Source organism: Rutilus rutilus (genome assembly GCF_951802725.1).
Source record: "Rutilus rutilus genome assembly, chromosome: 8".
NCBI classification, from domain to species: Eukaryota; Metazoa; Chordata; class Actinopteri; order Cypriniformes; family Leuciscidae; genus Rutilus; species Rutilus rutilus.
Genome location: NC_140222.1, coordinates 32,548,413 through 32,680,847, shown reverse-complemented (window position 1 = coordinate 32,680,847; position 132,435 = coordinate 32,548,413). Strand labels below are relative to the sequence as shown.

At 38.9% G+C, this 132,435-nt stretch overlaps 10 protein-coding genes across 11 annotated transcripts; 6 read left to right on the top strand and 4 right to left on the bottom strand.

Annotated features, from left to right (window-relative positions):
• The first annotated feature begins 17,893 nt into the window (after positions 1-17,893).
• Positions 17,894-23,572, top strand: LOC311295639 (beta-1,3-galactosyltransferase 2-like). The gene is made up of 3 exons (XM_084417105.1): positions 17,894-18,124; positions 22,771-22,894; positions 23,211-23,572. The coding sequence occupies exons 1-3, from the start codon at positions 17,901-17,903 to the stop codon at positions 23,445-23,447; spliced, it is 585 nt and encodes a 194-aa protein (XP_084273231.1). The 5' UTR covers positions 17,894-17,900; the 3' UTR covers positions 23,448-23,572.
• Positions 23,573-32,918: 9,346 nt separating this feature from the next.
• On the top strand, positions 32,919-36,268 carry LOC311295263 (beta-1,3-galactosyltransferase 2-like). Its single transcript, XM_084416540.1, has 3 exons — positions 32,919-33,250; positions 34,458-34,525; positions 34,751-36,268. The coding sequence occupies exon 3, from the start codon at positions 34,770-34,772 to the stop codon at positions 35,760-35,762; it is 993 nt and encodes a 330-aa protein (XP_084272666.1). The 5' UTR covers positions 32,919-33,250; positions 34,458-34,525; positions 34,751-34,769; the 3' UTR covers positions 35,763-36,268.
• A 9,289-nt stretch (positions 36,269-45,557) lies between these two features.
• On the bottom strand, positions 45,558-59,720 carry capn2l (calpain 2, (m/II) large subunit, like). The gene is made up of 21 exons (XM_084416945.1): positions 59,439-59,720; positions 56,778-56,847; positions 56,044-56,162; positions 55,777-55,910; positions 53,522-53,690; positions 53,305-53,388; positions 53,138-53,223; positions 52,103-52,177; positions 51,840-52,000; positions 50,468-50,637; positions 50,319-50,330; positions 49,963-50,174; positions 49,837-49,873; positions 49,688-49,753; positions 49,540-49,597; positions 49,315-49,379; positions 49,107-49,175; positions 47,680-47,758; positions 47,483-47,599; positions 47,344-47,402; positions 45,558-46,253 (listed from the first exon to the last, which is right to left on the bottom strand). The coding sequence occupies exons 1-21, from the start codon at positions 59,673-59,675 to the stop codon at positions 46,230-46,232; spliced, it is 2,103 nt and encodes a 700-aa protein (XP_084273071.1). The 5' UTR covers positions 59,676-59,720; the 3' UTR covers positions 45,558-46,229.
• Positions 59,721-62,178: 2,458 nt separating this feature from the next.
• Positions 62,179-76,454, bottom strand: capn8 (calpain 8). Its single transcript, XM_084416944.1, has 21 exons — positions 76,154-76,454; positions 74,827-74,896; positions 73,306-73,424; positions 73,033-73,166; positions 72,666-72,834; positions 72,164-72,247; positions 71,995-72,080; positions 71,842-71,916; positions 71,604-71,764; positions 71,341-71,510; positions 66,250-66,261; positions 64,356-64,567; positions 64,128-64,164; positions 63,961-64,026; positions 63,815-63,872; positions 63,617-63,681; positions 63,123-63,191; positions 62,886-62,964; positions 62,641-62,757; positions 62,491-62,549; positions 62,179-62,400 (listed from the first exon to the last, which is right to left on the bottom strand). The coding sequence occupies exons 1-21, from the start codon at positions 76,388-76,390 to the stop codon at positions 62,377-62,379; spliced, it is 2,103 nt and encodes a 700-aa protein (XP_084273070.1). The 5' UTR covers positions 76,391-76,454; the 3' UTR covers positions 62,179-62,376.
• A 4,131-nt stretch (positions 76,455-80,585) lies between these two features.
• capn2b (calpain 2, (m/II) large subunit b) lies at positions 80,586-100,539 on the top strand. The gene is made up of 21 exons (XM_084416280.1): positions 80,586-80,938; positions 82,178-82,247; positions 84,960-85,078; positions 87,376-87,509; positions 89,372-89,540; positions 90,370-90,453; positions 90,538-90,623; positions 92,880-92,948; positions 93,053-93,213; positions 93,361-93,524; positions 93,662-93,673; positions 93,787-93,998; positions 95,714-95,750; positions 96,429-96,494; positions 96,576-96,633; positions 96,709-96,773; positions 96,891-96,959; positions 97,048-97,126; positions 97,229-97,345; positions 100,086-100,144; positions 100,222-100,539. The coding sequence occupies exons 1-21, from the start codon at positions 80,702-80,704 to the stop codon at positions 100,243-100,245; spliced, it is 2,091 nt and encodes a 696-aa protein (XP_084272406.1). The 5' UTR covers positions 80,586-80,701; the 3' UTR covers positions 100,246-100,539.
• Positions 100,540-100,676: 137 nt separating this feature from the next.
• Positions 100,677-114,818, top strand: capn1b (calpain 1, (mu/I) large subunit b). Its single transcript, XM_084416279.1, has 23 exons — positions 100,677-100,784; positions 101,623-101,648; positions 104,409-104,655; positions 105,236-105,305; positions 107,094-107,212; positions 107,292-107,425; positions 107,498-107,666; positions 107,778-107,861; positions 107,938-108,023; positions 108,107-108,181; positions 109,230-109,390; positions 109,472-109,641; positions 109,741-109,752; positions 110,153-110,364; positions 110,537-110,576; positions 111,157-111,222; positions 111,303-111,360; positions 111,455-111,519; positions 111,643-111,711; positions 111,803-111,881; positions 113,864-113,977; positions 114,063-114,121; positions 114,241-114,818. The coding sequence occupies exons 3-23, from the start codon at positions 104,410-104,412 to the stop codon at positions 114,265-114,267; spliced, it is 2,115 nt and encodes a 704-aa protein (XP_084272405.1). The 5' UTR covers positions 100,677-100,784; positions 101,623-101,648; position 104,409; the 3' UTR covers positions 114,268-114,818.
• A 700-nt stretch (positions 114,819-115,518) lies between these two features.
• Positions 115,519-116,210, bottom strand: mrps28 (mitochondrial ribosomal protein S28). The gene has a single exon (XM_084416281.1). The coding sequence runs from the start codon at positions 116,155-116,157 to the stop codon at positions 115,606-115,608; it is 552 nt and encodes a 183-aa protein (XP_084272407.1). The 5' UTR covers positions 116,158-116,210; the 3' UTR covers positions 115,519-115,605.
• A 537-nt stretch (positions 116,211-116,747) lies between these two features.
• Positions 116,748-120,546, top strand: sde2 (SDE2 telomere maintenance homolog (S. pombe)). Of its 2 annotated transcripts, XM_084415930.1 has the most exons (8): positions 116,748-116,940; positions 117,077-117,194; positions 117,552-117,663; positions 117,817-117,986; positions 119,059-119,164; positions 119,279-119,756; positions 119,802-119,858; positions 119,956-120,546. In XM_084415930.1, exons 1-8 carry the CDS (start codon positions 116,839-116,841, stop codon positions 120,169-120,171), a joined length of 1,359 nt encoding a protein of 452 aa, XP_084272056.1. In that variant the 5' UTR covers positions 116,748-116,838; the 3' UTR covers positions 120,172-120,546. The 2 variants fall into 2 exon arrangements, with proteins under 2 accessions (XP_084272056.1, XP_084272055.1); XM_084415929.1 differs by having other exon boundaries at positions 119,279-119,858.
• A 322-nt stretch (positions 120,547-120,868) lies between these two features.
• Positions 120,869-123,808, top strand: wdr83 (WD repeat domain containing 83). The gene is made up of 9 exons (XM_084417361.1): positions 120,869-121,079; positions 121,625-121,745; positions 121,829-121,934; positions 122,093-122,141; positions 122,245-122,371; positions 122,453-122,520; positions 122,613-122,721; positions 123,318-123,432; positions 123,521-123,808. Exons 1-9 carry the CDS (start codon positions 120,977-120,979, stop codon positions 123,677-123,679), a joined length of 957 nt encoding a protein of 318 aa, XP_084273487.1. The 5' UTR covers positions 120,869-120,976; the 3' UTR covers positions 123,680-123,808.
• Positions 123,809-124,276: 468 nt separating this feature from the next.
• LOC311295638 (persephin) lies at positions 124,277-124,747 on the bottom strand (the record flags this gene model as incomplete). The annotated part of the gene is made up of 1 exon (XM_084417104.1): positions 124,277-124,747. A coding segment is annotated over one exon (396 nt), but the record flags the coding sequence as incomplete, so codon positions are not given.
• Positions 124,748-132,435: the final 7,688 nt, after the last annotated feature.

Here is a 132,435-nt window from a genome sequence, read left to right as displayed (position 1 = left end):
ATTCTGTCTGTCCTAGAAAAGCCCCGTTCAGCCTGCGACTGTGAGTCTGCTGCAGCCCTAAGCCTACCTGCATGGTGTGAAGTTATCTGTCCCCCGCAACACACGTGAGAACTGTACACTGCTGTTGAAGTTGATTCTGTCTGTCCTAGAGAAGCCCCGTTCAGCCTGCGACTGTGAGTCTGCTGCAGCCCTAAGCCTACCGGCCTGGTGTGAAGTTATCTGTCCCCTGCAATACACGTGAGAACTGTGCACTGCTGTTGAAGTTGATTCTGTCTGTCCTAGTGAAGCCCCGTTCCGCTTGCGACTTGGAGTCTGCTGCAGCCGAGCCTTGATCTCTCTACTTACCTGTGATACTCACTGGTCCGACGCTCCCCCACTGTGAGTCTGACGCCAGTCTGTGAAGGAAGTGATCTCCGTTCTCTCTACTCACCTGTGATATCCACCTGTCCGGTGCTCCCCCACGGTGAGTCTGACGCCAGTCTGTGAAGGAAGTGGCCTCCGTTCTCTCCACTCACCTGTGATATTCACCTGTCCAACGCTCTCCTACTGTGAGTCTGACGCCGGTCTGTGAAGAAAGTGATCTCTGTTCCCTCTACTCACCTGTGATATTCACCTGTCCAACGCTCTCCCACTGTGAGTCTGACGCCAGTCTGTGAAGGTAGTGGTCTCTGTTCTCTCTACTCACTTGTGATATTCGCCTGTCCAACGCTCTCCCACTGTGAGTCTGACGCCAGTCTGTGAAGGAAGTGGCCTCCGTTCTCTCTACTCACCTGTGATATTCACCTGTCCAACGCTCTCCCACTGTGAGTCTGACGCCAGTCTGTGAAGGAAGTGGCCTCCGTTCTCTCTACTCACCTGTGATATTCACCTGTCCAACGCTCTCCCACTGTGAGTCTGACGCTAGTCTGTGAAGAAAGTGATCTCTGTTCTCTCTACTCACCTGTGATATTCACCTGTCCAACGCTCTCCCACTGTGAGTCTGACGCCAGTCTGTGAAGGAAGTGGCCGTCGTTCTCTCTACTCACCTGTGATATTCACCTGTCCAACGCTCTCCCACTGTGAGTCTGACACCAGTCTGTGAAGGAAGTGATCTCTGTTCTCTCTACTCACCTGTGACATTCACCTGTCCAACGTTCTCCCATTGGGAGTTTCGCCGGTTCATACTCGCGGCGGTGCTGCTCTGGGTCCCTGGGAAGGAGAGGACAAGGAATTTTAGACTAGGACTTCTTAATTGCTTTTTAATACAAAATAAAGTTCTTATTCCTTTTACTCCTGCCTCCTGCCTCCTCCTTTGATACGCTCCTCTGGGTGATAGTGGTTTAGGGGTGGGTGCAGTCTGGTTTGGCCCACCCCGACCTGTGACAATAGTGTACTACTGCATTTCTAAGTTTGTATTTGCTTAGTAATAAGCATTTATTATAACATTGCATTTAAGTCATAACAAAAACTATAATTTAATCTCTTGATTGTGTTGTTTTATTATATACCTGCTAGGCATATAATAACTATTTGACATTTTATATAGAGAGTCTATATTTACTGATTTATGCCTGTATCTCTGTTTCAGAACCACACACAGATTTAAACCTTTATTTCAATAAATCACCTAAACGGAACATCTTGTCTGCATTCGAATCGATGCCCCCTGGTGGTCACAATCTTTTAAAGACCAGTCAAATTATACAGTCCTTTCCAATCACCAAAACATTTGGTCCTTCGAGCCGGATTCCGCGTGGTCACCGTGGGATTGTTCAGAGATGTTCTCAGATCAGTATACACGCCCAGTAGATGCCCGACCCCGCCGAGAGATCCGTCGACCAGCCTGGATGGAAGACTATGACATCCCCCTCCAAGCATTGCAGCCGCCCTCTCGTTTGCCTCATCAATCGGCTAACCTGTCAGAGCAACAGCGGCCCTACGAAAGTATGGTGAGATTCCCAGAGAGACACGCCAGGATGACGCCTCTCACACCACCACTGCTGCATGAGGACGGGAGTGTCATGCGGGGAGCGGAAGCTGTCTATCCACGCCAGTTTGAGTATACAGAACCCCTCTTTCAGAGTACGCCTGCCTCTGCCCAATCGAGGCATGCCCCAGAAACAGCGCCTGAGGTCCTTGAAGCTCTTTACAAGCTGAGGGAAGATAATCAAAGGCTGCAGCAACAGGTAATGGATATGCACAGGCGACTTGATGCCCGTACTTCCCCTCCAGACCTACCAGCACTGCGACAGACAGCCCTTTCTCCTTTCCCTACACCAGCCCCCCTCCAACAGCAGCATAACATAGAGCTGGATGGCGGTGCTTACCAAACCATGCCAATCCCGCCACCTGTGCAAGTTGGTGGTCACACTCTGCCTACGGGTGATGACGACTGGCCACCGCCACCACCCCCAGTAGCAGACAACGTTTATCAGCCACCATCACAGGACCTTATGGCAGAGCTCATAACAGCACTGAAAGACCTTAGGATGACCTGTCAGCAGGAGTCTCCCAGACGCCCTGAGCCCCATCATCTAGTGCCCAGGGTACAGACACCAAAGTACTGTATACCCTACACCCCACAAAGATGTGAGTCGCTGCCCGAAGAGCTGCAACCCTCTTACCACCATGAGACAGTGTACCGCGGGCCTAAACCGACAATCCCTGCATTCACCAAAGGGGATCCGAGAGAGTTCGCCAGACTTAAGGTCGCTCTGGAGAACCTACTGCCTGTGGACGCTACAGAGCGCTTTAAATACCAGATCCTGGTGGACCACCTGAAGTATTAGGAGGCACTTCTAATAGCGGACTCATACACTAACTCACTGCAGCCCTACACTGACACTATGACCAGCCTAATTGAGCATTATGGACAGCCTCACCAGCTAGCTCTCAGGAAAATAGCTGATCTAATGGAGGCCCCTAATATTGCACGTGGTGACTCCAGTGGGTTTAAGCGATTCGCCCTGAAAGTGAGAGCACTCGTGGCAATGTTAGACCAGCTTGGGGACAGTGGAAAGACTGAGATTCACTGTGGTTCACATGTGACACGACTGATGTCCAAACTGCCTCATGATATACGGACTGAATTTAAGAGGTTCCTGTACCCAATGCGTGTCACAATCCCAAGCCTATTGCACTTTTCTGACTGGCTTGACTACGAGCTGAAGATGCAAGAGACAGTGTATGAGCCTCTAACTGGTGAAAACAAGAGCAGAGCAGGACCCAGGATAGAGCGTCGCCGTGACGCTAAGAGTGGCAAGAATACCAACATCATGCACACCACAGAGCAACCTGAGAGCACACCGACAATAGAGAAGGCCTTATTTAGCAACAAGCAGCCAGAGAGGACAGCGTACTGCCCTTACTGCTCTAACACGCAACACTTCCTAGATAAGTGTGGAAACTTTGCACAGCTTACAGTTGAACAGATAACAGCGTGGATCAAGACCAACAAGAGGTGCTGGCGATGCGGTCGCACACACCAGGCTGCACAGTGCCGTCTGAAAATTACATGTCACAAGTGTAAGGGGAGACACCTGCAAGCTTTGCATGAAGTGAATATAAAACCTGCCGTGTATATAAAACCTGCAGCTGAGGATACATCCTGCCTCATCAGCACAACTAATGAAGTTTTGTACATGGACAGGCAGGCTGGATGCAGTCAGGTCTTACTGAAAGTGAGTAAAGTGCTGCTGCGTAACGGTGAACACACTTTGGAGACATATGCCATCCTTGACGATGGATCGGAGCGGACCATTCTCCTCCCTGCAGCAGCGCAGAGCCTTAAACTTACCGGTGAGCCAGAAAATCTGATCCTCAGAACTGTTCGGCAGGACATCAGGGTTCTGCACGGCACTGCAGTGTCGTTCTCCATCTCCCCAGTAGACCATCCAAAGAAGTCCTTCAAGATATACAGAGCATTCACTGCTGATCAACTGGGTTTGGCTGAGCACACTTAGGGCTGTCGCGGTGAAGGATTTTCCCTTGCGGTAATTTTGAGTGGCTCAATAGCGCGATATGCGGTTTTACCGCATTTATTAATTTATTTTGAATTATTTATATTTATTTGTTGCTATATAAATAAGTGTCACGATGTGGTCAGCATGCACAAAAACGAGTACATTTTAAGTAACCAATAAACCGAAACAAAACAGCGTCTCTGCGCATTGAAAGCCTGTCACTCAGCGTGCAGTTGTTATGGCAACGGACTGTCTTTGAGTGAGTCATAAACCATTCATTCACCAACACGTTTAAAAACGCTGACTGATTCATTAAAAGATAGTAATGAAACAAGGTTAATTATTTTTAACTTTGAGCTCCACTTTTCAAGGCTCAGCTGACCAGCAATGCGTCGCATGGGTAACGCTGAAGCTTCACTTAATAGAGACAAATGGCATTGATTCAATGCGTGACTCACTGAGTTTTGTTTCCCGCGGCCGCGACCGCGAGTTCCTCTGTAAATCCATGGTAAATACCCTTTATTTTAAACGTTAAAAGGATGACAGGACATATATTTAACTTTCCTTGGCCACACGGCAACCTTTTCACGAATATAACTTGACCTCAAAGACAGACGCAGGTAATCGCACGCGCTCAGTCGATCTCTCTCATTCACTGTCTGTTTAGGCTTAAGTGCAAATCCACGAAGCCTCTGTACAAATCACCATGATAAAACCACGATCGCCGCGTCTTATTATCATTTATTATTAACTTATTTAACATTCAATACACATGCACGAAGTTCAAAACAAGGAGGGAATAGCCTTATGAAAAAGAAAACATGCGAATATCGCGGTTGCTGCGGTAACTTGAATTCCTGTGCGGTTGGCTTGTCAGTAGCGCGGTACTGCGATATTGCGGTTATCGCGACAGCCCTAAGCACACTTACTCAATGGAGGCACTTCAGAGGAAGCACAAACATTTAAGAGGCCTCCCTCTTCAGACGATTAACAGAGTGCAACCCCTACTGTTCATTGGGTCAGATTATACCCACTTAATCACTCCAGTGGAGCCTGTGCGTTTGGGACCTCACGGGGGACCAGCCGCAGTGAAGACAAAGTTGGGATGGACACTTCAGGGGCCGACCAGGTACAGCAAGCAGCAGGTAACATCACAACAGTGCCTGCACGTCTCCACCCTCTCACCCACTAACGAGCTTCTACAGAGTGTAGAGAGATTGTGGCAGCTGGATGTTCTGCCCTACAGGAGTGAAAAGCTTGTCACACGCTCCAGGCAGGATCAGGAAGCAGTCCGCCTGCTGGAAGCGAAGACCACACGAGTCGAGGTTGATGGAATTCAGCGCTACGCTACTCCCCTCCTCAGGGTGAAGAACATGCCACAGCTTCAAGCATCTAAGGAGGCTGTGTTAGCTAATCTCCGCAGTACAGAGAGGCGCATGCGGCGAGACCCTCAAAGAGCAGCCGCATACTGTGCAGAGATTGGAAAGCTGGAAAAGGTGGGCTATGCAGTTAAAGTGTCAGAAGAGGAGCTGAGCAGAGCAGCCGAGTCCTGGTTCATCCCACATCACATGGTGAGCCATAACAGAAAGAACAGGATTGTGTTCAACTGTTCTTTCATGCATAAGGGAAACAACCTCAATGAGCTGCTGTTGCCTGGGCCCACCTTAAGTTCCAGTCTACTGGGTGTACTGCTGCGCTTCAGAGAGCATGCAATTGCTGTCAGCAGTGATATTAAAGGCATGTTCCATCAGGTGAGGCTGCTCCCAGAGGACAAGCCCTTGCTGCGCTTCCTATGGCGAGACCTGAATACAGAGGAACCACCCAGCATCTACACATGGCAAGTCCTTCCATTTGGCACCACATGTAGCCCCTGCTGTGCAACTTTTGCACTGCAGAAACATGTGTTTGACCACAGTCAACCAGGTGAAGATGTTCGAGTGTCGATAGAACGATCCTTTTATGTGGACAACTGTCTGCAAAGCCTCCCATCTGTTGAAGAAGCCCGTCATCTAGTCGACAAACTGACCTCACTGTTGGCTACAGGTGGATTTGAGTTACGCCAATGGGCCAGTAACACCCCTGAGGTCATCAGCCATCTGCCCAAAGAAGCAAGATCTGAGAGCAGTGAGTTGTGGCTCAACGAGTCAGGCACTGACCCACAGGAGCTCGCCCTGGGACTCCGCTGGCTCTGCAATTCAGACACCTTAAGGCAGAGGTCCCCAACCCCCGGGCCGCGGACCGGTACCAGTCCGTGGGACATTTGGTACCGGGCCTCACAGAAAGAATATATAACTTAACGTATTTTCCGGACTATAAATCGCTCCGGAGTATATGTCGCATCAGTAAAAAAATGCGTCATGAAGACGAAAAAACATAATATAGCCTAACTCGCACTGGACTATAAGTCGCATTAATTTAGAAATGTAGCCTATTTCACAAAAAAAATAAAAAATAATAATAATAATAATAATTGTTCGGATGGGACAGTTCACCCTTACGGACGTGAGCGCTCTGAAAGCGGCACAAAAAGACTGCTTTAAAACTTTCACAGAGAACTCAGACAGAAAGCAAAAAGCCTGTCTTTAAATTGTATTTCGTTTTGTATTAATTGTATCTTAATTTTAATCAATGTTTCATCACCCAATTGCCTGGATTTAATAAGAAGTAGGCTAAATATAATAGAAAATATTTAATCAGGACACGGAGGCGCGGGCGCGTGAACTGGAGCTGATCTCATAAATTAACCGAAATTCAGCGTATAAGGTAGCCTACTTGCCTCACAGACCTGAGACATAGAAAGCTTGAAATGTCTAATTTTAAACAGAACAATTCAAAACAAAAGAAAACTGACTGTTCTCTGCTTATGTAATTCGTAAATGTGCATTTCTCTCTGGCGCGTTCACTAGGCATACTGCGAAGATCGAGTCAGCATTGTCAACTTCATCTTTGCACAGAAAACACTTGTTTATTATTAAACAATTAAAAAGTCTCCTGCTATATTTTACATATTCATAATCATTAATTTTGGTTCTTAAAATCGGTTCTTTGTGACAGCTTTTAGGTGCTTTATTGGCAGCGCCACCCTTACATCGCATCAGCACCGTAAACATGGAGATTTTTTTCTTTTGGGGGGCTTTTTGTTTGTGTTCAGGCTTTCTCAGTTGTCTTTAGGCGCGATATTACGAGTACCCTGCTAATAAAATTGCAAGTAAGCCTACACATTGGATTCACGTTTATTATTATATTTAATTATTTTTATATATTTTTTATATTTTGTTGTATTTATCCACCGCACCTTAAAGGCCGGTCCGTGGAAATATTGTCTGATATTAAACCGGTCCGTGGCGCAAAAAAGGTTGGGGACTGCTGCCTATGCTGGACCAACCCACACCCACCATGCGAAACATATACAGAGTCCTGGCACGCCTGTTCGACCCCCTGGGATTTATAGTTCCCTTCACTACGCGGGCCAAGGTCCTAGTGCAGCACTTGTGGGACAAACAGAGAGACTGGGATGACCTGTCACTGCCTGAGGATGTGCTGCAGCCATGGCTGACGTGGGAGGAAGAATTGCAGCATCTCTCCCAGATTCTACTGCCTCGATGCTATGTGAGCCCTGAGATGAACACTTCAAACCTCCAGAGAGACCTACACATCTTTGCTGATGCGTCAGAGAAGGCCATGCGCGTAATTTGCACGGGGGTTACGGGGGTCATGACCCCCTCAAAAATCAGATCCAGCTAATATAACCCCCCCAATATCATCACATCATTCAGATTAAAATAAATATGAAATATTCCGAATTAATACTTTTGTTCGTTTTCTTTATTAATTTCATTTGCCAGCAAGAAAGATAGTATCATATTTAAAAAAAAAGCTGTAATGTACCCCCGCCCACCGCACCGACTAGCCTACTTGGTATTACCCAACCCGCTTTCTCTACCAAGTTTGTTAACAATTTTGCGCAGTCGCTGGGATGAATGGTTGGAGAAGCATGCTAACGGATGGAAAGATGAAAAGGACACTGAAAGGCAGCCAGACAACGATTTTTCATTGTTGGTCGACACCAGCCAAAAAGAGGAAAAATCCTGACCAAACGGAGGTACCCCTATTAGCTCAGCGTTTCTCAAAGTGTGGGGCGCGGGCGCAGCCCACTGGTGGGGAATAGAGCCATGACAAGTGGGGCGCGACAAACAGGATTTGTGCCCAACTTTTTAATTCCTTTATTTATTGACCATACACTCAAAACAAAACAAAGACACGTTTAAATGTAAGCCTTACTTAACCTTTACACACGTAAGTTTAAAAGTTTTTCAAGGCGACCGTTATTGATCGTAGTATCACTTTATGGTTCCCATGGAGACGCGTCATTCATTGCTTGTCACACCGCAGCCACGCTGAATGACTGATGATCTGCTTTTATTTCCTTTTTTATTCAAAATTTCACAAATTTGTTAGCTATAGCAGGATATATATGATATTCCGATTGTCAAATATGTGCAAGTGGATGTGTTTTGTTGTTCAAACACCTTTATAACGATCGCGTTAGTTGAGCTGTATGCGCAACGTATTTTAGGTATCTTATTAAAATACCAAAAAAAAAAAAATACGTACATTATTAGGAATTTACCACCTCCGGCTCAATTTGAGATTATTATTATTTATTTTTATTATTATTATTATTATTATTTTGTTCTTTTTGCATGGAGTTTGCAAAGTGACAAAATGAATCAAAGCACAACTAACGTTAGTCCACACTTGTATTTTCTCAGTTTCTGAATTTTATGTTATCAGAGGCTAAATGCAAACACACATTTTTTTTTATCTACTTTTGAGTCTTATTTCATGCAAAGTGATAATATAATTGCACTTTCATTTTCTCTATTTGAAAGTTTTTAATGCTGTTCAGGGCTCCAGACTAACTTTTTTCACCTCCGTCCTGTATCCGTCCTGAAAAACGATTTGAACCGTCCTAAAGTGAATGTCAACCGTCCCAAAATAAACATGTTGTTTCTGTACTTTGTTATTATCATCTATAGTTGTTAGTTGTTAGTCACATAACAAAAACACCATTAAAATGTTTATGATATATAGTATTATATTTATTTAGCTCCATTCAAAGTAATTATCTGTAAACAGGTAAAAAACAGATTTAATAAAAAAATAACAGGAGTGTATGCTTTTTTGTATTCATGCAGAATTTATTTTTATATATTTTTTTACATATACGAAAATTAAGATAAAAATACATACAGCTCAAAACGTTTTGGAGTTGGTTGGATTAAAAAATAACTAATAAATACTGGTGACAACATATCTAAAAAATATCATCATTCTTTATTCTTTCAAGCAGCAGACATATTTATTTGTATGAATTAAATATAATGAATTATTATTAAAGCTATTAACGAGCAGTGAATGCTTTTCTCTTTTCCTTTTGTTGCTTGATCAATACACAGACCGCATTAGGTTTATTACCCACTGTCACTTTAAGACGTCGGATCATGTCCAGTGACGTGCGCTGATGCACATCCAATACACTCAAAACTGTTTAAGACATAACCAACATAGTTTACGTGAATACTCTCCAAAACGGACATTTCGACATAATGTTGTGTGTATTTGTCCATTCAGACACGAAAGAGAGCTCAATTCAGTACTCGCGCGCATGTTACCTTGGCTTTTACACAAGAAAATTATTCAATAAATAAATAAATAAATAAATATGCCGCGAGTTTAACCCCCCCAATGGTAGACCCAAAGTTACGCCCTTGGAGAAGGCATATGGCTCAGTGGCTTATCTGCGAACTGAGAACTCACACGGCCGTGTGGAAGTGTCATTCCTGACTGCTAGATCCAGAGTGGCCCCGAAGAAGCAGCAATCAATACCAAGACTAGAACTGTGTGCTGCCCTGACAGCTGCACAGTTAGCTGCACTACTTCAAAGAGAGCTGACTGTGAATATCCGCAATGTTATATTCTGGACAGACTCCACAACAGTACTCACATGGCTTCAGTCCGACTCCTGTCGGTACAAGGTATTCGTGGGAACGCGGATAGCTGAAATCCAGGAGTTGACTGAGGTCCAGGCCTGGAGATATGTGGATTCTGCCAACAACCCAGCTGATGATATAACGCGGGGAAAAACACTGCTGGAACTGGCTGGTAAGAACAGATGGAGTCAGGGCCCTGCTTTCCTACAACAGTCGCCTGAAGTCTGGCCTACACAGCCAGCCACAGAGGTGACAGAGAATTCTGCTGAGCTGCGAAAACCCACTATCTGCTGTCTCACTACAAGCATACAGATTTCTCTGCTACCAAATGTTGATAAGTTTTCCTCATTCAGAGCACTGACAGAGGCGGTTGCACAATCCAGCCCTTTGTCATCAGGGAGCCCCGTCAGTCTTTCTGCTGATGACTACCGAGAAGCAGAGAGAGAAGTATTGAGACGAGCCCAGCAGGACAGCTTTGCTGAGGAGTTCAGCCTCTTGAGTACCGGTAAGCCAGTAGCTGCCACCAGTAGGCTGATCTCCCTAGCACCAGAGTATGACAAGACTGTGAGACTCATCCGGGTTGGAGGAAGGCTCCGCCGCAGTGACCAGCTAGAGCCCGATTCTATTCACCCAGTGGTCCTGGACCATCGGCATAAAGTGACCCAGCTCATCATCCAGGACATGGACAAGAGCCTTTGCCATCCAGGATCAGAGCGCCTTTTTGCAGTGCTGCAGCGAAAATACTGGATTCTGCATGGCCGTGAAGCTGTTAAGCGCCACCAGCACTCCTGTCCGGACTGCCAGAGATGGAGAGCCTCTCCAGTAGTGCCCAAGATGGCAGACCTCCCACAGTCCAGACTACGGCTGCTGAAGCCCCCGTTCTTCTCTACAGGCATGGACTGTTTCGGGCCTTTCACAGTGAAGGTTGGCCGTCGCCATGAGAAGAGATGGGGCATACTATTTAAATGCCTGACGACGCGTGCTGTGCACGTGGATGTTCTTTCCAGTATGGACTCGGATTCCTTTCTGATGGCCCTCCGCCGCTTCATTGCACGAAGGGGTAAGCCAGCAGAGCTCCGGTCCGACCAGGGCACTAATTTTAAGGGAGGTGAAAGAGAACTCCAGGAGGCCTTCAGGTCATTACATCCCACACTCCAGGCTCATCTGGTTAAGCACCAGATTAGGTTTCAATTTAACCCCCCAAGCGCACCACACTTTGGAGGAGTCTGGGAAAGGGAAGTGAGGTCTGTTAAAGCTGCACTGTATGCCACCATCCAATCACAGACTGTCCCTGAAGAGGTCCTGCGGACAGTACTTATTGAAGTGGAGGGGATTTTAAACTCCAAACCACTGGGTTACGTGTCCACAGACGTGGCTGATGGTGACCCAGTGACCCCCAACTTGCTCCTCATGGGGCGGCTTGACCCCTCTTTACCACAGGCTGTGTATGCTGAGTCTGAGCTCCTGAGTCGCCGCTGCTGGAGACATACTCAGGTGCTGGCTGACCAGTTTTGGTCCCACTTTATACGACACTACCTCCCGACTCTTCAGACTCGCTCCAAGTGGCACAAGGACCCTGCACAGCTGCAAACTGGAACCATAGTAATGGTAGTGGACCCACAGCTGCCAAGAGCGCAGTGGCCTTTAGGTCATGTCACTGAGGTTAATCCAGGAACTGATGGGAGAGTCAGGACTGCAGTAGTCAAAGTCAAGGACAAAATCTACACGAGGCCTGTCGCTCGCCTTGTAGCTCTGCCTGCCATACCAGACACTGATACGGTCAGTCCTTCTTAGAGTGGCAAATATAGTGTAACAAATTTGGGGGCAGCTGTGACGAAGGACGACCTTTTTCAGGCAGATAAAACTGGCTGCTTGAGAATCAGCCAATCAGGAGCGTCACTGCGCTCTGCGGCTCGCGGAAGCAGACAGTTTCAGTTTCAGTTTCGGAAGGGTTTGGAAGAGAGCGCTGGCATTGAAAGACTGTGCAGTTCATATTCATATTTAGATAATATAAGCTAGTGTTGCTGTACTTATTTACAACAAGTTCCTAGTATTGTGTACGTGCAACTACCAGTAAGTATACTGAATTTTGTTGTTGTTTTTACCTCACAATAATGTCGTGACATGTTGTTGCTCATTGTCGTTTAATGGCGGAGCTTCGCACTGCTCGTGTGTTTAATTGTTGAGAACGCTGTTAATTAATGGAGGTGTTTCTCTGTAAGCCTTACGTGTTTCAATTGAAATAATGTCTGTAGTTATTGCACAATGTGTAACGTTGTTTATTTAAGGAGTAATTCTGCAGCTCATAATTATTATATGTTCAGCTGTATTTAGTATGTTGTATATTGTTGCAGTTAATGTGCAGCAAATTAATCTTTGAACAGGGATATAGTGTACTACTGCATTTCTAAGTTTGTATTTGCTTAGTAATAAGCATTTATTATAACATTGCATTTAAGTCATAACAAAAACTATAATTTAATCTCTTGATTGTGTTGTTTTATTATATACCTGCTAGGCATATAATAACTATTTGACATTTATATAGAGAGTCTATATTTACTGATTTATGCCTGTATCTCTGTTTCAGAACCACACACAGATTTAAACCTTTATTTCAATAAATCACCTAAACGGAACATCTTGTCTGCATTCTAATCGATGCCCCCTGGTGGTCACAATCTTTTAAAGACCAGTCAAATTATACAGTCCTTTCCAATCACCAAAACAGACAACATGACTGTTTGGAAGAAATCCTTCAGGGATGATCTGTTAGATACGCCCCTGGATGAGGGGAGAGTATAGCTATGTAGATATGTCTTGCTCAAAACCTTCTGATGGTGTTTTCCTCTGTGGGTATTCAATCGTAAAACTCGATGCGATCTCATGAAAGTGCGTATCTATAGCACGAATGATATTTCTCGTATCATTTATATGCCAAAAAGAGTTTTTGCGTACATATGATACGCAGTTTTCGCGTGCATATGATACGCACTTTATGGCGTGTAATAGGCCTACGCACGCAGTCCTCACCCCTATCCTACCCAAGGGGTTTACAGTGCGTATCATTTGAACGCAAAAACTATTTTTGGCGTATAAATGATACGAGAAATATCATTCGTGCTATATACACTACGCACTTTCATGAGATCGTGTTGGAATATCATAGAAGCATATATATGCCACATATTATATGTCACTATTCGGAGCTAATTTGGCTCACAAGAGCTACTTACAAAAGATAAAGCAGTAACAATTTACACAGATTCTAAGTATGCTGGTGTAGTAGCCTACACCACTTTGCCAAAACATGGGCGCAAAGAAATTTTAAAAACGCAGATGGGAAACCAATATCCCACTCAGAGTTAATAGCAGACCTTATTTAAGCGGTACAACTAACGGCCATAGTGAAAGTCAAAGGCCACATGACTGGGGATGGTGAAGACTGCTTTGGGATCTTATAGGCATATTCAGTAGATGTTTAGCTGACCGAGGGTCTAACAAAGTGAGTGATCACTGTCAGGGAAGCAATAGTCTGTTCTTCTAAGATAAACTTGCATTAATAAAGGGGTCTGTCCCCCACAAAAACAGCCTTGCAAACGCTGGTAAATCATAAATGATTTAAAGTGGCCATTGTTAAAAGAAAAGTGTTTGCACATATTTTACTCTGTTTCGGAACAACATACTGTACCTTTAAGAGTCAGAACAGGAACTTGACTGGATTTTCTATCAGCTACTGCTTTAAAGCCACTAGAAGGCAGCAAAGCTCTGCTAAACAAACAGGACGCAATCTAATCTCTTAAAGTGGTTGTTGATAATAAAAATATATAACCTACAGACAGAATTTTTGATTAGGTTATACATATAGGCTATATACACTATGACAAATATGTATGTTGTCTGTTCTCAATCTGATTTTGATTGGAATGTTTCACGCTGTTCTGAAACTCTGAGGATGCTGCTAATGTAGAGATTGTGTTAATAATTAACGATGCTGATCACAATTTGATGCTCAAACATAAATATAATTTCAAATACCATACTTACATTTTTAAATATTATTATTATTATTATTATTATTGTGCAACAAATTGCACAACAAAATCTGTCAAGAAAAAAAAAGAAAGATTTAAATGTAAAAATGTAATTAGGCCTAATAATTTTTTTAAAGGCATCGAAGTGATCGAAGGATACCCCATATTAACTTGATCTAGTCAGGTGTCCTACTTTGACATTAAATGAAGGAGCAAAATAGCCTGAAGGTGGGCGGGTGTGGCTATAGGGGTGAGGGCACACCTGGGTCCTGTTTCAATAAGGAGGTTTAACCAACTCTGAGTTAAAACTTGAACTCTGAGTTGACTTACCCTGAGATGGGAAACTCTGAGTTTTCGGTTACAGAACGGCTGAAATGAGTTAGTTCAATCAACTCTGAGTTAACTGACTCTGAGTTAAGCGCGTGCACCACAACTATAAAAAGCCATTATCAATGGAGCGCAGATATTATGAGTCACCATGGCAACAGCGCCAGACAAAAAGAGGAATTACTGTTATACAGTGTTGGGTGTAATTAATTACGAAGTAATCTAAATATTGTGATTTAATTAAAGGGATAACTCTTAATTCTTCTGTAATTTAAAATAAAATCTGATGTAATTACATTAAATAGGCTACTGCATAGACTATAGAACAATTCTGTATAAAACAATAGTGGATTTAACATACATTTTTAAAAAGTATATTTTTTATGTAACCTTCTCCCTCTACACACTTTGGTCAATTCAAGAATAGTTCATGCAATTGTATATTGTTTATTTGAAAGCATTAAAAGTGCAGTTTCTTGTCTCTCCTTGTATTGTTCAAGTGGTTGAGGTTGATATGGGATTTAGTAATTAGTAATAAGTAGACCAATACTTTCTAAAGATAGTAATTATTACATTAATCTCATTACATTGTTGAAAATAACATTAATAACTATTTTAGAGTAACTTGCCCAACTGTTATAATATCTGCGGTGAAACTGGAAGAACAGTATGTTATTCAACCTAATTTAAATTTTCATGTGGAGCAATCCTGCAGGCATTAAAAGAACATGGCAGCAGCTGAAAATTAAATATAAAAACATAATTCAATCAGGTAAGGCTTGAGCATATCATGGGTGAAGGCTACCTGACTTCACAAACATTTGACAAATTAAATAACCAAATAGCATCCAGTGTCTAGCAGTGCAGCAGCATTTTTGGTTGAGGGAATTCCTGGACTTCATCAGAGCCAGTCACTCCCGAAGAGCCAAGGGCCTTCATAAAATGTAAGAGGTTTACATATGTGTTATTTTTGAGATAGGCTATTTTTGATATTTCCATTTATTTTACTTTGAGGTTGGGTTTTTTTGTTGGTCCCAACATATTCTGATGGTAATATCTGTCTTTTGGAGCCTCCTGTCCCAACAGAACCCCCGGCAGTTGTAAGTACCAGAAATGAAGACAAATAGTGTTATAAAGTGCACTCGACCAAATGCTCATCTTCACAGGACGATGAGGATAAATAGTTTCTGCTGCCACAGAGAGGCCTATCTGTAGAGGCCTACAGAGGTAATGTTAATATTATGTGTCTACACATCAAACAATCTACCCATTCAGATTTTTTCAAATTTTTATGTGGATAATCTAAGTTTAAATCTAAGTATAAACGGGTATTCTTATCTCTCCCCCCGCCCCCAGAGTGTGGAAGAACAGCTGGAGGACGGTCCATCAACTTCTGTTGCACAGATGAACAGTTCAGTGATTTCCAGTAAATGCCACAGTTTAATTCTGTAGAATTTGTTTAGAACTGCATTATGTAGGCTAACTGTAATCTACTATTGTGTTTTCAGTTGCCAGTTAAGGAGTTATATAGACTTATATAGACTTATATAGAAAAAAACTGCAGTAAAAATAGCAATATTTTATTTATTAATAAAAGATTAATTTTATTAATAAAAATGTACTGAAAGAATGAATGAGGTGTTTAAACACCGCTTCCCCTTTAAAAAAGGGGAGGAGACCGACAGAAACTCTGGGTTTACCGAAGAAAACCTGCTCCGGACCAGGTTAGGTTCACAGAGTAAGTTACCATGGTAACTGACTCTGGGTATAAGTTACCTCTCTTTCTGAAACAGGCTTGACTTACTCTGCTTTCTCAGGTTTAACATACCTCCCATTCTGAAACAGAAAACTCAGAGTTTCCCTCATTTCAGGGTTAACATACTCAGAGTTTTCACTTAACCTCCTTTCTGAAACAGGCCCCTGTTGTTTTGTTTTAAACAGAGGATCCTGTTTGCTGCCATAAGAATCGACTGGCATACTTTATTGAATATTTCTGTTATTGTGCCGTTGGCTGTCGAAACGGACGGAGTAAAATGGAGCCATCAGGTATTAACGCGTTTCAGAGCTGTTCACCAGGTGTTCCTGCCGTAAACCGCGGACTGATGTAAGCAGATATATTTATTTTCCTTATTTCGAGAGTTTAATTCACACTACAGTTTTTTTTTGTTTTTGTCAAAAAAGTACAAAAAGTAGCGGGGTTGTAAAGATTACAGCGCTTTGAATTAATATGTGAGAATGTAAGGGGAAAGGCGAATTCACATATTTGAATTAATATGTGAGAATGTAAGGGGAAAGGCGAATTTAAAAAAAAAAATTGCGGAAATTGTAGGTCATAATTTTGGTCAAAATACGAATGTGTTTAGTTCTCGGTAAGTCTACATGATTAAGTTCATGTGTAATGTGTAATTTGCTCTTAAAATGTGCTTATTATACTTGCCTACTGATAAAATAATAAACCATTTCAGAATCCAGGAAATGAAGACAAAAGGTCAGGGCTAGCAATTAGGGAAGATGTTAAATCAGTCTAAAAAGATAAATGAAGATATTTGATAAAGTATTGACTTTTTGTGTGCTGTATTTGTTCTTCCAAATACATTGTTTATTTGTAAAACAACAATACAATTAATATTCAAAAGAACTAGGTGTCCCACTTTGACAATAAAGGTTATTTTATTGCATGAAATGCATGGAAAATATATGAATATGAAAAATATATGAAAAAAAAAAAAGAGGAACCTGTATGTTGTTGTCAAGAAAATGGTTTAGTATGAGGAAGTCATTTGGAACATATTTTAACACGAAACCAAAGACAAATTACTGTGTGAGAAATCACTTTACCTGTATTTATCCTAGACTGTTTAGAACGTTTAGGTATGAAAGCAAGGCTGTGAGGGATAAACTTACTGTGTTTTCAATGGCATCCGCTGTAAAAAGCTGTATAAATCTCCTATATCACTTATAATTTTCCACAGCTCATATTGTCTGGAGTTTTTTGTCTTCTGAAATTTCTTGGAAATATAGTTTTGCAGTGTTTCGTCAGCAGAACAATCCAAAAACACATTAAATAACAGTACAACCCACTGAAGAGATGTATGTCTGTCTATCCCTCATAGCCTCACTTTCGTTCCTGTTAAAAATCAAAGATGGCTCTGCTGTGAATAAGGTCTATATGTCGTCAAACTCGATACCTTGGGTTTTTAATGAGAGGCATTGGATTTCAGCCATCATCTCAAATGCAGGAGTAAGTTTACTGTTTAACACCTGACAGTCTCATGTCTATCTTCAGATAAAGATAAAGGTTCGGCAACGTGACAACGGTGTGACCCCTGCAGACCCTCATGACTGTGTGAAAAGGTCAGTTAGTTTCTTAAAATAATCAGATAACATCATGTGGTACTTCCCCAAAACGTAATGGCATCCAAGAATAAAATAAAATAATATTTCCAACACATTCAAGGTGCAACATGCAAATAATTAATTTATTTTTACTTGATGGTTACGCCATTTCCAAGTCATTAAATGCAACTTTTCTTTCATTAAATCTAAAAGTTGTCACTGACCTAGTGGACGCCGACGTGCTCCTCAACATGAACAACCTAATAAATATGCTTGAGAGTCTGAACGCAGTACAACACAACTATATGACCGGGTTGGTGTGGGGTGGCAGCGTTGTAATACGAGACCCTTCCAACAGGTTTTTTCTCCCCTACAACGTGTACTCCAGGGACACATATCCTCCATATCCTCTGGGCATGTGTTACATCATTTCTATAGTCAGGGGGCCAATTCTGAAAAGGGCTTCCGTTAAGACTTTTGCGGACATGTTTTGGTACAAGCTGTCACCCTATTTTTTTAGTTAGAAGACACCCATAGGTAAGATATTAGGTTGGTTGTCAAGCTGAATTTTTTTTTTTGTGACTTGTACAAGCAATTTCAGACCAATTTTTTGGTTTCCTGCTCAACACGACATGCCAACAGTAAATGTTGAATATCTCCACAACCACAAGGACCATATTCATAAAAATGGTATCAAATGAAAGCCAACACTCATGGGATGTCTGCTGAAGTGAATGAACATTTATTGTACAGTGTAAGATACAACAGAACTAGAACATGAAAAAAACAATCTCCGCCTAAAGAGAACCAGTTTTCAAAGTGAATATCAGCTTGGAAACATAACCTAGTATCCCAAAACCTCTGTCAATCAGTACCCATATCTATGGGAATGAGTCAAGCCAAGTTTAAAGCTTGTAGGGAGAGACAGTGCAATGCTGCACAAGTTATAATACTTTAATGTCAAGGTGGAAATTTAGAACTGTAGATGATGGTCTATGGTGCTATTTGACTTAATTAGCGTACCAGGTTGTAACACAAATTATATTTAATTCACATATCACTATAGTTATTAATTCCATCCTAACAAAACTGCTCTCTCACTTCTTTAGGGTTAGGGGTTAGTAACTAGTTAGTAGTAATAACTATGTAATAGTCGTATGGCAAAGGTATGTTTTTCCCCATCAAAGCAGTGGGGTTGGCTGAGGTTGGCTCTCAGGTTGTCAGTCTCATCCCTTTGAGACTGAATGGATTGAATAAGCAAGGTCAAGCTAAGCGCAATGCAAATAATGGTGTGTGTCTATTATATTGCAAAAATATTGCACAATATTATACTACAATAATCTCCAGAAAGAGCACAAAGACACCACTTCCTGAAAAATCACTTCAATCAAAGGGCTTTATCTTGGCTGTATTTTCCATATTTGTCTTGACAAATGAAACATTTTTTCCAATCAATATCTCTTCCTATTTGTTTTTCTTTGGACGCCAGGCTTACAGCTCCCTCTGGATCCATGTTATCTCATCTGAAGGCAAATACATTTTTCACTACACTAGTCTGATTGGTTTCTGAGTGGATCACTACAATGTCCTCTGACATAAGCTGAGGGCTTTGCTATCTAACAAATTTATTAACACTTTTAGCTATAGCAGACTGTAAAATAGGCTGCTGTGCAGCAAATAAATTAAAAACATAATATTTCCATTACACATGTGCACACAACTTAATTTACCTATTAGTAAGTAAGCTAGTAATTATGAAAGTAAATTAGCCTAGCTATACACTCACCTAAAGGATTATTAGGAACACCTGTTCAATTTCTCATTAACCCTCTGAGGTCTGAGCTGTTTTCTGGGCCCTGGAGGTGTTCTGACATGCTCTGACATTTGTGGTTATTTCTGTTACTTGTGACATTTTCATGGCTAAAGTCTAATTACACTGTATTCAGCACAAACTCTGCTACAATAATATATCAGCAGCATGTGTGTAAAAGTTTGTAGTTTTGAGATAATGACATTTATGCGTGGTTTGTGAAAATACAAAAAAATATTCTCACTGAAATAAGGTCATGAAACCCATACTGATTATTTCTTCACAAGACTTTTGAAAATTGTATGACGTAGCCTAGAATATTTGCTCTAAAACTATGTGAAAATCACCCTGACTGCTCATTCAGAGAAGACAATATATTGATTTAAAATTTTAACAACGTGTTTTGTGTGATAAAGCTTTATGCGGGAGGGGCGGATCACCTCATTAATATGTAAGGCTTTTTACACCTGAGAAAGACAAAGACACTCCCTAATGGCCCTCTTAGGAGCTTATCAGGGCCCATCATTCTGACCAACCTTCCACAAAGAATGAGGAGATTTAGAAAAGAATGGCTTTTAGATTGTTTGGATTTTTTTACAACACAACATAATCCAAAGAAAGAGACCTTTGTGCCATTCCTAAAAACATTGTACATACCTTTCATTTCCAAGGTGTTTGATTTTCACTTTACCATGTTCATGTACAGAGACATGTACTGTGAATGTTAAAGTCAGCAGGACTCAGTGGCATCTGGGTCCTGAAAAAAAAAAAAAAAGTGAACATACTGATATCAAGAGAAAGGCCTGCACGATTTTGGGAATACATTTTAGATTTTTCTGGTTAAAATTGCTTTTTAAAATTCACAGAATACACACACACACACACACACACAAATGTTTCCAACAATATATTATATAATGAACACCAGGTTTGTTGTGCCTTGTAGGTATAGGCTATGCACAGTGCTGCATAAAATAATAACAATATAGCAGCCTTTATAAATCTTCCAAAAGATTTCAGTAACTAAGCTAGAGAAAAATATATTGATTATCATGTTACTTCAAATGTTTCCATTCGTTATGATGATATGAAATGAGATAATAGTAAAAACATGAAGCCGTTTGGAGCGTTTTGCTTTTCCAAAATATGATAGATTCAAACGCGATCGCGATCCAAAATGTGATACATTCGAACGCTCAACTATAAAACATTATGGTTACCATATACATTTCTACGTTTGAGCAGATATCCACAAACACAGTAACAGTAAACACGGGTCTAAATATTATAATATTCACCATATATCTAGCAACAGTTCAACTGCAATGTGAAATTTATGCAACAATAACAAACTAATATGTTAGAATTTCTTACCTTATCTTTCTTGTCTTCAAATCGCGTTCTTCTTCTTCTGGGGTAAAGCCAATGTAAGCTCACGACGCGTCTTTCAATCTCGACGAAAAGCAGAGACTGATGAAGTGTTTTGGTGTTTTGTTTTTGAGGTAATGAGTGCGTTCGCGTTCCATGTGAAGATTTGCATGTGAATATCTTTTGACTCATATTAGAGTAGGCGTGGTCAAATTAAAACTAATTAGGAAGCGTTTGAGAAGCTGGACATCTTGTTGGTTTTATACAAATTACTTAAACAGAGAATATTTGTTTTCAGTTTGAATCCGATCATTTAAAAGTACACACTTAAATGTTTATAAAGGTATATGGTTCATAAATGTGTGACAAGTATTCGCTGAGTTTTGTTTCAGTTTATAGACGTGCTCAAGAAAAAAAAGTTCACCGCGACGGAGAGGCAGAACGCACACCCTGTTTATTTTCTTCATTTTTCAAAAGCACAATGTTTTGATTTGATTGTAAGTGGACACATACAAAAGTAGAAATATCACAGATTCTTTTTTTATATTTCTTTTTTCTGTATGACCATAAATGACGGAGTAATTTAAGTTTAAATTGCTACAATGTGAAGAAAATCCATCAAAACGCGCCCGTGCGTTTGCCGACCTCAGAGGGTTAATGCAATTATCTAATCAACCAATCACATGGCAGTTGCTTCAATGCATTTAGGGGTGTGGTCCTGGTCAAGACAATCTCCTGAACTCCAAACTGAATGTCAGAATGGGAAAGAAAGGTGATTTAAGCAATTTTGAGCGTGGCATGGTTGTTGGTGCCAGACGGGCCGGTCTGAGTATTTCACAATCTGCTCACTTACTGGGTTTTTCACGCACAACCATTTCTAGGGTTGACAAAGAATGGTGTGAAAAGGGAAAAACATCCAGTATGTGGCAGTCCTGTGGGCGAAAATGCCTTGTTGATGCTAGAGGAATGGGCAGACTGATTCAAGCTGATAGAAGAGCAACTTTGACTGAAATAACCACTCTTTACAACCAAGGTATGCAGCAAAGCATTTGTGAAGCCACAACATGCACAACCTTGAGGCGGATGGGCTACAACAGCAGAATACCCTACCAGGTACCACTCATCTCCACTACAAATAGAAAAAAGAGGCTACAATTTGCACAAGCTCACCAAAATTGGACAGTTGAAGACTGGAAAAATGTTGCCTGGTCTGATGAGTCTCGATTTCTGTTGAGACATTCAGATGGTAGAGTCAGAATTTGGCGTAAACAGAATGACACTGTGCAGGCTGGTGGTGGTGGTGTAGTGGTGTGGGGGATGTTTTCTTGGCACACTTTAGGCCCCTTAGTGCCAGTTGGGCATCGTTTAAATGCCACGGCCTACCTGAGCATTGTTTCTGACCATGTCCATCCCTTTATGACCACCATGTTCCCATCCTCTGATGACTACTTCCAGCAGGATAATGCACCATGTCACAAAGCTCGAATCATTTCAAATTGGTTTCTTGAACATGACAATGAGTTCACTGTACTAAAATGGCCCCCACAGTCACCAGATCTCAACCCAATAGAGCATCTTTGGGATGTGGTGGAACGGGAGCTTCGTGCCCTGGATGTGCATCCCACAAATCTCCATCAACTGCAAGATGCTATCCTATCAATATGGGCCAACATTTCTAAAGAATGCTTTCAGCACCTTGTTGAAACAATGCCACGTAGAATTAAGGCAGTTCTGAAGGCGAAAGGGGGTCAAACACAGTATTAGTATGGTGTTCCTAATAATACTTTAGGTGAGTGTATGTCTGGTAAGTATATAGCTAGTTGGAAAACAATTTAGCTTACCTGTTTCTGGCAACATTTGATGGTAGAATCTTTATGTTTGTATCTGTTTGTAAATGTTTGTGTAGACAAATAGATCAAGTTAATCTGTTGTGTGATTGTGTGATTCACTCCTTTATAAAGTTTTGTTCAGACTGCACTGTTGACACCTGCTGTGATCATCTTCTCTGGATCTGATGCCTCAATCTGCTGCCAAATCACAGCTGTGCTGACACAACAGTGCCCCTTGTGGTGTGATTCTCTTGTGGTATTTATTGATTATTATTTTTTAATGATCATGCTTGCACATAAGTTGGATTATATTGCACATTTGCCCAAATTTACAATAGGTAACATGGAAGAAAATGGAAGCACTTTGGGAAAAAAAATCCGCTTTTACCACTTTTAAGAATATAGTGTTAAAATGGACAAAAAAACATTTTCTAAGCTGACAACCTGGCTAGAACACATGTTGAGGGGTTAAATATTAATACTGGATAGGTTGTATACTTGTACCAAAAAGTGTCCAACAAAGTTTTAATATCAATTTTGGCCCCCTGACTACTATGGACCTCCCACAAAAGATTCTACAGGGAGCAAGGGAAGTTAAGCCCATATATATCGAGGATGCATATCTTGGAATGTGTTTGGAGCATTTAGGTATCGTCCCCACCAAACCGCCAAACATCGAACTATTTGTGGTGAGACTACTGCAGTACAATCGCTGTTACTATTCTAGACTAATAGCAATACAAACAGAAAACACAAATCAGATGACTTCTTATTGGACAGTTATTTATTTATCCAGCCAACCATGCTGAGGTGGAAACATCCCGAATATTCCTCATATTATGTTTCTGACAGCAAGAAAAAAACATGTTACTTTGGTGTACTGGTTCACTTTACATCAGTTTACAAAAGTAAAATGTGTGTGTGTGTGTGTGAGAGAGAGTGCATTTTATTTGTTTCTTTCAAGTGAAACCATTTGCATCATGAACATATCCTCAGGAACAATTAAACAAATGTTACATGTAAAAACTTTTTAAATAATTTATTACTTGCTGATTTACTCTGATTTACAGTTTTGTTTGAGAACTGACATGAAAACAATATGCAGATATTACTCTTAATACATCCATTTTGTCACGGTTTGGGTTTTCTTATCATTGTCATGTTTCTGTGTCTTGTCATGTGATTCCCTGTTTGTCATGTGATCCTGCCATGTGTCTTGTCATTGGTTAATCATCTGATCATTGTTCACAGGTGTTCCTTGTCTTGTAATTAGTCTATGTATTTAAGCCCTCATGTTTGCCCTGTGTCCTGGTCGAGTATTGTTTGTTCTATGTCCCAGATCTAGTTTCTTGTTTTCTAGTTTAATGCCACGCTTTTGTTTTATGTTTGAGCTTGTTTTTGAATTGTTCTGTTATTAAAGTTGCGTTTGGGTTCTCAACCAGCTTGCCTCCAGTTAATCTTTCGTAACACATTTAAACCCAACCCCCTCAAACCCCTCCTTGAACTGCCACCTTACCGTGGTGGAGGGGTTTGAGTACCCGAATGACCCTAGGAGCTATGTTGTCTGGGGCTATATGCCCCTGGTAGGGTCTCCCAAGGCAAACAGGTCCTAGGTGATAGGTCAGACTAAGAGCGGTTCAAAAACCCTAATGACGCAAAAAAAACAGAGGACCGTGACGTCGCCCGGTATGGTGCAGCCGGGGCCCCACCCTGGAGCCAGGCCCGAGGTTGGGGCTCGTATGCGAGCGCCTGGTGGTCGGGCCTCCCCCCATGGGGTCCGGCCGGGCTCAGCCCGAAGGAGCAACGTGGGGCCACCCTCCCGTGGACTAACCACCTGCAGGAGGGACCGTAAGGGGCCGGTGCTAAGTGGATCGGGCGGCAGTCGAAGGCGGAGGCCTAGACAACCCGATCCCTGGACGCAGAATCTAGCTCTAGGGACATGGAACGTCACCTCTCTGGCGGGGAAGGAGCCTGAGGTTGTGCGTGAGGTTCAGAGATTCCGACTAGAGATAGTTGGGATCACCTCTACGCACGGCTTGGGCTCTGGAACCACACTCCTCGAGAGAGGATGGACTCTTCACCACTCTGGAGTTGCCCATGGTGAGAGGCGGCGGGCTGGTGTGGGTTTGCTTATAGCCCCCCAGCTCAGCCGCCATGTGTTGGAGTTCACCCCGGTGAACGAGAGGGTCGTTTCCCTGCGCCTTCGGGTCGGGGATAGGTCTCTCACTGTCGTTTGTGCCTACGGGCCGAACGGCAGTGCAGAGTACCCGGCCTTCTTGGAGTCTCTGGGAGGGGTGCTGGAAAGTGCTCCGACTGGGGACTCCGTCGTTCTACTGGGGGACTTCAACGCCCACGTGGGCAGCGACAGTGACACCTGGAGGGGCGTGATTGGGAGGAACGGACCCCCTGATCTGAACCCGAGTGGTGTTCTGTTATTGGACTTCTGTGCTAGTTACAGCTTGTCCATAATGAACACCATGTTCAAGCATAAGGGTGTCCATCAGTGCACATGGCACCAGGACACCCTAGGCCAGAGGTCGATGATCGACTTTGTGGTCGTTTCATCCAACCTCCGGCCGTATGTCTTGGACACTCGGGTGAAGAGAGGGGCAGAGCTGTCAACTGATCACCACCTGGTGGTGAGTTGGATCCGATGGTAGGGGAGGAAGCTGGACAGACTCGGCAGACCCAAACATACTGTGAGGGTCTGTTGGGAACGTTTGGCCGAATCTCCTGTCAGAGAGATCTTCAACTCCCACCTCCGGCAGAGCTTCGAACAGATCCCGAGGGAGTCTGGAGATATTGAGTCCGAGTGGACCATGTTCTCCGCCTCCATTGTCAACGCGGCCACTCGGAGCTGTGGCCGTAAGGTCTCCGGTGCCTGTCGAGGCGGCAATCCCCGAACCCGGTGGTGGACACCGGAAGTAAGGGATGCCGTCAAGCTGAAGAAGGAGTCCTATCGGGCCTGGCTGGCTTGTGGGACTCCTGAGGCAGCTGATGGGTACCGACGGGCCAAGTGAACTGCAGCCTGGGTGGTTGTGGAGGCAAAAACTCGGGCCTGGGAGGAGTTCGGTGAGGCCATGGAGAAGGACTATCGGTCGGCCTCGAAGAGATTCTGGCAAACCGTCCGGCGCCTCAGGAGGGGGAAGCAGTGCCCTACCAATGCTGTTTACAGTGGAGGTGGGCAGCTGTTGACCTCAACTGGGGATATCACCGGACGGTGGAAGGAATACTTCGAGGATCTCCTCAATCCCGCCGTCACGTCTTCCATTGAGGAAGCAGAGGCTGAGGGCTCGGAGGCGGACTCGTCCATCACCCAAGCTGAAGTCACAGAGGTAGTCAAGAAACTCCTCGGTGGCAAGGCACAGGGATCCGCCCTGAGTACCTCAAGTCTCTGGATGTTGTGGGGCTGTCTTGGCTGACACGCCTCTGCAGCATCGCGTGGCGGTCGGGGACAGTGCCTTTGGACTGGCAGACTAGGGTGGTGGTCCCTCTTTTCAAGAAGGGGGACCGGAGGGTGTGCTCCAACTATAGGGGATCACACTTCTCAGCCTCCCTGGGAAAGTCTATGCCAGGGTACTGGAGAGGAGAATCCGGCCGATAGTAGAACCTCGGATTCAGGAGGAACAGTGTGGTTTTCGTCCCGGTCAAGGAACACTGGACCAGCTCTATACCCTCTACAGGGTGCTGGAGGGCTCATGGGAGTTTGCCCAACCAAAATCCACATGTGCTTTGTGGATTTGGAGAAGGCATTCGACTGTGTCCCTCGCGGCATCTTGTGGAGGGTGCTCTGGGAGTATGGGGTTCGGGGCCCTTTGCTAAGGGCTCTCCGGTCCCTGTACGACCGGAACAAGAGCTTGGTTCGCATTGCCGGCAGTAAGTCAGACTTGTTCCCGGTGCATGTTGGACTCCGGCAGGGCTGCCCTTGGTCGCCGGTTCTGTTCATAATTTTTATGGACAGAATTTCTAGGCGCAGACAGGGGCCGGAGGGGGTCAGGTTTGGGGACCACACGATTTCATCTCTGCTCTTTGCGGATGATGTTGTCGTGCTGGCCTCATCAAACCAGGACCTCCAGCATGCACTGGGACGGTTTGCAGCCGAGTGTGAAGCGGCTGGGATGAGAATCAGCACCTCCAAATCCGAGGCCATGGTTCTCAGTCGGAAAAGGGTGGTTTGCCCACTTCAGGTTGGTGGAGAGCTCCTGCCTCAAGTGGAGGAGTTCAAGTATCTTGGGGTCTTGTTCACGAGTGAGGGAAGGATGGAACGGGAGATTGACAGGCGGATCGGTGCAGCTTCTGCTGTAATGCGGTCCCTGTACCGGTCTGTCGTGGTGAAGAAGGAGCTGAGCCGCAAGGCGAAGCTCTCGATTTACCGGTCAATCTACGTTCCTACTCTCATCTATGGTCATGAGCTGTGGGTCATGACCGAAAGGACAAGATCCCGGATACAAGCGGCCGAAATGAGCTTTCTCCGCAGGGTGGCTGGGCGATCCCTTAGAGATAGGGTGAGAAGCTCGGTCACTCGGGAGGAGCTCAGATTAGAGCCGCTGCTCCTCCACATCGAGAGGGGTCAGTTGAGGTGGCTCAGGCATCTTTTCCGGATGCCTCCTGGACGCCTTCCCGGGAAGGTGTTCCGGGCATGTCCCACCAGGAGGAGACCCCGGGGAAGACCTAGGACACGCTGGAGAGACTATGTCTCCCGGCTGGCCTGGGAACGCCTCGGTGTCCCCCCGGAAGAGCTGGAGGAAGTGTCTAGGGAGAGGGAAGTCTGGGCATCCCTGCTTAGACTGCTGCCCCCGCGACCCGGTCCCGGATAAGTGGTAGAAGATGGATGGATGGATGGAACACATTTAAAGGGATACTCCACTTTAAAATGAAAATTCTGTCATCATATACTCACCCTCATGTTGTTTCAAACCTGTATGAATCTCTTTCTTCTGCTGAACAGAAAGGAAGATATTTAGAAGAATGTCAGTAACCAGACAGTTTCTGGTCTCACTGACTTCCATAGTAGGAATACTATGGAAGTCAATGAGACCAGAAACTGTCTGGTTACTGACATTCTTCTAAATATCTTCCTTGTAAATTTCATTAATGTTAGTTTCATTAATGCTTTTGTTAGTTTTAGTTTCGTTTTTATTTTGTGAACACATTTCTATTTAGTTTTTATATATTTAGTTTCAGTTTTAGCTTTAGTAATTATAGTTTAGCAGAGTTTACAGAACACTTCCAGTTAAAGACATTTAATTTCATCAAAGTTTAATGTTTGTAGTTTACAGTTAACTCTTGTGAAAACCTCTTAATGAAAAAAAAAAAAAAAAAAAATAATTTTGTTTGAGGATGAACAAAGAACCAAACATATGCAACTAAGAAGTTTAGCATATTAAAAATGAAATCTTGTTAAACGTGGTGTATAAGAAAAAAAAAAATATGGGTATGGTTATTATGATTATTCTTTAAGGTTATTTCTATGATTAATCCTTTCAAACATTATTCTTGCATTGATACATTTATGCTTTTTGTCTATTGCATCGTTTAAAATCATATACTCATAGTTATACTCATATTCAGATGTTCTATTCAGACCAGACATTTAGTATAGGCCTACTTCTACTCTGACAAATGTAGTCTATGTCTATATCTGGCCTAGACATGTCATTTGTTTTTTCCGTTTTCTGCTCAGTGTGGTATCTAGTCTAACATGTGTGGTTTTTTCACGAGATGATTATCTTACCTGGAATTAACATACAGCTGTATTTGCACAAGTCTAGTCATGATATAAATATTGAATTGGCTTTTTCTGCTTCTTAGGGCTGGTTCACACAGAAAGCGGTTTTGCTTTGAAAAAAGGAAAAAAAGACGCGAGCAGTGGAATGGGAAAAAGTGCAAGGTACCGAGACATGTCTTTTAAAAGTTTAGTTTATTTAACTTGTGTGTGCCGTGTATTTAGAACGTTGCGCGAAACGATGCAAAAGACGCGAGACTCGAGCGCAACGGTCATGCATTGAAAAATAAAGTAGCTAAGGCAGTGGAATGGAAAAAAGGGATTTTCCGGTAGGCTACAGGATGAGAGCTTATTAATTACAAAAACGATTATCAATTTTTGCTAATTATTATTTTATTTCAGTTAGTTTTCAGTAAGTGTTGTTAGTTTTGTTTAGTTTTAATTTAAAATTTTTGTTGAAATTTCTATTTTATTTCAGTTTACAAAAATGTTTTTTTGACCAATAGTTTTAGTCTTAGTTTCAGTTTTCGTTTACGAAAATAACCTTGGGTCAGGTGTGATCGGCCCCTTAGAGAGCTTTTTAATTGTAATTCTTACTAGTAATAATTGAATTAGAAAGCTTTGTAATTGTAATTCTTACTAGTAATAATTGAATTAGAAAGCTCTCTAATTGTAATTTTTACTAGTAATAATTGAATAAGAGATCTCTCTAATTGCAATTGCTACTAGTAAGAACTGAATTGTAGTGCTCTCTAACTGAATTCTTACTAGTAAAAATGCAATTACGATGAGTAACGCTGGGTACAATTTAAGATAAAATGGCTTGCCACGCGCCTACTATGATGAATTCCATACCATGTAGGCTACATACGGGGTTCAAAGCATCAAAGGCTTCAAAGTTTTCTGGGACTCATAAATTACTGTAGGTCATCAGTACCCGACTGTGCATTTCAGACAGTTGACAATGCTGATTTGCATTTTACACATGTGTGACTAATTGTCTGCAGCTTCAAATTCAGAATACAGGTTTGTGACTTGTCTGCGAGTGCAAATTTCAACATTCAACTTCAGATTTTTATATTACAGGTTTTCACATTGGAGCTGTGAGTGTAAATGTTCACGTACAAGTACGAATATTTATTGTACAAGTTCTCTACTCTAAGTTTTGCTACTCTTTTACCCTCATACAACGGCATGGCACAAGCATAGACTGTAAAAAAGATGGACGACACACATTCACTTTCTTTCATTGTAAAAAAGTGAAGGCGCCAAGTCCCATTATGGCACTGACGTCTTGCGCTGATTTGGGACCGGATTCTGCGCAGTGAACGTGAAGAGCCGCGATATCAAGGTCCTGCCCTCACTCTCGCAGAAAACGACGTGTTAGTACAGTTTACTACAGAACTGTCAGCGTAAAATAAACAGTTATGGAAATGTAGAAAATAAAGTTGACGCTCCGATCTCCTTCCCGGAAATCCTCCAAAAAGCTATCCCAGCTAACACAGAACGTTGTGAAGACGTAACCGGACCGGGCCATATTCGTCATATACACTGAAAAAAATGATTTATTGACTTATTGAAAAAATTATGTTAATTGGTTCCACATAATTCATTTTAGCTACATTTAAACAAATGCATTACATTGAACTTAGTTCAACGTAATGCATTTGTTTAAATGTAGGCATGACGTAACCGGCATGACGTAATTGTGAACATTAACGATTTTTGTTTAACCATGTAAAGTGTTAAGTTATGAGTACAGAAATTTAACATGTCAAATAATTAATAAAAAAAAAAAAAAAAAAACACAATTAATGAATAATGTGACAAGACTAATTCTTGTTCAGTAATAAAAAATAATAGTTGATCATTAGGGATGGGTGTAGTTAACATACCAAGTATCACTGATACTTATCAATACTCTATGACACTCTTCTCTATAATTTGGAGCAAAAACAATAAAGACATAAAAAAATAGATTCAGCAGTTTCTTTATTATTAATTTTATTTGCAGAAAATGCCATGTTTAATAAAAGTAAAGAAGCTACAGAAGAAGGTGAAATGCAAAAAAAGAGAAAGAAGAATATACAGAAAATAATTTCTTAGGATAAGAGAATTTATGTTTTAGGTTTACATAATTCATTGAATAGCCTATTTATAAGGAAACATAATTATGAGTTACCTTATCAGTCACGGCCGTACGTGCGCTTGAATATTCTGTAGATCGCGGTGCATGCTTTTGTTTTCCGTGTCGAGTGTTCGGTGTTGCTTTCTCTGAAAATGACACGTTCGTTTCGACAGGTTTTCGAAACTGGAAAGCAGCATTAGAACGTGATCGCGGTCTTCAAAAACTTGCGTACAGCCAAGCTCTACAAGCCTCGCCCTCATGGACAGAGTTTTGCCGCCGACAGGTGTCGGGGGAGACCGTAGCATGTTTGCTCGGCCCCTATAACAGATAGAAAAAAATCGCTATTACATCAAAAGCATGGCAGGTGTTGTGAAGTTTATCCGTCAATGGGCTTCCACTAGGCGGGGATTGTGAAACATGTGATAGTGAGGAAGATTGCATAGCTGCGGGGCTTTTTGCCTAGTTGTTTAAATACACGTTGGAAAAAGATAAATAGGCCTACCTGGCTGACATTGCATCAGGTATCCACAAAATGCAAGGCTACACTTCCAAAACCATCCAGAATGAAGTGATTGAAATTTTGTCATCCATGGTTCAGAAAAGAAAAGAAAAAAAAGAAAGAAATATGACACTGCTGATTCAGCTGCATTCTGTTTAAAAAGTGATGGCACAAGGGATCGCGGTGCAACAATGAAAATGTGTCCGTTATAATTCGTTTTGTGTGCAATGGTGTGCCAGAGGAACATCTTGGCTTGTTAGAACTCCAGCAGCTTGATGCAGATTACATCACTACTGGAATATTACAACACGTCTGGCAGGCATATCCCCTACATCCACTGCTATAACCACCAGCTTCACCTCACCGCACCCTTTAATTCTATACTTCACAAGTCATAACCTGCAGACACAACACATGAATGCAGAACGACGTTCAGGGTATGAAGCAACTTTGTGCGCGACGCCTACTTGACAATATAACCGACGTCAGTACCGAACCAAGCATTGCTGGCTATTTAGGGACTGAATAAGTTACTGGATGACATAACACAGGGACAACATGACTGTTTGGAAGAAATCCTTCAGGGATGATCTGTTAGATACGCCCCTGGATGAGGGGAGAGTATAGCTATGTAGATATGTCTTGCTCAAAACCTTCTGATGGTGTTTTCCTCTGTGGGTATTCAATCGTAAAACTCGATGCAATCTCATGAAAGTGCGTATCTATAGCACGAATGATATTTCTCGTATCATTTATACGCCAAAAAGAGTTTTTGCGTACATATGATAGCACTTTATGGCGTGTAATAGACCTACGCACGCAGTCCTCACCCCTATCCTACCCAAGGGGTTTACAGTGCGTATCATTTGAACGCAAAAACTCTTTTTGGCGTATAAATGATACGAGAAATATCATTCGTGCTATATACACACGCACTTTCATGAGATCGTGTTGGAATATCATAGAAGCATATATATGCCACATATTATATGTCACTATTCTGAGCTAATTTGGCTCACAAGAGCTACTTACAAAAGATAAAGCAGTAACAATTTACACAGATTCTAAGTATGCTGGTGTAGTAGCCTACACCACTTTGCCAAAACATGGGCGCAAAGAAATTTTAAAAACGCAGATGGGAAACCAATATCCCACTCAGAGTTAGCAGACCTTATTTAAGCGGTACAACTAACGGCCATAGTGAAAGTCAAAGGCCACATGACTGGGGATGGTGAAGACTGCTTTGGGATCTTATAGGCATATTCAGTAGATGTTTAGCTGACCGAGGGTCTAACAAAGTGATTGATCACTGTCAGGGAAGCAATAGTCTGTTCTTCTAAGATAAACTTGCATTAATAAAGGGGTCTGTCCCCCACAAAAACAGCCTTGCAAACGCTGGTAAATCATAAAGGATTTAAAGTGGCCATTGTTAAAAGAAAAGTGTTTGCACATATTTTACTCTGTTTCGGAACAACATACTGTACCTTTAAGAGTCAGAACAGGAACTTGACTGGATTTTCTATCAGCTACTGCTTTAAAGCCACTAGAAGGCAGCAAAGCTCTGCTAAACAAACAGGACGCCATCTAATCTCTTAAAGTGGTTGTTGATAATAAAAATATATAGCCTACAGACAGAATTTTTGATTAGGTTATAGGCTATATACACTATGACAAATATGTATGTTGTCTGTTCTCAATCTGATTTTGATTGGAATGTTTCACGCTGTTCTGAAACTCTGAGGATGCTGCTAATGTAGAGATTGTGTTAATAATTAACGATGCTGATCACAATTTGATGCTCAAACATAAATATAATTTCAAATACCATACTTACATTTTTAATTATTATTATTATTATTATTATTGTGCAACAAATTGCACAAAAAAATCTGTCAAGAAAAAAAAAAGAAAGATTTAAATGTAAAAATGTAATTAGGCCTAATAATTTTTTTAAAGGCATCGAAGTGATCGAAGGATATCCCATATTAACTTGGTCAGGTGTCCTACTTTGACATTAAATGAAGGAGCAAAATAGCCTGAAGGTGGGCGGGTGTGGCTATAGGGGTGAGGGCACACCTGTTGTTTTGTTTTAAACAGAGGATCCTGTTTGCTGCCATAAGAATCGACTGGCATACTTTATTGAATATTTCTGTTATTGTGCCGTTGGCTGTCGAAACGGACGGAGTAAAACGGAGCCATCAGGTATTAACGCGTTTCAGAGCTGTTCACCAGGTGTTCCTGCCGTAAACCGCGGACTGATGTAAGCAGATATATTTATTTTCCTTATTTCGAGAGTTTAATTCACATTACATGGGTTTTTTGTTTTTGTTTTTTGCCGTACTTTACAGTTCGCGTTAGTAAGGAAGAAACATGTGGTCTGGTTTAAGTAGTAAAGATTACAGCGCTTTGAATTAATATGTGAGAATGTAAGGGGTAAGGGGAAAGGCGAATTTTTTTTTTTTTTTTTTTGCGGAAATTGTAGGTAATAATTTTGGTCAAAATACTAATGTTTTTAGTTCTCGGTAAGTCTACATGATTAAGTCGTAGATACATAAATGTGTAATGTGTAATTTGCTCTTAAAATGTGCTTATTATACTTGCCTACTGATAAAATAATAAACCATTTCAGAATCCAGGAAATGAAGACAAAAGGTCAGGGCTAGCAATTAGGGAAGATGTTAAATCAGTCTAAAAAGATAAATGAAGATATTTGATAAAGTATCGACTTTTTGTGTGCTGTATTTGTTCTTCCAAATACATTGTTTATTTGTAAAACACCAATACAATTAATATTTAAAAGAACTAGGTGTCCCACTTTGACAATAAAGGTTATTTAATTGCATGAAATGCTTGGAAAATATATGAATATGAATAAGTTTTTATATAAAAAAAAAAAAGAGGAACCTGTATGTTGTTGTCAAGATCTTTAGTTACTTAAAATGGTTTATATGAGGAAGTCATTTGGAACATATTTTAACAGGAAACCAAAGACAAATTACTGTGTGAGAAATCACTTTACCTTTATTTACCCTAGACTGTTTAGAACGTTTATGTATGAAAGCAAGGCTGTGAGGGATAAACTTACCGTGTTTTCAGTGGCATCCACTGTAAAAAGCTGTATAAATCTCCTATATCACTTATAATTTTCCACAGCTCATATTGTCTGGAGTTTTTTGTCTTCTGAAATTTCTTGGAAATATAGTTTTGCAGTGTTTCGTCAGCAGAACAATCCAAAAACACATTAAATAACAGAACAACCCACTGAAGAGATGTATGTCTGTCTATCCCTCATAGCCTCACTTTCATTCCTGTTAAAAATCAAAGATGGCTCTGCTGTGAATAAGGTCTATATGTCGTCAAACTCGATACCTTGGGTTTTTAATGAGAGGCATTGGATTTCAGCCATCATCTCAAATGCAGGAGTAAGTTTACTGTTTAACACCTGACAGTCTCATGTCTATCTTCAGATAAAGATAAAGGTTCGGCAACGTGACAACGGTGTGACCCCTGCAGACCCTCATGACTGTGTGAAAAGGTCAGTTAGTTTCTTAAATAATCAGATAACATCATGTGTTCTACTTCCCCAAAACGTAATGGCATCCAAGAATAAAATAAAATTTCCAACACATTCAAGGTGCAACATGCAAATAATTAATTTCTTTTTACTTGATGGTTACGCCATTTCCGAGTCATTAAATGTAACTTTCCTTTCATTAAATGTAAAAGTTGTCATTGACCTAGTCTCTTTTTGTGCTTTCAGTTGTGCCTCGTTCACAAAGATGTCCGTGAAGAAGGGGTTACTGCTTTGTCTCCTGGTTTCAGGAACATCTTTACTGCTCTATCTCACTTACATCCCTTTGACAGAAAAGTGGTTGCAAATGACAGAAGGACCAACCAAGGAACCAACCAAGGAACCTTTTCAGGAAGTATTAGGGATTTACTATGTTGCTTACCCCAGAAAATACAAATTCATCATTGACCAGCCAGATATATGTGAACAACAAAAGCCCTACTTGGTGGCAATTGTCCCCGTGCCCCCTGGGGACGTTGATGCACGCAATGGCATCAGGAAGACGTGGGGTAAACAAAAGGTTTTTGGGGACAAAGTGGTGCTGGTTCTGTTTCTTATAGGCTTGCACAGTGGAAACGATGAAGAGATGTTGCAGGAGAAACTCCGGAATGAGAGCCAACAATACAAAGACCTTCTGCAGAGCAACTTCCAGGATTCCTACAGGAATCTGACCATTAAAACCATGGTGATGCTGGAATGGCTCAGTGAAAAATGTCAACAGGCGTCCTACGCGGTGAAAGTGGACGCCGACGTGCTCCTCAACATGAACAACCTAATAAATATGCTTGAGAGTCTGAACGCAGTACAACACAACTATATGACCGGGTTGGTGTGGGATGACAGCATTGTTATACGAGACCCTTCCAACAGGTTTTTTCTCCCCTACGACGTGTACTCCAGGGACACATATCCTCCATATCCTCTGGGCATGTGTTACATCATTTCTATGGACCTCCCACAAAAGATTCTACAGGGAGCAAGGGAAGTTAAGGCCATATATATCGAGGATGCGTATCTTGGAATGTGTTTGGAGCATTTAGGTATCGTCCCCACCAAACCGCCAAACATCGAACTATTTGTGGTGAGACTACTGCAGTACAATCGCTGTTACTATTCTAGACTAATAGCAATACTTACAGAAAACACAAATCAGATGACTTCTTATTGGACAGATATTTATTCATCCAGCCAACCATGCTGAGGTGGAAACATCCCGAATATTCCTCATATTATGTTTCTGACAGCAAGAAAAAAAACGTTACTTTGGTGTACTGGTTCACTTTACATCAGTTTACAAAAGTAAAATGTGTGTGTGTGTGTGTGAGTGAGAGCATTTTATTTGTTTATTTCAAGTGAAACCATTTGCATCATGAACATATCCTCAGGAACAATTAAACAAGTGTTACATGTAAAAACTTATTTTTTTAAAATAATTTATTACTTGCTGATTTACAGTTTTGTTTGAGAACTGACATGAAAACAATTTGCAGATATTACTCTTAATACATCCATTTTGTCACGGTTTGGGTTTTCTTATTGTCATGTTTCTGTGTCTTGTCATGTGATTCCCTGTTTGTCATGTGATCCTGCCATGTGTCTTGTCATTGGTTATCCGTCTGATCATTGTTCACATTGGATTGCTATTGGTGGATCTCATGTGAGTGACAGGTTGTCCCGTCCTTCTGCAAGTAAACACATCATCAGAGAATAGATAAAAAAAAAAATTGCACAGATAAATAATTTATTATAAACTGCAATATTCCATAAAAAATTTGACATTTTTGTCCTGGTGACTTTAAATATGAAGTGTTAACTAGCATAATATAATAATCTTCTTTCTGAATAGCCTGCCAATTTAAATACCATTCAAGTCATTGGTCATATAAACCCCCAAAGCATTTATATAACCATACTTTCATCCACCTCGAACTTGCTGACTTTGAAGGACAACTTTACAGTTCACACATACTAAACATTTTCACAAAATAATTCAACCTTTAAAAATATGATCTTCAAGATGTTTTAAACTACCTAAATTATGTTATGGTCGTCATTTAACTGACGAATTTGCTTACATGAATTAAACTGGATTATTTGGTTCTGGTTTGTATGCTAGTTTATAGTTAGTTCAATTATTAATGAGAATTGTGGTGGATTTTTAATTAATAAGATAGTAAACTATTTATTAGAACTAACCATTATAAAAATCTGACAACTTCTCCTTTGAGTCTAACATGATGACAAACTTTTACCTGACTTCCCCTTCAAGGTCTAACAATATAACAAACTAAATCTTACTTCTTCTTTTAGGTCTTTGTTTAAAAAAAATAAGATTTTACTTATGCAAGTGACAGAGGGTAAAGAAGGTAGGGGCTTGCTTTACCAATTGAACCAATCATATTGATAGAAGGTGACATTAGTCACGCTGATCTTATTTGATGCGTCTGTCTTTATCCTATGAAACCTGATGTATTCTTCTGTTTGGGTGAGATTCTCTGAAAATTGCTCGAGTTCTCTCCCGGCGGTGATTAAAGAATCTGAAGGACATTTGCTGAAGTCTGTCTGTTAATCTCTGCTGCGCAGCAGGCGAGTTAGTTTAGAGAGGTAGACTATATATTAAACGTCGATTGGAGACGTTAGGGAACGTCGATTGGAGACGACCCAGGTAGACTATATATTAAACGTTGATTGGAGACGTTAGGGAACGTCGATTGGAGACGACCCAGGTAGACTTAGAGTAGGAGCGACAGGGAAAAATCTACCACAGAATCAATCAAAGATTAATGAGAATCTGAGCTTGGCCTGACAGTGGAAAAGCAGTTCAAATGTTTAAAGATCAACAAGAATTACCTCTTTGTGAGAGCAGCTACAAAGCAAACATGACTAACCTAGTCTCAGGGCTCTCAAGTTTTGAAGACAGGCAAGAGTGACATTTCCCCCCCTTTTGGACTTGTTGCCTTCCACCTGCACTGTCTCTTCCTCTGTCTCCTCCTCTAATGGGCCTATCCTTTTCGCCACCTTCTTTGGGCCAGCATCCTCTAACCTGGCCTTTTTAGGGGACTTTCCTCTCAGGGCGAATGAGAGGATAATGCTTAATTGCTTTTTACCTGACATCTTTGAAAGACAGATGCAATGATTAATGCATCCATGGCAAGGATATAATTATAAAATATGACATGATTTTAAAAGTGACCTATAACATCGACTATGCAATACACTTTAATTTATTTAGTGCTAATAAAATTATTAAGCCTATTTGGAGAGAGAGATGTTTATAATGTGACAATATGTCAGTCATCGTGTGATAACGAAAATATGACTAGGCCTAGACTTATTGTTCTGAGCAGGTGTTGTCAGTGAACAGGCTGTAAAACTGTTGGATAAGTTACAGACACTCGTGAAAAACTGATGCTAATTATCTGGGAAACAAGTTGTCACTGTTTGTGTCAAACAAGTTGTGAATTTGTTGTAACATTAAAACAGGAGATCATGACTTACTCTGTGCTCAAAGTGATGCTCGGAGCTCGGAGTGGTTTCCGCTGTGGGCGAACGAAACTTTCGGAAGACGTTGTAGCAGAATCACTTGAACAATTCCAGATATGCTTTTTTTTTTCATTGGTTGTTGCGTTAAATCTTACCCAGATACAATTGTGCTATTTTCTGATTGGCTATTGTGTAGCCCCTTTCTTTTTTTTTTTTTTTGATTGACTGATAAGTGGCAGGCTCGACTAAGAACTCCAGGGGAGACGCGCTTGATTCCTGACGGTTCCATAGTGAGAGCGGAGCGGGCAGATACATTTTGGCCGCTGCGGCATATTAAATATATTATAAATAGTTTTTCCGCGTGAGAAATACAATGTGTGGCGGGAGTGCGTGATAAAAGACCGAAATGAGTGACTGTCACGGTCAATGCGTGACACTTAAGAGCCCTGTAGTCTTGTAAGAAAGATCTGTCCCAGGCCCAGATTACAATAACCATCATGTTTACTCTGCCTCTTACTGTCAACATGAGGACAGGAGAATGTCAGTTAATAAATGGGAAAACAAAGTAACTTGCGTTACTTTTTTGACAAAGTAACTGAGACTTTGTTGTAAATTTAAAAGTAATGCATTACTTTACGAGTTACTTGGGAAAAAGTAATCTGATTACGTAACTCACGTTACTTGTAATGCGTTACCTCCAACACTGCCCTTACGTTACCCAATTACCCCAAAAATCTTAATAGAAGACTTAATAATAGTAACTTTGATAATAAATATTTCTAAAGCGTTAGTAATTGAAGTGCATGGCAATTTTTTATAGATGTGGTGCTGTGTGAAACGCTTGTATATACCGTCAGTCAGAGCTGGGTAGTGACTGATTACATGTAATCTGGATTACGTAATCAGAATAAAAAAATTAAGCACTTGTAATTAGATTAAATTTTTAAATACTTGTAATCAAACTACAGTAACTTTTTTATTGATTACATGTTATTCTCACAATGGCAGTCAAATATTCATAATTCATTGATTCTCCCTACTCCTTTAATCTGTTAAATTTTCCTTTCTATAAAATGCCTACTGCTTATATACGTTCAGAAGGTCTTCCAGGTTTGTGGAAATCAATGCGATAAACAAGTTAGGTCAAAAGTAATCTAAAAGTAGTCAGATTATATTACCTAAAATGTGTAATGTAATGGATTACGTTACTAACTAAAAAAAAATTCATGTACTTTGTAGGCTAATCAGTAACCGATTACAATTTGTAATCTACCCAGCACTGTGTACAGTTTACCTCGACACTTCAGTTTACATTGTTCACATATCATGTTTTTCTTGTGTCAACATTCAAATGGGTCAAGCGACTTGCGCTTCAATAGAGAAGCCGAAAACAACAAGCAAGCATGTCAGTGCTGAGCTGGAGAATCCGGTTTAACTGCTCTTGTGCGCCTATTCAACACTTGGCTTTTGGTGATTGTTTCCCATGTGTTCCAGTAAATAACAGCGTTTAATGTCAGGGTTCTGCCCTGGCAGCTCTGTCTGTCTTGTCTTTGTTTAATGTATGTTTGCCTAGAACAAACATAGAATTTCTTTGTGGGCAGGTGCAAATCCTGCTGGAAAATGAAGGAAGCATGAAGTGCTCTGAAAATGTCCTGGTAGACGGCTGCGTTGACTCTGGATTTAATAAAGCACAGTGGACCAAAGTCCTCTTTTCTGATGAGAGCAAATTTTGCATCTCATTTGGAAACCAAGGTCCCAGAGTCTGGAGGAAGAATGGAGAGGCACACAATCCAAGATGCTTGAAGTCCAGTGTGAAGTTTCCACAGTCTGTGTTGGTTTGGGGAGCCATGTCATCGGCTGGTGTTGGTCCACTGTGCTGTCCACTCAACGCAGCCATCTACCAGGACATTTTCAGAGCACTTCATGCTTCCTTCATCAGACTGACTTCATTTTCCAGGAGGATTTGCACCTGCCCACACTGCCAAAAGAACCAAAACCTGGTTCAATGACCATGGTATCACTGTGTAATTACTGTGTGATTTCATGTAATATTCAAATTTTTTGAAATCCTGTTTTCGTGGGTTTTATGAGCTGGAAGCCCAAATTATGTACAAATTAACAACTAAATACTTGAAATCGTTGTTTGCCCTGAATCTATAATCTATGGAAGTTTAACGTTTTGAATGGAATTATGGAAATAAATAAACTTTTCCATGATATTCTAATTTTTTGGAAAGGGTCTGTAGGTCCAACATAGCTTTTAAAATTCCATCTAGTCATTTTGGACCACTAGAATACATGAATTTTCCAATGTCTGAGGATTTTAACTTTACATCTGTTACCGAGGATGAGATCAGAGATATCATTATCAATTTAAAAGACTGTTCACCAGGACATGATATGATTGACAGTAAAATATTAAAAGCAATTTACCCTGATATCATTAAACCATCACTTTATATTTTTAATCTTTCCCTAGACCGAGGAATTGTGCCTGTAGAGTTGAAAATGGCAAAAATTAACCAGTTTATAAAGAAGATGACCATGCTATTTTTAACAATTATAGACCAATTTCTGTGTTACCAGCCCTGTCCAAAGTTCTTGAAAAACTTGTTTACACAAGATTAATTCAACATCTGGACAAAAATAATATTTTATATGTACACCAGTATGGTTTTAGGAAACAACATTCCACTTACATGGCACTTGTCCATTTTTTTTACTGAGATATACAAAGCAAAAGATAGAAAAGAAAACGCTATAGGTATTTTTCTGGATCTTTCCAAAGCATTTGATACCGTTAACCATTTCATTCTGTTAAAAAAAAAAACGTTCACATTATGGTATACGAAACAAGTCACTACTCTGGTTCACCAGTTATTTTTCAGACCGGTATCAAACTGTCAACTATAATGGGACAGAATCCCCTCCCCTTCCCCTTCAGTGCGGCTTACCACAGGGTTCCATCTTGGGTCCCTTGTTATTTTTATTATGTTAACGACCTCCCTAATGTCTCAGATAAACTTTCTAAAATTTTATTTGCAGATGATACAAGTGTATTTTACTCCCATAAAAACCCTGAAATTTTAATAAAAGTAGTTAATGAAGAACTTGACAAGTTATCTACTTGGTTCAAGTCCAACAAATTGTCACTCAACATAAAAAAAAAAACAAGTTATATATTGTCCGGTATTAAGTCTGACACATTTAAATCTTCAATGAAAATTCTAATTGATAATCTCTCCATTAACAATGTTAGATCTGCTCGTTTCCTCTGCGTTATACTAGATGACTCTTTATCCTGGAAACCTCATATTAGTGCCATAAGTACAAAAATAGCCAAAGTGGTCGGTATATTAGGAAAAATCCGGCACTTGATTAACAAAAAAGTTGCAGTTATGTTGTATTACTCAATGTTGTACCCATATATCAATTACTGTAATGTTGCTTGGGCTAGTACCCACCCAACTAAACTGGAATCTATTTTTCGACTTCAGAAGCGAACTTTAAGAATAATATTTTGTGTAAATCGTAGACACCCCTCCCAATCACTGTATTCTTATATATACGAGTATTCTTAGTGTTTACCAAGTGAATCAACTTCAAATTGCTTTATTCGTTTATAGCTCTATAAAAAAGTTATTTCCCCAGCACTCCCTACTCTCGTACGACTCAAACACAGTTTAGTATATTATACAGAGGGTCAAAGGTATGGAACAGTCTTCTCACATCACTTATTGAGGTTTCTAAAGAACAGTTTAAACAGAGAGTAAAATTGTTGCTACTAAGTTGTCTGAATTTTCCATATGGGTTTGTGCTCTAAATCCAATTTTAAATTGTTTTATAATATGTTTTTAATTTGTTAAATATAATTGGTTCTATGGAGATTGCCACTAATTAAGCCCCTTGAGGGTTTTTCGGCAATTGTCCATCACATTTTTTTTTTTTTTCTGAAACGTATAACACTGTTTTTTATGCTTTTGTTGTGAAAAGAAAAGAAATCAAATCAAATCAAACTTTGATGTCACACACCAATCGGTCTGCGCAGTGCAGCATCAAGTGGAACACACTACTTGTCTAGTCCTCGTTTGCCTCACCCTATGCCTTGTTTGCTTTCCTCCCAATTTATTGTGCTCTACACCCTTTACCCTATTGTCTTTGCCAGTTCGTTTTGTGCCACGTGTAGTCAGTTTTTAAACTGTGTCTTAGGCATTCAAATCCAATGTTTGCTTCTCTTCCTGTCTCCTTCATCTGATGGATTTTTGAAGGCAGCATAGATGTATCCTTCTCTGCCTTTGATATCCCACAATCCTGTGCTTTCCATTCCTTGACAGTTGAGCTAGAAAATAAAGATGGGATCGGCAAGTTGCGGTTGGTGGTCAGTTTGTGTGTAAATGTACTTTTTTGACCAACATTTTACACTTCTGATGTAATTTCTAGCGAGAAATTACTATTGTAGTAATTAAATATTAGCTTAATTTTCACCAAAGCTCGCTCTATTTTGCTGTTGATCGTTAAACATTAACACTGCCTCAAAAGTCTGTCTGAAAGCAGTTTCGTGAGGAACCTTTGTGCACAAACGCTGCATTAAGGCATGAGACAACATGTTTTCGAATGCAGCCAAAGTCTTTGCTACAGTTTCTTGTGTATCCTTGTCAAAGATTTCCTCATTTCTTTTTTGATTAAGTTGCTTATTCAAGACTTCTACTTCTAAAAATACTTTTTTATAGTATTTTCGTTATTTTCTTTCTTTAGCAATCTCTATCAGCCTTGTATATTTCCCTTTTATTTTTGTTTTGTATAATGTAGTTATTTGCTTTTAGTTTAGTTAATTTCTCTTTTGTTCTTAACTTGTGTTTTTGTTACTTGAGTCATTATCTTTTATCAGTTCTTTATTATTTTGTGCGTTCTCTTGCTGCCTCTTCCCATTGTGTTGTCCTTGTGATCTTCAGTCTTGCAGGTATTATAGACACGGAGGCTTTTGTTTGCTGGGGAACAACATCTTTTATTATCTATTCCAGAGGACCCCCATCACTCAACCAGTATGAACTTGTTTATCTCCAGGGAAACCCTCCAAGAGACTGGAATGACCTTAACTTCTGTTGATACTCCCATCAAATACCATAACTAACTGCATAACAAGTCATCACTTATCCACAAGTCTTGTCTTGTTAAGTCCTGTTGTGTTGTGTTCTCCTGAAATTTATCCTGAGACTTCCCACTGGTTTCCTTTACCTAGCAGGTATAGTATCTGTGATCAAGTATCAGTTCACACTCTGGTTCATTGTGTTCTTGTCTGGAGTTCTACACAACTATCTGTCTTGTGTTGCCACATCCTCTCCAGTTCTTAAAGGGATGGTTCAGAGTAAAATCAACCTAGGGTCCTTTGCACCATGACCTCGAGCCAAACACCCCCCCCTCCCAGAAGCCTTTTTTCCCTTGGTCGAACATTATTAAAGTTAGAGCTTATTTAGAGATATCAGCCGAACGGCTTAGTGCAGGCGCTAATGGATCCAAGGCTGTATCTCGTAAATTACCCCATTTATAATGCCCAGAATGGTACCAAACTTCTACAGTAGTACAAACAGGTTCTGTACTCATAAAACGAGGCATTGGAAAGTTAGTAAGTACATCAGGAGTTTATTAAAAGCAGAACTTGGTAACTTTTTTAACTCAATAAAACTGTCTAGAAATCATTTGGATAGTTAAACAACCTGTTCTGGTGATATTGGTGACTTTCCCCGCTCCCCCCAGCGTTCCCAGGTGGAAAACCAACCTTGCAACTTGGGGACTACCGTCCCGGCAAGATAGAGATTGGAAGTCTCGTGAGAAGCGAGAACGAGAACGAGCGCGAAACACAAATTGCTTTACGGCAATTCGACATAAACACACGCATGTATGATGTATTACCAGATTACCCACCTCGGTAGACATAGCTCCACACGATACAGTTGGCTTGCTCCGATCAAAACAAACGCACATGAGCAGCGGTAGAGAGGGGGAGGAGGCCGCCGCAAGTGAGTTTTTTTACGACCGTGTCGTGAAATATACGCCCCACAGCTGTAGGGGGAGCTCGTGGGGAAAACATGCGACAACAAAAGGGAAAATCAGCGAAGAAGTGACTAGAGTTCGCTAGAGTTGCCGAGTTCTGCTTTAAATAACACTTGGCTGATGGCTAATGCTACCGCTAACCCGGTCGTCGAGGTCACTTCAGTGATTAGGGGGTGTATGGTTCGAGGTCATGGTGCAAAGCACCCTAGGTTGATTTTACTCCAAACTATCCCTTTAAGTTCTTTGCACCCTGGGACTGGTTCTAGCGGTTATCCTCCGCTTCCCAGATGTTGGCGTTTGTTTCACGCCACACCTACTTGTGTCCTGTCTGCTGCATTTTCAATAAAATCTACTCACTGCACGTCCTGCATTTGGTTCCTCTCTCACTCAGATCATGATAGTTTAATATGTTGCATGGTGGTGTTTTGTCGATTGGCCCACTGGGGAAAAGTTCAGGTTCTCCCAGTTGCATATTTTACCGTCCCTCTATAGCCAATTTCGGGTCCACTCCTAGCCCTTATGTTGATCCGCCCCTGTGTATAAATGTCACCGTCAGCAGGAAAGACGAGAATTACCTCATTGTGAAAGTCTTGAAAGTCTTGAAAGAAAGACCTGTCACAACAACACTTCATGGCCAGTATGTGGTCACCTGAACACCACAACCATAAGTGCTTGTTTATATTTCATTTCAAACCTACTGGTCACACCTGTGCTGTTCACTGGAGCTCTGAATCATTTAAACATTACCTACTAATATTTTAGATGTCATATTAGCTGCTGAACTACATAGTCTAATATTCAGTATAGCTGCTCTCGCTCGTGTGATATTGCTTAAACTCGACAGATCATACAGCTTCTGCAAAAACGGTAAAAAAGAAAAAAGAAAGAAAAAGTATTTTCTTTTTGTATCAGATCTCCTCTGCTGCCCTCTGCAGGTCATTCGCGACAGAGGAAAATATCTGAGTTTGTGTGCATTAAAGGGTTTGTTCACCCAAAAATTAAAATTACACCATGATTTACTCTCAAGCCATCCAAGGTGTATATGACATCCTTCTTTCAGATGAATACAATCTGAGTTATATAAAAAAAAATATCCTGGCTCTTAATTTTGGGGCGGCACGGTGGTGTCGCTTCACCTCTCAGCAAGAAGGTCCCCGGATCAAGTTCTGGCTGGGACGGGAGGCGTCTCTGTGTTTCCCCCACAGTCCAAAGACATGCAGGATAGGTGAATTGGAGAACCCTGCTATGGACTGGCCCCTGTCCAGGGTGTTTTCCCCACTTGCGGCCTGAGATACTGGGATATTCTTTGTGAGAGGATTGGATGGATGGATGGATGGATGGATGGATGGATGGATGGATGGATGGATGGCTTTTGATTTGTGAATGTAAGTACAATCGATTGAAATTGTTACAATCAGTTGAAATCGTAACTGGCATTCAAGTATTATAAAGAAGAATAGATGAGAGACAAAAAGGGAACGCACATTTATGCACATTATCATATTTTACATTTTCAAAAAACATAATTTAGTATGATTTATAAGCTGTTTTGAATCTTGTTAAGAAAGAAATTAATGGTATAATTATCCTTGTGGGGACATTTTGACCCAATAACGTAGGGTTTACCTGTGTTCACTAAGGAGATTCTTCATCTGGCTAGATCTTTTTTGTTGTTGTTGTAGAAAGAAGTGCTGCTGTCATTAACAGTGTCCTTAAAGTCAGACAATTTATTTGCGTTCATGATTACATTTTTAGAAATAGAAACATAAACTAGTCATTTGTATCTAACATATTTTTGTCATCTATCATCATAGTATTATTCTTTTATCATGGTATTCTTTATAGTAATACCTACCACCAATAACTACCAAGCTGAACCACCATGATATGATTTATATTAACTGCACAGAAACCCATTTTTACTATATGAAGATGGTGATGATCAGTTTGATGCAGGCCTGAGTCTGGAGAACATGTAGCATTACATTGCGTTTCACATTATGACGCAAATAGCGACATCAGTTTTTATTTTTTCCTTCTGTCTCTTAGTAATTCCAGTAGATGTCACTGTTACTGCGATGCATAAGAAACTGGTCAGATCTCCTCCCAGCGGTCCAGAATCTGCTCATTTTCCTCAAAGCATGGAAAAATTCAGCCACTAGAGAGGGAGACAAAATACATTTCAGAGTCAATCGACTGGGAACGATATCTTTGGAAGAGCATAACATAATTTTATAAATATTGCTGCAGTATATACAGTGCTGCCTTACATTTTTAAGTACAACCAACTTGGATGTTTAAGTCATTTCAACTTAAATCACATTAAACTTATTTTGATGAGTTAAAGCAATGTAAAAACATATGTTGTCATAACTTACTGATCATATTTTTTTTACAGTGTAGTATGTATATACTGTGCACAGTAAGCACATTATCTGTATTGTGCATTGAATAGAAAGATGGAATACTGCATCCCACAATGCAATGCGCTCAACTTGACCTTCCATTTCTACACTGTTCAGTCCCATTCACACCAAAAAACGATAACTATAACAATAAGTATATTAGCGTCCACACCAGCGGATGATATTGTTCTGTTTATTATAAGCGTGCGCTGCATATTTGTCGTCTTTCGCTTTAAATGCTCAAGCTCTTAAAGCAGGATGGATTCTGATTGGCTGTCAATGTTTTTTTCAATCATTCTCTGTGCCATTATCGTTATAATAGTGGTGTGAACTCTGCTATAGAATGATTTGAAGAACTACATCTTAATTGTTATAGTTATCGTCCTTGGTGTGAACGGGCCTTTGGAAGAAGGTTCTACATAGAACCTTAAAGAGTTCTGTCAGACGCTTCATATATAGAACATTTTAAGGTCCCCATCATGGGATCATTTTATAGATTTAGTTTTAATTATTTAATTTAGTTTTAGTTCATTTTCATTTCATGAAATTGATTGAATTAAACAGCTCATAAACATATGAGAAAAAAATGAAATAACCCATTAAACATAAGACAAAACTGAGTCAAGAACCCTAGAACCTTCCTTTCTAAGAGTGTAGAGATGTGAATTAGAATTGCAGTCATAAAGTAATAAAACAATAGTCTTTTTTGACTCATCATTTGGGGAAAATGGAAATTCACCAAGATGATAACTGAACAAAAATGTTTTTCTTCATAAACATGCCACGATTCTAGATCATCCTAGAAGTTTCACTGCGTGTCGCATGACTAACAAAGACACCAACCTCCATCATGTTCAGCTCTACTGTGCCATTCTTGTCCTTGTCCAGCATTTTAAATATTTCTGCAAATGAGAATTTAGATATAAATGCACAATTTACATATCAGTCTTTATTCAAATGGCGCTCTTTATCGGACACTCACTGAACATGCATTCGAGACGCATAATACAGCCCACGAAGTTGTCGAAGTCGATGGTGAGATCGGAGTCGCTGTAGCGCGCCACCAGGATCTGGTGTAGAGGGTTGCTCAGAGAGAAGCCTGTACAAAAAAAACACCATTAAATGATCACAGAATTGCCATTTTTGGCTGAACTGTACCTTTAAGACTCAAGATCTGACCTGCTTTCTCCACGGCTCCTCTCATCTCCATAGAGCTCATTGTGCCTGACTTGTCCATGTCAATTTTACAGTAAATGTCCTACAGAAGACAAACAGAGGCGGATCGCAATGTTACGACATTATATATATATATATACACACTCACCTAAAGGATTATTAGGAACACCATACTAATACTGTGTTTGACCCCCTTTCGCCTTCAGAACTGCCTTAATTCTACGTGGCATTGATTCAACAAGGTGCTGAAAGCATTCTTTAGAAATGTTGGCCCATATTGATAGGATAGCATCTTGCAGTTGATGGAGATTTGTGGGATGCACATCCAGGGCACGAAGCTCCCGTTCCACCACATCCCAAAGATGCTCTATTGGGTTGAGATCTGGTGACTGTGGGGGCCATTTTAGTACAGTGAACTCATTGTCATGTTCAAGAAACCAATTTGAAATGATTCGAGCTTTGTGACATGGTGCATTATCCTGCTGGAAGTAGCCATCAGAGGATGGGTACATGGTGGTCATAAAGGGATGGACATGGTCAGAAACAATGCTCAGGTAGGCCGTGGCATTTAAACGATGCCCAATTGGCACTAAGGGGCCTAAAGTGTGCCAAGAAAACATCCCCCACACCATTACACCACCACCACCAGCCTGCACAGTGGTAACAAGGCATGATGGATCCATGTTCTCATTCTGTTTACGCCAAATTCTGACTCTACCATCTGAATGTCTCAACAGAAATCGAGACTCATCAGACCAGGCAACATTTTTCCAGTCTTCAACTGTCCAATTTTGGTGAGCTCGTGCAAATTGTAGCCTCTTTTTCCTATTTGTAGTGGAGATGAGTGGTACCCGGTGGGGTCTTCTGCTGTTGTAGCCCATCCGCCTCAAGGTTGTGCGTGTTGTGGCTTCACAAATGCTTTGCTGCATACCTCGGTTGTAACGAGTGGTTATTTCAGTCAAAGTTGCTCTTCTATCAGCTTGAATCAGTCGGCCCATTCTCCTCTGACCTCTAGCATCAACAAGGCATTTTCGCCCACAGGACTGCCGCATACTGGATGTTTTTCCCTTTTCACACCATTCTTTGTAAACCCTAGAAATGGTTGTGCGTGAAAATCCCAGTAACTGAGCAGATTGTGAAATACTCAGACCGGCCCGTCTGGCACCAACAACCATGCCACGCTCAAAATTGCTTAAATCACATTTCTTTCCCATTCTGACATTCAGTTTGGAGTTCAGGAGATTGTCTTGACCAGGACCACACCCCTAAATGCATTGAAGCAACTGCCATGTGATTGGTTGATTAGATAATTGCATTAATGAGAAATTGAACAGGTGTTCCTAATAATCCTTTAGGTGAGTGTATATATAAATATATATAAAAGTTGGATTGTACAAAAAAATGAAAATGATAGAAGCATGAAAACATACCAGGTACATCTCAATTTTAGTCCAGAGAATTTTAAATTCAGTCAAGCCCAGTTTTCCACTGCCGTCTTTCTGAGACATCAATAAAGGAAAGAATAGACTAGAACAACTAGTAAAAATACATCAACCAAACGTTCTTTGCGTCATTTCTAATTATTTTAGTAAAACTGGTCCGGTTCATCAAATCTTGTGCATTTTTTCAAAAGGATACATCCAGTAAGTTGACCATGTTACGGCAAGTGTCCAAACTAAATCCATCAGTTTTAATGTCTTTGCCTTAAAAAAAAAAAAAAGATAAAAAGACATTCATTTCTTGTCATTAAAAAAAAAAAAAAAAAAAAAAAATTATATTCATTAATTATTTTACTATATAAATAAATGATTTACTATATTTTACAAATGTGATCTGGCCTGTAAAAAGTGTCAAAAAGCTTACGTCTAGATATCACTTTGTTCAGGATATTTTGCAGCTCAAATGGTGAGATTTCAGCGTCCTTGTGGAAGGAAAAATGATTGAATATGTTTTAGAGAAATTAATATGAACCAAAATAGCATAAATTAAATCATTATCCTGTAATACTCACGGCCCCAGCAAGCTGTCCAAACAGACTCTTGAACCGGCTGTCAATATCCCCCTCTTTCACATCAATCTGCACGATACAAATTTAAATAATGCATGTTTGTGTCATAATACAGTATTATATTCATATTGAACATGGTGCAAAAAATGTACCTCTGGAACCTTGCACTCGACAGGATCATCAAGCTCTCTAAAAAACAAACACATTTCAGTGAGGAGACAGAAACTTTCGTTAGGACTAATCTAAGTATTGTGAGCCAGAATAATCCAGGAACTCACTGGAACTCTGCCTGTTTTTCTGAGAAGACGCGCACGCAGAAGTCTCCATCTTTGTTGGGCTCAAAGGTGGACGGGACGATGAGATACTCGCCGGGGGGCAGACAGAAACGAGAGCACACCTCCCGCAAGTTGACGAAGGTCTCAGAACGGGCCGCCGAGGCATGTCGCACGAAGAAGTTACGATCCAGATGGGCGTTCCTCTGCCCGACAAACTACAACAGAATGTTTCAATAAGAAATTTGATTATTGGTATCATTTTTGGGTGAACTGTCTCTTTAAGAGGAACTGATGAATACGCTAGTGGAATTTGTACTGTATTTCTGGTCATTTTGTGCTTCAGTATGTGCAGTCCATACCTCTTGAGGAACCTGTGGACAACAATAAGAGAGATTTATGTTCGTGAAATAATCAGTTCTTATCACTGTTCTTGGCCAGAATAAGCTGGAAAGTGAATCAGACTTGTGTGAGTGAACTTCCAGTGTGTAGACAGTGTTAGGCTGCTCACCTCGTAGATGGCGAAGCCAATGGTGTGCATGTCCTCTCCGGCCTTTCTCATTTTGCGACGGTTCTTCTGGATCAGTCCCACAACGAAGCTGCATCCCACTTCATTATCAGCTGGGTCGTCATCCTCCTCCTCCAGCTTAATCAAGAACTGAGGGTTCATATAGAAAGAGTCTGCCAGGAACAAAACGAGGTCAAACACATGGCTTCTGTTGTAATAAATGGTACTTTAAAATATTAAACACAAAATGCTTTTTGTTTATTATGTTTTGTTTTACTTTTTATTGTTGTTTTTGTTGAATATCCTTTGTTTTGTTTATTTATTTATTTTGCTGTTGTTTTTGTTTAGTATTCTTTTTTTATTTACTTTTTTCTGTTGTTTTTGTTGAATATCCTTTGTTTTATTTATTTATTTAGCTGTTGTTTTTGTTTAGTATACTTTTGTTTTTGTTATTGTTTTGAGCTGTTTTTATTTTTAGGGTTTTTTGCTGTTGTTTGTTTGTAATTCTTTTGTTTTATTTTTTGTTGTTTTTGTTTAGTTTCTTATTTAGTTTTTTTATGCTGTTGTTTTAGTTGAAAATCCTTTTGTTTCTGTTTTTGCTGTTGTTTTTGTTTAATATTCTTTTATTTTATTTCTTTTTGTTTAGTTTTTTTAGTTTTTGTATGTTGTTTTAGTAAAATAACCTTTTGTTGTTGTTTTTTGCTGTTGTTTTTGTTTTGTATCTTTTAGTTTTTTGCAGTTGTTTTTGTTTCATATACTTTTGTTTTCCTATTATTATTTTGTGTAGTTTTTCTTTAGTTTTTGCTGTTGTTTTATTTGAATATCTTTCTTTTTTTTTAGCTGTTTTTGTTTAGTATCTTTTTGTTTTGGTCTGTTCTTGTTTTCTTTTTAGAGTTTTTTTGCTGTTGTTTTAGTTGAGTATACTTTTGTTTAGTTTTTTTTTTTTTTGCTGTTTTTGTTTAGTATCTTGTTTTTTTGCTGTTGTTTTAGTTTGTTCTTTTTTTTCCTATACTTTTTTTTACTTGAGTATATTTTTGTTTTTTATTTTTGCTTTTTTGTTTAGTATCTTTTTGTTTTTTGCTGTTGTTTTGGTTTGTTGTTCGTTTTTCTTTTTAGTTGTTTTTGTTTAGTTTTTTAAAACTTTTTTGCTGTTGTTTCTGTTTGATATTATTTTGTTTCCTTTTTGTTTAGTTTTTTTGCTGTTGTTTTTTATATTCTTTTGTTTTCTTTTTTGTTGATTTTGTTTAGTATTATTTTGTTTTGCTTTTTGTTGTTTTTAGTTTTTAGTTTTTTTATTCTTTGTAAAAGATTCACTTCCATACATAATATAAAATTATATAATGTAATATATCAGGCAGTAGATTCAGTTAATTACTTGGGAAGTTCCTGCAGCCTCCAGCAGTAGATCCTCTCCTCCAGTTGCCATCAAACTTAGACAGCGCCCACTTATTGACGCTGTCATCTGACAGAGCATCAGGGGTCAGATTACAGATCTCCACCCGCGAGTAATGACGCAGGAAATCAGAGTATGACATCCTGGAATGCAGAGATATATCTTATCAATGATCTAACAGCAGAACAGGAAAAATGCAAAATAAAAATGTAGAAAAATGAATAAATAAAACAATTGTAGATTACCAGAACTCTCCATCTTCTGCTTTGGAGCTCAGTTTCTCACGGTCACTGTCACTGACCTGACGCCATTCTGTCGACCTATAGACCAATCACATGATGTTCAGTGAATTTGCAGGTCATTATATAGCTAAATTGTTAAATCCAGCATGAAAAAAAAAGAAGCTATTTTCTACACACTACTGATCAAAAGTTTGGGGTCTGTAAGATTTTTATATGTTTTTAAAAGAAGTCTCTTATTCTCACCAAGACTGCGTTTATTTAATAAAAAATACAGTAAAAACAGTAATATTGTGAAAATAAAATTACTGTTTTCTATTATAATTTTTTTAAGATGTCATTTATTCTTGTGATCAAAGCAGAATTTTCAGCATCAAAATAACAGCAAATTTTATTTTTTGGGCGAACTATCCCTTTAATATTTTTGTGGAAACCATGATACGTTTTTTTCAGGATCCTTTGATGAATAGAAAGATCAAAAGAGCAGCATTTATTTTAATATTACTGTCATCAGTTTAGTGCATCCTTGCTTATTTAATTTTTTTATATATATATATATATTTTTTTTTTTTTGTATTATAAAATATACTGTATAATACAACATATATATATATATATATATATATATATATATATATATATAAAAAAATTATCATATAAATTATATAAAAATCATTTAACAAATTGAATGAGTCAAGTGTAAATAGGTTAAGTATGTTATAGTCTGTTGATTTAGTTGTGAAACGAGGAAGAGCTTTATTGAGTTGTTGGGTGTTCACTGTGTGACAAGGAGGATGGGCGGCACTGAACCTGTTCTTCCAGCACCTGAGGGCACAATGGCTTAAAGTTCCCATAGCAACTCAGGTCTCTCCTATAGTAAACATGTCTGAAAGAAGCCACAGGTGGGTGTCGTTACTTTCCGCAACACCAACCTGCATAACCTCTTTTCCTCAAACGGATTCCAGAATTATAGCTTTATGTGCTAATCAATTTGCAGACATGTCACATTGTGTGTTTTGAAGCCAACACCGGTTTACACACCCATCACTCCAGGGTCCAGTCCACTCCACCTGTCCCCAGGGGTTCCTGATCCGGACCAGTTTGGTTAACTCGCCCCTGTACTCCACCTGTGCAGACACCAGGCAACATTTAATGATCTATGCAAACCGATGACATAGAAATGCTTAATAATACTCCTCAACACCGACCTCTTCGGCTCCTGTAAGAGAGTAGGCGTGTCCTTTGACCAGTTTCTGACTAGTAATCGCCTCTGAATCTGCAGTGCTTGTAATCTACAGCAAACGGAAACAAAACAGAACCGGTTACGCATGACTTTTAATTACAGTTCACTGACAGTTAAAATAACAGATCCGGTTACAAACTGCTAATAATTACAAGGTTACACATAAATATGAAGATTCTCACGTCAATTGAGCAGCCCAGCAGTGAGCCCCAGCTCAAAGCCTTCTGGATGGTTTTGAAGAGATTTGGACTTGCTTTCGCCAATTCGTGGACCTCAGCGATGCCTCCGGTGAAATCCTCAAATCCCTCTGTGGTGGTGCCACCAGAGAGAGCTTCATAGCTGCCGTTCAGCCTGAGGACAAGGAAGTAGTTTTTCGCTTTTATTTATGAGGAAGTCTACTCCATTTAGTCAAGCTATACTCTTTAAAATACCATTACCATTTCTGGTTTCCAAAATAACCATTCAGTGATAAGTTCTTAAAATAACCATTTTTCTTAGGCCCTGTTTGCACCTGGTATTAAGATGTGTTCGGATCGATCGGATCACTAGTAGATGAGAGAGACACATACCCGTTTACACCTGGTGTTTTAATCTGTCTATTTGTCCACTTGTGACCACATCTGTCTTGATTTCTTCGAGGGGAGGGTCTATCGGCGGGTAAATGTATGGGCTTTTTCAGATCTTTCGCTCTAATGGACGAAATAAGCTAGAGCAATTTGCATAAGGATAAACATAAACAAGACCAAACGCGGTGAGTGTGTGTTAGAAATCAGGAATGGTGAGAGAACATTGTGCTTGGTACATTTTTATCTTCAAACTAAACTTGGGTCTTCAGCTGAAAAAGTTTAAATCCCATCTGGCTAGTGCGCTTCCCATAATGTTTACGCGTTAGGTCAGTAGGCGGAGAGTAGGTGTCTTGTGTGGCTGTTTGAACACATTCGATCACATGAGCATTTACACTACGAAAGCAATCCGGTCTATTGTGTTTTCAACTACCTCTGGAAGTGGTTGAAAGTGGACAAACTAAAGACGTTTTAGACCCCGTTTACACCTGTATTTAGCGTCGTCCACTTGTGATTCGATCATCCTAACTGCATCTTAATACCAGGTGTAAACAATCTAAGTATAAAGAACATTTTAATAATCTAAAGAAACTTTTGTGGAATGGAAAGGTTCTATGGATATTAACCCTCAGACGGTCTTCGTTTCGGAGTCACATCCTGGGCCTTCCCGGTCAGAAGTGACCGGAGGCCTAAAAATGAAACTTCCTCCATCCCAGTAAAACCAATAATATTTATTCTTTTTAATTTTGTATTTTGAGATCATTTTATTGAATTTATTAATATTTATGGTCTATTTTTGCCATTGAAATTAATAAAAAAAAATATATAAATATATGTATTTTTAATTTTTTTTATTTATGCAGTATTTTAGTTTAATATAGAGTCTAGGCCTTCAAAAAAAAAAAGTTTGAAGCAGATTAGCACCATCTGGTGAGAGTATGGAGAGAAAGCGTAGAAACATGGTGTAACCACTAGATGGCATCTACAGTTCTCTATGGAGAGGCATGTGAATTCCCCAGCTGTTTATGGACACATTTACTTCTTTTTTTTTTTTACAGAATTTGTAACAAAAAATGCAATTCATTCAATTATAACACTTTATGTAAAATAATATTCATTTTTTTTCCCCCTCAATTTCCCATTCATTTCCTATGGGGGTCATTTTTGACCGAAGACCACAAGTGTGACTATTTTTTTTACGACCACTTAGCATGCTCGACTCATGACCTCAGTTTTTTTGTGTGTGCACATACCTAATGCCATACAAGTCACCAAGTTTCGTAACATTCCGATGAAGCCGTGATTTTTAAAAATTCAAAACAGATTTTTTGTAATCAAAATTTATTGGTGTGTATGTGTATAAAAGTGTGTTTGTATGTGTGTGTGTGTGTGTGTGTGTGTGGGTGTGTCTGTTTTGCACTCTTGATGTTGTAGAGTGTCACCCCTTTACAGCGGTGTACTTTTTTTTAGGATTGTGGCCGATTTGTAGATTGTACACACAAAAATTCGGAGAATTATTTTTTTTTTTGGTCAATTTCCCATTAATTTCCTATGGGTCGGTCATTTTTGACCGAAGACCAAAATCGTCACTATTTTTTTTTACGACCACTTAGCATGCTCGGATCATGACCTCAATTTTTTTTTGTATTTACATACCTAATGCCATAAAAGTCACCAAGTTTCATAACATTCCGATGAAGCTGTGATTTTTAGAAATTCAAAACAGAAAATGTTTCGGTCAGAAATGACAGAGGACCGTCTGAGGGTTAAAGGTTCTTCGCTTCATTTCTTTATTCTTTATTAGTGTAAATGAGTTTGAGGCTACAACTTTTAATCTACTGAGCTACAAATACTTTTAATCTACAAATACTCACTTTGCATAGGCCTTTTCCAGCAGAGCGCTCCAAAACTCAGAGCCCTCGGCGGAGTGAACGAACAGCAACTCTCCTTTTCTTGCAGGCAGACGGTCGTCAATGACCACGTCCACCCAATCACCGTACTGCCAGAACTGAAGAAACAATGGACATATGTGAACAATGGAACATTTGACAAACGTCTTCATGGGTAAATGCCCATAAAAAAGCAAAATCAGTCGTAATATTTTTGGTTTGTTGGCTTTTATGTGACGAGAGGCTATTAACCTGGAAATGAAATATTCCAGCGTAACCTCCGTCAAAAGTCTGATCAGATGGGACGACGCGGCCGAAGACGTCCTGGTTCAGGGTGAGAGAAGCGATGGCAGCTAGAAGCCAACAGTCACCTGGAAAACCAGTAGGGAGATGTGATATAATTTTCCTATTATTCCTGCTCCTCCTACACACTTTGCAAACTCATTTGCATCACAGACGTTTTCTTTATAGCCAGTATGTGGATTCAATTCACCAAATGCAGCATGATTTTGATTCTTATCAGTCCCAAATAATTTCAGATAGAGTGGAAAACTGTAGGTTTTTTGTTTGTGAAAAAACCCGTGGCGTTTGATCCAAGATAGGAAAAAAACACAAAAGTGTTTGGGTTGTATGGAATAAAGCAGGTTTTGACAAGGGTGTGTTTATGTGTTTGTTTGGGATTTAGAGTTGCAACCTAGACAATACTATTCTACAATAGGAATTCTGTTCCATTCCACAGATTCTACTGAGCCTGGTAGTTATTTTCATTTCAGAAAAGTTCTTTAAGGTATGTAATTAATATAATTCCAAGATATGAGAAAAATTAGTGTGTTAAAAGAGGGTGTTTCCCTGTGCAAATCTGATGATTTTCAAACTCCCTCAACCAGAAAAAAATGCTTTTGTTCTATACATGATCTTTTGTTATCAGCATTTCTAAAGTTTCAGCAGCTCAACAATAGGCTAATATTACAGGTAAACGGACTCACCCAAAGCACCCTGGCAGATGTCAGTTCTGGTTGCTCCTCCACTAATGAACGTTGGGTTGGACGTCAGTTGCTGGATGACAAAACATGCATTTCAAAAACATGAATCACAGGTTTACCTTAACAAGAGATGAGTTAACTGCTGAATCAACATGATCAAACACATGGCTCCATACAATAGGAAACAAAATAGGGCCACGTAATGGGGTAGAAAACTTTGCTTAAATAACTCAGAAGGAGCTAGATATTTTCTGGTTATTTTAATATTTGCTTGGTCATTTTTATTACAATGACCTAACAGGGTTGAATGGTTGAGCAGTTAAATCTGAAATTTGTGTAAACATTTACAATGAAAATGAAGTAGTATTATCTTCCCGCCATTGGAAGGGTCCAAATGATATGTCCTCTTGGGTGTTACAATTTTAAGTTTCATTTTTTATAACAGGAGGGAAATGCAGGACAGGGTTGCAAAATTAGCTTAGATAAAACATAACTCAGTAGCTATTTATTTTGTGGTTATTCTTTTGGGTTGTAGTTATTGATTAACCTATATTTACCATAAATTAAAAACGATATACTTGCTTGATCATTTTTATTACAACAACCTGAGTAACATAGTTGAATGGTTGAGCAGTCAACTCTGAAATTTGTGTAAAAACTGACAATGAAAACTAAGTTATTTTGTCTTCCCACCACTGGAAGGATTCAAAAGATAGGCGACTAAAAGATTGTTATTACAATAAAGTGAGTAACAGGGTTGAATGGTTGAGCAGTCAACACTGAAATTTGTGTAAAAATTGACACTGAAAATTTATTTTATCTTCCCATCATCGGAAGGTTTCAAATGATATGTCTTCTTGGGTGTTTGAATTTTAAGTTACATTTTCTATAACGGGAGAAATGCAGTAACAGGGTTGCAAAATTAGCTTGCAATTCGGTGTGTAGTTATTGAATAACATACATTTACCTTAAAGAAAAATATTTGATGGACATTTTTATTACAATAACATGAGTCACAGGGTTGGATGGTTAAGAAGTCAACTCTAAAATTTGTGTAAAAAATTTACAATGAAAATTTGATTATTTTGTCCTCCTACCAAATGTGGTTTCTTCTTAAGTGTTATGATTTGAATCATAATAATGAATGTTACATGTTCTTCTATTAGGGGGCAAGTCATAAAAGGGTTGAAAAATGTTGGATATAGCCAAATATTAGCTTTTTCATTTGTTATTAATTAAATTGTTTAAATTTTAATTATTACAAATTTGTTTAAAAAAATTATATAACACTGAATTTCAGTCCAACATTTTGTCAAAATTATTATATTTTTGTATGATTTTAAATGTTGAACACTATCAAGGTCAAGACCTCTGATGGACAAGTTACTTTTAACACTAGGTTTTATATAATAGCTAATAGTATATAATATAAATACTATATATAAATGTAATAGTTTTTATAACAAAAATATGGGAGTTTTCTTAGTATATATGGACACACAAGTGTATTTGTGGAAAGTGACAAGTGCATCTTGTTTTCTTTAATAGCCAGAGCGCTCAAGAAATCTCAAAGGTTTTCTAATGACTTTTCTAATAAGTAATAAGTGACATGTGAAGGCCAAGGATGGTTACCCATTCTCGGAATTTGTCCTCTGATTTAACTCATCCAAATTAGTCACACACATTAGGAGAAGAGAGTAGTGAACACACATACACACACACACACACACACACTCCCAGAGCAGTGTGCAGCCATTTTGCTGTGGCGCCCGGGGAGCGATTGGGGGTTAGGTGACTTGCTCAAGGGCACCTCAGTCATTTCCAACCAGTATTGAGAATCAAGCCTGCAGTCCGACTCTCTAACCATTAGGCCACGATATTTATTCTAAAAATTGTTTGAATACAGTTATACCTCTGGGGAAAAAAAAGCTGTGAGTCTAACTGACACCATTCTTGAATACAACAATAACCATCCATCATCCCAGCTGTAAGGATCATATTTACTCTAATTGACTCTAAAAGGTCTTCTGGCAACCAGTAATGCATAACGCGGCTCACAAAGCAGTGCATGCAGCATTTAAAATGATCTTGGGGGAGCATGTTCCTATAATTTGCTGGTCTGTCTGGCACTGAAGCACTTTGTCAGGTTCAGACTAACAAGTAATGGCTTTACGTGGTCATTAGTGTAGACTTTTTGTTCTTTCATGGCTGCCTAAATGGTTTTTGAAAACACACTGATGTGTATTTGTTTTTCTGAAATCCCATTCATCTCTCAGTACAATGATCTGACTGACCTATAATAACTATGGACAAGTGAAGCTTCCTGTTCATAGTGCCTCAAAAAAACAAATGATGGTGAACACACCCAGATATTTACCGAACACAGAACAACTTATCTAAGACAATATGAGCAAGGTGTGATGGCCTAGAGCAAAACAGTAAGAAAAGTATAGTCAAAGTTGAGATTTGAACTTGGTTTGAGAAGAATGTCCATTATGTGTTACTATGGGTATATGAATAGCCTACTTCAAACATGCAAATAAGGGATGGTCCATGCCAAAGATATCAAAGCATGGAATAGCTACAATAGGTTTACCCAGTGCAATTTCAGTTTTATTATTATAATTAAATATCTGAAATATAAAAGGATTGTATTACACCCACCTTTGGTCTCACCCACTCAACCCCGCGCACTTTAGAGGAGTTTGGTCCCAGTTCGTTGAACCCGAGCGCAGATGTATTGGCTTCAAACGTGTCATCCTGAAATAAGCGTCCGCACTCCAGACACTCGCGCTTGAGCGCCTCGTAGTCCTGGTTGAGGAATTTGACCGCTTGAGCGTTGGTACCGATGCCCGCTGCTCGAGCCCTGTTTTGCTGGAGCTTCGCCGCAATTCCTGACATCTCTGCTCGTCCGTCACAACAAACAGTGAAAACACACGCACACCTCAGCTCACAACGCGTTTGGAGAGGGCGTAGCCAGGGGCGTTATTAGCCTTTCGTCAGTAGGGAACAAGTGCAATAAAAGGACACAAGTTCTATTGGGCTATTATACAAAAATAAAATAAAATAAAAACCTTGTTAGCACTTATTTTACAGTCCTGTTCCCCATGTACATATTATATTACAGTAATTGGGTAACTATACAACCAACCTAATCCTAAACTTATAACCTTAACCTATGGAGCGAATTATGTGCCATAATTAAACAAACAGATCCAGCATTTTCAAACAAACTCGATCTACTTCGCAAAGGAAAACTCGACTCGCAAACAAACAGAAAGCAATGTACAGAGGTCAGTTTGAGTGAAAATGCAGTGGAGTAACAAATATGTATTGTGTTTTACAAATATAAATAAATGAGCCAAGATTAACAAATAAATACAAACCATCCTACAAATTGCATGTAACCTTTGAACAAATACCAAATCTAGCGCATACAAATGCATCTGTCTGTTATGATTGTGAGACACTTGGCTTTTTACGAGATCTCTCGGCTCGATTTTCTCACAAATGCAGTTGAGCAACTTCCTCTTCTAAAACAGTAGATGGCGCTAAGATTAATTTAGCGCTAGTCTCCTGGGAGAAGCACTGATTTGAAACTTGTCTTTGCCTACAGCTGAGGAAAATGACCGGTGAACAGGTGTGTTTCTGTCTTAATTTATCTGTAATTAACCTTTTTGAGGCTTTCTTTTGCAAAATATTTATTGCATATCTAGACAGAAATCCACATTAGCACTTACACTTCACTCTCTCTAGGATGGGGGAATCTATAAGCTGAAAGCTCTGCCATCATATGTTGCTTTTTGTAGGCTACATTTTTTCTACATCGGACTAGGCTGACCAGACGTCCCGAAAAATTCGGGACAGTCTCGAAATCGAAGCTGTTGTCTCGAATCCCGAATACGGCCCTCATTGTCCCGAAAATTATACTGAAGCAAATTCTTAGTTATTGTCTGATAAAACATTAAAAACTGTCCGTGGAGGTTGAGTCGTCCTGCAGCCAGCCCCCGCCGGCTGCTCATTGGCTGCAGCATCTTTCTTTTTCTTTTTTTGAAGTTCTACAAAGATACCGTAGGCGCGAATTTAAATGCATTGATAAGCGAGCGCGAGTTGCCGCAGCCGCGAGTAGGCTACAGTGAATGTGCAGGCAGCCAGTCGTAAAGAAGTGATTGATTGGTCGCGGCACTGTGTGCAAAAAAATACTTTGGCCTAATGTCTGATGATGGGTTACACAAAGCAAATCATCTACACAATTATTTAGTTTTCTTATTTAATGACCGACAATTTCGTCATTATAATAATTTTGGCAAAAGGCTTAGTGTTAGGCTATATAGCCTGAAATGTCTGATTTACGCACTGTTACAACAGTCTTTTTTTTTTTGGTCACAATGACATTTGAGTTCATGATTTTAATGTTGTTGTTTTTTTGTGGCACACTAAAGATTAATGACAGACTGTTGATCTTTGAATAAAAATATGTTTGGTTCAGGTTTGAAAATTAATTTTATTATAGGCTATGTAGTCTAATATCATAGTAGGACTACCCCAAACCCCTATTATCGGCTTAACTATTAGGCTACCTAAACATAATTTACAACCTTCCCCTTTTCATTGATGAACGCATATCAAACGTGATGTCACTCATGACAACTTTTAACACATAAAAGGATCTAGGTCAAAGACAAATGTTGTATTAATAACAGAATTAAAGAAGTAGCTTATCCTAGCCAACATATGATTTATCCCATTATGAAAAAAAAAAAAAAAAAACTTTCATATAGGCCTACTTGGGAATTTTGTGGACTGGAATAAAAGACAATTCTGCATGTTTTAAATTTATTCAAGATTATTTCGGAAATATTTAGAAACCTGTATTAATAGAAAACTTGGGTGCATTTGTGTGTGTGTGTGTGTGTTTTGTTGTGTTGTTTTTATTTTCAGAATGTAATTTGACAGATAAAAAACTAAAATCTACATTACGCAATTATGTATTTTATTAGGAAAATAGCAAAAGAAGAAGTGGACTTTGCAAACCAAAAGTCTTTTATAAATTATTTTAAATTAATACAAAAATCTTTTGCAACAAACTAGAAACAAACACGCGCTGTAAAACACAGAGGCTAGTGTTTTAAAATCACTTGAAATTGATGTAACTTGACTGTAGGCTAACGTTGTTAATGTGACTGTAGGCTATACGTTTCTTGTGGTACTGAAAACCTATGGAAGTAAAATAATGGCAAATGTTCTTGAAACAAAAAAGCCTGTTGAATTGCACTACTTGTAAAAATATGCATTGCATAAAGATACCATTGTACCACCATGTAAATACCATGCATGGTATAATTCAATACTATACCTATTAGTTTATGATTTTTACAGTAGAAACAATGTACTATGTTATTTTGGTGGAAACTATGGTATTTATTTGTAAACAGGACATACAATCATCAAAATTAGTTACTTTGTAAATATGAAAAATGAAACAAATTGCCCATGAACCATAAACAAATTGCATTTTGAAAGCAGTTCAGTTCTTTATTTGCTGTGTCCTCCAGTTTAATTGCAGGAAATTGACTTCTTGTGAATTATGATAAGTGGATTTTCAACTGAGGGCCAAGCAGAGCCACTGCAACACACAAAACAACACATCTGTAAATGATAACACTACATTGAGAAGATAGAGACATCAACATCCATGGTCACACTTGTGCATCACCTGCAAGATATCCAGCTCGATTTTCCCGGTCTCCTTCTTATCGAACGTTTTAAACATTTCTGTGTAGAGCACAGGTGAAAATGTTACAGTAAACCACTAATAAATAAACTTTCATAATTCCATTTCTAGCCAATCTTCAGCAAAACTTACTGAAGAGCATCTCCAGGCGAATCAGGCAGCCGACGAAGCAATCGAAGTCAATGGCGTACTGCTGATTGGCGTAACGTGAGATTATCACCTGAAGTACTTCGTTGTTCAGCTGGAACCCTGTAGAGAAAAATGCATGCAAGCATTACTTCACTCTATATTACGATCTATATATTATTATACTCTTTTAGAAGAAATGGATTCTTAATTCATTATCTTCAATGGTCTGTCTAACATAGACTCATTACCTGCTTCCTTCACGGCATCTCTCATCTCATGCGAACTCATAGTGCCTGAGTTGTCTGTATCGCGGTTCTTAAAAATGTCCTGGTGAGGTATAACAGAAAATCCACATTCAATAATAAAATTAAGAATTGATCAGAACAAAAATGTTGCTCTGTGGTAGGAATGCACAATATATCTTGTCGGTTATTAGAGTTTCTTTTTAATTGATCTGAAATATTATACCAAAATATATATTATACCAAATATTTCTGAATCTTTGTCCACAGTATGTGAAACTCCACAAGGCCAAGTTTGCCGCTGCCATCTCTCTGGACGGAGGTCAAAGGTTATAGCTGGGTTATGATGATTACATGAGTACAATGAAAGGACACTATGTTGCGCACACTTAAAACATTTAGATAATTCGTGTTTAAATTCCTTAATGAGGTTCGCAAATCGCAGGGAGTTTGTGAGTTGATGAAAAGCTAACTAAATGTAAAATCAAAATGAATAAATATTTTAAAAATAAAAACAATCAAAATAACACTTACCAAAACTATATTTATATAAAATACATATATATATAAGTTATAGGAAAAAATCATCAGAGAACTGTGACATGAATTATTGAAATCTCAGTGGGTAGAAAATATTTAGAGTCAAAGAGGTTTGGCTGACAAAAAAAATATTACTAATCCCTACATTAATCCATGTAGTATCTATACATTCATATTATCTAGTGAGGTAAGGATACATCTAGCAGGCTGATCATGTGGCGACAGGTTTCCATACTGAATCCATCTGTCTTCAGATTTGATCCTATGTGAAATACCACAAAACATTGAAAAAAATGACCAGCACAGACTGTTGAACAAGGGGCTTTCAAATGCAAATTCAAATATCTATATATTTATATAAATTCAAATAAAAATAGAAAAGTGTGTTTTCCTACGTTTCGAGATAACACTGTCCAGGGTCTGCTGTAGTTCAAACACAGACACCTCTGAGTCCTGCAGAGTAAAGATAAGATCATGCAACTGGGAAAAATAAAATGATAATTACCCCAAACTAAAAATATATATATATCATGTGCCTTACATTTCCAGCAATCTGTTTGAAAAGGTGTTTGAAATGTGGGTCCACATCACTCTCGGATATGTATTGCTGGGAAAGAAAAAATTACTTTAAGTAAAAAATAATAATATATGTATATGTATTTAATTATAATATACGCTATGTTTGTAAATGATAAATGATAAATTCACCCTTTTTATATCTGCACTGATCTCTGTATCCATCGGGCTGCAGGGACGAGAGTCAGAAATACATCCATCATGCATTTGGGTGCAAATACAAGAGTGTTTAAGGAACAATTATGATTTATTGGTCAGACACAGCAAGCAGATGTGTTTGTTACTATCCACTCTAGACAGAACAGAACCCGTGCAACATCACCACCATGTGGTCTAAAACTAGAACAGTTTGGAACTCACTTGGCACCAGCCTCTTTCTCTGTGAACAGACGCAATATGAAGCTTCCCTTGCGGTGCGGCTCGAAAGTGGAGGGGATGATGACGTATTCACCAGGAGGCAGTTTGAAGCGCTCGCTCATCTCTCGCAGGTTGATGAAGGTGCTGCTCCCTGCAGTGGACCGCTGACGCAGCAGTACGTCAGGACCGAGATGAATATTGTTGCCACCCTTGAACTGCAACACAAACACGGATGAAATTATATCTGAAAACTTGTTCCATATAGGTGTATGGTGATAAAAAAAAAAAAATAGTATGTTAGAAAATCATATTTTAATGCTTTTGCATTCGATCACAAAGAATTGCGTTCCCCCAAGAAACTTTGCGTTCTCTCCCAAAGGATTGTGTTCCCCTAGAAATTTTGCGTTCTCTCCCAAAGGATAGCGTTCCTCTGAAAAACTTTGCGTTCTTTCCTAATGGATTGCGTTCCTCTGAGAAACTTTGCATTCTTTCCTAATGGATTGCGTTCCTCTGAGAAACTTTGCGTTCTCTCCCAAAGGATTGAGTTCCTCTGAGAAACTTTGCGTTCTCTCCCAAAGGATAGTGTTCCTCTGAAAAACTTTGCGTTCTTTCCTAATGGATTGCGTTCCTCTGAGAAATTTTGCGTTCTCTCCCAAAGGATTGCGTTCCTCTGAGAAACTTTGCGTTCTCTCCCAAAGGATAGCGTTCCCCCAAGAAACTTTGCGTTCTTTCCTAATGGATTGCGTTCCCCCAAGAAACTTTGCATTCTTTCCTAATGGATTGCGTTCCTCTGAGAAACTTTGCGTTCTCTCCCAAAGGATTGCGTTCCTCTGAGAAACTTTGCGTTCTCTCCCAAAGGATTGTGTTCCCCGAGAAATTTTGCGTTCTCTCCCAAAGGATAGCGTTCTTCTGAAAAACTTTGCGTTCTTTCCTAATGGATTGCGTTCCCCCAAGAAACTTTGCATTCTTTCCTAATGGATTGCGTTCCTCTGAGAAACTTTGCATTCTCTCCCAAAGGATTGCGTTCCTCTGAGAAACTTTGCGTTCTCTCCCAAAGGATTGTGTTCCCCGAGAAATTTTGCGTTCTCTCCCAAAGGATAGCGTTCCTCTGAAAAACTTTGCGTTCTTTCCTAATGGATTGCGTTCCTCTGAGAAATTTTGCGTTCTCTCCCAAAGGATAGCGTTCCCCCAAGAAACTTTGCGTTCTTTCCTAATGGATTGCGTTCCTCTGAGAAACTTTGCGTTCTCTCCCAAAGGATTGCGTTCCTCTGAGAAACTTTGCGTTCTCTCCCAAAGGATAGCGTTCCTCTGAGAAACTTTGCGTTCTTTCCTAATCGATAGCGTTCCCCCAAGAAACTTTATGTTCTTTCCTAATGGATTGCATTCCTCTGAGAAACTTTGTGTTCTCTTCCAAAGAATTGCATTTCTCTGAGTAACTTTGCATTCTATCCCAAAGGATTGTGTTCCCTGAAAAACTTTAAATTCTCTCCCAATGGATTTCCTCCGAGAAACTTTGCGTTCTTTCCTAATGGATTGCGTTCCTCTGAAAAACTTGGCATCTCTCCCAAAGAACTGCATTCCCCCAAGAAACTTTGCGTTCTCTCCCAAATAATTGTGTTCCCCCAAACTTTGCGTTCTCTCCCAAAGAATTGCTTTTCCTCAAAAAACTTTGCGTTCTCTCCCAAAGGATTGCTTTTCCTCAAAAAACTTTGTGTTCTCTCCCAAAAGGAGAGAGTTTTGCAAAGAACGCAAACGCATTGAAATATTTTTTTTTCTCCCATCTATTTTTTTTTCATCACAATGCCCCTTTAGGTGCTCCGTAGTATCGTATAAATGAAAGAATGACTGGTTACATTTGTGGTGTCCAGTTACTCTTATGTTCAAAACTCATACACACCTCATCTGGAACCTGAAAAACACCAAAGAATATTATATTATTCAATGTTCAAATTCATACATTTTCACGATAAAAAAATATTCTGTGGTAATGTTGATGGTTATGTTGATGGAAAAAAATGTGTTGTATAATGTGTTGTACAACAGTCGGGTTCTGGAAATAAAATCACATTCTCCATAGAGATTTTTTTAAATATATTTCCAGACATATGTACTATGAGCTCAGACGCTAGTAATCAATATTTCAGGAAAAAAAAATCTTTAGAAGTCGAACACCAGGTGAAGATCTGCACTACCCATGAATGCTAAAAAGAAAGATTTTTTTATTTTCAAATAGGCCTCCTTTACTGCTTCAAATCAAATTTTGTAATTTTGCAATTAATCTCGGCGCAGGTTAGTTTGGTTCATGAATTTTTTTTATCTGTATGGAGAAAATGAATAGGAAAGACACTTCTAGAACCAAGACTGCTGAACAAGTGGTTGCAAGGTTGGTGGTACTGATGGTTGTGAAGTTGTCTTTGGTGTTGATGGTAATCAGGGACGTGCACATGAATTTTGAGGGGCAGTTGCTCTGACCTGAAAAAAGGGCACCCCTGAAAAAACTCACAGGCTATATGAAGGACTGAGAATAACAGGGTCTTTATTACAATATATATACACAAAGAAGTAAAACACTGAAATACAGCACGCAATCACCTTAACTAGCCTACTACTAATAATAACACAGATTTTATCAATATAATGCCACTAACGATTCTGATTATTGATCCGATTCTTTAACGATTCTTCTTGATAGCACTGTGTGGAAAAATGTAGTAATACGCTTTTTAAAAAACAAATGGTTTTATTTATTTTAAAGCTTAAGCTTGAGTAAGCAAACTGTACTTTTTATGTTATTTATGTAATAAATAGAACCTTATTGTAAAGTGTTACTGATTAGTTATACACCGATTCAGACGTCTACTGAGTTCACTGTTGGAAAGATCAGTTGTTTTAACTATTCATTAAAATAAATCGGTTCAATGGAGTCATTAGTTCGCGTATTGGACGTGTCATGCGCGTTGTGTGATTATCCCAGCAGTTAGGACATGGACATCCAAGATTTCTGTCAACACAGAAAACATTTCATCACTGGATAGTTTTTTTTTTTCCTTTTCGTTTTATTAAAGTGTTGTTTTATGCCAGCTGAATGTCCGGAACGCTTTTCAGAGAAGATAAGGCAACTTATTTAGCACAATTCACACCCAGCGGTATTTCAGGAAAAAAATGCCCCACATGAAACTTTTGGTCTTCCGACCTTTTACCACCGTGTCGATTTATTTTGATTAAAATGTGCGAGGGAGAGAGAGCAAGACAGCGCTTAGTTTGGAGACGGTGTCTTGTTTACACTTTCGCCTGTCTCCGAAGAGAGAGAGTGCGCGCGCGCGACCGGGTGTCTCTCTCTCTCTCTCTCTTTCTCTCTCTCTCTCTCTCTCTGCTTGTTCCTGTCACAAGCGCAGCAGTTCATCTACATTACTCACCGATCAAATAAGACTTTGGCGGGACAAAAAATCAATTTGGCGGGCGCTAAAACAAGTTCAATGCAGGAAAATTCATGCGTGAATTTAACTGAGTAGTAGCCTACATGCATGACCATGCACTTGCACAAATGCGACCACATCAAATTTTAACTCGCACATTCTCAAAAAATGGTCGCAGTCTGGAACCCTGATGATGATCGTTCGTTTGTTATACATCACAAACTCACCTTTACTATGAAGGTAAAACAGTAGCAAAACTCGAGAGCTTGCTAATTTGAATGTGAGAACTTGTAAAATTAATATTTGTATTTGTAAGTTGAAATTTATACTTGCAGCTCTGATGTGAAAAGCTGCATCTATCGATTTGCACACACAGACAATACTCAGAACACCTGTGTTTTGAATTCGAAGTTGCAGATTAATAGTTACAAATGTGTAAAGTGTCATTTACATAAACAAAATGACAGGCACAATTGTGTACTACACATTTATCTTTGTGCTTTAGTTCAGTTTCGTTGTACAACCACAAGTCGGCACTCACAACCTCTCATATCTGGCAGTACAGCTTCAAATCCTAGCGCTTTGACTTTTGCTACTCTTTTTGCGATATGCCTGTAGCAAAACTCACTCGTGCACTTGTAAATGCAGACTTGAGAGAGCAGAGTCGGGGGCGGGGCTGGGGTCGGAATGAAGTCATTTTATTGGTCGATGCCTCACCAATGAACAACGCCAGCCACAATGCAAACATTTGTATGCATATGTATCAGCTATTTTTTAAAACGCTTGGAAAATATTTTTATGAAATATCATTAGTCTTACTGGAATAGTTTTACAGAATATGAACGCAACCCGTTTAATTGAGACAGTGGTATTAAAAGACCAAACAGGAAACACCATATAGCCTATACAGAAAAAAATTGAGCACAGAATATGAACGCAACGCGTTTAATTGTACGTTTTCCTCGAAACCCAAGAAAACGCTTAATGAGGCTTAATGGACCAACAGTTATAAAATAAAAATTAAAAACAATAAAAAAAACACATAATTTGTTACTTTATTAATAAAACACTAGGCAGCAAGTTTATTTGCACTGAACACACATTTGCTTATATATGAAGAGTTCAGATGCTCGTATATTTAAATTCAATAATTTCACTTAAATGGCAGTGAAGATTACCTATTAATTATCATTCAAGTGAAATTACTGAACTTAAATATACGAGCTTGATAAAAATGATCATTCTATAAGAAAATTACAAATGGCATTTAGAGGCTTTTGCATCTGAACTCTTCATATATATATATATATATATATATATATATATGTGCCAATTCCATTGCAATATGAAAATGCACCTAAATTATCTGATAATAATGTAAAATGTATACCTTAATATGCAATGTAAGTCGCTTTGGAAAAATGTAAATGTTTTAAATATTCACCCTAGCCTAACTGTTGGACACACAAAAACAAACGAAACATAAATAAATTATATATATATATATATATATATATATATACGTACGTGTGTGTGTGTGTGTGTGTGTGTGTGTGTCTTTTACAGTCTATGGTATACATATATACAGTGCCGTCGCAGGTGGGGTGCGAGGCCCTGTGCGAACTTGAAATGCGAGGCCCTGCTCTTTGATGTGGATGCTCAATTGCGCATGACACTCGGATAACCTCGCTGCAAGACATTTTTATCAAGTAAAATAATACAGCATAATCATGCACATAGTCTCAGAGTCAGCTATGACTTTTTGCTATTTATTTCAGAGGGAAAAAAATCAAATGTGCAACGAGCGGCTTTACATCAAGTCAGCTCGAGAATTTTCATGTGAATATATACATATATCCGCCTATGTTAAAACATGTATCTTAATGGTCGAGTGGAAGAACTTTCGCCTATCGTGTCAGAGGTTTTCGGTTCTAGTCCGCCCTCGGATAGTATTTTTTTATCGTATAGTTTTTTCCCTCATCAAAACCGATTATGTTCATCAGTGATTGTATATCAAGCAGGGACACATTTGTGTGCATTATGTTTGGTGATTTCACCAGAACGAAGACAGTATTCGCAACGGACTGAAGCGCGCGTCCGAGTGAAGTTAGTGCGGTGTGTGCGCGAGCCACACGAGAAAACACTGTATCCGCCCACTGATCGCAGCGGCAACGAGCACTTTGATCACTTGATTTAAAAAAACATTTCAGCGCTAGATCATTTCTTATTTAAAAAACGAACGAAATGAATGCTCTGCCAGTTAACTGGAGATGTTTTATTTGTAGAATTGTTATATTCGTGCCGCGAGATGTTTTAAAAAGTGGTGGGGACAACAACAAACAAATATGTAAAAAAAAAAAAAAAAAAAAAAAAACAGCAGGATTGCGAGGCCCCCTAGTGGCGCGAGGCCCTGTGCGGTTGCACAGTTCGCACAGTCTATGCGACGGCTCTGCATATATATATATAGGGCATATATATATATGGCATACGTCATATGTTTTACGTCATATTCTGTGCTCATCTGCTTTTCTGTAGTATGCATTAGCATTGTGTCTACTGAGTTTGATAATTTCGTTTATTTATTTTAATATCAGTCTAATGCATTAAGCCATGTTAGTGTTTCAGTGCACGCGGGTTTCGTGACATCATCGAACTCCCATTTCATTGGCTAGGTGCCAACCAATAAAACGGCTCCTTTGACCCCCCCCCCCCTCCTCCCGCCCCCCTTTCCCTCTCACCGCCTCTGAGTTTCAAGTGCACAAATTAGTTTTGCACCTAATAAATCGCGAAAAGAGTAGCAAAAGTCAAGGCGCGAAATTTGAAATTGCAGTGACAGATTTGAGAAGCTGCAAGTGCTTAATTGAGGAAGTACCGCGAATGTGAACGTAAGATTAAACGCAAAATATATATTACAAGTTTGTGTCTGTCGTTGTATTTCTGTGAATGGCATTTTACACATTTGTGTCTACTTGTCTGCAGCTTCAGATTCAGAATACAGGTTTGTGACTATTGTTTGCGAGTGCAAATTTCAACATTCAACTTCAGATTTTTATTTTACAGGTTTTCACATTGGAGCTGTGAGTGTAAATGTTCATGTACAAGTACGAATATTTATTGTACAAGTTCTCAAATTCACATTTACATGCTCTCGAGTTTTGCTACTGTTTTACCTTCATACTTTTCCGACAACGTTGAGTCGTCTGACAACCGCGACAATCTCCTTCTAGGTCCGCTCATGCAGGCTCAGCTCATGTGCCGGTCGCGTGCAGCGCTGCAGCCACGTAAACAGAGTTTGCCCTTCCCCTACTGACTTTCACTTTCGGTGCCCGAATGGAAGTGAATGAGGCTTTGCGGTTTAAAAAAAAATAATAATAATTATCTAGGCCTACGTGAAATTCTGCCTCCATTGTACTTTTTATTTATTTATTTTTTCCCCCTCGGAAGGGCAAAGTGAGTCGAGAAGGGCATATGGGCAGTTGCCCGGGCAACCTGAGCAACCCCCCTGTGCACGTCCCTGATGGTAATGTTGTTTCCAGTTGCAATGTTATTACTGATTGTATTTAACCAGTTACCTTATAGATGGCAAAGCCAATGGTGTTCAGGTCTCGTCCAAACCGCTTGTCTTTACGACCATCTTTCTGCATTAGACCCAGAAGGAAAGTGCATCCCTCTTCTCCATCATAGGGATCATCATCTGCATCCTCCAGCTTGATCACAAACTGAGGGTTTGAGCAGAATGTAGCTAGAGAGGAGAAACCAAATGGTTGGACGGTGGAACAAAAACAACTTTAAAACCAAATTTGGTTTCAAGCACATGCATGTTGATTTGATATACCTGGGTTGTTCCTGCAGCCTCCTGCGGTGGAGCCCACCCTCCAGGTGCCTTCAAACTGGCTGTAGTTCCAGCGGCTCACATCCTCACTTGAAAGAGTGTCTGGAGTCAGATTACAGATCTCCAACTTGGAGAACTGCTGTATGAAGTCAGAATACGCCATCCTGACAGGACAAGGAAGATTCGTCAACCAAGGTATTTGTTACGATGTTGAGGGTTAAAAAATCTCAAGTTCTCTTACCAGAACTCTCCATCTTCAGCTGAATAATCCAGTTTAGCTTTCTCATCTGGCAGGATGCTATCCCATTCTTTTGAACTGAGGAAGAGATGGTAAACATTTTACAGGACCCTAAAGACTGATGTTCAACTAGTACGATCTGTTTAGGGAACTAACTCATCACTCCAAGGGCCTGTCCACTCCACCTGACCCCACGGGTTCCTGATACGCACCAGTTCAACCAGATTACCTTTGAAGTGAACCTGCATGTAAGGTGACAATCATTAGATCTACTTCAAATTATTCCTATCGAATCCATATTTCAGCATCAGTGGCGATGTCTGACCTCCTCTGCGGCCGTGACGGAGTAGGCATGGCCCTTCACCAGCTTCAGACTCGTCACCGCCTCCGTCTCATAGGAACTGGAAATCTGCTCAATAATGAACAAATTATTTCTATTAGCTTTTCCCACATTAGAGCAATGGCACGACCATTTAAAGTGTTTGGGTTAGTAAGATTTTAAATATTTAGCCACAAGTGACCTAACATTTGATATTTCCACACACAAAATCCTTGAAATATTGGTGAGACTAACCTATTTGCATATGTGGCAAGTATTCTTAGTAAGTCGCCTGCAAAACATCCTTGAAGCACATGCAAATTGTTCGGTCTCAAAAGAAAATTAGTCTCCAGCTTTAATCTGGATCTTCATAAATAAGGGCTTTGGGTATCTAAAGTGTGTTTGTTAAGTATACCACAGCTCCAACAAAACATTTAGCTGAATGTATTATGTATTAATCACTATTTCTTACTACACTACAGCTCAAAATGCGTGGAATACGACTCACATCAATGGAGCAGCCCAGTAATGAGCCCAGCGTCAGGGCTTTCTGCATGATCTTAAACAGGTACGGAGGAGCTTTGCTCAGCTCATAGTTCTCAGCGATGCCTCCGGTGAAATCCTCAAAACCCTCAGTGGTCGTACCACCCGACAGAGCTTCATATGACCCGGTTACCCTTCAAAACAAGGGTAGAAATCAGCGTCACCAGTTGGAATCTCACGGATATGTGATGTTGGATGAACGTTGTGTATTTTGTAGGCTGTGGTTGTAGGCAGAGTGTTTACCAAGCTATTCAGATGACTCATATCATGTTCAACATTGCAGTTCAGGTAAGAAGTAGCAGGTAATTTTTGATGAATAAACACACACTCACTTGGCATAGGCCTTCTCCAGTAGAGCGCTCCAAAACTCAGAGCCCTCGGCGGAGTGAACAAACAGCAGCTTCCCATCTCTGGTGGGCAGCCGGTCATCAATGACCACATCCACCCATACACCGTACTGCCAGAACTGAAGAGACGATAATATGATCATATGGTGCATCGTAAGAAATACTTGAATGAAGTATTGACCATTCCCCCCCCAAGTTTAAATTAGACTTTAAATCCCAGATCTTCAATGTGGACTCAGTCTGTTTGTATGTTCTGACCTGAAAGTGAAAGATGCCGCTATAGTCCTCCGTAAAACTCTGTCCAGGTGGAACTACACGTTCCAGAATCTCATTATGCAGAGTCAGAGATGCAATGGCTGCCAGCAACCAACAGTCACCTGCCAATGTATCATCATTAGATATTTGTTGTGCCTTGAGCAAATGATTTTATGCAAAATAACTTTCAGTGCATTAATTACAGCGATAGTCTTGCAGGATCAAGCTGGTCTTCAGTGTTTTGCTCAATGAGTATCCTGGGCGTATATGTATTGCTCAGTCCTGATGGTTCATGGATCAACCATTGTGGGATTTGAACCTACAACCTTCAAGCTTAAGTCTTTAACCACGCCCATGTTTTTTCACAACAGAAGTTGTGCAATTGTAGTGTGAGATAACGTTAATTAACGGTTGCTGAAGCTAGCATCATTATTATTATTGCTCCATACTTTGTTCTTAACTACTTACCACTAACACTTGAGCATGTATTTCATCCCACATCCTCCATCTTTCAGTGCTTTTGCATTCGCTTGCAAAACGTTTGCGTTCTGTTGCGGATTTTACGCTCCCCCAAGAAACTTTTCATTCGCTCGCGCAACTTTTGTGTTCTTTTGCAAAAAAGAAAAGAAAAATTGCGTTCCCCGGAGAAAGCTTACACATCTTTTGCGTTCTCTTGCAAAAAATATTGCGTTCTCCAGAGAAACTTTTCATGAGCTTGCACAACTTTTGTACGGAGCCCCTAAAGTGACATGATGATGGGAAAAAATATGTGACGGGAGGATATATGTCAATGCTTTTGCGTTCTCTAGCAAAAATTTGCGTTCCCCTGAGAAACGAAACCTTTTGAGCTCTTTGCGAGTGAACGTGAACTTTCTTGGGGGGAACGCAAAAGCATTGACATACTTTTTTTCTTCCCGGCACATATTTTTTTCTACCACCGTGTCCCTTTAGGTACTTTTGAGTTCTCTTGCAAAAATATCACATTCCCTGTATAACCTTGCAATCGCTGTGAATTTCTTGGGGGAACGAAAAATGCATTGAAATATCATTTTTCTTCCCATCTCATATTTCTTCATGACCATTTCCTGTTGGGGGCTCTGTACAATTTTACATGTCTCTTTTTGTTTGAACAAACAAAATGGCTCTATGGTGTTAATTTATCATATTAAGAGTTTGAATTTTTGTGAAGCCGCATGTAAAGGGTTTATATTCATTGTGTCTGTGGTTAGCTCCGCACAATACGAGTCTGTGTGAGTTTGGGGTGGAGGACAGTGCACTCAAGTCAACATAAAGCAGACACACCAGGAGATATCATACAGGTAACTAAACACCTCATTTGATATCATAATAAAAAATTCAACCGATCCTGAAATTCCGTATTCATCATGTGTGTTGATGCTGCACTTCAGTAATAATGTCTTCACCTGTATTGACCACCATGTTAGTGAGAATCCTAAATGATTCATTGTATTCCTCTACAGGCCACACCCGAACACTATTGTGACCAAAAGGATCTTTTCCTACCTAAAGCTCCCTGGCAGATGTCCGTCCGCTTGGCGCCGTCCACAATGAACTCTGGGTTTGAGCACAGCTCCTTTAAAAATTGACAATTTGAGCATAATTATATCTGATATTATTACGTTTTGCAATGGTACACATGAGTAACAATATGTTTTATTTGCTCTTAGCAAACAGCGCATTTAAAAGGTTCAGTTGATCAATTGTGTGGTTGCTAATACTCATAAAAGAAAAAAATACAGATAAAAGTGTTTGTTTATATAACAATGCAAACCAATGAGTAGGGAGTATGCTTGTTGTAAGTATCAACACACACACACACACACACACACACAAAAACGCACAAAGATCCTTCTAACACCTGAGCTGCCTTCGGTTACCATAGTGAGCATATCTATGCACGCACACGTACAGAACAATACATGTTTCGCATATCAGCTAAGCTGTAAAAATGTTTCATGTCCTATCAACATTTTTCTTTTTATTCTATTTTATATATATATATATATAATAAAAAAAATAGACCTATATGTTTTTTGTTCTTTTCTAAATTATTATTGTTTTAAAATGTTTGTCATTTCTACTATTTGAATTTCAGCTTGATTAATTCAATTCAAAGTGGTTAAAAAAGTGCAATGAACGTTTTACTTTAAGTTTTTTGAATTTTTGTTTGACTTCAAAGGCAGCAATTAAACATGCATTTTCAATTTGACCATTTTTTAAATGATTTTATTTAATAGTACCTGTTATTAATTACTAAAACTCTTCCCATTGTTCCTTGTGAATGGAAATATCACCTTAAAGACTTGAAAAAATACAATACAAAAATATGTAATTAAAATTATAACACACAAGGATGAAAAAAAAAATACTATTTAATATTAATGGTAATATTTTAAATGTACCTTATTACTTTTGAATTAACCTCACTACTTTTTTTATTTTACTCTTTTTTAAAGTAACTAACTGGGTAAAAAGTTTTTTTTTAAGATTCTATAAAAAAGATTCTATAAAACAAACAAACATCACAAAAACACGCCTTTATATTTGCCTAAACTCCACCTGTGCAAAGAAAGCACACACACATAACTTAGCATAGACATAATGATTTTTTAACTGTATGTTCTATCCCCTAAGCCTACCCATCACAGAAAACTTTCTGCATTTTTACATTTTCAAAAAACATCATTCTGTATGATTTATGAGCTGTTTTCAAAAAATTTCCCCACAAGGTCAAGGATGTCAGATATTGCCATATTTGTGTGTGGACATTTTGTCCCCATAACGTAGGGTTTACCTGAAGCACATACACACACAGAGGACATTACAGTACCTTTGGTCTCTTCCACTCCACTCCTTTGGTCTTGAAGGAGTACCGCCCGAGTTCGTTGTATCCCAGAGAGTCGGATTCAGCAGGGAAGGTCGGGTCACAGAACAGGGTTCTTTTCGCCAGACATTCCCGCTTCAGGCTCTCGTAGTCCTGCTTATTGAAGGGAACCGCATTCTCATTTGTTCCCACTCCTTCTCCTCTGTCTTGCCTCCTAGAAAGAACCTTTGCAATATTAGACATGCTGCCCTGTAGTCGTCCTCTAGTTGTCTCTGAAGCTTGCCGAGTGTGTGAGTGTTTGTGTGAGACAGATGCTGGTTTTAATGTGAGAAAGGCTATATGGTGAACATGGGCGGAGTCACACTCACCTGTCAGGTGTTGCTTTCACACTGGTTTAGCATCATGTTACCCTGTGAAGAAAACTGTTGAGCAAGTATATGCTTATCGTTACTTTATCACTTCAGACGCTCTTCAAAGTATATTCATTTCACTACTTTAGTACTTACCAATGTAATTGCACTGTAACACGAGTCTTGTATAAAGTGTGTCTCAATACACTGAATTCAGACCTCTTTTGTTTCTATTGTTCTTTTTTTTTTTTTTTTTTTTTACTTTGGGAGACCTGGGCTGGTTTTCACAATTTTAGTCCAGTGAATATTTCTCGGGTTTCATTATGAAATGCAAATTCTATTCATACCTTAACGTCTTGGCAAAAAAAAAAAAGCTTTTACAGTGTTGTTGACCCCTCAGAACATACACATTGACCTTTTGTGATGGCATCCCCCATATTGTCACATTAGGAAATTGCTGCTTATTGACACTAATTATAAATATTTTTGAGATAAATAAGTCTGTCGTACGTTAATGGCGCAGACTAATAGGTCCTTAAAGGGGTGGTTGATTATGATTTCACTTTTCTAACTTTAGTTAGTGTGTAATGTTGCTGTTTGAGCATAAACAACATCTGCAAAGTTACAATACTCAAAGTTCAAAGCAAAGGAAGATATTTGCTTTTAAAAGGACTACAACAAACGGCTGGTTGGGACTACACAACATTCCTCCCTGGTTAGTGACATCACTAACCCTAGAATTTACATAAACCCCGCCCCCGGAAACACGCAGTCCATGTTGAGAAGAGGAAAAGTTGTTGTATAAGAGTACATTTGTGAGTCAGCTCAAACTTTAGCATCCATCTTTTCACATGCAATAGAAAGTCACTCTGTGTGCATCTCATAACAGTTCCTATATGAGCGATTTATAGATTTATCATGACAGAATATCCTAATTGAAGATAGTTAACTCCACATCAGCAACATAAATTCATCAACTAACCATTCAGAGACGTCCTGTTGCATTCTACATGTTGTCACTTCTTCTTGAGTCTCTCCATCTTAGTCTGACTCCGTTTTAGCATTAAAGGCAGAACAGTTTCTGTCATTTTTGTGTGTATGCGTGAGGTAATAGCAGCCGCTAACACACGCCAGCTCTTGAAACCCCGCCCTCTGCAGCAGCTCATTTGCATTTAAAGGGCCAGGCACAAAACGGTGCGTTTTTGCAAACCCTCAAAAAGTGACAACTTTAACTTGCTATATAAAAATATCTGTGGGGTATTTTGCGCTAAAACTTCACACACACACTCTGGGGACATCATAGATATATTTTACATCTTGTGAATAGGGCATTTTACCTCCCGTTTAACTCAATCTGCTTGCAATCACATCATTCTCTACAGGGCACAGCTGATTGGTTCCATGCTGTATCAGTGAGCTCGCTGCTCATCCTTCAAACACTTGGTCAGCATTTGCTGTAGCAGTTGCAGCGCGCTTTCAGAAACCCTCCACCTTCCCCAGTTCCACCTGTATAGATCTGCTACAGGTAATTCAAGTATGCTATATTGTACAGCAGCAGCAGGTCTTACTTGCTCACAGAAGCGTGTCGTTTATGTATTGGCAGTGGCAAGTCCCGTACTTGCTCTGCAGCAGCAACAGAAATTATCACCAGCAGCAGCAATAACAGCAGCAGCAGAAGCAACAACCAACAGCAGCAATAATAGCAGCAGCAGGAATAATGCCAGTGTTGCTTCACATTTCCACAACAACTATAGCAAAAATATTATGGACCTATGTTTGGATCTACACTATGGCCAGACACCCAAACATCACACCCATATGATTTGTGAAACATTTAGAGTCAAAACCACAGGCATGACATGTAGTCTTTCCTAACAGCTCCTACTTCCAGTTCATCCTTGACTTCATCAAGTCAAGTTTTGTTTGTTTTTGACTCCAGACTTATGGATCGACAGCTGGAAACAAGATTTGTCTTCACTGGAATTACGGGGCCAGGGCAAACCCATTAAAGGGGTGTGCATGGCCATGGCCAAGCGTTTTATTATGCAAATTCAAAACCTAATAGATAGCCTGGGCCACTACAATTTGCGCTGTCCTAAAAAAAGTTCAAATGCTTAAATTACATCACCAAACGTTGCAATTGGGATTTCACACTAAAGCTTTTATTTTCTGTATATTGCATTTTGTGTTTATATCTATGCACTCACCCTTGAACTTGAGAACGCGAGTACAGACTGACACGACCGGCCTGCGGGTCATTCAATAGTGCCACATTATAAGCAATCATTTCCTGTATAAAATTTAACCGAAGCAACCTTATTTTAATTTGTTACCTAAATTTATTTACAGTAGGTGGATGAATATTTGTATATGTATTTATTAATTTAGTATTTTGTCTTTTAGCTGCTGTGAGGAAAAAATCGTCTGACAAATGCCACTGATCAGGAGATAGAAGCAACAATACAAAGATGGCTTCAGCTTGCTCCTGATAGAGATGGAGGAGAGCGCTTGAGGAGAAAAGAGGGGCTGCAGAGCTGTACTTCACTTCCTGAGAAGAGTCCTAAATAGCATCACTTTCTCCCTCACACATACAAACAATCTTATGTGCAAATTTGTTTTAAGTAATTTTTTTATTATTTGCTCTATGTTTATTGAGAGTAAAATTACATTATAATATGTTTAAATTTCAGTGCTAGATTCATTGATAGATTCATTTAGTTAGAACTGAAAAATGTTGTACATAGTTGGCTGTTCAGGCAACTAAAATGGTGTTCACAAAATCTTTTTTTTTTTTTTTTTTGGCTTGTGCATTACTACAATAAGTAAACTACTGTTTAAGACAGACCAGAACGTTTTGAAATTAAATGCATTTTGAGGTGGTAATAAGATGTTAAGCTTTGAATGTACTAAAAAAATAGAAAATAATAATAATTTATTATTATTGGCTTGTGCCTATTGTTAAATAAACTATTTTTGAGAATTGAATTTTCTTGTGCCTTATTTGTTCACATGGTTTGGGTAAGATTAGGCTGGGTTATGGCTCAGTTTTGGGGTTTCTGGTTAAAGGGTGGTGTCGATATGGTTAACTTATGGCTGAGAATTGGTACCAATAATAAAACCTGTTTTGGCCCAGTTCAGGGCCAGTTAAAGGTGACTAACTGGCTGAGATTCGGGCCAGTTATGGCCCATGTGTGACCCTTGTCTTTAACCCAGTTCTGGGCCACTTCAGGGCCGTCATTCTTTGCGGTACTTGGGCCGAGGGAAAAGTGATTGTGTGGCCCGGAGCTGGGCCAGAAAAAAATTGCTATGTGGACTGCAGACCCAGATGACGACCAGCTCCACCTCTGTGGACATAATGGGTGGAGTTACGTTTAGCTGTAGGGTGAGGGTGTGGTTGAAACGTCTAGCTCCACCCATTTACGTCCAAGCGAGGGGGAAATCGAAACTTAATTTGAGAATGTTCATGGTCTATCCAGTAGTGCTTAGCTTACTGTATTTGAAATATAACTCGGTGCAAGTAATAAAATAAATACTTTAATGACACGGCATTGTATTAACATAAATCAAAACGTGTGCAGACCATATACTGTAAAAAAGGGTTAACTTAGACACGTCTAATTGTGTAGAAATCAATGCTCTGGCTGCACCACCTTTAATATCCAATAGGTGGCGCTGTTGTGCAGCTAATCGAGTATTGAGCTTGTCTCTCCACCGTTATGTAGCCTAGAAAATATCAGAATGGACATGTATGAACAAATATAAGTTATGTTCGCACAATTAGCTTAATTAATAAAAAAAAAAAATCCTTTAATTTATACATCGGCGTTCCGCCGCAGTGCCATTGCAAAATAAAAGGTTATTTTATGTAGCTAAACAATAATATATTGTTTGAAACGTAGCTTAAATAGTATTTTATATATATTGTAGTAGGCCTATAATACTAAATTGCTACAGCAATAATTATTGATCAGTCAGATAAGATATGGTCACTGTTGTCGGAGCGATACAGTAGCTCAGCTGACAGTGTATTTATGTTCACTCTTCCTGTTCTTCACTGTGTGCGTAAAAACGCGCAATAACTCGCTCATGACAGCCTGATGACCACTCCTAGAAAGTTTGGGGCGGAGAGTCACAGTAATCTAAGTTGAAGCATCAGGACAGTTGCACATTTCTCAGATTTTTTTTGGTTCTTCAGAAGTGGAAAATGTCGGGAGTCGCCTCTACCCTGGCCAAGAAGAGAGCACAGGCTGCAGGGTTTGGAACGAACGCCAATGCCACCAAATACCTCAACCAGGACTTTGAGGCGCTCAGGAGCCAGTGTCTCGGCAGAGGGACCCTGTTCTCAGACCCGTCTTTCCCAGCCGCTCCCGAATCCTTGGGCTTTAAAGAACTCGGACCCAACACGTCCAAAACCAGAGGAATAGTATGGAAAAGACCCGGGGTATGACTTCAGTATGATAAGTTTTAATATGGAGGGCATCGTTTGTGCGTTGTTGGTTAAACGGGAATTCCATGCATTTCCAAAATTCTTATTAGTTGCATTTATGTAAACGGTTTCACTTCGAACGAGAGTTTTCGTACGTCGCTTATTTGCGTTCTAACGTCTGCAGCGCTGTTTTTAATATTATATCTAAATGTGCTTTAGGCTGTTGCGTCTCTTTTTTTAGGGTCGCGTCATCAGCGTTGCGTTTTAAAGCGGTACCAAAACAGTTCTCTCAACTGGAGACCAGTGTGGGGATTATATAGCCTACCCAGCAAACAAAACAATTTTTTCAGAACGTTTCGCTAATATTCATTTGACGTTATGAAAACGTTATCTCTGAATGTTCCCTGGACGTTCAAAACGTATAGTTATTGTGCGAACGCTTTGAGAACACTGTTTAAGAACAGACAACTTTGAACATACAGATAACTTTTAATGTTATTGCAAGCACATCGTTTAGTGCCAAAAGGCTTTTCACAAAATAGGCTTTTTTTTTTGGTCATATATTTGTGTTATGTAAATCTGTAGAATGTTTTGCCTTGTCTGATAATGACTGTTTGCTATGGTTCGCAAGCATTTGATTAACTTTTGAAGTTAAACTCATTTGAAAGCCAAGTTAAAACTTATCGGCCCTACTCATATTTTATGACTTCTTATGGCCAGACCAAAATAATTCCCACAATGCATTATGTTGATTCTATTCCATTTAGTTGCATTGCTCACCATGTGGTCGAATTAATGCAGAACAGATGCACTGTAAAAAAATGTTTTAAGGACAATCAACTTGAATGTTCAAGTCATTTCAACTTAAATTACATTAATAAACTGACTTAAAAATGAGTTTAATCTTGTATAACTTAAAAGTTTTAAATTGCTTGACTCACTTTGATGTGTTAAAGCAATGTAAAAACATGTTGTCATAACTTATTGATCATATATATATACATATATTTGTTTTTTACAGTGTGCCATTTTAATTATTAAATGCATTTTATTTATTGTCTTGGTACATGGACCCCAATATGAAATGTAAATAAATACAATCTTACTGTTTTGTGTCTATATGCCTTCCTTTTCACTTTGATTACAATATGATTAATTAATGCAAAAACTTGTCATGCTATATTACAATAATAATATTGATTGCATTCTATGATCCTGCGTTTCAAATGTGGCTGTTTTTGGTGTTTTTTGCAGGAGCTGTGCTCGAAACCACAGTTCATCGTCGGTGGAGCGACACGGACGGATATCTGTCAAGGAGCTTTGGGTAAAAGGAACATTTATTTTAATATACTGTGTGCTAATCTTCCATGTTTGTCTAAATGACAAGAACCTTTTCATGACCGTGCCTTTAGGTCAACAATACTGCACACTGAGTCACATATCTCTTCTCGCCCTCCTTATCTTAGTTCTTTAAACATAGGATACCTGCAAGTCAATTGCATATTAAACGTTTTATACCTCAACCAGTAATTCAGCGTATTGCTGATTCTACTCTGTAAAAAAAGGCAACCTAAAATGTGATTCATGCAGTAATATATTGTATGATTCATAATAAAAGGTAACAAATTATTTGCACTATTACTTGCAATGGAGAGTAAAAAATAAGTTACTTTTGTGCTACTTTTTGGGGTTGGGGTAACGCATTACAAGTAACGTGCGTTACGTAATCAGATTACTTTTTTTCAAGTAACTAAAGCATCGCTTTTAAATTTACAACAAAATATCGCAGTTACTTTTTCAAATAAGTAACGTAAGTTACTTTTTTGTTGCATTTACTCATCTCACTTGCACAAAAACAAAGTCAGTAATCCTCAAAATGAATTAAAACAGTGAAATGCAATGTCAGAATATTACGCAAACGTAGCGCATTACTTTCCATAAAAAGTACACATTTAGTTACTTTTTTAGGTAGTAGCGTGATATTGAAACTCATTACTTTTAAAAGTAACTTTCCCCAATATTGTTCACCATCATCTGACTGGGACTCTTTCTGTATTTAAAATAGTTTGCATGCAACAACAAATAGGCTGTATTACAAAAATGCCCTTTTTTAGTGTGGCATAAGTGGATTTACGCATCAAAATCGTGTGTTGCGCACCTGAATGTTACATTTTTGACGTGAATTGACTGAAAAGAAAAAACGATCAAAACTGAATATTTTTGCGTACAGACAACAACGTTGTCAAAACGATCCTCGCTCACACAGATCCGTGAAAACTACTTAAAACGCTGTATTATTCAGACCAGGCCAGTAGATGGCGATGTCACTTTGTAAAGAAACACTACGCACCTAGAAACACGTATTACACATGGGCATGATGTCACTGTTTTCACAAATTCGCCTTTTTGTTGTTTACACGGAGAAGATAACGTTATCGTTTTCAAAAACTTGCACTTTGAAACTTAAAAGTTTGCGTTTTCAGGCCGTTGTCGTGTAAAAGAACGGCCAAAACACATAAAAAGTTTTATGTTTTTAGTTGAAAAACGGGGTCGTGTAAACAGCCCCTCACTTTACTCATTATTGGAAAAAAGTTTGATTGCATAATACCCGATGCTAGTAAATCCGGTAAAGCGCGTTAGTTCTACAAAGGTTAATTGTGAACTTGACAAGCAAACACTCACAAACACTCCTAGTGCGGGTCAGTAGCCTATTTGAAGGATGCTTTTAACCTAGAACTCATACCATTGTTATTATTGTTAACTAAGACTTGTTTTCACTTACCGGTAATGAAATAAAGCTGAAATAAAATAAAATACAAATATTAGATGCAAAAAAAAAAATACTTAAAAAACTTAGGAAAATTCGAAATTTTGCCTTCACATCTAACCGAAACAAAAAAAAGTTGAAAACAAAAAATCAAATAAGTGATAAAAAAAAGAAAAATAAATTAAAGCTAAAAAGAAATGACAAAAGCACAACAAAATGAAAATAAAAACCTAAAATGAAAATATAAAAATAAAAGCTCATTTTAAAAATTAAATAAATACGCTAACAATTTACAATACGGTTTAATTTGTTAACATTAGTTATTAACTAACATTAACTAACAGTGAGCAATACATTTGCTACAGTATTTATTAATCTTTGTTAATGTTAGTTAATAAAAATAAAGCTGTTCATCGTTTGTTCATGTTAGTTCACAGTGCATTAACTAATGTTAACAAATACAACTTTTGATTTTAATAGTGTATTAGTTCATATAGATATCAACATTATAACTAAGATTCATAAATGCTGTAGAAGTATTGTTCATTCTTAGTTCGTGTTAACTATGGTTAACTAATGTTAACTGAAACCATACTGTGTTATATATAGTGTTTCTATTAACACTGTAACAGTATATAAACAATCCTAAATGAACACAGGAGGCTCATACCATTTAGCTTCACACTGCTAACTTTAGTAACGTCTCCCCCTTCTATATTTTCTTTTGCCTCATTCCTTCCTGTGTTGTGTTTACCACTGACTGAATAACTGAGCCAAACACATAATGCAAACCACCCGAACGTAGAAACTAGCCAGGGGGATTTTGAACAGTTATTAAAGGTTGCAGTTAAAGAGAGGAAAACCTGGCTGTATTTATCCGGTAAAGTCTTAATGTGATACATGTGTCAGACTGCAGGAAAAGCAGCCTATTGTCTTTTAAAGAGAGCGGATTCAAGTCTCTGCATTTTCTACATGCGTCTGCTTTCTCAGACTGGCAGCTCACCACTTGCGTGACATGAAAACCACAATAGCTGCTCCGATTTTATCACGAGGTTGAGTCCCTCCAAAATGTGTCTGTTCTTGTTTTCCTGCAGGCATTTGAAAGTGATTAAAGTTGCATTTCAAACGCAAATCATATTCCATATCTGTAAAATACTGAATAAGTGAGTAAGTGAGCAAGTGAACACAGGCTTCTCTGTGGCATGTTTAAACTCCAGACCGCAGAGCAGTTGTAAACACACTGTAACAGTCTCACTTCCTGTCTCTCAGGTGACTGCTGGCTGCTAGCGGCTATTGCTTCCCTGACACTGAATGAAGACGTTCTGGCCCGAGTGGTGCCCGGCGGACAGAACTTTGATGACAGTTATGCTGGAATCTTCCATTTCCAGGTATCTGCAGTGTTTCCTCAAGTGTGTCACTATGCATTGGTGTTCATGTTACAATATAAAATCATTAGCATGCTAATCAACAGGGATTTGTTGCTTATTGCATATAATTTTATTAATATGCAAAAATATATATCACACCTTAAAATACTGTGGTGGTGCAGTGATGGTATTTAATGATAATACCATTACAGTTTTTATATACAGTATATCATGGAAACTATATGTATAATTAACATCTCACAATTCAGACTTTTTTCTCGCCATACTGACTTTTTTTCCCCTCGCAATTATGAGTTTGTCTTGCAACTTTTCTCAGAATTGTGAGATATGGAAAAAAAAAAGTGTTTATATCTCACAATTCTGACTTTATAACTCACAATTGCAAGTTTATTTTAAGCAATTCTGAGAAAAAAAGTCACAATTGTGAGATAAAAAGTTTTTTTGTTTTTTAATCAGTGGCAGAAACAAGCTTTTATTACGGTACCATATATGCGAATAAACATGATAATACTATAGTAAATGTTATGGGGAAAAAAAACAGTTACAAGGTAGGTAAAAAAATAAAAACATTTTAATAGTACTATAGCCTAATATATTATTAGTAATAGTACTATTTTTATTAAAATAATTACTATTCTTTTGAACTTTCTAATCATAAATGAATCCTTTTTAATCTCTTCCACAAAAATATTGAAAAAAATAAACAAGCAGCACAACTGTTTTCAACATTGATAATAATTATAAATTAAAGCTGCAAGCAGCATTTATCGGGGTTCAAGCAATTAAGGCCTTTAAGGCCTTTAAGCACAAAACCATTCAAAGTTATTAAGTTTTATTTAGCAAGCATGTATCCACTGACATAATAGATGGAAAAGACCATTTACTGCCAATACAGGCAATGTACCATAGGAAATATATGGTTTTAAAGCTTTTTAACAGTTATAGCGCCACCTATGGTCCGATCTCCATGAAATTTTGCATGCTTGTTAAGGATGTTATGTCTTGTTAAGGATGCAACCTCTGATAGGTTGTCCCCAAATTGAGGCCTACCGTCTGGCCAGGTTTCACGTCTCTAGGCCTTACGGTTTGGCCTGCACGATGCGTTTTACGAATCCTTACAATTACAATAGGGTTTCAGCATTTCATGCTTGAACCCCTAATAAGAATGGAAGCTTTTTGCCATTTATAGCGCCACCTATGGTCCGATCTGCATGAAACTCGGCATGCTTCCTCGCCATGTTATGGCACATATGCTCATCAATTTTTGTGAAGTTCCAAGTTTTCCTGTAGGATTTATAGGCTTTTGAGTGTATTTTGTCACGCCCCTTTGCTAAATGACCCTGTTACAGCCAGCCAGATGCAAAAGTTCAACTTTTTTTTGATAACTTTTGATCTAGAGAGTCCAGAGAATTGTCCTAGACTGGTCTGGTTCCAATCGGGCGAAAAACCAGGGACTAGTTCGCAAAAGTAGGTTTTGGACAAAATGCGACATAGCAGACATTTTTTCCTGCCAAAATCGAATTTGGAGATAGCCATTTTGTCCGTACTGAGCCAGGGATTACAGTGGTGTAAGTCTAGGTCAAGGTCTAGGTCACTTGAGTCTAGGTCAAACGGGCTAAGAGTTATGATCGATTATGTACTTTTGGTTGCACCAGCGCCACCTATGGGCCAATCGGGGTCATACTCTGATAGGTTGTCCCCAAATTGAGGCCTACCATCTGGCCAGGTTTCAAGTCTCTAGGCCTTACGGTTTGGCCTGCACAATGCGTTTTACGAATCCTTACAATTACAATAGGGTTTCAGCATTTCATGCTTGAACCCCTAATGATTCACCAAATCATCATATTAGAATGATTTCTGAAGGATCATGTGACACTGAAGACTGGAGTAATGATGCTGAAAAATCAGCTTTGACATCACAGGAATTAATTACATTTTAAAAGCAGTTATTTTAAATAAATGATATATTGTACAAAAATATTGCATATAACATATTTTCTTTTCCTATAAACGCAGCCTTGGTGAACGTTTAAATGGTAGTGTATATTGTAATACCATAGCACATGACTAAAAAAACATGGTAATAGCATATTACATGTCTAAAAACCCAAGATAATACATAGTTCATGTCCAAAAGTGTGATAAAATTATGGTAATATGCACTTTTTGGTGCATTTTCTTATTGCCTTTAATGCAGATGACTCTAAGTTTGTATAAGGGTGTCTTTGCAGTTTAACACACATCTTGAGATCGAACAGATAAATCTGAGACTGCACCTTGTACCTTTTGTCCTTTAGTTCTGGCAGTTTGGTGAATGGGTGGATGTTGTCATTGACGATCGGCTGCCGGTGAAAGACGGCGCGCTGGTGTTTGTTCACTCCGCCGAGGGGAATGAGTTCTGGAGCGCCCTGCTGGAGAAGGCCTATGCTAAGTTAGTGTTTGTGCATGTTGTTTCTTGTGTTTTTCTGTATGGAAGGACAATAATTACTGCAGTTAAGTTAAAACTGGCTAAACCCGAAAGCCAGCTTATTTTGTGAAACTTGCTTTCTAGGAAAACAACAACAGGATAACTAAGTGTTTTCTTTAGGGTTGTCAATTGATTTGATTACTCTCAATTGTTTTTACTATTTTTTTTTTGTAATTATGTAATTTTTTTTTTTTATTATGGTAACACATTCAATTTTAATGAATTCAATTTGTAATATTTCAATATTTAAATGGGAAAAAATCACATAATTCTTACCTAACCCTTATCTAATAGTCTACTAATGCTCTAATGAGAGTTAGTTGACATGTAGTTGCAAAGTTACTTGTAGGTGAGTGTCTAAAGTGGCCCATCAAAAAAGAGTGTAACCGAAAAAGCTAGTCCCCAAAAAAGTGGTTGTTGAACTTTGCATTCAAGCACAGCAGGCTTTAACCACCGCAGGCGTATTCCTGGAATAAGGGTGTGACTGCCCTTATAAAAAAAAATTGTTATATGTTTGGCAACAGTTTTTCTAACACTAATTGATGAAGTGTGTAGCTTTTCATTTCTTAAACAACTATGTAGGAAGAAACATCATGGCCATATTCCAGGATGACAATGACATTCATCAGGCTCAAATTGTGAAAGAATGGTTGGGAGGGAGCATGAACAATCATTCTCACACATGAATTGGCATCTATGAGTCTCTGGACAAAAAAATGTATGCACCTCTTGATTGAAACATCACAACATTTATTTCCATCAAGAGGAAATTTCCATTTATCGTTGCCAGCTGAACATGAAATGTCACCACCTGTTGTCTTACATCTTGTGTGTAAGATTGCCTACTAATTTTGGAACCACCATGTGAACTACGGGAATGGCCCCGCCCACAAGCGGTGATGTCACGCATGAGCATTTATAGCAGGCTTGAAATAAAACGTTTATTGTAGACTATAAACGAACTACACTAGTCGCATGACTTCAACGTCACAATCACTACGCTTCCGTCAACTCTTTCAGTCTTTCTTTAAGAATCATTTTCCCTGAAACTTTGAGTTAACATATAAACATAACAAGGCTGTGAAAGCGAATTAGTGAGTAGTTGAGAGTTTATTTGTTAGCTGTGAAGACGTTCAATGTCTCTGACAACCTCTGTAGTCCCATGGTCACCGTGATTTTGCCAAGTAAGACATGTTCCTGGATCAACATATTTTGTATCCCAACATATCCCAAAATGGTGATGGTAGGTGAATTACACTGATGTTGAAGCACCTCATCCTGATTCTAAGCCTAAACTTGACATAAACTGTAAACTTGTCCCTCAAATCTGATTGGTTGATTGGGAAAGTTGTTCCAGGATCAACAAAGATGTTGGTCCAGGAACATGTGGTACTTGGTGAAATCATGTTCACCGTAGTCCCATTTAGCTTCTTGTTAGAAACTACCTTTTTTAAGACAAGAACAAAAATTCACACAATTAATTATTTTATGTTGTAGAATAAAACGTGAAAATATCTTGAGCTTGTGTTCATAACCACAGACCTTATTTCAGGCATTTAACCAAAAACCCATTAAAAAACAAAAAAACCCAAAAAACAATTGACTTCAGGATGATGAAGCCAGAAGTGCTAAAATGCTGATTTGTTTCTGTGAATTGGCCTACAATCTTTGTATAGTATCAAACATGTTGTTTAATAGGATTTACTATAGTTTCTTTTTTAATGAGACTGTCTTATAGGGCTTAAATAGTTTCTAAAAACATTCCAAAGACATGTGCGCACATGTCGTTTCACAACTCTAACGGTGAGCATTATGGTTTCTGGCAGGGTGAACGGCTGTTATGAAGCCCTGTCTGGAGGATCCACCAGTGAGGGTTTTGAGGATTTCACCGGAGGCATCGCTGAGAACTACGACCTAAGTAAAGCGCCATCCAACATGTTTCAGATCATCCAGAAAGCCCTGGATTCTGGAGCTTTGCTGGGCTGCTCCATCGATGTGAGATTCCTCTGCCTGCACTCATGACACTCATAAACTATTTACAGAACAAATTTCAATAGTATAATGACACTAAGGCATGTTTACACCTGGTATTAAGAAGTGGACGACACTAAATGCAGGTGTAAATGGAGTCTAAAACGTTTTGATCTTGTCCACTTTCAACCACTTCCAGACAGAGTAAGTGAAAACGCATTAGACCGGATTGCTTTCGTAGTGTAAACGCTCATGTGGTCGAATGTTTCACAAAAGACCGTCTTCTCTCCTCCTACTGAGTGACCTAATGCGTTAACATTATGGGAATCGCTCTAGCCAGACGGGATTTAAACTTTGTCGGCTGAAGACCCAAGTTCGGTTTGAAGATGAAAAACATACCAAGCACAATGTTCTCTCACCATTCCTGATTTCTCACACACACTCACCGCGTTCGGTCTTGCGTCTGTCAGAGCAGAAACTAAAGCTGCTGCTCTCCATATATTTTCCCATAATCTCCGGTCGTGTTCAAATGTAAATTGCTCAAGCTTCTTTTCGTCCATTAGACTGAAAGATGTGAAAACCCATACATTAACATAGACCCTCCCAGTGAAGAAATCAGGACAGAAGTGGTTGAAAGTGGACAAAATAGACAGATTAAAACAGCAGGTGTAAACGAGAATGTGGCTCCCTCATCTACTTGTGATCCGATCGACCAAAACGCAATTTAATACCAGGTGTAAACAGGGCCAAAAAAAGTTTAATATGCTTTGACCTGAATTCGGAAAAAACTTTTGGGTCATAAGCCCCGCCCTTTGTCAGATATCCCTGTTTAATGCTTATTTCTATGATGTAGATCACTAGTGCTTCTGATTCAGAAGCCGTCACCCGTCAGAAGCTGGTGAAAGGCCACGCCTACTCGCTCACGGGGGCGACAGAGGTATGAATAAAGTTATTGGCAAGCCCTTTTTTAATGACAGAATTATTAAATTGTGTCATTAGAGTACATGCTATTTTTCTTCAGGTGAACTATCGTGGCCGCAAGGAAAAGCTAGTCCGTATGCGCAACCCTTGGGGGCAGGTGGAGTGGACCGGAGCCTGGAGTGACAGGTACGGTTTGAGATACGACATAAGTTCATTGGTATACTAATATAATTCACTAAACGTAACTGAAATAGCAGTTATTCAGAAAGTATGAGGTCGCAACCGTGCAGTGTCGATAAACTTGACTGATGAAGATGGTTAGAAACAAAGGGTTTTTTGACTTCGTCAACAATAACAAAAATTGCGCATCATGAAAAGAATGAACTGATTTTAATTAAAACAAACAAAATGTTGATTAAAAATCTGACAGTTGCAAAATTTTACGCATGAATTAGTGCGTAAAATCTATATGCAAACGTTTTCACGAACAAATCATGATTCATCAATAACTTTCCCAGCCAACTTTTCCATGTGGGCCTTTGATTGGCTGTCACTTGGACTCTGCATGGGCAACCCAAATAGGGCCCATTTAGATGTTCAGTGTAAGGGCTCACTTGGGTCCCAAATGGGTGCTAATAAAGGGGCCAAGGTGGGCTACACACAAATCCTTATGGGGGCCACATGGGTGATCACCTTGGACCCACAAATGGCCCCATTATGTTTTTTTTGTTTAACCACAATGGGTGAAAATTGGGCCTCATTTATTAATTTCTTTAAAGATTCCAGTGGGTCGGATAATTCACTATGCAAAATTCACTTTCAAACCACTCTTATTTTTTATAAACCTGTACCTGACCAAACAAAGAATTCATAAAAGTGGCTGATTTTATGTGGTACTCCATATATTTTAAATTACATGATACAATATATCAACTGTAAAGAAAATGACTTCAGCTCATCATGTTTTTTATTGAATGCCAAGATAAAAGCTCTTGAATGCATCAGGATGAAATTCCTGTATAGCCTGTACAGACTCTTCAGCTTCATACCTAAAGAATAAAGAAAGAAAAGACATAGAATTAGTAATAATCGGCTGGTCAAATGTGCAAACAGAGAAAGAGAGTGAGAGACATAGTTTACTCTGTTAATTCAGGAGACCGTTTTTGCTGGTAGTTTTTGTTAAATGTTGATGTTGTCACACGACGGCAGGGAAGAGAAGTATCCAATTACAGTAAAGTTTATTTTTGAAAACACAAACAGAGTAAATACAAGCAGGGCTGCAGATGTGGGAAGTACAAACAAGGAACAAAACATAAAACAAAACAAGGCTGACGATATTCCAGCAAAAACACTAATCCAAACGAGACTGAAACATAAGCAAACGTTTTACAAGGGGGATGTAAAGACAACGGCCGACACACAAAGACTTAAGCCCTATTCAGGATGGACTAGTTTTCCACGTCTAGAAAACACTCTCCCAGCTCTGTAATAAACACAGAGATGTTAGTCTCACAGACGTCACAGAGGTCAAGTGATAATAATTGTTACTCAAACGTCTTTTAGAAAAGTAGTCCCGTCCGAATAGTATGGAAGCTTCCTCCACAGAATGAAAAATAAAAAAGGTAATTGACTTTTTATCTCACAATTCGGACTTTTTTTCTCAGAATTGCGTGATATAAAGTCGCAATTACGAGTTATAAAGTCAGAATTGCGTGATATAAAGTCGCAATTACGAGTTATAAAGTCAGAATTGCGTGATATAGTCACAACTGCGAGAAATAAACACGAAATTCTGAGTTTTTTCTCAGAATTGCATGTTTATATCTCGCAATTCTGACTTTATAACACGCAATTGGGAGATAGAAAGTCAGAATTGCATGATATAAAGTCGCAATTGCATGGTATAAAGTCAAAATTGCATGATATAAAGTCGCAATTGCATGGTATAAAGTCAAAATTGCATGATATAAAGTCGCAATTGCATGGTATAAAGTCAGAATTGTGAGATATAAACTCGCAATTTTGTAGTGCAATTTTATTTTTATTTTCGTCAGCTAAAATTAGATGCTACTTAGACTAACATTAATGAAATACTGACTAAAAACACTGGAAATCATTAACATATAACCGTCCATATTGACATAATGTGGCCTATTCAGAATTCATTAGTCCAACCCTGTTAAACAACAGTGTGAATGATGACAGCATTTGGAAGTTAGTCATTCAGTGCAAAAACACCTGACTATTTACATGAGTATTTGTGGTGCAAGAAATCTTGACTGTGGACAGAAGTGTAGAAAATGGCCTATGTTGAAATCATAGTTTTATGGAGTGCTTGGAACTTATTTGGAGACGATAGCATCAAACATAATCATCAAACATCTACATCAAACACTGAACTGCTGATGGTTATCTGAAGTGTTTATTTCTTCCTTCCTTTAGTTCATCTGAATGGAACAGTGTTGCGGCTTCAGAGCGACCGAACGCCAACGCTGAGGATGGTGAATTCTGGTGAGTTAACAACTACAACTACATTTACAACTACAATATAGGGTATTCAAAAAGTTCCATACGTTATATTAAATACGCATAACATCTTTTCTCTATTTGTTTAGGATGTCATTCTCAGAATTCCTAAGCCATTACTCTCGTATAGAGATCTGCACTCTGACCCCGGACACCATCACCAGCGATTCGGTAAAACACTGGGCCGTGACTAACCACGACGGCACTTGGAGGAAAGGCTCCACCGCCGGGGGCTGCAGAAACAACCCTTGTGAGCCACAAAAGAACTGCAAACACACTATTAGCATCATGAATCAGATTCAGATTTCAGTGCAAACAAAATGATTCACATGGACAAAGTTTGGTTGGTTTGGTTTGTTAATAATATTGCTGATGGCTGCATCCATTCATTGCTCAGACACATTCTGGATGAATCCTCAATATGTGATTAAGCTGGAAGATGACAATCCAGACGATAATGAGGTGGACTGCAGTTTCGTGGTGGGTCTGATCCAGAAGAACCGGCGCCGCCTTAGGAAAATGGGAGAGGACATGCACACTATTGGCTTTGCTATTTATGAGGTGGGTGGAGACACAAAGAGCAATCTAAACATTGTGATTATGATGGATGGAGATGAAAGGAACACATGTACTTCTATAGAACTCCCAGATAACATTTGAACAATATCAAATCAGTGTTTTTTTGTTTGTTTCCACAGGTACCTCCTCAGGTAAGCATTAAACTACAAAGAGGGGTGGTGACTTTTCCCTTGACCAATCATATCTGAGAATTCACATTAGTCACAGCCTTCCTGGCTCGCTGATTGGCCTTTGTCTCCATCAGTTTCAGGGTCAGCGGGACGTGCACCTCGATAAGAACTTCTTCCTGACGCACGGGCAGAAAGCTCGCTCTGAGACTTTCATTAACTTGAGGGAGGTCTGCACGCGCTTCAAATTGCCTCCAGGAGAATACCTAGTTGTGCCTTCCACCTTCGAAGCCAACCTGGACGGAGACTTTTGCCTGCGCGTCTTTTCCGAAAGACAGACTGAAACACTGTAATGTATCACATCTGTGTTAGGTTTCCCTACTTAAAGGCACAACATGTACGATTTTTGGGGCCCTATTTTAATGCACAAGTGCACTTAGGGAGTGTCCGAATCCACTTTTGCTAATTTAACGTCCGGAAAAATGGTCGGCGCATGGTCGGGTTGTCCCTATTCTCTTAAAGGGGTGGTATAATGCCCTTTTCACAAGATGTAAAATAAGTCCCCAGAGTGTGTATGTGAAGTTTTAGCTCACAGATATTTTTATAGAGCATGTTTAAGTTGTCACTTTTTGAGGGTGAGCAAAAACGCACCGTTTTTGTGTCTGTTCCTTTAAATGCAAATGAGCTGCTGCTCTCAGCACAGGGGGCGGAGCTACAACAGCTTGTGTCCTTTTACCTCTCACAGACATGCACTGGAAATGTCAATGTTTATGTTCAAACCGGAGTCAGACAAAGATGGAGAGACTCAAGAAGAAGTGACAACATGTAGAAAGCAACAGGACATTTCTGAATGGTTGATGAATTTATGTAGCTTATGTGTAGTTATCTTCTAGTCACTGATTAGCATATTCTGTCATGATAATCTATAAATCGTGTTCCGCAGGCGGGGTTTATGTAAATTTTAGGGTTAGTGATGTCACTAACCCGGGAGGAATGTCGTGTAGTCCCTACCAGCCGTTGTTGTAGTCCTTAAAAAACGATTTCTTTAAAAGCAAATATCTCCCTTTGCTTTGAACTTTGAGCTTCATAACTTTGCAGATGTTGTTTATGCTCAAACAGCAACATTACACACTAACTAAAGTTAAAAAAGTGAAATATTTGCTTTTAAAGAAATCGTTTTTTAAGGACTACAACAACGGCTGGTAGGGACAACACGACATTCCTCCTGGGTTAGTGACTCTGATAGGTTTATTGCATGTTACGCCCAAAACACACCCATTACTCATTAAAGGGGTGTGTTTTGGGCGTAACATGCAATAAACCAATCAGAGTCTACTCTCCCATTCCCTTCAAAAGCCAGTTGCGCTCGCGCCATGGCGGATTGCTGTTTACATGGCTGAATTTGAAACATTAAACATGAAACTGAATGCTTCTCTAGCGAGGAAACGGATCTGCTCAAGGTTAAAGCGCACAAGCAGACCATCTACGGGACCAAGTGTACACGCGTTGTCGACCTGCCTATAGGCGCATATAACTAATGCACTCTTTAAATAACAAAAAAAAGATTGCGCAGTCTATTTCAGTTGCCTCAAATAGCAACGCGCCAACAATGTGCCTGAACACACCTCGTTTTCAGACCAGCACGACCATGGGCGCACAAATGAGCGCAAATGCATTTGCTATTTAAACAACTTGGCGCAGGATGTGAAAATGATAACTGCGTTGGGCTGAAACTAGCAAAAAACACTTGCGTTGCGCTTGGTGCCACATTTCGCCAGGTGTATGATAGGGCCCTTGGATTCAAATATCCAAAACCATTTGAACTATGCTTTAATGTTTCCAATAATGTTTAAATCCAGAGAAAGTGAAGACGACAACTTCCATGATTCCACACACATTCACGGTGTCATCAAGCTACGCCTTTGTTGTTCTTTGAATAAGCAAACTCTAGCGGCGAAACTTACATACTGTGCCTTTAATGCCAATATGCAAACAGAATGTATTTTTATTTCAAATACTTGGTTCTTAATTTATTTGATTGGAAAATCTTATGTTTTTTTCTAGAATATGTGATGACCCTGTGGATGCTGAATTACCTGATGTAAGTAACTCAACAGACTGCTCTCAAATAATATAATGTAACGATCTCAAAAGTTAACAGCATCACATTAGCTATGCTTCCTTCCAAAGTTGATAATTCAGTTCATGCGGAAAATTGGAATACCACATAAAACATTTGGGAATAAAGCACCGTTTCTATCCCATGTGTTCAAGAGAACAAAATCGTCACTTCTAGGGAGTCCAGTTTTCAGTCACAGGATCTTTTGCTTCACATGTTTTTTGTTGCCCATCAAAGAATTTAATCATATTTTTTTTAAATCTGCTTCAATACGTACATACGTTTTTTTATTCACATTTTAATATTTGATACACATCTTACCATTTCCATCCAGCCTTTTTTGTGCAATATCCTAAAATTTGCACAAATGGATCAAAACAAGCTACTTGCTGATAAAATATTTTGATGTGACATGTCTATTACTAGTAGAAATGTTGAAATTATTATAATTTTAATTTAATAATAATTAATATCTAATAGTAACACTAATAAATGAATAAATAATAACAACAATAATAAGAATCAATGAATTAAAAATAATCATCCTCATTAAGAAATATTAATATTTTGGGTTGTAATCAACATTTTGACACAAATTATGCTGATAAGTCATATTGAACCTGGAACTTTCTTTTAAAATGTGCTTCTTCATGTTTTCAGGAGACTGTCTCAGACGCTGAAGTTGAATCTGGATTCAGAACCATGTTCGTAAAACTCGCTGGAGCTGTAAGTGGAGACGACTTGTTATGCAGTAAACTTTTATGTATTCTGAAAAGCAGATCAACTGAATCATACTTCTCTCGGTAGGACATGGAAATCTCAGCCTCAGAGCTCAACACTATCTTAAACAGAATCATCGCAAAACGTAAGTACTCCCGCATCCTTTAGTTTACACTCGAGATCTAAGAGGGAGTCTAAGGAGCTGTGCGTTGTTTTGTAGGAACCGACATAAAGACAAGCGGCTTCAGTCTGGAGACGTGTCGTGTCATGGTGAACCTCATGGATGTATCCTCTCAACTGCTTACATTTTTATGTTTGTTTTAACGTGACGTGTGCTTGAGTCAGGAATTACAAGAATTTGATGCGTTGTTGTATTGTAAATTTCCCTTAACTGTATGTCAGGACAGTGGGAATGGAAAACTGGGTCTTGGAGAGTTCGCTACTCTGTGGAAGAAAGTGCAGAAATACCTTGTAAGAGATCCCAAAACCCAGAATCCTTTTACATAATTAACCATTTAACATTATTCTGAACATGTTTTCTTATTTTAAAATCACCCAGGCAATTTACAAGAAGAATGACATGGATGGTTCAGGAACCATAAGCACTCCAGAGCTGCGGATGGCACTGAAAGAGGCTGGTGAGTCAAGCCAGACTCAGATACTCGCACACATACAAGCAATAATCTCATTTTGGGGATGTATTTTAATATTCACTGCTTGTGTTCTCATTCCTCTCCTAGGTTTCTGCCTGAATAACGCTATATTTCAGCTGCTGGTAGCACGTTACGCTGAGACAGACATGACCCTTGACTTTGATAACTTTGTGGCCTGCCTCATGCGTCTGGAGATGATGTTCCGTAAGTCCCTTGAGTGTTTGTTTATCAAATATCTTGCAGTGAACACATTTAATCAAATTTAGATTTAAAGGTAGGGTGGGTCAAATTTAAAGGTAGGGTGGGTAATTTTCGGAGCAGCTAGCAATAGCGAGCTAGCTTTGAAAGCATGAGATCCAACCCTCCCTTTAGAGCGTCTCCAAAGCCACGCCTCCTTCAAAACACGTGAACGCACACAGCAGAGTCTGCAAACCTACTATTTCGTTAAAATACCTCATGTCTCAAAGCACATAACATTACAATAATAATGAACATAAACAACTTAAAGAGCTCTGACCTGTACTGCCGTGCAAAGGCAAAAGACCGTAACTTCGTTTTTGGTCGAAAATTAGTTATTTATATTTTTGGCACATTCAAGACCTCCTTTATCATGTGGATGAGTATCTTGAATCAATTCCATTGTTTTTTCAAGAAAATAATGAGTTGTCTTAACAGTAACTTCCAAAAGCCCATGAGAAACAAAGGCAGAACACCTTTACCGCTCTTTGGCTTTGTTTTGGATTGCTCAAATTGAGTTACGGTACTCTGCCTTTGTTTAGCCGCGCGTCAATATGAAGTTACTGTGCCGGTGTTCTATCAAATAATGCTACCTACCAGATTGTACGGTTATCTGCCTTTGTTTTAATGTCCATTAAAATTTAAATTACGGTGTAGCTTGTGTACTTTGTACAGCTGCCATCAGTCCCTCTAACTTCTGATGTCCTCAGAGCTTTGTCCTGCACAATTGCGGTCAGAACATTTAGTATGGTCTGAACCCGCTCCATCGACAAACGTGCGATATCGATCGCGAAGGATTATGCAGAGTTGACAGAAAAACGTTACACATTGCCGTATCAGATGAATACAAAAAAGAATTAAAGCCCCGCCTCACTCAGTTCGGGTACTGGACCTGGTTGAAACACTCATGCATCTAGCTGGCAGAGTGCCAAAACTTCGCCGGCGCCTTCAGCCCCGCCCTAAACGCAGTCGAGCCAACGCTGGACTAATATATCTATGGAGGTATTTTGTCATGTCAAATGTATTGTATTAATAATGCCATCAGAATGCAACCAAAGCACAGGATAGCAATAAGTAGATGGCTATAAATAATTGTAAATCATACAAAATAAATGCCATGATCACTAGATTTTATACAGGTGTTACTATAATGATTTTGTTAATGGTGATCAGCAACCAGATATTGATAAAGTGGAAGTTACTGCCTTTTGCCTTGGCATTGGGGTCAAATCTGTTGAAGGCAGGGTGGGCAATTTTTTGTTATCCTGGTTGAAACTCTCTTCACATCCAGATAGCAATCAATAACAGAAGAGGTCTAAATATTTAAACATGTACATATTAGGGGCGTGCATGAATAGTTGAACATGTACATACTTGGCTTCTCACTTTTTGCTGACAATACAAAGGCAGAGTACAGTAACTTTAAAATAGTGATCAAAAGTCAAGTTTGAGCTCAAGATTTTTTTATGTATATAACTTTCATTACTAAAACATCTATTTGCCAGATTTCCAGTGTCCTACCTATAATTAATTTGGCGGGACAACTAAAAATCTTTAAAGTAATTTTTCTCAGTTCCACACTCTAGCGACTTAAGGTTTTTTGCCTTAGTAGGGCAGTGTACCACCTGACTGCTTCAGATTCATTTCGGCGTTGATAGTGTTGCAATAAATTTGAGTCACAAACATCTTAGAGTATAACGTCACAGGTTTCCATCTCTTCCAAATTACAGAAGTCATGTTGTGAACGCAGCATAAGCTGGCTGTTTTGGTTCAGGAGGAACTGTAAAAGGCGGCTGATGTTTTGGTTGCGCTGCTCGGTGACTGACGTCTGTCTAACTCTACATAGCATGAAACACACTGATGATGTGTGATGTCTGCGCGAGCAGGTGCGCGGAGGTATGGAAATACATACTTTAACCAGCAGGTAGGACATCTTATCCGGTCCGAATGCAATGATTGGACGAACCTTATTTGGTCCTAAGACTTCCACAAAAGATATTTGTACTAGGGATGGGCATTTTTCAAAAATATTGTATTCAAATTATTGGTCTCATAAAAAATTAATACAACATAATCTGCTACAACGCATGTGCAGGTTACTTTTCCTTCTGAACAAGTGCGCACCCCGAGTCCGTGTTGCTTTCACATTCACGCGAATCACAGCACAGTTCGAGTGCAACCGAACTCAGACCACCTCCTCCTGGTAGTCTCGGGTTTAGTACCTCGAGGCGCTCCCAGGTCCACACGACAGCTTTCACATTACTGATTTTTCAGTAATTTTTGCCCCCGGTCCGAATTCTGCCAGTGTAAAAACGTCCTTAGTTTGCGAGCTTATGATTTCACTGCATTTACGGCCAGCAAAGCAAAATTCGAATAGTATTTTTATTATAATTAATAATTACAGATTGAATATTTGACTATTCATGCACACCCCTAATACTGTATGTACATGTTTAAATATTTAGACCACTTCTGTTATTGATTGCTATCAAGATGTGAAGAGAGTTTCAACCAGGATAACAAAAAGTATTTATGAAAAAATTGCATACTCTGCCTTTAACAGATTTGACCCTAAAATCTGCATAGAAAATATCTGCAGATTCTGTCTAGGCATTTGATGTTGGGTCTGCGCCCCTTGTAGTGCTGGATATGCAGAGGTTTTGTACGTCTCTGGTCTGATCATTGTGAATGTGTCTCTCATTTCTAGGGGTGTTCAAAAAGCTGGATGCCCACAAAAGTGGCTTCATTGAGCTGGACTTTCAGCAGGTTTGTCATGCTATACATTTTTATTTTTTACATGTAAATATTTAAATTATTTTAACACATTTTCTATATTTTTCTAGTGGCTGAACTTTACCATGATTTAGATGACTCACCAACAGACCGCACCACTCAAGAATGAATTATTAAGATTACATGTGTCAAACTTTTAAAGATATTTACTTTTATTTTTTAAATTGTCTATTGCACTTTTGACCAGTCTTACTTCCAGATTTTGCATGATTTTATTGTGTTTGACGTTGTCACACTCTTTTCGTTTACAAATGGAAGCATTGTTGAACCAGGAGAATCCTAACCACTGTGTAATAAAACTGTGTGCATTGTTATTATTATATATTTTTTTCCTCTAAAGAACATTATTAAACACTTTTGAAACCGTTCGAACTCGTATTTTTGTACATGAATGGAAGTTACCAAAGAAACACTTCCGGTCCCTTTAAGGCTCTTCGCAGTACGTTTAGTACGTTTGACGTCTCAGCTGTCAATCATTCGCTAGTCCCGCCCTCATAGGCGTGGCCGTGCACTGCGGTACCCTGATTGTTGTCTCATCTGCACAGATCCGTTCATCATTCATTCTCTATTGTCCGTTATTTTAAAACGAACCCGCTACGACAACTAAACGGTGGTAAGTTTTGTTTAACTTTTCCGTGTTAACTATATGCGATATCCGTCTGTTAGTATAAAACCTCTGCCCTATATTTCTGACAAGTGACGAAACTATTTTCTTATTGCTTATTTGTTTAATTTCTAACGGCGATTGTGAATCGATATTAATAATTGTGAAAGGGGTCACATTTAGGATGTGCATTTTATATATATATATATATAATGAACTAATTTACAATAACATACAAACTGATAGCAATATAAAGCAGCATGAGTGATTATGTGGTGAATATGTGCAACTGTTTTTGAGGGTGTGTTCATTCATCATCTAAAACAAACACTAGAATGCTGATGCTCAGTCTGGCCTATTGATTTCACATCACCAAGTCAGCTGACATTGTATCAGTAGCCACTGTTTACATTCCACATGATCTGCCCTACTGCACCTCGAAAAAATCCACAGACTAGTTAAAAGTTTGTCATTTTGGTATAGTTTCAAGAGTATGTTTTGGAGAACATCCACTGCCCTTTTAAACCTTATATAAATATATAAATTAACAGTTATGTGTACATTTACACACTTCTATGCGGGGCAACAAAAAAGTATTGCATGTTAATATTGTTTGTTACAAATTAATACAAAGTATAAAGTAATAAGTACTTTGGATTGCCATGTAACAAACAAAGTACATGAATCTACAGTATACACAATGTTATATATCAAAATACCATGGTATTACTGTCTGTTAGCATCACTGTACCATATTAACATGAATTCATCATGTGGTAGCAAATTAGCCATGAACTGATTTCTCTTTCTGATCAGTACATTTCTAAATGACCTTTTTCTCCTCAAGCCCACGGCCCTCACAAGAAACTGAAGGTATATTCGCCATCTTGTCTTTCTGTAGTACCAGTTTACATTAAGGAATGATAATGACCTAAATATGGACTAAATTAACAGTTATCTCAGCTGGGTGTATGAGGTTTCCTTTATCTAACGCTTAGAGAACTGCCCTCCATGGACATTGCATTGTTCATGAAATCCTGGTAAACAGGGTCTGGAAATCTGCAGAGCTAATGTTTAACCCTATTACAAGTCAAGACCACATGAAATCAGCCAGTCATTAGTAAACCTCTCTCCACCCTCAGTATGGCGCTAATCGAGTGTCTGTTGTAGAGGGCATTTCTCTCAGCACGCTGGACTGAAAGCCGCATGAATGCTGCTGCACTAATAATGGCAAAGTGGGTGACCATAAGCGAACATAAGCAAGCATCATAAGCTTTTAGCAGCAGCACTTTAGCTAAACGCTCAGAGACATTGAACGCGTGCTGTCGAATGATTAGTGCTATTCCTGTGCTAGCTTCTAGTCTCCAACTACCATGTGCACACACTTTTACTCTTTTGTTTTGTTTGGTGTAGCAGTTAAAGCTCTGAACTTGTGATCAGGAGGTTGCTGGTTTGATTCCCACAAGAAGCGAGCCATGAGCTATAATACGGAAGAGGATTAGGGCCAAGCAATAATAAAAAAATAAAACCATCTCGAGATTAAAGGGTTAGTTCACCCAAAAATGAAAATTCTGTCAGTAATTACTCACCCTAATGTTGTTCCAACCCCGTAAGACCTTCGTTCATCTTCGGAACACAAATTAAGATATTTTTTGATTAAATCTTAGAGTTGTCTAACTCCTCCATAGGCTTCTAAGGAACCGAAACTTGCTGGCCCAGAAAATGTATTAAAGACATCGTTAATATAGTCCAAGTGACTCCAGTGGCTCAATCTTAAGTTTATAAAGCGATGAGAATACTTTTTGTGCGCAAAAACAAACAAAAATAACGACTTTATTCCACTATTTATTTCCTTCTCTCTGGACCTCTAGTTGGTTCGCGTAGTGTTTTTGCGCAGCGCGTCTGTGTTACACGTCACCACGTAGGCTCACTATTGGTCGACGCTGGTCATGTGTGATACGTGGTGACGTGCAACACAGACGCGCTACGCTTAAACACTACGCAAAAAGACCCGAGGCCCAGAGAGAAGGAAATGAAAAGTGGAATAAAGTCGTTATTTTTGTTTGTTTTTGCGCACAAAAAGTATTCTCGTCGCTTTATAAACTTAAGATTGAGCCACTGGAGTCACTTGGACTATATTAACGATGTCTTTAATACATTTTTTGGGCCAGCAAGTTTCGGTTCCTTGGAAGCCTATGGAGGAGTTAGACAACTTTAAGATTTAATCAAAAATATCTTAATTTGTGTTCCGAAGATGAACGAAGGTCTTACGGGGTTGGAACAACATGAGGGTGAGTAATTACTGACAGAATTTTCATTTTTGGGTGAACTAACCCTTTAAAGTCATTATTATAATGCGAGATTAAACTCGTTAAATTTCGAGAAAAAAAGTCGAAATACAATCTTGAGAATAAACTCATTAAATTTCGAGAATAAAGTCGTTGTGTTTCGAGAAAAAAAGTCTAAATGAAATGTAGAGAATAACGCATTCTCAATCAGTGTTCATTGCATAGCCTACTGGTATCAACCTCATCGAGGTTTCGTGGTTTCCCAGGATACCATAAGACGCATTATTAATCGTTGTTGGTTGTGTACGCCTCCATCCACAGAATGTAACGACTGTAACCATACAGCCATATAATGGCAATGCCGTACGGTTTTAATTTATCATAGCTGTCCATATGCCAGAGTGCATTTGGGCCAGCGCAAGTGTACTGGCGTCTTCTCAAGCGTCTCCTTCGTCGAAATTCCACACCTTGAAGATCAACAAGTTTAATAATGTGTCTTATGGTATCCTGGGAAACCACGAAACCTCGATAAATTTCATGTTGGACAAAAGCGAGTACATCACGCAAATTGGACTGATTTTTTTCTTCTAAAAAGACCTAAAGTTAGCCGACCTAGACCTAAGAATGTTCTATTCATTGTTACTGAAAGAAAGTCTAAAATATAGCTTGACTAAGTGATCCAACTCTGCCATGTCCTCTATCAGTAGGCTATGCAATGAACACTGATCGAATGCGTTATTCTCTACATTTCATTTCGACTTTTTTTCACGAAACACAACGACTTTATTCTCGAAATTTAATGTTTATTCTCACGATTACTTAGACTTTTTTTCTCGAAATTTAACGAGTTTTTTTCTCGAAACACGACTTTATTCTCGAAATTTAATGAGTTTATTCTCAAGATTGTATTTCGAGTTTTTTTTTCTCGAAATTTAACTAGTTTTTTCCCGAAACACGACTTTATTCTCGATATGTAATGAGTTTATTCTCAAGATTGTATTTCGACTTTTTTTCTCGAAATTTAACGGGTTTAATCTCGCATTAGAATGACTTTAATCTCGAGATGGTTTTATTTGTTTTATTATTGCTTGGCCCTAATCCTCTTCCGTAGCTATAATCATTTAAAGCGATAGTTCACAAAAAAAAATACAATTCTGTATTTTACTGTCCCTGTTGTTCCAAACCTGTGTTTCTTCCATGGAATGCAAACAGAGAAATGTTGAAGAAAGTGCATATCTTTTCCATATATTGAAAGTAAATGGAGACTGTGGGATACGGGTTTGGAACAAAATGGGATGGGATCTACTTTGTGTTTAAATGACTACCTTATTTTGGTGCGCTACAGTATGTTTTCAATTGGAGGAGTGTCGTCGCGTATCTACAAGGAGCGCTTGCAGGCTGAAGGGATGGGAAGCAATGACAATGCAGTCAAGTTCCTGAACCAGGACTACGAGGAGCTGAAGAGAGAGTGTGTGGAGAGCGGCAGGCTGTTTGAGGACTCATGCTTTCCCGCCGTGCCCCAGTCACTGGGCTTCAAGGAGCTCGCGCCAAACTCATCCAAAACACGTGGTGTACAGTGGATAAGACCCACTGTGAGTGTCGCAGAGCACTATACAAGCAGCATGGTAGAAACCACATACAACTGCATAGTCACTGAGGGAACATGTTTTTGTTTTGTTTTTGGCACATTTTGGCACTGAAAAAAGACTGAGCTAGACTCGAACTCTCATGTCCCACCTGAGAACCAAGATGCAACATCTGGTGCTGATTACCGAGACAGATTTTAAATTGAGAGTTAAATTACTTTGTAATGGACAAGCAAAAATTAAATATTCCCTCTTTTCTCTAAAAAAAGGAAAGGAGATATCCAAATGTATATATGCTGAAACATTTAATTAATTAATTTAAATTGTTTCATTTCTTCATACAAGCAACAAGTAATGTAATTTCTTCATTGAATCATCAAGGAGTGTTATATTTGTCTCGGCCTGTGTATCATTGTCAAAACTCAAACAATATTTTCATATGCAAACTGACAGTATCCAACCTGTTCAATAGGCTATATGTATAGACTTGTTTGCATCTCATATATTAAAGACAGAGAAATAGAGAGTATCGCAGGGAGAGTATCGCACTTTGGCTGAGGTGTATTTGCTTGCGTAATGTTTGCAGGAGCTGTCGAACAATCCTCAGTTCATAGTTGGCGGAGCCACTCGGACAGATATTTGCCAGGGGGCTCTAGGTGAGTATGTACTATACGAGCCTGGGTGTGTATGTTTGTGCGTGCTTGCACACGTCAACGAATGTCAAAAGATTCATTTGTGCCTCACTGCAATATGGGTGATCCTACAGCTTAAATCTAAACAAAACAGAGTATACAAACTTCACAAATACTGGCTGTCAAATGTTGCCACACAAATGAAGAAACCAATGTCTCCCAATTTTTTATTAAAAATAACTTGTTCAACATCACATATTTGCAGAAATGCATCGATGTATTGTCGATATAAAAGCATAGGTAGGCTATTAGCATGATTTGCACATTAGCATGTTTTTATTAACATGTTAATGTAATATTATATTACATGGACAATAGATGGATGGATGGATGGACGGATAGATAGAAGGACGGATGGGTGGATAGATAGATAGATAGATAGATAGATAGATAGATAGATAGATAGATAGATAGATAGATAGATAGATAGATAGATAAAAGGACGGCCGGATGGATGGATAGATAGATAGATTGATTGATTGATTGATTGATTGATTGATTTTACTGCATATATTATATAATTTGGGTTTATTACAGTTGGTTTTATGAATTAACTTATGACTAATCCCACTTAGTCAAAATCTGATTCATTATGCTACTATGATCACAATGCATAGTGTTTTATGTCGCTTTTGAGAGGAAATGTGTGTTAGAGGGCTAGATGAATGTGTGTGTTTGTTTCCTGGCTTGTGGGAGTGTTCAAACACGATGCCTGAGTGGTGAGTCACACAAACACGGGTGTAGCATTAGAGAACTCTGCCATTGCTGGCTGCAAGCCACATCCCACAGTGCGCGTGTGTGTGTGTGTGTGAGAGAGAGAGAGGCTGTGGGTGTGCACTCATTAGTGCCGAAGTTTGTACAGCAAACACTGGGTGGAGTAGGATGGGGAAGCTTATCGCAGAAATGCATTTTACGTTTCAGTTAGCACATAGAAAAGATTGAGCCTCCTCAGACAAACGGGGTTGGCTTTGCCAAGGGTGTTTGAGATAAAACAGCATTCATCCAGAGTGAATTTAGAGTACTTTAGAGTACGGAAGTTAAGTATCTCAAACATCAACAAACACATTCTCCTCCCCCTCTTTGGCTGTGGGTGGAGGGCTCCCCCTAATGGGTCATTATAGTACACACATTATATTTATCATACTAGTTATTGTTTCTTCAGAATTAGCTTCTCAAACTTTGAAGAAGAATAATTTTAATTTTGAATTAAAGTAGTAACAATAGCTGTAGTATTAATTGTATTTTGGCTAAAACTATGGTGCATTTATTAACCATGGTACATTTTTATAAGGGTAATAGGTTTGAAAACTTCACCAAAATTAATTGGAAAAATAAAACCTGTATTTGTGCTCTCAGCACTCTTCTCATCTGCCATTGGTTCACCAGACAGATAGCCCTGCCCCAATCTCATGCCATTGGTTGAACAGTTGCTATGCATCAGTTCATTCAGGAATCCAGTCTCTGAATGGCTATAAAACTAACTTAAAGTCATCATGAATTCAGAATAGACTATTCTTATTTTTTAATGGAATTTAAAATATTGCACTTATTATAAATTGATAAATTGATTTAATAGTAAAAAACTTTCAATAAACTTTTTTTTTGGACTGGGGAGGAAGTTTTCAGTTATAAGCGTTGTTGTTATAGTACATTAGGTTCTTTTTTCCTCAGAATGTCTTGCCCTATAGGCTTCCACTGTAAATGAAATACAGTAACAGGATTTTCTATGGTAATTAATTTTTCTCCACTCAGGTGACTGTTGGCTTTTGGCTGCCATTGGGTCCCTGACTTTAAACGACAAGCTGCTTCACAGAGTTGTACCTCATGGACAAAGCTTTACGGACGAGTATGCCGGCATCTTCCACTTCCAGGTGCACAGCCAACTGTTAATAAACTATATTTTTCTTTACTTTACCATGCACTAATGTGTGTTGTTTTCTTGTTGTGCAGTTCTGGCAGTTTGGCGACTGGGTGGACGTTGTGATTGATGACCGATTGCCTGTAAAGGATAAAGAGCTAATGTTTGTTCACTCAGCAGAGGGAAATGAGTTCTGGAGCGCCCTTTTGGAGAAGGCATATGCCAAGTGGGTCTCTTCCTCTCTTTTCTTCTTCTATATGGCATTGATAGGGACCATAATGTGTGTTTGTGCCTGTAGGCTGAACGGCTCATATGAAGCTCTGTCGGGAGGTTCCACCACCGAAGGCTTTGAGGACTTCACCGGTGGAGTGGCCGAGATGTACGAGCTGCGTAAAGCTCCCAAAGACCTCCACCGCATCATTGTCAAAGCCTTGGAGAGAGGCTCACTGCTGGGCTGCTCCATTGATGTGAGTCCCAACAGCGCCTACTACAGGCCTGGAGACACAACTCAACATTTATGAGTTATCCAAATGAAGATGGACAGTTTTTTGTGTGATTTAAGTGTGTTTGTCTGGTAGATCACCAGTGCGTTTGACATGGAGGCCGTGACCTTTAAGAAGCTGGTGAAGGGGCATGCGTACTCCGTCACAGGTCTCAGAGAGGTCAGGATCACGTCTAAAATGTATCTTGAGCTCATTAGTTTATCATTTTAATCATTTGCATCAATCTTAATTTTAGGTGGATTTCCGTGGCAGGAGAGAGAGGTTGATCCGCGTCCGAAACCCTTGGGGGCAAGTTGAATGGACAGGGGCTTGGAGTGACAAGTGAGTCAGCCAATCAGAATGAATTTGAATGGACTTGCTATACCGGACATGCTCAAAGTATAACACTTATACTTAATTTCCAGTTCTTCTGAGTGGAATGGAATTGATCCAGCAGAAAGAGAGGAAATGAACAACCACATGGAGGATGGCGAGTTTTGGTAAATCTCCTGCATAGAAATCGGATCTTTATGGACTATGCGCTCTATATTAGGGCAATGGTTTATTTTCAAGAAAAAGTGATTCTTTGATTCTTTGAACAGTTGCATGTTTCGGAGTGAAGCGCAGCACTGTGTTCATTTATACGTGAGTTGCATGTTTCGGAGTGAAGCGCAGCACTGAGTTCATTTATACGTGAGTTGCATGTTTCGGAGTGAAGCGCGGCACTGTGTTCATTTATACGTGAGTTGCATGTTTCGTAGTGAAGCGCGGCACTGTGTTCATTTATACGTGAGTTGCATGTTTCGTAGTGAAGCGCAGCACTGTGTTCATTTATACGTGAGTTGCATGTTTCGTAGTGAAGCGCGGCACTGTGTTCATTTATACGTGAGTTGCGTGTTTCGGAGTGAAGCGCAGCACTGTGTTCATTTATACGTGAGTTGCGTGTTTCGGAGTGAAGCGCGGCACTGTGTTCATTTATACGTGAGTTGCATGTTTCGGAGTGAAGCGCGGCACTGTGTTCATTTATACGTGAGTTGCATTTTTCGTAGTGAAGCGCGGCACTGTGTTCATTTATACGTTAGTTGCATGTTTCGGAGTGAAGCGCGGCACTGTGTTCATTTATACGTGAGTTGCATGTTTCGTAGTGAAGCGCGGCACTGTGTTCATTTATACGTTAGTTGCGTGTTTCGGAGTGAAGCGCGGCACTGTGTTCATTTATATGTGAGTTGCATGTTTCGGAGTGAAGCGCGGCACTGTGTTCATTTATACTTGAGTTGCATGTTTCGTAGTGAAGCGCGGCACTGTGTTCATTTATACGTTAGTTGCATGTTTCGGAGTGAAGCGCGGCACTGTGTTCATTTATTTGTGAGCAGCTCATTATCTGCCGTGTTTTTTCTCAAAAATCAAGAGAAATATTCTGATATCAGTTCTTGGAATCAACTCCAATTCCAAAAGCTCTTGAATTGAATAATTTCTATTTCCTGTGTAAACTTTTTCTTCACAGAGTTTTGCTGTGATACTGATGCTTTGCTTCTCTGCCCACATCAGGATGTCATTTGAAGAGTTCAAACGTCAGTTTTCTCGTCTGGAGATCTGTAACCTCACACCAGATGCTCTGAGTGAAGATTCTCTAAATTTCTGGAACACGATTAAGTTTAATGGGAGCTGGAGGCGAGGAAGTACAGCAGGGGGCTGCAGGAACCATCCCAGTGAGATTAATTCACAATGCAACTTATTCATCAGCTAAAACATACTGCATTACACATCTAGTTTGGTGTCTCTTTTGTCAGATACATTCTGGATAAATCCTCAATATAAGATCACGCTACAGGAGGAAGATGATGATCCTGAGGATGATGAGGTGGCCTGCACATTCATGGTGGCCTTGATGCAAAAGGACAGACGGCGTTACCGCAAGCAAGGACAGGACATGCACACCATCGGCTTCGCCTTATATGAGGTTTGAGGACAAAAATGAAGATACAACATTCAAACTTTGTTAAATATTATGGTTAACTTGTATCATACATAATTTCTTGTCTTTTATTCTTGTTTTTAGGTTCCAGAAGAGGTATGTCATCTTTTCAGTTTGATATAATTCTAAAGGTGAAGTGTATAAAACACTTTGTAATCTGCAGAGGCTTTTAATTAAGTCATTTCTAGGTTGATTTTCCCCTAATTGTATAAACACTGTGTCCCTGTGGTGTTTTCAAAATATTGCTCTGTTTGTTTGAGTATTTTGACCATCCCCGCATAGTAACAGCGGCTTAACCAATGCCAGTGAGTTTGGGGCGGAGCTATCTGTTTAACTGACCAATGACAGACAGGGAAGTGTTCAGGAAACCTGTTTAAAAACAATATTTTTTTCATCTGTTTGGTGATGCAGAAATTAGACTTCACCTCTAAATTACATTCATAAACTGTATTGTAAAAACTTGTGATGTTAGAAACTGAATTTCTTCTGTTTGTAGTTCCGTGGCTCCCAGAGTGTTCACCTCAAGAAGGACTTTTTCTTGCGTAAATCGTCCTGTGCGCGGTCTGAGAGCTTCATTAATCTGCGAGAGGTCAGTACGCGATTGAAACTGCCACCGGGCGAGTATCTCATTGTCCCTTCCACTTTTGAGCCTGGAAAAGAGGCTGACTTCGTCCTGCGAGTCTTCACAGAGAAACAGTCAGAAACTCGGTAAGTGACTCGACCATTCAACTACAACAAACACCAGTAGTATAAATAAGTAGTTTAAAATATTGATTATATTTAATTATTTAGCTTTTTTGGAGTTGCCTGTTTGTTGTATTTCATTGTGCAGCATCATTAAATTGGAGAAAACTAAAAAATGTTCCTCTTTTTTTTTTAGCGAAATGGATGATGAGATTTCATTTAACCTGGAAGATGAAGTAAGTACTTTCCTACAGAAGCTGGTTTTCGCCATGAAATAAAAAATAAATAAAAAAAGACAATTGCTCTACTTTTTCGCAATTCTGGCTTTTTTTCCTCAGAATTGCGAGATATAAAGCCGCAATTGCAAGTTATAATGTCAGAATTTCGAGATATAAATCTCACAATTCTCACACAACTTTTTTTCTCAAAAAATTTGTAGTTTATATCTCACAATTCGGAGAAAAAAAGTCAGAATTGCATTGCGAGATATAAACTCGTAATTCTGAATTGTGAGATCTGAAAAAGATTCTGAGAAAAAAGTCAGAATTGTGAGAAACAAACTCGCAATTGCGAGAAAAGTCATAATTTTCAAGTTTATATCAGGCAGTTTGACAAAAAGAATCATGAGATATAATCTCGCAATTGCAAGGAAAATGCCAGAATTGTGAGATAAAATGTCGCAATTACCTTTTTTATTCCATGGCAGAAACAAGCTTCCATGCTTTTCTGATATTGCAGATGGAAAAAAGTACATAGACTTACATTTAAGGAAGGAACAGTGTATATCCAATATATAAATGTGTGTTTTATCCACAGGAAGAGGTTTCAGTGGAGAATATTGATAACTCTTTCAAAAAAATGTTTGCTCAGCTGTCTGGAGAGGTGTGTATGTTTCTATGCATGTCTTGATTAATGATATTGTGTATTCCATTAGATTAAACTTGATCTAAACTCTCTTGTAGGACATGGAGATTTCAGTTCAGGAGCTCAGGACCATTCTGAACCGAGTGGTGAGCAAACGTAAGCTCGGCTGAGGTTTTCAAGTGTTCACGTCTGGTCTGTGTCTGTGTCTATGTGTGCTTGAGAAACACCTCTGCTCTTCTGTGTTCTGCAGACAGGGACTTAAAGACAGACGGGTTCAGTATGGAGTCGTGCAGATGCATGGTCAGCCTGATGGATGTATCCTCAGATTCTGAAATGCTAACGATTTTTGCTTATCAGATTGCATACTGTATGCATTTCGTCAGATTATTAATAAGCATTTAGTTTATACTGTAATGTGCCTTTACTGATTGAACTCAGAAAGATGGCAGTGCACGGCTGGGAATTGTGGAGTTCCAGATTCTGTGGAATAAAATCAGGAAGTGGCTGGTGAGAAACTGAGTGGTTCATCAATCATCACACATCCTTCCCTACATCACATAGTATGGTGGAAACTCATACTCATTTATCTCATTTGCAGGGCATTTTCAGAGAATTTGATCTGGATAAATCTGGCACAATGAGCTCCTATGAAATGCGCCTGGCTGCGGAGTCAGCTGGTAATAATCAGTTTTTAATGTTAATCTTGTGTGGTTATGATGTTCCTGGTTAGAGATTAAAGATCAAATACTGATTTGATTTTGATTCACAAGCTCTTGATGTTTGATCAAATCAAACTGATTTGGAACCAATGGAAGCTTGTTTCCGCCACAGAATAAAAAATGTAATTGCGACTTTTTATCTCTCAATTCGTACTTTTTTTCTCCGAATTGCATGATATAAACTCGCAGTTGCGAGTTATAAAGTCAGAATTGCATGAAAGTCGAAATTGCGCGATATAAAGTCATAATTGTGTGTTATAAAGTCAGAATTGCGAGATATAAACTCGCAATTGCGAGATATAAACTCGCAATTGCAAGTTATAAAGTCAGAATTGCGAGATATAAACTCGCAATTGCGAGTTATAAAGTTGGAATTGCGAGATATAAACTCGCAATTGCGCGTTATAAATTCAGAATTGTGTGATATAAACTTGCAATTGCGAGTTATAAAGTTGGAGTTGCGAGATATAAACTTGCAATTGCGAGTTATAAATTCAGAATTGCGTGAAATAAACTCGCAATTGCATGTTATAAAGTCAGAATTGCGTCAGTTGCAATTGCGAGTTATAAAGTCAGAATTGCGAGATATAAACTTGCAATTGCGCGTTATAAATTCAGAATTGTGTGATATAAACTTGCACTTGCGAGTTATAAAGTTGGAATTGCGAGATATAAACTCGCAATTGCGCGTTATAAATTCAGAATTGTGTGATATAAACTTGCGATTGCGAGTTATAAATTCAGAATTGTGTGATATAAACTTGCAATTGCGCGTTATAAATTCAGAATTGTGTGATATAAACTTGCAATTGCGCGTTATAAATTCAGAATTGCGTGAAATAAACTCGCAATTGCATGTTATAAAGTCAGAATTGCGTCAGTTGCAATTGCGAGTTATAAAGTCAGAATTGCGAGATATAAACTCGCAATTGCGCGTTATAAATTCAGAATTGTGTGATATAAACTTGCAATTGCGAGTTATAAAGTTGGAGTTGCGAGATATAAACTTGCAATTGCGAGTTATAAATTCAGAATTGTGTGATATAAACTTGCGATTGCGAGTTATAAATTCAGAATTGCGTGAAATAAACTCGCAATTGCATGTTATAAAGTCAGAATTGCGTCAGTTGCAATTGCGAGTTATAAAGTCAGAATTGTGTGATTTAAACTTGCAATTGCATGTTAATAACTTTTTTTTCTGTTTTTTCTCAGAATTGCGAATTTATATCACGCAATTCTGACTTTATAACTCACAATTGCAACTTTCATGCAATTCTGACTTTATAACTCACAATTGCAACTTTCATGCAATTCTGACTTTATAACACGCAACTGCAAGTTTATAGGCCATAAAACAATTTACAAGTTAATTGCGACTTTCTCACAATTCTGACGCAATTCTCAGAATTGTGAGAAAGTCGCAATTAACTTGTAAATTGTTTTATTCCGTGGCGGAAACAAGCTTACATAGGAACCAGAGTTGAACCAAGAGCTTGTGAATCAAAATCGAATCAGAAGATCTGTATGAATACCCATGCTTAATCTCGATAACAGATCAGATTAATAATCAGATTCATTTCGATGTATTTCAGTTATAGTGACCATTTTACTTGCACATGATTTCGGGAATCGAGGCTGTATGCTTTAAAGTTAATAAGTTCAAAAGAGTCATTCTTTCAGGCATCAGGTTGCACTCTGTTTTTTATTCACTAAAAAGAACCGATTCATAAGAGTAATTTGTTCATGAAACGGGTAATGCTGTATATTTTTGATTCCCAAGAGTGAACCACCTCATTAGTTTACAAATACGTTTTTATGCAGCCACTGTACATCAATCTATATTGGGATTTTAAGAACATATATTAGGATCATTCCAATTAAATGCGTGCTTTATCAGTGAAAATCTATCGTTTTACCAGTGCCTATTTTCTTGTCCCAAGGTTTTAAACTGAATAACAAGCTTCATCAGATACTGGTGGCGCGATATTCCGAAGGAGATACAATTGACTTCGACAACTTTGTCTGTTGCCTGGTCAAACTGGAGACCATGTTCAGTATGTCATTTACATATCTATTTATTTGTATCATGTATTCGCTAATATTCCACTAGAATATCTCATTGACTGTCGTATTCAACAGAGTCTTTTAGAGAGCTGGATAGAGAAGGGTCAGGCATCGCAGAACTCAATATAAGCGAGGTGGGTAAAGTGTCTCCTATGTTCTTCAACATGGTGGGACATATAAATGATAATGCATTAAGTCTAAATATTGTATATAAAGGTAATGAATTTGTTAACCCTCTTGCTGTCCCTAACAGTGGCTGTACATGACCATGTGTGGTTGATGTGTGAAGAAGATCATATCGTGCTGGACTAGAAGGGCCGAAATCACACTCCCTCAACCGCAGCTTTAAGCCATTACACACCCAAAGATGCCAATACAATACTGCCTTAAAACACATCCAACATAACCATCACATCAGCTTATGGCACTATACTTTTTGATTAAAACAGGACACCTCATTATGCAAGATACTTTTATCAATTATAAACCACTAAATGTAAATGAATATATATATAACCACTTTATTCTTAACTGCATGTGACTAACCTTATGCTGTAGGATATATTTTATTGTACCTTGCATATGTATAGCTTAACTTAGCATTCTGAAGTTTGCACCATTACGGCCTTGATACTTAAAGAAACGTTTTACTCGAGATTCAGAAATGTATCTTGTTCGTGTATGATTTTGTTAGAATTTATGATCACTGTGATTTGCTGTGCAATTATTATCTATATAAAAATAACTTATAGGATGTTCAGGGAATTGTGCTACACTAGATCCTTTCTTTTATGCTGCTTAATATGAAGTGAAAATAAAGGTTAAATTTAACTTATTGGCATGTTATATTTTTTAATGGCTATATACACTGTATATATAAATTGAGAACCGCTATTTTTTGGGGTTTCAAATAGAGATTTCAGTTCTGAACAGACAACTGAACAAAACGTAATTTACTAGAGGTTCTGACAAAATTGTAATAGCTGCTGTCTATTTAAAAATGATTATTTAATTTCCCTTGTAAATACTTCACTTTCATTATTGAATGAATCCACGTTATTGAACAAATCTCTTGAGTGAATGATTCAATGACAAAAACATTTTTTAACAGTAACTTGTCGCCACCTACTGGTGTAACGATGTAATTAATACAACAGTTAGGCTATTTGAAGCACCATTACAATCAAAGGGTGATTTGCTCCATTTTGCTCAATCAGTACCATTCACAGTGTTTATATCTTAACTAAATATTGTTATCCCGGTACTTCTGTGATCATTTGAATAATTGTAACATAACCATATTTTAATTTTGAAAAGACTGTTTGTGAATGTGTGTGTGTATGTGTATATATATATATATATGTATATGCATGTGTATGTATGTGTACATATATACATGTATATGTGTGTGTGTGTATATATATATATATATATATATATATAAATAGTTTTTTTGTGTGTTTTTTTTATTTTATTAATATTGTATATATATTTAGGGCCTCAGACATTAATAAACAATAATCAAAATCAGTGCAATTTAAAATTTTATATATCTCAAACATTACAGTGTCCATTCACACACACACACAAAGTTCAATCTCAGTGTTGTCCGTGGCAACTATTCCTTGGTCTTGGTGTCTTTGCTTTCCATCAGTCCCAGCAGTGTGGCGTCCGCCTCCAGCAGCGTCGTGTCGCTGGTCGCTCCCAGGAACCGCGAGGTCAACTCCAGATCCTCCAGCCTCAGTCTCACCCTGCTGCCCCTCTGGTACTTCTGCCCGTCCGGCGCCGGGGGCCTCCTGCACACACAGTGGAACTTCCCGCCGAAATCGATATACAGATCGTCATTGACGACGTGAAAGATTTTCCCGATGACGATCTTGTCTTTGGCGGGACCCATCTGCATGAGCGGGGAGTGTCGCAGGAGCGATGTGAAGGAGGTCTCGTCCCTGGAGATCCTCCGCGCCGCTGCGCTCCGGTCGCCGCTCTGCCGCAGGTCCGAGTGCAGATCATATGCGGCTGCAAACCCGCTCTTCACCCTCTCGGGCGACTCATCCTCTCCTCCGCTCGCGTCTGAGCTGTATAATGATCGGAGCGTGGCTAAAACACTGTGTTTTGGCAGGAAAGATGATCTGGAACTCACGTTGAACATCACCTTGCAGAGCGACGCCATGTTGAAACGTCATAAGGAGCAGAGCACACAGGGAGCATTTCAAAATAAGAGCATACATGAGAAAGTGGGATTTTCATGGGAAATGAGAGAAAAAAAGTGAGATTCTAGCATGGTGGTTCTGGATTTATGATGCTCATACTATGCTAAAATGTTATTAATCATCTAACATAAAAGTTTGTGTTTATATAATATGTGTGTGTGTGTGTGTGTGTGTGTGTGTGTGTGTGTGTGTGTGTGTGTGTGTGTGTGTATATATATATATATATATATATATATATATATATATATATATATATATATATATTCATATAACTATTATGTGTGTGTGTGTGTGTGTGTGTGTGTGTGTGTATATTCAGCCAGGGGCTCTGTGGTAGATTTAGGCCTATACCAGTGAGTTATGTAATTTATTTAAATTATGTATATAAATATTATATAAATATAAAAGCTAGATAAATTAAAAAAGGCAATACAGCTTTACCGTCTTCAGAATTTTGTAGATCTCCGAAGATGAAAAAGCTTAGATATATTGCTCAATTTATTTTGTATAAAAAAGACTTTTACATTTTCTACGATTTGGAAAATTCTCTCGGCTTCCGTAGTTGAGTCAACGCAGTTGTACGTCACAGCTTTTACCGGAAGTTTATAAGCACATCTTCGAGAACAAACAGAGGAGAAAACATGGAGCTCTTCGTAATTTCACCGAATTTGAGGTTTATTAACCTAACTGTCGGCCCGGATTCGACTGTCAGCGATCTTATCAGTCATTTTGCCGTTAAAGAGGTGAGTCTATCATTAGCCGAACGTTAATGCGATATGAGCTCTAGTTGTGATGTACTCTCTCACTGCTGATGGTTCAATGTGATGTGATTTTGATGATGATTAAAGTTTCCTAAAGTATGTATTTATTTTCTCTCAGGGCGTCTGTTGTACGGATTTCTATGTGAAGAGTAATGGCCGCGTCTCTGGCAGTGAAGACCCGCTTCAGTCTGGAGTTGTGTACCGTCTGGAGCCTCGGTTACGAGGAGGCAAAGGAGGTAACTTAACGTTAACCAGACGAGTATTGATCTGTCTGAAGTCTTTAAATATTACAATACGATAGGCTGTTGATATTTGACTCATTATTTTATAGATTTATATTGTAATGATTCGGGTCTTCTTTGGTATAAATTTGTCCCCGACTATAATATGGGAACGGAATTAATTTGTTATAATTTGGAACCAATCCCAAATTGTGGTATTATTAATTGTATATTTTTATTTCAGTTTTTGGAATCTTGGTTCTAAATTATAATTCCGTTAGTGTTTATTTTGAAGTAAAAAATATATTTGTATATAATGGTTTGAACATTTAAAAGTTATAAAGATATTTTAAACTCATATTTGTTTTGTAGGATTTGGCTCTATGTTGAGGGCCCTCGGTGCACAAATCGAAAAGACCACGAACCGCGAGGCCTGCAGAGATCTGAGTGGAAGAAGACTTCGAGACGTCAATCATGAGAAAGAGTAATGCTAATTATTACAATACCGATTTTTAGCATGCTTGTTTGATTATATGCTAATTTCATGTTTTATGGATTTGGTGTTTTCTACTTTTCATAAGCTCCATTACATCTAGCTTGTAAGAGTGAATATTTATGTGTTTTTTTTTTTCTGTAGAATGGCAGAGTGGTTGAAAAAGCAATCCGACCGAGAGGCGGAAAAGGAGCAGCGTCGTCTGGAGCGGATTCAGAGGAAATTGGCCGAGCCAAAACATTATTTCACTGACACGAATTATGAACGGCAGTGCCACGACCTCTCAGAGAGACTGGAGGACTCCGTGTTGAAAGGTAACTTGGTGTTTTTCTGTGTTCAAATATGTCTTATACATATACATAGCAGTTTCATCCTAGTGAATCACATCTTTTGATTCATTTATTTTAAGGGATGTTCAAAAACAATGACCACTACTAATTCACTTGAACCAATCACAATTTGAATCATAAGAGATTTAAATCAGAGACCCTAATAAAGTAAAATATCTCTCTTTTTGAAAATCTTCTTACAGTAGTTAATTTTGATTTCAAAATGATCACTTTTATATATGAAGGGTTCAGATGCAAAAGCCTCTAAGTGCCATCTGAAATTTTCTTCTAGAATGATCATTTTTATCAAGCTTGTATATTTAATTTCACTTAAATGCCAATGAAAATGACCTATTAATTGTCATTTAAGCGAAATTACTGAACTTAAATATACGAGCTTGAGAAAATTTCAGATGGCACTTAGAGGCTTTTGCATCTGAACTCTTCATAGAAAAATAATAATTTAAAAATGTTTAAAGTGACCTTCATTTATTCATTTATTACTGCAGTAAGGTGATGTATAAAATTATTTATAAAATGATATATTATTATTGTTATCAATAAAAATAAGTAAATCTAACATGCAGTGAAACGTGACACTCAACAAACCTAGCCAGTTCAGATATTTAATGTGTTCTCACTCAAGCACACCTGGTGCAACTAATGAAGCCCTTGATTAGTTGCATCAGACGTGCTTGAAACAACAAGCTTTGAAGATTTGTGCTGTAGTGAGAGATTCTATTCAGGGGGTTGAATCATTTGAGACTGCGGAAGTCATTAAAAGTTGCATTTTCAGTTGAATTTGGGAAAACCACTTGAAACGTGTTGTTTACCTTTTTCAATTACTTTTGTTTGATTAATTTATTTGCAAACAGCTGAAAGTCTGCACATTTTGCCAATAAACCTGATTTGCAATGGGGGTTGAATAATTTTGATTACAACTGTGTATGTATGTATGTATGTGTGATATTGCATATTATAAATGTTCAATATATCCCCTATCCCTAATTCTTGACAGTAAAGGTAAAAGTTGAAAATAAACTTCTCTACTTTTCAGGCATGCAGGCTTCCTCTAGTGGTCTCGTTCAGGCGGACGAGAAACCGAGCCGCAAGCGTCCGTCACCAACCGACGGCCAAAAGAAAGCAAAGAAGAAATGTTTCTGGTAAGTCTTTCACATGTGTTGTGGGCAGTGATAAAGGAAATGTAGATGGACTACAAAGATGAAATTCAAATCCTACGATTTCAAATCTGCAATATGCCTCCTTTAATCCATTAGGTCTGGCATTGGAGAACTGGAAGACATGGGCAGCTCTGGTGAAGGAAGTGATGACAGTGACAGCGAGGCCTCTCCATCCACCTCTGGGGCTTCCTGTAGTTCAGATGTTCCCAAACCTAAGCCGGCTTCAACCACCAGGGGGAGCGACAGGACAGAACCTCAGGACCAGCCCAGCAGCACCAGCAGCTCCTCCTCGAGTCCAACGAGCTCCCCAACACACAGCCAGGAAGAGGAGCAGAAGGAGGCCGAGAAGGAACGTACAGCTGAGAAAAGCCAAAACGACAGCACCGAAGAGAAGTTGCAGGTTGACATCATTAAAAACTGCAGCACCGAAGAAGAGAAGATGCAAGTTGACATAAGCCAAAACAGTGGCACAGAAGAGAAGTTCCAGGCTGACATTATTAAAAACAGCAGCACTGAAGAGAAGTTGCAGGTTGACATCATTAAAAACAGCAGCACCGAAGAGGAGAAGTTGCAGGTTGACATCATTAAAAACAGCAGCACTGAAGAGGAGAAGTTGCAGGTTGCGCCAGCAGAAGCACAGAGCGGCCCAGCCGAGAGCACTCAGGCGCTGGAAGTGGTGAGATTTCCTACTTCTGATGTGGTTGTTCCTGTTGGAAATGTTTTTTTGTTTGATAATCCTGACCTCTCTCTCTCTCTCTCTCTCTCTCTTTCAGGCGGAAGGTCCGCTGGATCTGCTCTCTGCGAGTGGGCCGGAGCAGCTGGAGGCTTTGGGTCTGGAGCGGCTGAAGAAAGAGCTGATGGAACGAGGGATGAAGTGTGGAGGAACCCTGCAGGAACGGGCTGCGCGTCTGTTCTCCGTCAGAGGACTGGCTGCAGATCAGATTGACCCTGCGCTCTTGGCCAAAGCCAGCAAGGGCAAGAAGAAATAATGTGCATGCCTAAACCACCAACTGATTTTGACCTCCGGTTTGCTTTTCTTGTAATGTCTGTAGATGCTGATAACAATTCAGATGTATTTTTCTGTTAGTAAAACATTACAAGTTACTTAAGCTGAGACTCAGGCTAACTTTTTATGTAATATGTACCATAAATTCTTTGATTACTTAGTCATTGTATATAGCTATTTTGATTCATACAGATATGTACTGGAAATCAGTCACGTTTATGATGTGGGTGGGAAGATATTCAACAATCCAGTGATTTTTAGCCAACAGTTTGTTCACATTGCACAGTATTTGATTGTATATGTGATTATGGTCCATTTTGCTCTTGACTTTATGGTTGAGTAAAATATTGTTGCACAATTTTGTGTCCTTTTTCTTTTTGGTTATTTCTACACACTGTCATGTGTGTCATGAATGTGAAAAGAACCTTTTGTTCTGGTTATCAAAATGACTAGGAAGGTGCATCATATCTGGCTTCTGTTATTGCGTTCGTTTCATTAATATTGAGTAAATTTAGATAAAATTTAACTTATGAAAAAGCATGAAATTAAAAAATATATATTTAAACCTCCAAAATAAACTAACACAATGCGAACAAAAATGTTTTAGCGTAGTATTTTCAAGAACGTGCGTCTTCCGACACATCAGATGGCGATAATGAGCACCGTTTATCAACATACATTCCGCTGAAGAAAACGGTGTTTTTATGCAGTTTGTGGAGTAGTTCTGGGTTTATCGTAGTGTTACCGCTTCAATATGTATTTTTTAGTAAATATCTACAGCTAGAGTCATGGCTTTCCCCCAGCCCCGTCCTCTAGCTCCTCAGCTGCCGCAGCTTCTTCTGCGGACTGTCGACTGTCAGCAGGGCGCCGTGAGAGCCGTGCGCTTCAACGGTAAGAGGCCGGACTGTTGAGCGAACTATCTGCTTTTTTAACCTTAAAACAAACAGCTGTCTATCTCAAGAAGGTACATGACGGGTCGCATATTTCAATTTCATTTTATCGCTTTGTTGGAGACCTATACACTAAGTATAGTCTTTTAAATATGTTAATTTTTTTAAGATTTGTACCTCACAGTCTTGTCTCTAGTACTAACGATTCTGATTGGCCATTCCTGATTAGCGTTGAGAAAAGTAACAGGTACTGCGTGACGCTGTTGTTTCACTCATGCTTAAAGGGATGTTTCACCCAAAAAAGTTTTTTTTTTTTTTTTTTTTCGTCATTGCTTAGCCTACTCTCACCGTCAAGATTTTGAGTGTATATAAATCTGCGTATCATCAGCATGAAAGTGATAGAGGCCAAGCGATCACAACAAAGGACCAAGCGGTGACGGATAATTATGAAAGAGTAAAGGGCCCAAGACTGAGCCCTGGGGAACACCAGTGAAAACAGAGCTAATCTCAGACCTGTAACCACCTGTCATTTATATGTTCTTCCAGCTGATGGGAATTATCTGCTGACCTGTGGAGGTGATAAATCTCTGAAGCTTTGGAGTGTGAGTCGAGGGACTCTGCTGAAGACTTACACCGGTCACGGATATGAAGTGCTGGACGTGGACTGGTATTTTTATATCTTACATACATCACATTAAAATATCATCACTACTGTGTTAAGTTTGTGTTAATTTCACTTTCTTTTCGCAGTTCTTATGACAACAGTCAGTTGTGCTCCTGCAGCTCAGATAAAACCGTCATTCTGTGGGATGTGGGGTCTGGACAGGTGACGCGCAAACTTCGCGGGCACGCAGGGGTAATACCGCATTCCCCGCCACGATATTATACTGCCTTTATTATTTGTGTTTGCTAAGATAATTGCAGTATATGGTTGTAAATAAATAAAACTCATTAGGTAAAGATGATTTGTTCACTAAAATGTATTTTGTTTTCAATGTTATGCTCGTTACCTAGAAAGTGAACTGTGTGCAGTTTAATGAGGAGGCTACTGTGATGCTGTCAGGTGGGTTAGGCTTTGTGAATTTTATTTAATCATAATTGATTATGGGAATAACCGCAGTCCAATCTCAATCTCACTGTGACTAAGTTACTTCTTAATGCTTCAGGCTCCATTGATGGGACAGTACGATGTTGGGATACTAGATCCAGACGGATGGAGCCGATCCAGATCCTGGACGAGGCTCGTGATGGCATCAGCAGCCTAAAAGTGTCAGAGCATGAGCTTTTGACGGGGTCAGAACCAAACTAAACTCATCTTATTGTAGGATATGATGTGAGAATAAGAGTGTGGAACTGAAGTTTGTTGTTTATCAGGTCTGTGGATGGAAGAGTGAGACGTTATGACCTAAGAATGGGGCAGCTTCATGTCGATTTCATTGGAAGTGAGTTATATCACACATGAGGGAATAAAAATACATGTTTTGTACTGTGTGATGACTAACATGCTTTTGTTGTGTGTATTCGTGCTCCACAGGTCCCATCACTTGTGTGTGTTTCAGTCGGGACGGTCAGTGCACACTTAGCTCCAGTTTGGACTCTACGGTGCGCCTGTTGGACAAAAGCTCAGGGGAGATGCTGGGAGAGTATGTACAGCACAGATCAAATACAAGTACAATAAAACTAGATTTAAAAAAAACAAACAATGCTAGTTGCCACGATTCTTTCGGCTTTTATGAGTAAAGTATATGGAGAACTATATTTTCAATGTGTAAAAAAAAAAAAAAAAAAAAGGATATTAAACCTAACTTTTCAAATTGACAAAAAAAGAATAATAATTGCACACTTAAAATGTCTAAAAGTGTAATTTAAATTAATAAATTAAATCTGACAAACCCCCAAAAAAATCACTTTTCAAAAGAATAAATATGCAAATTAAAATAGTTTAATTCATGTTTAAAAGCTTAGTTAAACATGGTAATATTAATAAATAAATCACTTCACATTAACAAATAAATGTGCATTATTGAAAACAGTTTAATTAAAGTTATGTTTAAAAGCATAATTAAACATGACAGTGTAATAAAGTAATTCACATTTCAAACTGTCAATTAATTTTCTAAAACAGTTCATTTAATTCATGTTAAAAACAGTAAATACTACACTACATTAATGTATTATTTCTATACATCTATACTATTATCACTTCAATATAACGTGTTTCTGTGGTGTCTCTTCACAGGTACTCCGGTCATGTCAATAAAGGCTATAAGCTTGACTGCTGTCTGTCTGATAAAGACACGCATGTTCTGAGCTGTTCAGAAGATGGCCATGTTTACTTCTGGGATCTGGTGGAGGTGAGCAGAATAAGTCACATGACCCACACTGCCAATGCTATGACATAATGTCAAGTTGAATATGTAAAGCTGTAATCTATCCTTGTAGGGCTCCCTGACTTTAAAGCTGCCTGTTGGGAAAGCTGTCGTCCAATCGCTGTCCTTCCACCCAACGGAGCCCCGCCTTTTGACTTCAATGGAGGGGTGTGTTCAGGTATGGGGGGCGGAGCCAGAGGATGCAGCTGTGGAAGACGTCAAAGCTGAGTAGTGTGTGTTGAACACCAAACACATGAGCAGGACTCATTCAAGAAGTGTGAATCACTATTTTGTATCATTTTGATTGTGTCATACATATTTTTGTATGTTAATATAAAAAGCAATAAAAAAAAAAAAAAAAAAAAAATTGTAAAGTTTTTATAATGTATTTTTTATATAATTTTAGGATGTTTTTATGTGATCATACTTTTGTGTCGTTAGTTTATTATGGTAAAAAAAAGTGTAGTTACAACAAAACAAGCACAACAACTTTTTGTCTGTATATTTAATCAGAACTGTACATATTTACAAGCAGCAAAATAAAATAAAGATGAACAATAATTTATTTGGCAGTAAAAATGGGTTTCAAATAAATAAATAATTTATAAGCACATAAATATCTTACATTTTTGGTTCGGATGGAATCAGTCTTGACTCAGAATTGGCCACTCAAACACAGTATTGTGTTGTCATTAACCAAAACTAAACTTTTAGACGCAATTATAGCCGAATAAGCCATGTCATCAGAGAAAGCAACATATACAACTTAATACATTTCAGTACATACGTATTATTTCTTCCTGAATAAAGTACCTTCAACAGCCTTTTATTTAAATTCAAGGCACTATTCGTACAGTCTCAAAACCAATAGGATAAGCAGACAGTAGCCAGATTTGGGCTGTCTCTACCCCATACACACACATGCAGCGGCGGAGAGTTTCTCCACTTTGTGCCAGCGATGGAGGTTGTCGAGGAAGGCTATGTCCTCGTGGTGTGTGGGGCGACAGCAGGGCTGATGGTGCCAGTGGCCGGTGTATTGAAGGGTGCCGCTCTGCAGGAGGTTGGTGAGCGTGAGGTCGTGGTTGGAGGCGAGGCGAGGGCAGGTCCCGCTGCAGTATTTAAACAGCACCGTCTCATCCGAGTCGTATCCCAGCCCGAGGTCCCGCACCTGCAGCAGGATGGAGTGCAGAGCACACGGGGACTCAGCGCTGCGGGGCAACCGAATCGCCCTCCCCGAACCCTCCTTTTCCTCACCATCACCTCCTCTTCTCTCTTCGTCACGGAGGTCCGTGTCTGAAAAAGAAAGAGCGAAACATTAATACTCGTGGTTGCCAGAACTTAGAAAAGTAGCAGCATATCTCTATTCAGCAAAAATGCTTGATTCGAGGTAAAATGTATGACGGTGAAAATGCCTTTTTGTCCATGCATTAAAAGTCAATGGGGTCCAAACAATAGTACTGGAACCCATTGACTTCCACTGTATGTACAAATTTTATTTTATTTTTTCTCGAAATAACTTCTATGTGTTCCACAGAAAAAAAAAAAAGTCATACAGGTTTGGAACGGCAATAGTGAGCCTATAATAAATCTACAGAAATTGAGTTGCCCTCTCCTCAAAAGTCCTGACCTCCAGGCTTACCCAGTAGCGTTCTAAGCCAGTGTCCTTCTCCCGCTTGAACGCAAAACAGCAGAATGGTGATCTTCAGTAGTGAACGCATCGTTCTTCTTGTCTATTCGCCTGGTTTTCCTTCTTCAGGATGAGAGCGCAGGTGATGCTGAGATGCGCCAGAGTCACCGTCTCTTTTATAGGCATCTAAGCGGGGCGGAGGGGATTATGGGGTGCGGCCTGGAGGGGAGGGAGGTGGAATAACCCTTCACTCTCTCACCTGGACTCGTGGCTATGATTAGAGGCAACTAGATGTAATGTTTGGAAAGCCACTGGTATTTCTTTAAGTCTGAGCGGCTGAGAGTATGGAAAATGGGTAAATTGTTTAAAGCTGTTGGACGTCTGACTAGCGTAGTCATCATGGAGGTTGAGCCGATGAAACGCATGGAATAGGGTTTTTTTTACACACATTTGATACAATATGATGAACAAGGAAAATAAAGGGTTAACTGCATGAAGGATGGAAGAAAGGCCCATAATTAAAAAAAAACTAAATAGATGACAGAAGTTATTTGAATGGAAATTCCAAGAATAATGGCTGTCTTCAGATACATAAATTTGGGGATTTTATTAAAATCTGATTTTTTTTCTCTCGCTATCTACATTCCTTATTTAACTATGAAGGCATGAAGTCCTGCAGTGCTGGAGAAGGGAATGCGCATGACTTGCAGTGATATCTTAGCCATCTTGTGTTATATGAGTAAAGCGGCACCATAATATATTTGGACGCTTAAGTCACACTTAATTGCATTAGGTAACGAAATTTCAAAATTTCAAATTGTGCTTGAGCTTTTCTCAGATCTAATATCACTTTTCAGAGACATTTTTTGTAGATTCAAAAAATCTTATTTTTGTGAAATATAATGCTTGAAATCTTTTTAATACATTAATTCATACATTTCAGACACATTTTTTAAGTGTGTTTCAAGCATCCACATACTTTTTTGGGCCACTGTATGCAAGTGGATCTTAAACCGACGACCTTAACCTTTAGCTATAAAAACTACATTTCTGTTCAATCTTCTACCAGACAAAGAACATCTTTCAGTGTTGATACATTCCATTATGGAATCTAAGGATAAATAAATATAGCACTTTAAAAAGATAACAGGGTTGATAGTTTTACAGTTCAGTAAGACTTGCTCACCTCACCATGACAATAATACAGGGCTCTTTGTCAGAAAGCGATTTTAATACTGATAAATAGAAATCTGAAATCTAATTTTTAGTAATCATTTACTATTTAAAATGATTGTAACAGGGTTGATATTCAAAGCGTCATCCTCTATTGACAAAACAGAAGATATTTACATACCTTTGAAGAGTTCATTTTCTGAAAGGCAGATGTAATTTTGACAGAATTATTGTAATAAAAGGGAGTTATAATGGTAACAGGGTTGACAGTTTTACAGTTTGATTTAACATTCCTTGCTAAATTGTGCTCACCATTATGATACTCAAGGGATCTTGTTAAAAAGAGAATTTAATGCTGGAATTATACAAATATCTCATTTTTAGCAATCATTTACTGTTTAAAATCATGCATGGACATGCTAAGAGTGTGCCCTATTTAAAAAAAAGAGACATTAACGTGACTTTTTAATGTTCACTTATTTTAAAGATGTAATTTTTACAGGATTATTGTAATAAAAGGGCTTTATGATGGTAACAGGGTTGACAGTTTTACAGTTTGATTTAACATTCCTTGCTTTGTGCTCACCATACTCAAGGGATCTAGTTAAAAGGAGAATTTAATACTGGAATAATACAATTTTTTTTTTTTTTTTTTTTGCAATAATTTACTGTTTAAAATCATGCATGGTAACAGGGTTGACATTCTAAGATTGTGCCCTATTAAAAACAGGAGACATTTTCGTGACTTTGGCAGTGAACTTCCTGAAAGGATGATGTAATTTTGACAGAACCATTGTAATAAAATGTTATGATTGTAACAGGCAACAGGGTTGACTGTTTTCAAGCTTAATTCCACTATTCATATATTTTCTTTCCTTATTATAATTATGTAACTGTTCTGTGCACAGATGTAGTAATTTTGACAGAATATTTGTAATAAAAGGAGCTAAGATGTAGGGTTGAAGTTACTTTAAGTCTCTTTATTCTACATTTTTTAAACTAAACTCCACTGTTCGAATATTTTCTCACCTTATTGTAATTACTGTATGTTGTATTCCATGTGGCTCTCCAGTGCTTAAACTACTAATGCTGAGGATGTTACCTAAACTTTAAAGTTCATGGGTATAAACAGAAAAAAATAACCAAGCTTTACCAGAAAGCCATGCTTTGCAGATATAATTTAATGCAAATATATATCTATGGTGGTTTTATAAAATGTAGCTAAATCCTTTAAATAAATTGAATTTTAGTCTGAGGATAATGCCAATTCTTATTGAGAGCAGTTATATTTAAGAAACATACCTAAGAGTTTGGATTGTGTGCAGTTTGGAATGTTTTCCAGTCAGACATCCATCAATATTAAAATGAGATCAATGGAAAAGGATTTCAGCCAATTGTCGGGCAGTTTAAATCTGACACAGGACCATATAACAATCTGCTTTAGGGAGACTTCCACAGAAATCTCTTCTCAGCTAGTCTGTTTTTATTTAGAACTCTTTTTAACCCATAAATCATGACGAAGATTACAGTGAGATCAGTTTCCACTGGTGCTGCTGCCATGCTGTTGGCTCAAACCTCCTTACAACCTTGTTAAAACTGGACGTCTTCATCCAGACCAGAGTGAACATGCAGCGTTCAGGTCTGCTGTGTCCCCAGACAGAGTGAAAGAGTGAATTAGATCAGTAAGAGGGAATGGATTTGGAATATATTAGCTATTTGTCTCGCCAAAACAACAAAAGTATGATATATTCCTTTTTGCTTCGGTTTATTATCCTTTCCTTACTCCTGTTTGTCCTCCCAGAGTTATGTATGATTCCATCCTTGAATAAAGCCGAAAAAAGAAGATGATGAAGAAGTGAAAGTAAGGAGGATATGCATGGCACTTTACACTACAAACTTAGATCTTTTTTTCCCTTTCAAAAATATGGTCAAAATATGAAATGAGCTGGTTCCTATTCAATATATATTGGTTTTGCATTTTTTTCCAACCCTGTTATCCAAACACTTTTTTCACCAAGAGGACTTTGTTTTCTAGCATGCACATGATAAATAAACATACAAATAAAAGTATATATTATATATAAATTTGAATGGGAAATTTTAATTTCAAAATATAAATTTGGCTGGCATTGCATTTTGCTCCAATTAACATAAAAATTACTTTTGCAAAGTTTTGAGGGATTCCATTGAGATTTAGGGGTGCCACCTAACACATGACCTTTGGCGAAATTTCGAAAAATGTGCAATTTTTAGTCTAATTGCCAAAAGGTTGACCTGGAAATGTTGAGTACAGTGAACTTTTATACAGTAACATGTTCTATAGGGTTATCAAAGTAAAAGTTGTTTGTTTGAACCCTTTGGGCAACTTGGGCATTTCTCAGAATTCAACTTTCAAGATTGTCCATTCAGTTGTCCTATAGACAAAATGAATGGAGGTCAATGGGACATGTTCACGTGGCCTTACCCTGTTAATTTACTGTAACAACTACAATGCTACTCTCAATACACATGAGACATCTACAGTGGGGAGAACAAGTATTTGATACACAGCAGATTTATCAGGTTTTCCCACTAACAAAGCATGTAGAAGTCTGTAATTTTGATCTCTAAAGTTGACTCTTCAACTGTGAGTGACAGAATCTAAAACAGAAATTCAGAAAATCATATTGTATGATTTTTAAGTAATTAATTTGCATTTTATTGCATTACATAAGTATTTGATACATCAGAAAAGCAGAACTTTGGTACAGAAACCTTTGTTTGCAATTACAGAGATCATACGTTTACTGTAGTTCTTGACCAGGTTTGCACACACTGCAGGAATTCTGGCCCTCTCCTCCATACAGACCTTACTCCAGATCCTTCAGGCTTCGGGGCTGTCGCTGGGCAATACGGACTTTCAGCTCCTCCAAACATTTTTTATTGGGTTCAGGTCTGGAGGCTGGCTAGGCCACTCCAGGAACTTAACATGCTTCTTACGGAGCTACTCATTAGTTGCCCTGGCTGTGTGTTTTGGGTCGTTGTCATGCTGGACCCAGCCACGACCCATCTTCAATGCTCTTACTGAGGGAAGGAGGTTGTTGGCCAAAATCTTGCGATACATGGCCCCATCCATCCTCTCCTCAATACGGTGCAGTTGTCCTGTCCCCTTTGCAGAAAAGCATCCCCAAAGAATGATGTTTCCACCTCCATGCTTCACGGTTGGGATGGTGTTCTTGGGGTTGTACTCATCCTTCTTCTTCCTCCAAATACGGCGAGTGGAGTTTAGAGCAAAAAGCTCTATTTTTGTCTCATCAGACCACAAGACCTTCTCCCATTCCTCCTCTGGATCATCCAGATGGTCATTGGCAAGCTTCAGACGGGCCTGGACGTGCGCTGGCTTGAGCAGGGGGACCTTGCGTGCGCTGCAGGATTTTAATCCATGACGGAGTAGTGTGTTACTAATGGTTTTCTTTGAGACTGTGGTCCCAGCTCTCTTCAGGTCATTGACCAGGTCCTGCCGTGTAGTTCTGGGCTGATCCCTCACCTTCCTCATGATCATTGATGCCCCACAAGGTGAGATCTTGCATGGTGCCCCAGACCGAGGGAGATTGACCGTCACCTAGAACTTATTCCATTTTCTAATAATTGCGCCAACAGTTGTTGCCTTCTCACCAAGCTGCTTGCCTATTGTCCTGTAGCCCATCCCAGCCTTGTGCAGGTCTACAATTTTATCCCTTATGTCCTTACACAGCTCTCTGGCCTTGGCCATTGTGGAGAGGTTGGAGTCTGTTTGTTTGAGCGTGTGTATTTTATACAGGTTCTGAATTTTTGTTTTAGATTCCGTCTCTCACAGTTGAAGTGTACCTATGATAAAAATTACAGACCTCTACATGCTTTGTAAGTGGGAAAACCTGCAAAATCGGCAGTGTATCAAATACTTGTTCTCCCCACTGTATACTCTGAATATGACAGTGTCCACTCTAGAATACTGTTGATGTTAAGCTTAATAGCTTAGCTAACATAGATAGCTAACGTTAGCTAGATGTAATGAACACCAAATACCTATAAATATGACTTAAATTACTTATAATAAATAAGTATACAAAGACAGAATTACAGATATGATAGTAATTATGTAATAATACATACCCAACACAGAAAGATCACCTCAAACAGAAATATCATCTCAGTTTTCTTGAGCTGTAGTATTGTTTACCTCAGATCTCCATTGTGACCATTGAGCACTGTAAAGCACTTTATCCAACAAAAACAGATGTGCGGTGGCACCCCTAAATCATCATGTACTGGACAAATATTTTGCATGTGTTGTTTCTACATATATTGGAACATTTTTAGCACCCAGCCATATCAAAATTCAAGAATTGTGTTTTTTGATGCACCCTAATATATATATAAAAACATATACAGTATATGCCAGAATAGGTAACAGGGTTGCAAAGTAGGGGCTATAGCTAGTTTGCAACTTAATGTTCTTTTGCAGTTATGATCAATTTACATGTCCTATAAATTAAGAAAAGAATCAGATTTTAACATTTTTGAACAATAACTAAGGAAACAGGGCTGAACTTGAATGCAGTTAACACTACATTTTGTATTAAATTTGGATTGGATTTTTCTTATCCTGCTTTAGAGTCTAATTGATTTCACTGCTTAGATGTCAAAACTTTATGGATTGTTTGTGGCGATTTAGGGAAAATCATGCAGTTACAGGATGGAATACAAAAGGCAAAGGATAAATGTTATGCTTTCAGTAAGCAAGGAATAATTGACGACGGGCCGTTGAATTATTAGGGAAGAAAATGCACACACGAGGTGACATAATTTAAGAGATTACATCAAAATGATGACATATTTTAGTTTCTGGACAGCCAAGTGTTTTACATTTGTGGCTAATTCGTATGAATTCATGCAGTCTCATTTGCATGTATTCGTACAATTTGCTTACGCCCCACTGATGGTTAGGTTTCGGGGTAGACCTTCATGATTAGGTTTTTTTTTTTTTACGTTTCCGTCCAAATGACATCATTTAAATTCATATGAAATCGCCACCTCGGAAAATGTGTGCAGACATTTGATGTGTTTAAAAGTAGCCAATTTTCACACTAAGTAGCTACTTTCGTGGCTAATATCTGTAAGATAATTAGTCTTGCATAGCCAGACCTTCAGACTGATGGCAGAAGTTTGTTCAGCGTCATGATTAGGGGCATGGAAATGTGAATTTAATGTTCCAACAATAACAGACCAGTGCCTCAAGTGAAGCTTTCGGACTTCTTTTAAAGAGTCTATGCCGTGAACTTTACTAGGCCTACTTGTTAAAATCCATTGTTTTGTTGATCCAGATAAGCGCTCATTGTCACAGTTGTAAACACGATGACTTTCGTCTTCCATAAGGGGGTTTGGTATCACAACGGCTTTGTTTCTCGGTGGACCGTTAAAGAACACGACACACACGTCTCCCGGAAATTCTGTAGAATTCAACCAATCAGAGGATTTTGTGTGTCTTTATGCATCAGACCTTCAGCCAACAGTCCATTGGTGTGACATCTGAGGCTGAGACTATAAGATAATAGTTGATCAAACTATTAAATAGGTCTCACCAAAAAAACACATGGGATTTGTCCACCAAGCGTACCCTATTAACGGAAGTACAGTCGGGATACGGTAACCCTTCTGGCATGTCCTGAAAGACCCTCTCAGGAATCCGAGGCAGTCTGAGTCAGGCAGGAATCTCATATCAAAGTCACAGAGGGAAAAACAGTCTCACTCACACACTGTAAAACACACAGTGACATGGAAGGGAGGTGTGGACCCACGGAAAAGAGCTTTGTCTGTCTGGTACAAATCACAAGAGCTCACCTATGCATGCACTCATGGATTTAGTCTTAAAAAAGTACATAGTCTCTCAGCATTCCTCATACTTTTGTTTTCTGATAAGATAATTCTTAGGGAAGATGGATGCAAAACAACACAATATTAATGAATCACAATAGCTCTACTTAATCCAATGTGGTCTGTAAATATTCTTTTAAATAATAATTAATTTCATGTTATTACAGTGAAACTGTGATTTGTAACAAATTTTAGAAGCTTACTGTATATGATATCGTTGTGTTCATGCATGAGTGAATAATGCAACTTGAAATTTTTTTCTCATATGCGCCTATTGGCAAACACCTGGTTCCCAA

Coding starts and splice junctions, on each gene's coding strand:
- wdr83 (XM_084417361.1), top strand. CDS start 120,977: ATGGCTTTCCCCCAGCCCCGTCCTCTAGCTCCTCAGCTGCCGCAGCTT. Junction 122,372..122,452: donor GAGCATGAGCTTTTGACGGG/GTCAGAACCAAA, acceptor GTTGTTTATCAG/GTCTGTGGATGGAAGAGTGA. Junction 122,722..123,317: donor TCAGGGGAGATGCTGGGAGA/GTATGTACAGCA, acceptor GTCTCTTCACAG/GTACTCCGGTCATGTCAATA.
- capn2l (XM_084416945.1), bottom strand. CDS start 59,675: ATGTCAGGAATTGCGGCGAAGCTCCAGCAAAACAGGGCTCGAGCAGCG. Junction 53,691..55,776: donor CTGGAAAAGGCCTATGCAAA/GTGAGTATTTGT, acceptor CCTTGTCCTCAG/GCTGAACGGCAGCTATGAAG. Junction 49,380..49,539: donor GAACAAAGTGATATCTAGAC/GTAAGCTTTTTG, acceptor TTTTTTTTTAAG/GCAAAGACATTAAAACTGAT.
- mrps28 (XM_084416281.1), bottom strand. CDS start 116,157: ATGGCGTCGCTCTGCAAGGTGATGTTCAACGTGAGTTCCAGATCATCT.
- capn2b (XM_084416280.1), top strand. CDS start 80,702: ATGTCGGGAGTCGCCTCTACCCTGGCCAAGAAGAGAGCACAGGCTGCA. Junction 80,939..82,177: donor TAGTATGGAAAAGACCCGGG/GTATGACTTCAG, acceptor TGTTTTTTGCAG/GAGCTGTGCTCGAAACCACA. Junction 92,949..93,052: donor GCTGAGGATGGTGAATTCTG/GTGAGTTAACAA, acceptor CTATTTGTTTAG/GATGTCATTCTCAGAATTCC.
- capn1b (XM_084416279.1), top strand. CDS start 104,410: ATGTTTTCAATTGGAGGAGTGTCGTCGCGTATCTACAAGGAGCGCTTG. Junction 105,306..107,093: donor TATTTGCCAGGGGGCTCTAG/GTGAGTATGTAC, acceptor TTCTCCACTCAG/GTGACTGTTGGCTTTTGGCT. Junction 108,182..109,229: donor ATGGAGGATGGCGAGTTTTG/GTAAATCTCCTG, acceptor TGCCCACATCAG/GATGTCATTTGAAGAGTTCA.
- LOC311295263 (XM_084416540.1), top strand. CDS start 34,770: ATGTCCGTGAAGAAGGGGTTACTGCTTTGTCTCCTGGTTTCAGGAACA.
- sde2 (XM_084415929.1), top strand. CDS start 116,839: ATGGAGCTCTTCGTAATTTCACCGAATTTGAGGTTTATTAACCTAACT. Junction 117,195..117,551: donor GTTACGAGGAGGCAAAGGAG/GTAACTTAACGT, acceptor TTTGTTTTGTAG/GATTTGGCTCTATGTTGAGG. Junction 119,859..119,955: donor GCACTCAGGCGCTGGAAGTG/GTGAGATTTCCT, acceptor TCTCTCTTTCAG/GCGGAAGGTCCGCTGGATCT.
- capn8 (XM_084416944.1), bottom strand. CDS start 76,390: ATGTCTAATATTGCAAAGGTTCTTTCTAGGAGGCAAGACAGAGGAGAA. Junction 74,897..76,153: donor TGGAGTGGAAGAGACCAAAG/GTACTGTAATGT, acceptor CAATTTTTAAAG/GAGCTGTGCTCAAACCCAGA. Junction 72,248..72,665: donor TACTGGGCTGCTCCATTGAT/GTGAGTCGTATT, acceptor ATTATTGAGCAG/ATTTCCAGTTCCTATGAGAC.
- LOC311295639 (XM_084417105.1), top strand. CDS start 17,901: ATGCTTGAGAGTCTGAACGCAGTACAACACAACTATATGACCGGGTTG. Junction 18,125..22,770: donor ACTTTTGCGGACATGTTTTG/GTACAAGCTGTC, acceptor TCCTTTATAAAG/TTTTGTTCAGACTGCACTGT. Junction 22,895..23,210: donor TGTGGTGTGATTCTCTTGTG/GTATTTATTGAT, acceptor CTCCCACAAAAG/ATTCTACAGGGAGCAAGGGA.